We start from the raw sequence: 128060 nt of genomic DNA, 5'->3' as shown, positions 1-128060 counted from the left end.
GAACTCCGTCTGGGTCTCCCATGTGGGTGGCAGGGGCCCAACTACTCGAGCCATCACCTGTTGCCTCCCAGGGTGCACATTAGCACATTAGTGGGATTGGAAGTAGAGCTAGGACTCAGAGCAGGCACCCCAATATGGGTGCAGTGGGTGCAGGCGTCCCAAGGAGTATCTTAAATGCTATGCCAAACATCTGGCCCCAAAATGAGACACTTTATCTTTTTTTTTTTTTTTTTTGGGTTTGAACTGACTTTATTATTCTGTAAATGTGAATTTTACAAAGCGTTTTTATCATGAACGAAACATCCTGGGCTCCTGCCTCGGCCCGGGAGCCCCCGCACCCTGGCCGGGAACACGCCTGTGGCTGTGGCCCCGGGGTCGCGGCCCCGATGCCAGGGCAGCCGCACTTTATCTTTTTGACATATAGCCAGGTGCTTTTTAGGATTCCTGATTTTAAATGCAAATCAGTATTTCAGATGCACTGTTAACGTCCTACAACCTCTTGTTCCCCAAGATGCCATTTGAAGTTCTCACTTTTCGCTCCTCTGTAACCCCAAACGCGAAACAAGAGTAGACATTTGAGAAAAATTTAAAAAGAGCCAGGGTCAAAAACGAGCCTGCATCTTCAGGGATCAAGTGGCGAATGTGGCTGCAGCCACAGCCTGTTGGGTCCCGCGTACAGATCAGAGGCAGCTGGGAGCTTGAACCCAAGTAGAGGCACCAGGCTGCTTTCGTAAGCAATGCCCCTTGCTGCTGAGCGCTGGGAGACTGCTATTACCTGCAAATATTCTTATTTTGTCTCAAGCAGCCTTTTCAAAAAAAAATCTTGTTGGACCGCCTCGCATAAAGGATGCTATAAACCATTTTCATAATTTTTTAAAAATTATTTGGGGCCGGTGCCGCAGCTCACTAGGCTAATCCACTGCCTTGCAGTGCCGGCACACCGGGTTCTAGTCCCGGTCAGGGTGCTGGATTCTGTCCTGGTTGCCCCTCTTCCAGGCCAGCTCTCTGCTGTGCCCAGGGAGTGCAGTGGAGGATGGCCCAAGTGCTTGGGCCCTGCACCCCATGGGAGACCAGGAGAAGCACCTGGCTCCTGGCTCCTGCCACCGGATCAGCGCGGTACGCCGGCCACAACGTGCCCGCCGCAGCAGCCATTGGAGGGTGAACCAACGGCAAAGGAAGACCTTTCTCTCTGTCTCTCTCTGTCTCTCACTGTCCACTCTGCCTGTCAAAAAAATTATTTGGAAGGCAGAGTTACAGAGAGAGAGATTTTCCTTCCACTGGTTCACTCCCCTTTGGGCCTAGCCAAAGCCAGGAGCCAGGGGATTCCTCAGTCTCCCACGCAGGTGCAGGGGTCCAAGCACTGGGGCCATCCTCTGCTGCTTTTCCCAGGCTGGATAGCAGGCAGCAGCCCTACCTGCTATACCCCAATGCCGGCATCCAGTTTTTATTTCTCCCTGGGTACAAAAAGTACCATTTTGGTCCCTTAGGAAAAGGGGGAAGAGGAAGATGGCAAAGGTCCTATGATCTTCTGCAATGACCCTGTTCCAATGGCACCTGCGGCAGGGTGCAGGATGGAGAGGAAGGCAAAAGTGTGCTGGTGTTCGGTGGTGCTTGGCAAGTGGCCCAAATCCTGCCCTGATGCCTTTCCTAGGACTGGCAGAGTGCGGCCCCGGGTCAGTCTTATCGCCCATCTTCCAGTCACCTTGCACCTGCAAGCTGCCTTGTCTCTTTTTGAAGTGCAAATCAATACCGCAAGCAACTGAGAATTACAGAAACACTTGCCTGAGCCCGAGCACCCAGCACTGTGCCAAAGCTGGGGTTTGGGGGGTGATTTTATTTCTTAAGAAGTTCAGGTCTGCCGGAGGAGTCCTGTGATGACAGCTTGTCAGGGAACAGGGTCCCCATGGCCTCCAAGGAAGGGTCCACAGCTGTGCCATCATTTCTATTTCTTCTCTGTGGGTCCTGGCCAGACCAGGACAGGGGCTCAGGGCAGAGGAGAGCGGGTCCCTTAGAGCCAGTCCTAGAGGGGTGATGGGCTGGATGGGTGGCTGATCCTGCCCTCCGGGGGGGTTCTCCTTGAGTTCCTGGCCCTAGGAAGGTGTGGGTGGTGACCAGCTGCAAACTCCCCTCCCACCAGCACCTACAGTCCCCGCCTACTGCTGGAAGCCAGAGCTGACAGAGCCACGAGGGACAAGACCAGGAATCTAGGCTGGCAAGGAAGGCTGCAGGGGCTCTAGCTCCCTTCACACCCAGGTCTTGAACTTGGAAGCCAGTGAAACGCGGAGCTGAGCTCCTGAGTGGGTAAATGAACTCACCCTCCATCCATTCTGTGTGCTGGGGCAAACGTGAGGCCAAGGCAGCCGCAGGTTGATGGGACAGCAACTGGGGAGGAGGGTGCAAGTGAACAGGTGGCTGTGAGCAGAGAGGTGGTGCCAGCGTAGGGACAGCATAGGGAGAGGCAGCGAGGGCGAGGTGGCTTGGGAAAGGCCTGGGCACGAGTGGGACTGGAGAGAGAGTGATGCCCAGCCCAGAGCCCCATCTATCTGCAAAGCTTCCTGAGGACCTGGTGACCGCGTATGCCGGGGCTCGGCTCACTGGATCTGCACCGCGATGGAATCAGCTGGGCATCCTGATGCCCACTTTACAGATGGGGAAACTGAGTCCAGGACCAACAAGTGGCAGAAAGTCCCCTAAGAAGTAGAGGAGACGGGGCTCAAGCTGACATCGGACTAGCAACCCTACCCTCGAAGCACCACAACCAGGTTGCTGCTGTGGCCAGAGCGCTTGGGCACAGGCTGGGAGAAGATCGAGGGTGGATGTGTGGCCAGGAGCACCTCTGTCCTCATCACACCAGCTGTGTGCTGGGCTGCTCAGTGCCCAGGGACCCTAAGGCTCAGGAGCCGAGGTTCGAGCCACGTGTTTTTTTTTTTTTTTTTAAAGATGTATTTTATTTATTTGAAAGAGTTACAGAGAGAGGTAGAGAGAGAGAGAGAGAGAGAGAGGTAGAGAGAGAGAGAGAGGTCTTCCATCTGCTGGTTCACTTCCCAGATGGCCACAACGGCCGGAGCTGCGCCGATCCGAAGCCAGGAGCCAGGAGCTTCTTCCGGGTCTCCCACGTGGGTGCAGGGGCCCAAGGACTTGGTCCATCTTCTACTGCTTTCCCAGGCCACAGCAGAGAGCTGGATCAGAAGAGGAGCAGCCAGGACTAGAACTGGCGTCCATATGGGATGCCAGCGCTTCAGGCCAGGGCTTTAACCCGCTGCACCACAGCGCCGGCTCCGAGCCAGGTGTTTTGAAACTTGGCTCCCCACTGGGAGAGATGACTGGTGGTTCAGGGATGGTGGCCATTGGGATGGGGACCCATGGTGGAGAGGGGGCTGGGCAGGGAGGAGAGCGAGGGGCAGCTTGCGTCCAACTGAGGCGGGTGGGCGAGGCGCCATCCATCCTTGTCACTGCTACCAGGAAGTGCCCAGGTCGGTGTCTGCGGCCCGAAGAGCATGGGCCAATTGTCTGGGCACAGAGCCACAGAGGGACTCCTGGTTATGCCGCTCTGGCTGCTGTGCTGGCCGGGGAGACCCCAGGCCTAGGTGTTTATGGCTTGGTGATATTTTCCCCTTGGGGGGTAAAAAAAGGTGAGCTCTGAACAGTATGTGTGAACTTGAGAGCAGAAAATTGGGGGAGAAGTTTTTTGGGGGTTTATTTTTATTCATTTATTTTTTGCTTTGAGAGGGAGGGAGAGAAAGTGAGCCGTCTCTTCCCCAATCCATTAGTGCATTCCCCCAGAAGCCCACAATGGCCAGGATTGGGCCAGGCTGAAGCTGGGAGCCAGGAGCCAGGTCTCCCCGATGAGTGACAGGGACCCACATTCTTGGGCCATCACCTGCTGCCTCCTGTGGAGTACCTTAATAGCAAGCTGGAATTGGAAGTAGGGAGCCTGGCCATGATACAGGATACAGGCATCTTAACTTCTGGGCCCCATGCCAGCCCCAGGCTGGGAAGTTTTCATTGTGAAAGAAGCTTCTGGAAGTCCCTATAGAAACCCAGCGACAGGCAGGGCAGGCAAGGGGTCTGGGTTGCTGTGATGTGGTTAACAGGACTGATGGCGCCTGGGGCAGCAGAGCTGTGTTGGCCACACAGGCCACTGGTGGTGGAGTGCCAGGGCTGTGGTCTTGGCCACTGCTTCTGCGCCCTCCTCCCTTCTTTGGGACGTGGACAGTACAGTAGTCTGGGACTGGGGCTGGAGCTGAGACAGGCAGAAGAGCTGGGCCAGGGCCATGCCCCCACTGCCAAGCCCAAGGCCAAGTAGAAGAGCAAGGGCAGCCCTGTGGCAGGGGTACGCCAGGGAGAGGCTGGAGATGAGTGGATGCCCATTGCCCCCCACACCCTGCAATGAGACCGACCATAATCAAATCTCCTTTCCCAGCCAACAGCTAATCCTCCCCCGGTAAGGACTGACTGGGACAGTGCAGAGGGAGGGTACTGGCAACAAGGTGTATGGGGGCAACGGGGGGGTGGGGGGTTTGCTAACGCATGGGCAGGAGGGAGCTTCAGCTGTGGCCCCTGCTGTTGGAAACGGACGGTCTGGGGGTGCAAAGGGGGTGGCCTGCACCCCAGGTGAAGAAGGCAGGACCCCGCGGGGTTTCTATTTCAAACTCTTCATTTATTTTGACATTCTCTTGGTTGCAACTCCAAGTTATCAAAGATGCAGGAGAAACCTGTAGCGGGAGCAGTGGACGCAGGTGAGAAAGATCGGGGAGAGGGCTGAGTGCTCCCGGCTCCTCCTCCTGTTTCGGGTGCGGTTTGAAAAGTGTACAAATAGTGTCCCATGGTATAGACGCCACAGCTGGAAAGGCAGTGCCTTACGGTGGATGAGCCTCCTCCCAGCCAGAGCAGACCCTCGCAACCTCAGCAGGTGGCTGGGCCCGGGTCGGAGCCTGTGCCCTGAGCACCGGGGGCTGTGTGGGGACAGCTGTGGCCGGCCACCATCTCTCCAGTGCTGGAGGCTGGGACAGGGTGTTGTGCACGAAGGGCCCCCGGTAGGTCCCGCTGGGGTGAGGGTTGAGTGGGCTGTCCTGATTTTCCTGAGGGCAGGTGCCATGACACGGTGGTTTTGGTGAGGAGGGCCGTGGCTGTTGTGGCCAACTGGCTGTGGGGCTGCCGGGGAGCAAGGCACTGGGGTTGGTGGTCGGGCAGTGGGGAGGGCTGCTGGGCCCAGCAGAACGCCCAGGGCAGGGCTGGCACGGATGGGGTATGTGAAAGCCGTCCCCTCTGTGCTGGGCCACACATCTCATCACTGCCACCCCCACCTGCCCCCAGCTGCTTCCTGGTGCAAGAGAAAGGCTGGCCTTGGAGGGCACTCAGTGGGAGGGTCAGACATGCTTTCGCTGACCCTGACCGTGGTTTTGTCTCTGATTTGTGTTTTATTGCGGCCTTTCATCCCTCACCAAGCATCCCTGCAGGGGCAGTGGCCTGGCTGTAAGATCTTTCTGGTGGAACACTCTGGAGGTCCATCTGGGCAAGCCCCATTGCCCTGGAGAAAACAGTCTAGGTGAAATTGACTAATCCTAGTGCTAATGAGCCACTAAAATGCGACCAGAGCCCAGGTGGCCAAGTGCTGGCTTCGAGCCCCCTGCCTCCCCTCGGCTGCACCCAAGGAATCAAGACTTTGACAGAGGGGCCAGTCCCCACCCTGGGGCACCCTCTGTAGTGTCCAGGGACACAGGAGCAGGCTGGGCTCCTGCGCCAGCAACCCGAAAAGTCATCATATGCGCTTCTCCAAAAAGCAAAAGGCCACTGTTACGAGAGGAAGTGGGGGCGGGACATCACCAGGGCACTGGGGTATGGGACGACCTGCCACTCACTAGCCACACCCTTCTTGTCCTCGGGAGCCTGCGTGGCCCCGCGCTGTGGCCTCACAGGCAGAACCCAGGAAAGGCTGCGGCTCTGCCTCTCCCAGCCAGCTGCACGCCGGGCCATTGTGTCCACCTTTCCTTCATGCTGTCTGCGGGTCAGGGTTCCAGCGCCTGGCGGGTTAAACGCCCGGGGCGTCTGCTGGTGGTAAGGGGTGGGGTGGTGTTGCTATTTGGTGCAGGTCCCCACAGATGACCTCACGTGGCCTTAAAGTCAACTGCGCTGTGTTCCCCGAAGGAGGCGGCAGAAACAGGCGGTGTGTTCAGGCATCAACCGCCCTACCGGAGCAGTCATGGCGCCGGCAGTAACCAAGATGCAAAACTGGCCTGTGCATTATAGCCAGCAAGTCTTTAAGAGGTCCCTTTAACATGCCTTGCCTTCTCCCGCATCCTGGAATGGCCTGGTCCCCACTTCTGTCCTTGACAGAGTCCTTGTTTCACCTTCCTACAGCTCCTGTCCCCAGTCCAGCAAAATCAGGGGCTGTAGGGGAAGGGGGGCAGTGACAGGGGCGGTGTGGGGGCAGGACGGCCAGAGGACTGTCCCACCCTCAAGCTACCAGGCCCATCTCTGGTTCCCAATGCCCGCGATGGCTTGGATGCCGGTGAACCTTCCACTGTGGAGCAAGAAAACCCAAAGATAGGGAGTCCTGTGGGGCTTCGGGAGGGCCAGCCCTGTTGCCATGGCCCCAGCTGGGCAGCCGCGTTAGTGAGTGTGCGGGGCGGGGGTGAAAGGGGTCACACGTCTGTACTAATAGCCCTTGGATTGGTGAAGACCTCGCGCCCTGGGCAGGTCACCGGGTAACTCTGGGGCGCTGCGAGTTTGAGCGCTGGGGGTCCCCCCTCTTTGTAGTATGTGGGGGCAAAGGAGAGCCTCTCGCCTCCACCCCCATTGGGCACCAGGTCAGCTGTCCGTATGTAGAAGGGGGAGCTGTACGGGGAGCAGGTGGCGCAGTGGCTCGCCGCCACCCCGCACGGCTGGCTGCACGGCTCGCCGAGGAGGGGCGCCAGGCCGCCTCTGCCGTCCAGGGCTTGGGAGCTGCAGGCGTTGCAGGCGGGGCCTCGGGGATGCGCGGGCAGGTCGTGCTCCTCCTCTTCGTCCGCATCCTCGGCTGCGCTCTGCTTGCAGCAGTAATACTGGGGGCAGGGAGAGGAGTGGGGGGCCGCTCAGCGCGCCTCGGCGCAGGTGCAGGTGCGCGTCCCCACCCCCCAACTCCCGCTCCGCTGGAGGCCTGGGCATTCATCTGAGCCCCGGAGACCCCACCCTGGTCCACGAGCGCAAGTGACAGTCCCAGCTCTGGGAGGCCCGCCCTTCGTTCCCCTCCTTCTCAGCGTGTTAACCCTGGGCCGGGGTTGCGGGGCAGAGAGGCAGGGGCCCCACGCACGCCGCCGTGAGGTCAGGGCCGCGTCTCCCCAGCTGGGCGCTCCTCCCACCACTCGAGAACTCTCCGAGGTGCTGAAGGCGCCACACGCCCGCAGCCCGGCACGCACGCTCCGGATGGGCCCAAGGGTGCACAGCTGCCCGCAGACCACCGTCCAACTCCCAGCCTCGACGGCTGCCTCCCACGTCCCGCGGCCCCGGGCACTGACCTGGAGCCTACAGTAGCACAGGACAGCGATGATACACAGGAGGATCACCGTGGCTAGGACTCCGCCAGTGATCACAACCGTTCCCGCGGTCATCCGCCCGGCGCCCCATCAAACTGCAAAGATGCGCGCGGAGGGTGAGGGGCGGCTGCAGCAGCCACGCTGGGCAGGGGACGGCGGGGGGACCCTGCTGGGCAGCTACAGGCAGGGGCCTGAGGGCGCGGGGGCTTCCTACGGACTGGCTGGGGCCTGGGACCCCTGTTCAGCCAGGGGGCTGGGGCTGGGGTGGGGTCTGAGGCTGACCCCGGGCAGAGAGGAGGCCGCCAGCCAGTTCTGTTTCCAGTTGCTGCGCATTCTAAATGGAGGTGGCTGGCTTTCTTCTCTCCCTTTCTCCTCTCCTTACACCTTCTTAAAGTCCCAAGACACAGGGAACAGGAGTCCCTGGGGGCTACAGGGCCGGCCTAGAGAAGGCTGTGTGCAAGCAGGACAGAGTTAATTACCTCCAGTCTGTACACAGGAGAACAGGGGCTTAGGTCAGTGGCTGGGATGCCACCCAGCATGGCTCTGTCCTAAGGCCAGGGTCCTTACCACTGCCCTCCCAGGCATAGACACCAGCGGTCCCTGAGCCCTTGGCCCTGGCTGGAGCAGAGACGGCCCAAACCTCCAGAGTCCCACCGGGTTCTGCCCTGGCTCCAACCCCCACTCCTTTTGGGGGTGTCTCTGTTCTCCTTCAAACCCCCATGCAAAACAAGGGCCAGGTGAGCCCAGAGGGGCGGGTGGGCAGCGTCCTGGCTTCTGGAAGGTTGAGGCCACACTGGCCAGGAAGGGGCTGGGTGATTGGGACCGAGGCAGGTTCTGGGTGAGGGGCTTTCCTGGCCTCGCCCCGACTCCCTGAGCTCAGCGAGGATTTGCTGAACCTCTCAGGCATGCCGGGGACCAAGGAGACGGGAGGGCGGGGGCTTGGACTCTTGAGGGTGGAAGAAAGACCGTGGGCACTTACGTTCAGTAAGGGAATGCTGACCTGCAAGACAACGGAAGGGACAGAGATGTTGGGAGAAGACAGTTAGCCACTGCCAGAGGTGGATGGTTCCCCCGCTCCACCCCGGCCTCATCTGGCTCCCTTCCCTGAGTGGTGCAGCATCAGTGAGCCCCCCGGGTCTCCGGTGGCCCCCAGCTGCGAGAGATCACCACTGCCCTTGACTGTCCCCCCAGCATTGCCAAAGTCACTACTCTGCACCCCAGGTGGGTCCCTGCCTCTGACCTCTGTGTCTCTGTTACTCCCCGCCTCGCGGTTCAGGGTGCTCACTGCTCACTGCTCGCAGGCTAAGCCAGCACACCAAGCCTCTGCACTGTGCCCACTGAACCGTGCGCCCTGGTGCGTTCATCCAGAGGAATTTCTTCACCCAAATATCCCAGCTGTCCAGGCCTGTGCTCCTGGCGGGTGACAGCCATCCAGGGGTGCCTGGCTGCTCACAGAGTGGTCTGGGGACCTGCAGCGAGTGCATCAGAAATGGGGCCTCTCAGGTCCACCATGGGCCAAAGGCATCCGAGCAAGGTCCCAGGGATGGATTTTACTTTAGACTGGGACAAGGACGTGGGCTAGTCACCCTGACGTTGAAACCCTATTTTGTGACGTGTCCAGGTTTTCTCCTCTCTAGATGATGCCTTGCATCGCGAGCCTGCACTTGGCCAATTTGGGCTCCAAACCGATCTTCCTCCTTGGCCTCTGAGACCCTCTCTGCCACCAGCAGCTTAGCCTTGCACCCACGCCACCTGAGGGGTACATTCAGCTCAGGGCAAACTTCTATTCGGTTTATATTTGAAAGGCAGGCAGACAGACAGACAGACAGAGAGGGCGCTCCCAGCCACTGCCTCCCTCCCCAGATGCCCATGCTGAAGCCGAGGCTGAATGCAATCCAGGTCTCCCACGGGCGAGGCAGGAACCCATTCACTTGTGTGTTTCCTGCTGCCTCTCGGGGGTATGCATCAGCAGGAAGCTGGGGTGAAGAGCTGGATTGAACCCAACCATCCTGGTATGGGCATCTTTTTAAAAAAATATTAGTTGAGAGAGAGAGAGAGAGAGAGAGCTTTCATCTACTGGCTCATGCCCCCAAATGCCCACAATAGCCAGTGCTACTGTCAGTGTCAAGAGCCTGGAGCTCCATCTGAGTTTTCCGTGTGAGTGTCGAGGATCCAAGCACTTGGGCCATCTTCCGCTGCCTCCCAGGTGCACATAAGCAGGAAGCTGGATCAGAAGTGGAGGATTCAGGATTTGAACCACGCACCCCAAATATGACATGTGGGTGCTCTAAGAGCTAAGTTAGTTCCTGCATCAAACGCCTGCCCCTGGATGTGGGTGTCTGGATTGTTAGGGTGAATGGCTGCCCCGGGTGCAGACTTCAGATAGAGCTATGGAGGCTGTGCCCTTCGCAGGTGCCTGCGTGTCCAGATGTCTTTCCTTCCCCCCCTCCTGTCGTATCCTCTGCCATACAGGGCAGTCCTGGCTGTTAGGCGTAATGCCTGGCCATGGCAACACATGGCACCCTTCCGCTTCCGTGTAAGACAGCCGACCACAGCTCCCAGAGGAAGGGCTGTGGGGAGCCAGTGGAGGGTCAGCTGACCAGAGGGGCGCTATCCCGCGGAGGAGGCTGTGTGTGAGCTGAGGGTGTCCGGGAGACAAAGCGAATGACCTGGGCAGTGCAGGGTGCAGTTCTGTACTGCAGGGGCTCAGGAAAGGCTGTGCAGACCAGGGGCAGGCCGGGGGCTGGAGCGGGGGCAGGCCGGGGGCTGGAGTGGGGACAGGCCGGGGGCAGGCCAGGGGCTGGAGCAGGGGCAGGCCAGGGGCTGGAGCAGGGGCAGCCCAGGGGCTGGAGTGGGGGCAGGCCGGGGGCTGGAGCAGGGGCAGGCCGGGGGCAGGCCGGGCCTGGAGTCAGATCTGACTCTTGTGGAAATGACGGGAGACCCTGGGGAGCTTTCAGGAGGGGGTCTCTGAGCTCTTTCTCTGTTTTTATTTTTTGAAAATTTCTCTACTTATTTGAAAAGCAGAGTTACAGAAGGAGAGTGGAAGAGAGACACAGAAAGGTCTTCCATCTATGGTTCACTCACTAGATGGCTGCAATGGCTGGGCCTGGTCAAATCCAGGAGCCTGGAGCTCCATCCTGGTCTCCCACATGGGTGCAGGGGCCCAGGTACTTGGGCCATCTTCTGCTGCTTTCCCAAGCACACTAGCAGGGAGCTGGATCGGAAGTGGAACAACCGGGACTTGAACTGGTGCCATATGGGATGCCGACATCGCAGGCGGCAGCTTAACTGCTACACTACAACATTGATCTCTTTGTCTAAATTCATCCCATCCTGAGGCTGGTGTTGTGGTGCAGTAGGTTAATCCTCCGCTTGTGGTGCTGGCATCCCATGTGGGCACCGGTTCGAGTCTCGGCTGCTCCACCTCCGATCCAGCTCCCTGCTGTGGCCTGGGAAAGCAGTGGAAGATGGCCCAAGTCCTTGGGCCCCTGCACCCACATGGGAGATCCAGAGGAGGCTCTTGGCTCCTGGCTTCGAATCGGCTCAGCTCCAACCTCTGTGGCCATTTGGGGAGTGAACCAGCGGATGGAAGACCTCTTTATCTGTCTCTCCCTCTCACTGTCTGTAACTCTACCTCTCACTGTAGCCCTACCTCTCAAATGGATAAGTAATTAAAACATCCTTGCCACCCTTCTAGGCCCCAATAAGTCTTCCCCTGTCTCATCTCCAATGCTCTCCCTCATCTCCCGACGCCGACTGCAATACTTTCCTGCCTTTCACTCTTCCAGTCCTGTCTTAGTGGGATGCTAGGCAAACTGATTCCACTAAGTTATAAATCTTTCGGGATCATGGTTGAGTTACACTGTTTGCAGTCCCCCTGCAGCCTGTCCCACAGCAGGTGCTTTATAAAACTGGGTGAGGTCACGGACCAAGCAGTCATGACTCAAACTGACCACCAGGGGGCAGCAAGTGGTAGCTGTCAGAGCAGATTTACTGGTGCAAGGCCACTTTGACTTTGATCAGATGCATGGCGGGTTGTGCGCAGAAGTTCACCGGGGTGTCTTGTTTGCGGGGGGCAGCAGATGAAGCTCAGCATAGAGAAGATTTATGTGCTTTCGCTATAACGTCATTCCATTCTGCCCCGCTCCCCTGCCCACGCACCACCGAGGGTTGCTTAGGAGACAGAGCGACTTACGGAGTCCCCCAGCTGTGCCTGATTTAGGAGATGGAATCTCGGGGAAGCCCTCCTTCGTCGCCGCTCTCCACGCCTGGAGCCCCCTTCCTCAGTACCCCAGAGGCTGCACAGCAGCAGCGAAAGTGCTCGGAATGGGGGCGCTCCCAGAGCAGGCTGAGCCAGGGCTCTCCGAGGTCCAGACCCAGTCGTGCCCCTGGGCAGCCACTTCTTAACAAAAACATCTAGCTCACGAGGCACTAGAAGACCCCAGAGCCGGGAAAGGGAAGGCGCCGACACTTAATGGCTGCTGTGGCGGAGCCGTAGATCATGAGCCGGGAAGGCACGCACACAGGGCGTGAAGTGCACCAGTCAGGTCTCAGCCCGCTTCCCGGGGGCCCGGCGCTCGTGTCCGATTCGGCGCTGACATGCCCACATTCAGTGGCTCATTCTTATTCCAGGTGGGCACACTTCGTCTTTGCAGTTGCCTGCAAATGATGACAACTCCCTGCACCTGGACAGCGCCTTCCAGCCTATCAAGGGCTTCCGTCTCCTCCTCCTGCTGGGGTGGGCGGGCTTTCAGATGGCCCCGGCCGATCCCAGACCCCTGTTTCCTGGCTGTCGTGGGCTTCTGTTCTCCATGCCCTTGGGTGCGGGTGCGACCTGTGACTTGATTCTAACTGTGAGTACAGCAAAGGTGGGACGTGGTCTTGTGAGACTCTCACTTCCTGCTCGCTTGCCAGCTGGGGAACCGAGGGTGGCCGTGGGCCCGTAGCTAGCTGGGGAGTGAAGCCCTCAACCCAATGGCCCCCACGGAACGAAGGAATCAGAGGTGAGAGTGTACACTTTCTAATGACACAGCCACCTTGGCTGATACTTTTCGGTGCACAGGCCCTGGGAGGGGGGACCCCATTGGCCATCCTGGATTCCCGGCTGGCAGAAATGCTCATATGATTTGCGCTGTTAGAAGCTGCTGAGTCTGGGCCAGGTGGTTATGCGGCTCAGGACGGCCAGTCCACCTCCTTGAGCCTTGCACCCTCCCTCCCCCCCCACCCAGTGCAGGAGGGGAAGCCAGGCGAGTCCGTGATTGGTCTAAAGCCACAGGACACCATGTTTGCATCAGGCCCCGGGGCTGGCCTGTGGCGTGTCCACCATGCTCCTGCCTTGCGGTAGCTCCCTGAGGACAGCAGAAAGAGGCCTTGTGTTCCCACCCAGGTCCCAGCAGATCCCAGACGCGCCAAGTCTATTGTGGCCATCTTGGGCACAGACAGGGCCCCCTAGGGCCTGTCCTTTGGAAGCCCCTCCCACCCCACCCAGGGCCCAGACACCTCCTCCTGGCAGGGGGCGGGCTTTGCCTGTGTCTGGCACTTACGTGAACCAGCTGGAGGGCAGCGGCACAGTCACACGGGGTGCACCTGATGGGACAGCAGCCGGGAGTGCGTCATGGCCAAGGGCATCAGTCCCTGCCAGGGAAGACAGGGAGAGGTCAGAGGAGCGGGGCGGGGAAGGCTGAGAGGACAGACAGGCCGCTGCTGGCCCCTGGCGGGGACTCCCAGGTCTCTGAGGGGCTGTACCAGGTTGCCCCGGCCTCCGAGGCCCAAGCTCCATGTTCCCAGTGCTGCTGTCCAGAACCCTAAGTCCCGCTCAGCCGTAGGGTGCTGGGTGGGGGCCTCAGTGGGGAGAGGGGAGACCAGTTCGCCTCCCTCATGCTCCAGGACAGACTTCAGATCCCCTCGCCGGCGCAAGGGTCCTGGCTGCCTGACCGGCCGTCCTGGGTGCAGGCGTTTGTGCTGGGGAGGGAGCCACCCTCCCAGGGGTCAGGGTGATGCCCCTTGGTTCTCTGGCTGGAGGTCCAGGATAGTGGGTCCAGCGGGAGCCCTGGGAGGGGTGGCAAGGGGCCGCGGGCCATCCCCGCAGCAGCAGCCCTGACCGCCTGCTCTGTCCCTCCCAGCTCCAGCCACCGTCTGCCTCCCACAAGTGTCTCTGCTGCTGACTGCTCTCTGCTGCTGGCCCTCTTCTCCGGAAACGGTGAGTCGTTGGTGGGTTTCTTCCTACCCAACAGACAGACTATGGAGAGCGGGGTCAGGTGCGCCCCTCTCGCCCTCACACAGTCCAGCACAGACAGGTCAGTGGCCGCGTGGCTGCTGAGCGTGCAGGCTCCGCCCCCCCCCCCGAGGGCGTGGCGCTGGCAGGGGGCCAACACAGAAAGCCCCAGGTGTTGCGAGCGAGCTGACTCTGGACCAGGGATGGGGCACTTGCCTGGGTTAAGGGGGCCTCAGGAGACCCCACAAACACATCCACTACACCAAGAGCCAGTTGTGAGCTTCTCCCGGCTCTCTGGCACAGACCAGTGAGGCATGATAATGTGCTGTGATCCGAGGAGTATAACAATGGGTCTTCTGCATCTGAGGTCCAACTTGATCAGAAAGGAAGGAGGAGGTTCTCACTTCCTCCAGGGAGCCTTCTAGGATTGACTTAATGCTACAGTTTTTTGTTTGATCTTCTAAGGCCTGTTTGTCCTCAGCTGTCTGCATTTATGGATGCACCCGCATCCTGTGGGTAGAGTGCTGCTTTTTTTTTTTTTTTTGACAGGCAGAGTGGACAGTGAGAGAGAGAGACAGAGAGAAAGGTCTTCCTTTTGCCGTTGGTTCACCCTCCAATGGCCTCTGCGGCTGGTGCGCCACGGCCGGCGCACCCCGCTGATCCAAAGCCAGGAGTCAGGTGCTTCTCCTGGTCTCCCATGGGGTGCAGGGCCCAAGCACTTGGACCATCCTCCACTGCACTCCCGGGCCACAGCAGAGAGCTGGCCTGGAAGAGGGGCAACCGGGACAGAATCTGGCGCCCCGACTGGGACTAGAACCTGGTGTGCCAGCGCCGCAGGTGCCGGCTGATAGAGTGCTTCTTTAAAAAAACAAAACAAAACAAAAAAAACCTCTAATTTATTTGAAAGGCATAGTGACAAAGAGAGGGAGAGTAGAGAGAAAGAGAGCCAGCCACCTGCTGGCTCACTCCCCAAATGGCCACAACAGCTAGGTCTGGGCCATGTCAAAGCCAGGAGCTCCATCTGGGTCTCCCACGTGAGTGGCAGGGGCTCAAGCACTTCCCAGGGTGCATATTAGCAGGGAGCTGGATCAGAAGCTGGGCAGCTGGGATCTGAACCGGCGGACTGATATAGGATGCTGGCAATTGGGATCTGAACCAGGGTGCTGATACAGGATGCTGGCAATTGGGGTCTGAACCGGCGGGCTGATACAGGATGCTGGCAATTGGGATCTGAACCAGGGTGCTGATACAGGATGCTGGCAATTGGGGTCTGAACCGGCGGGCTGATATAGGGTGCTGGCATTTGGAATCTGAACCAGTGGGCTGATATAGGATGCTGGCATTTGGGATCGGAACCGGGGTGCTGATATAGGATGCTGGCATTGTAGGCAGTGGCTTAACCCACTGCACCACAATGCCGCTGCCTGCTTCCTTTCCTAGTGGGAGTCTCGCGTTTTTAGGCTCCGCCCCAGCTGTCTGGTGTGGGGCAGTGACAGGTCTGATGTGGCGCTGGCCCGCCCGCCCCGAGCTGTCCCACGCACCGCTTGCATTCTGGCCTTGATCCACTGTGTCTAGCGGAAGGAACATCAGGCCAGGAGTCTCCAGATTTGGGTACAAATTCTATTTTCTTTTTTTCAAATCAGTGTTCTGGCTTCTCCTTCTTGGAATATACATATTTTAATTTTTATTTCTCAGAAAGGCACAGAGACAGATTTTTTTTTTTCATCCACATGTTGAGTCCCTAAATGCTTACAATAGCCAGGGCTGGGCCAGGCTGAAGCCAGGAGCCCAGAGCTCAACCCAAGCGCCCCACAGGTCGGGGCGCCGGATTCTGTCCCGGTTGCTCCTCTTCCAGGCCAGCTCTCTGCTGTGGCCCGGGAGGGCAGTGGAGGATGGCCCAAGTCCTTGGGCCCTGCACCCGCATGGGAGACCAAGAGGAAGCACCTGGCTCCTGGCTTCGGATCAGTGCGTTGCGCCGGCCGCAGCGCACTGGCCGCAGCGGCCATTGGAGGGTGAACCAACGGTAAAGGAAGACCTTTCTCTCTGTCTCTCTCTCTCACTGTCCACTCTGCCTGTCAAAAAAAAAAAAATGCTGCCTTCTAAGGGCTGGGGGGTGGATGCAGTCCCCGAGCCCCAGGGCCTCCATGGTGCTCCACGCAGCTCATAGAAGAGATGGCCCTTCCTGCTCACTTGTCCCCCGATGAGGCTGGCTCTGCTCGGGTGTGGGTGGAGGCCTGGGAAGACCCGGACCACCCACCACAAGAGAGAAGGAAGGGTGCCGGGGCGTGGCGTGAGGAGGGAGGGGGAGGAGCTAGGCTGGTGTCCTGTCCAGGTTACCATCCCAGCAGGAGGCTGGAGCCATGGGTGCCTGGGAAAACGGGAGCCCTGTGCATAGATTTTGAGCTTCAGGTGAGCCCTGATTGAGGTCTGGGCAAGACCTGCCCTCGATCCTGCCCGGGGCATTCATTGAAGGGAAAAGCGTTAGTCATTTCTCTTCCACGCTCTCCCTGATGGCTGCTCAGGTCACAGCACCTGCGGCAGCTCCCAATCTGGCCTTGTCCAGTGTCCGACGGGGTCCTCAGGGTCTCAGTGTGCTCATGGAAGCTGTGTGGTGGCCCGCGTCTATTCTTCTCCTACTAAGTTACTGGGTACTAAGTGCAGCACTTGGCTTTGAGCTCAGGGACACAAAGATGAGGGCAGAACTCCCTCCTGGAGCTCACAGGGAGCGAGGATCGGAAACAATGGTGGACATGCCTGTCCCCAGCTTCCAGACCCAGCTGGCCTGGCCACCAGCAAAAGGTCGGGAGACAGGATGATTACAGACCCTCCCAGACCCTCACCCGCAGCCCCTGTAGCCCACAGCCACACCAGGCTCACTCAGTGCTGGGGGTGACCATTTAGATCTGCAGCAGACAAGTGACAAAACCAAGTGGGACCCTGCTCCTCTCCACCAGGGGGCACTGTCTACATCCTTGATGCCTGTCTGCAGTGGGGCTGGGGTGACACAAAAGTGGCAGTGCCCCCCCCTCCCCGTGCACCACGCTGATCATGGGAGAAGGGTGGGCACAGGTGAGTGTGTGCCCCTGTGCACCTCCCCGGGCAGCTGGGGAGAGCTGTGGCTCTGGCCCAAAGCCACAGAACACACTGCTTTGCAGCCGCACCCGCTACCCCCTCACCCCACCCCCACCCGCCGTGAGTCTGCAGCCCGGGAACTCAACAAATGCTCAGAGAAGGCCATTTCTGCACGAGCTCTCTGTGCTAATGAACAGGTGCACATCAGGTCTGGGGGACGTGCTCCTGGCTGCCACCCCCCGTCCCGCTGCCCACCTGGGCCTGCTACAGAGCGCAGCCTGGGTGCCACCTGCCCCACCTCCTAAGGTCTCTCCCAGCTCTCTCCTGAGAAGATGGGCTTTACCGCTGGCCCTGTGACACCCACTGGGACCTAGTGGTCTCTCTCTCTCTGTGGCTCTGTCTTTCAAATAAATGAATCTTTAAAAAAAAAAAAAAAAACAATGTGAGTAGCAGGGAGTGGAAGACTTGCTCAGGTTTCCCCAGAGGGACAGGATTGGGGCGGGCGTTGAGGTGCAGCTGGTTTAGCCTCCACTGTGTTGGAGTCCTGATTCAAGTCTTGGCTGCTCTGCTACTGCTGCCTTTTTTAAAGATTTATTTTATTTATTTGAAAGTTACAGATTGAGGTAGAGACAGAGAGAGAGAGAGGTCTTCCATTTGCCTGATTCATTCCCCAGATGGCTGCAACGGCCAGAGCTGTGCCGATCTGAAGCCAGGAGCCAGGAGCTTCTTCCGGGTCTCCCACATGGGTGCAGGGGCCTAAGGACTTAGGCCATCTTGTACTGCTTTCCCAGGCCATAGCAGAGAGCTGGATCAGAATAGGAGCAGCTGGGACTAGAACCGGCGCCCATATGGGATGCCGGCGCTTCAGGCCAGGGCGTTAACCCGCTGCACCACAGCGCCGGCCCATGCTCTGCTTCTGATCCAGCTCCCTGCTAATGCAGAAGGCAGCAGAAGATGCCCCAAGTGGTTGAATTCCCGCCACCCATAAGGGAGACCTGGGTGGAGCTCCTGGCTCCTGGCTTCTGCCTGGCCCAGAGCTGGCTGTTGCAGGCATTTGGAGAGTGAACCAGCAGAGGGAAGATCTCCTCTCTCTCCCTCTCTCCCTCCCTCTCTGACACTCTGCCTTTCAAACAAATAAATCTCGGAGAGAGAGGATTTGAAGGAAAGGGATCAAACCAGGCCAAGGAAAATGTAGGCCAAATCCAAGACCGCGCTCTCAGAGGGCAGAACAGGCCCAGCAGGGCGGCTTGGAGACTGCAGTCCACATCGCAGGGGGAGGCTCCGGGGCTTCGAGCTGCTCCCCCGCCCTGCAGTGCCCAGCCCCGTTATCCTGCTGGTGGGATCTGACCCGGCCAGGCTGAGGGCTTGTCCGGGCTGGGACAAGTCAGCTTCTGGGTTTGGAGGCTTTAAGAAGTGCAGATGCAGATCACTTAACGACAACAGGTGCCCCGAGCAGGACGGTCACAAACCCGGCCCCAGGTGACCAGTCAGGGAGGCAGTGGGCCTTCTGCCGAGGTGCCCACCGGGGCCATCCTCTGCAGGAACCATGGCGAGGGTGCCCAGGCGTGGGGGCCTCTGAGAGGGGGCTCCTGTAGCAAAACCCACCTGCTGGGTGGCAGCCCTGGGAGGGGTCCACCAGATAGGGACTGGGGCTGCCACCGCTCAGCCAGCTGCAAGGGGGCGCCCATCAGGGATTCGGAATGCGGGAGTCCCTGCCCCATCGCTGCCAGACCCCAGCAGAGGCCTGACACCGTGGGTCCCGTAGACGCCCTACAGATGCAGCACGTCTGTCCCACACAGGCATCTTGGGACAAAGTGGAACTAATAGATTAGGCACAGCAAGAGAATGAAATGGAAGACTGCACGCAGCATGCTGTCACAGAAGCCCTGTGATGTGGGCTCTAGGAATACTGTGCTGCCCTCAGCCTCCTTGTGGGGTGAGATGGTGCTGTACCTACGTGATGAGCGGGGTGGCGTGAACGGGGAGATGCCGTTGGGCTACCTAGGGGCTGTCGGAAGCGCTGTGATGCTTCGAGTTGGTCTGATAACGGAGGCAGCTACTGAATGATGAATGGGGAGGTAGCGTTTGCAGCGTGGAAACGCTGGACCACGGGTTGAGTCATGCCCTGGGCTTGGTAATTCTTAACTCATATGTTGGAAGTCCTTGTGAAACTCCACAATAAACTCTTCTAACAGTGGACCTGTTTGTTCAGTGCTGCTGATATTCTGAAACTTAACGCAAAACTAAGGAAACAGTCTCTCTATCATGATAGATCTTTTTTAGATTTTAATTGGAAAAATCAAATTCTATTGTACACTGATATACTGTATATATTGCAGAATGGCTAGGCTGGGCTAATTAACAGGTGTATTACCTCACATGCTTATTTTTTTTTTTTCTGATGAAAATACTTAAGCTATATTCGAGTATGCAATATAAGGATACTTCAAAAAGTTTATGGAAAATGGAATTAGAGGATGAGTTCATTTGGATGCAAAAATAAGTTGAAATCCATGTCTACCAGGAAAAGTTCATGGAAAATGCGTATTATGAAAGACCTATGCCAGGGGTTTCAAAATTCCTGTATTGTGAAGAAACAGTCCCCATGCGGTACAGTAGGTCTCTTGAACTTAGTCCTCTGTCTCTGGCTCCTGTTCCTGCCTGAGTTAAAGTCTGATTTCTCTGACCGGAAACAGACCTGGGTGAGCCCCAGTGGGGACTCATTATCACTGGGCGTCCTGCAGCCGCGGTGGGGGCAGCGTGTGCTAGTTCTAAACCTACAGCTGCAAACTCTGCCTGTAGAGGGAGGCAGGGGGTGGAAGCCCATTTCATCCCATGGCACTGGGGGTGGAAACCGACGTGGTGGCTCCCCTAGGGGGCGCCTCTGGATCAGAGGATGCAGGTGTGCCTGCACACTTCTTTATGCAACAGGAAAGCAAGCGGGGTGAAGGGGCAGGGTGTGGAGTCTTCCACCTCCTCTGCTTTCTGCGAAGCTATAGCTGCCAGCTTAGACGGGGCAGACTTCAGATAAGAGGGGAGCTGGGAGGCACCACGCTGTTCGGATTCATACAAGTTAGAAAGGAACTGACCTGAATGCGCTTAGACGGCGAGAGGAGCGGAAGAGAGGGCAGAGAGAGGTATCTGGGGCACAGCCGGGGGACTACAGGGAGGGGAGACTTCAGACGGCTGCCATCTGTGCTGGGTACTGGGGGAGACGGGGATGGGGAAGACGGATTTTTAAAAAGCCGATTTCCTCTCCTTTGGGATTTTTCTAGAATCCTCAGTGAAGATTTTTCTGAGTATGTCTTGCGTATTAGATCCGAGTTTCTTTGAATGTGACACCTTACCAAGGCTGAGCCACCAGGGCAATGTTTGTTTATTTATTTTGGTAATGGTGGTGGCTTTTAATTATACAGGAAGGTGGCTTCTCCAAGACAAGTAGTCGGAAGGCATTACCAGTCATTTCAGAGACAGCTATATGAAACTGAAAAGAAACAGATGGACTGACATTGAATTTCCTACATTGTGTGTGTGTGTGTGTGTGTGTACACTACTGGGTGTTTTCTGGAGGGGACCATAGCTCTCATGGGGTATTTGTGGGAAGGTCTAGGACCATCAAATAAGATGATGAACAGAAAGTGAAAAATGGCTAAAAAGATTACAAGTAATAAAGGAGGCTCCTGTCATCAGACCTACAGGAAGAGGAAGGAAGAAAAAAAATTTCAGTGATTAGTGGGCAATGCAGGAAACAATTTCCACAAGTAGCATCAAGCCGAATCTGGGGCTGTGTGTGTGTGTGTGTGTGTGCACGTGAGTGTGTGTCTGTATGGATGAAAAGGCCCTTGAAGCCAGGCTCGGCCTGTGCACAAGGCCTCACGGAGCTCCTGTGCTGCTGGGGGCCCTGCAAACTGTATCCAAACTGGAAAAGGACATTCACTCTGCCCAGGCAACTCTACTTCCGAGGGACCCAGCCCACAGGGACGAGCACAGACACACGGATGCTACCACTCCTGTAGCGGTACTGCTAGCCAGGCCTGATTAACTAACGATGGCCACTCCTTCAGAGAAATGGGGTGCTGGGTGATCTCACTGGGCTGTGACCCTCCCCAAGTGTATTTAAATCTAGGTGGTATCTAGGTCAGTCATTCAGCAGGGCCTCTTTCTGAAGTTGACACACATGGCGTGGCTAAGCCCCTGCGTGGGATGCCTGCATCCCGTCTCTGATTCCAGGGTCAGGTCCCAGCTGCTTTGCTTATGATCTCGCTTCTGGCTGGTGCACCTTGAAGGTAGCAGAAGGCAGCTCAAGTACTTGGCTTCTGCCTCCCCCATGGGAGACCCAGGTAGAGTTCTCTTTTAAGATTGATTGATTAATTTAAAAGCAGAGTTAGAGAGAGATCCTCCATTTGCTGGTTCACTCCCCAGATGTCTACAACAGCCAGGGATGAGCCAGGCCAAAGCCAGGAGCCAGGAGCTTCTTCCAGGTCTCCCATGTGGGTGCTGGGGCCCAAGGACTTGGGCCATCCTCCACTGCTTTCCCAGGCCACAGCAGAGAGCTGGATCAGAAATGGAGCAGCCAGGACTTGATCTTGTGTCCAAGTGGGATGCCGGCATTGCAGGTGGCGGCCTACCCACTATGCCACAGTGCCAGCCTCAGGCAGAGTTCTTGACTCCTGGCTTTGACCTCGTCCAGCCCAACGATTGCAGGCATTTGGGGAACGAACCAGCAGATGGAAGATCTCCCTTTTTCTTTGTCATTTTGCCTTTCAAATAAATGAAAAATTTTAAAAAGATTTATTTATTTATTATCTGAGAGGCAGAGAGAGAGAGAGAGAGAGAGAGATATCTTCCATCTACTGGTTCACTCCCCAACTGGGTGCAACAGCCGAGGCTGGGCCAGGCCAAAGCCAGGATTTTCATCCAGGTCTCTTACGTGGGTGCAGGGACCCAAACACTTGGGCCACCCTCCACTGCTTTTCCGGGTACATTAGCAGGGAGCTGGATCAGAAGTGGAGCAGCTGAGAATCTAAGTGGAATCCATATGGGATGCTGGCATTGCAGATGGTGGATTAACCCATTTCACTACAAATAAATAAATCTTTAAAAAGAGAAGTGTGATAAGCAGATGTCTGAAGCTATGCTGGCATAACAGGGCTCACCATTTCGTGGTGTGTGTGTGTGTGTGTGTGTGTATATATATATATATATATATATATATATATATATAGGCTAAGTAGGAGAGGTCCACTCAGACGATGAAAAGTATAGAACAGTGAATACACAAACAGTATCATAGCCACGCATTAATGCTATCAGGTTTTATGCATTGTATGGAGTTGTATTGCTTTAGTTTTATGCAACTGGTGAGGCTGGTGTTTGCAGCAATACAGCCACAAACACGCAAGCAAGGGCCTGGGCTGGGGTGTCACTAGGCCAGGGGGATTCTTACATTGTAATCTCATCGGATCCCTGCCCTCATCGGCCGAAACCTAATTACATGGTGCCTGCCTATAACTGCAAAACTGTGACAAATGTTCATCAGCAGAGGAATGGTTACATTAATTAACATTCTTCCATGGAATACTACAGTTAGGAAGCGGAGGAACGGGGTCCATGTATATTGAAATTTGTGTGCATGAGATGAACACCTAACCTAGAAGAGGCTTATATTCTCTCAGAAATTCCCATTTCCTTTTTTTTTTTTTTTTTTTTTTTTTTTGACAGAGTGGATAGAGAGAGAGACAGAGAGAAAGAGAAAGGTCTTCCTTTTGGCGTTGGTTCACCCTCCAATGGCCACCGCGGCCGGCGCACCGTGCTGATCCGATGGCAGGAGCCAGGTGCTTCTCCTGGTCTCCCATGGGGTGCAGGGCCCAGGGACTTGGGCCATCCTCCACTGCACTCCCTGGCCACAGCAGAGAGCTGGCCTGGAAGAGGGGCAACCGGGACAGAATCCGGCGCCCCAACCGGGACTAGAACCCGGTGTGCCGGCGTCGCAAGGTGGAGGATTAGCCTAGTGAGCCGCAGCGCCGGCAGAAATTCCCATTTCCTGAAATAACATCCAGAAGGAAATGATCCAGAATCAGAAAGAGGCTAGTCAGAAATAAATACTTACTTGCACCGTATCCACCGCAGTATTAGCAGAGGAAAAAGTTGGAAACAAACTAAATATCTAATGATACGGAAATTATTCATTTACTCATACCAGCCACTCAAGTGAGTAGTTATTAAGTTACACTTGTAAAGACTTTATTATGACACAATGTTGGAGTGCACGAATCTGGACACAAGGTCATGTGATAAATCCCACCTTGTTCTCTGGATCCACTCCAGATCGCTCCTTCCTCGTCTGCTCGGTTTGAGAATCCCTCCACCCCTCCTCTCGCCAGCTCAGTGAGCGTTTGTGGGCTTCTCTCTGGGGTGGGGGCCGGCTGCTGTCCTGGGTGTCGCACTCCCAGGGTGAGTAGTGAGGGCAGGAGCCCTGGTTTGCAGGTGGGAGGCCCCATTAGGGACTTCAGCGTGGCCCTGCTCCCCAGAGTCCACGCCGGCGTCAGCTCCCTCTGAATCCCTTACCAGGTGTGAGCCCCTCCGAGGCGGCGAGGCGCCTTCTTTATCCCTCTGTCCCCCCTGGCAGCCACAGAGGACTCTGAACACAGGCGGCACGCATGTGTGACGTCACAGTCACCTACATAGAAGCTCCCTATAGGCCCTCACAAAGAGGAGTACTGGGTTTTTTAAACAGTAGTCTCTCTCTGTCTCTCTCTCTCTCTCACACAAACACACACATGCACTTTTCTTTTTTTTAAGATTTGAAATTCAGTTAGAGAGAGAGATCTTCCATCCTCTGGTTCACTCCCCAAATGGCTGCAACAGCCAGAGCTAGGCCAATCCAAAGCCAGGAGCTTCATCCCAATCTCCCATGTAGGTGCAGGGGCCCAAGCACTTGGGCCATCCTCCGCTGCTTTCCCAGGCACATTAGCAGGGAGTTGGATCAGACACGAAACAGCCAAGACTCTAACCGGTACCTGTATGGGATGCAGGCGCTGCAGACGGTGGCTTTACCTGCCACACCACAGCGCCGGATCTGAGTATTGGTTTTTAAAGTTAGTACGCAGAGGGGGATTTGGGGACTGCCCGGTTTCACCTCACCTACAGGGTTTCTGAGTGAGCCCACCCACCACCTGCCATAGAGGGGGCTGCTTTCAGATTCTGGGGAACCCTTGGATCTCTGTGGGCGGCCTGGTCATCTGTATTAAGGAGGGTATTGTTTCAGTGTGTTGCCAAAACTAGGACACTTTTGAGTCAAAAGAGGCCTATTGTAATTATGCTGGGGAGCTGGCGCTGTGGCGTAGCGGGTAAAGCCGTCACCTGTAATACTGGCATCCCATAGGAGTGCCAGTTCAAGTCCCCGCTGCTCCACTTCCGATCCAGCTCCCTGCTAATGCACCTTGGAAAGCAGCAGCAGAAGATGGTCCAAGTTACCTGCGTGAGAGACCTGGAAGAGGCTCCTGGCTCCTGGGTTCAGATCGGCACAGCTCTGGCCATTGTGGCCATCTGGGGAGAGAACCAGTGGATGGAAGACCTCTCTTTCTCTCTCTGCCTCTGGATTAGCACTTCCTGTGATATAACCAGGATAGTACCTTTTTAAGAATTAATTTATTAATTAGAGAGGCAGAGAGAGAGAGAGGTCTTCCATCCGCTGGTTCACTCCCCAGATGGCAACAGTGGCTGGAGCTGCACTGATTCAAAGCCAGGATCCAGGAGCTTCTTCCGGGTCTCCCACATGGGTACAGGGGCCCAAGGACATGGGCCATCTTTTACTGCTTTCCCAGACCACAGCAGAGAGCTGGATTGGAAGCAGAGCAGTCGGGACTTGAACTGGCGCCCATATGGAATGGCGGCGCTGTAAGACCCAGGCTTTAACCTGCTACACTACAGCGCCGGCCCCAGCACCTTCATTTTAAGTGTTTCTTTGGATGATGCCCAATACCTAAGACTGATTCTTTAATGGTGGGAACTTGGTGTCTTCTCTCCTTAAACTCCCTAAACTTTGCAACAAAGACAGGCCCGGAACTAAGGCTAAGCAGGACGCGGCAGAGAGTGTGGGAGCCGAGGTGGCTGGTTCCCCAGGCAGGTCCTGGCCCGTGGTGGGCTCCGGCCTCTCGGGAGGCCCCGGCTGTGCTCACCGTGGATGAAGCCGTGAAGGACGGGGGCTGGTGTCCTCCTCCAGCTCTTTGTGCTCAGAGAGGTGCTGGCGGAGGACTGGGTTCACACACAGAAATCCCCGTCCTTGGCAGTGAGAAAGAACTTCCATGTTAAGTCAGAGCGCAGCCGACGATGGCGCCCTAGCGCATGCGGCTCTGCCCAGGTGCCCAGCGTGTCCTTGAAGGAAGCAGCAGGGCCCCGGTTCCCAGCACAGGGCTTATTTCTTTCCAGGGGAACTTCTGCTTGTGTTGTTTTTCATTTCTATTCCCCATCGTGGATAAGCAAGCTGCTCCATCAAAGCCGGTTCCAAGACCTCCGAACCGAGGTGGGCTCTGCAGGGACATCTGAAATGCTGGGCCCAGACCTGGCTCACCAGAAACCCTGAGATTTAAGAAGACATGCCCTAGAGCTGGGCTTCCATTGGTCTCTCCAGGCCCTGAGCCAGCGGCTCACAGACCAAGCCTGTGTGCTCTCTCTCTCATTCCTGCCTCCTATGATGTTAGTGCAGGTGCACACACACACACACACACACACACTCACTCACACTCCTTTCCTGTGTCCTTATGTCACTATCTGGATGCGTGAGCCCCTTCTGAGTTGCATAGCGCATAGGCTCATGGGACTTTGGGAAGTGTAGTCTGTCTTAATATACGATGTTGATTATGCTGTGGCTAAAGAACTGGTTGTGGCAACGTAGGTACCCGTGCAGACCTACTGTGTGCTCTCTGCCATTGGCATGTATTTGAAGGACCTTAAAAAATTCACTGAAAATATGTATTATGAAAAAACTATGCAAGGGGTCCCCCCCCACTTCTCTCTCCTTGAGGGGGGGCACAGAAACAATTTTTTTCTACTAACTTTTTTGAAAATGAACTTATTTATTTATTTGAAAGGCAGAGTTAGAGAGAGGCAGAGGCAGAGAAAAACAGAGAAAGATCTTCTATCCACTGGTTCATCCCCCAAATGACCACAACAGCTGGAGCTGGGCCAATCTGAAGCCAGGAGCCAGGAGCTTCCTCCAGGTCTCCCATGTGGGTGCAGGGGCCCAAGGACTTGGGTCATCTTCTACTGCTTTCCCAGGCCATAGCAGGGAGCAGGATAGGAAGAGGAGCAGCTGGGATTTGAACTGGTGCCCATATGAGATGCCAGCACTGCAGGTGCCACAGTGCTGGTCCCTCTACCAACTTTTTGAAGTACTCTCACACAGACTGGACTGAATCCAGAGTGGGCCTGGGAAAACTCCGGCCAGTCAGGTGGGCAGTGGCTGCAGACACCGGGGATGCTGAGCCTGACCCAGGGATGAAGGAGGAAGGACTGGGGAGACGGGCTCTGGTAACTCGCCAAGTATCTAAAGACCTGGAAGCTTAGTTTTATTCTCTTTTTCTGTTCCATAAAACTACAGGACAGGGACTGACCTCGTGGCACAGTGAGTGAGGCCGCTGCTTGCGTTACCAGCATGGCATCTTGGAGCATCCATTCAAGTCCTGCCTGCTCCGCTTCCAATCCAGCTTCTGCTAATGCGCATCCTGGCAGGCTCAAGTACTTGGGTCCCTGCCACCCACAGAGAAGACCCGGAGGGAGCTCCTGGCTCAGCCCTGGCTGTTGTGGCCAATTAGATAGTGAATCAGAGGATCGATCTCTCTTCTAACGCTCTCTGTTGCTCTGCCTTTCAAGTCAATAAATCCTTCAGAACGTACATGATGTCAGCCTTTGTAAACTCATAATCCCGTGCCCACAGTCTCATCCATCCCTAAGGCCACCTTCCTGGGGCAGAGCCACTCAATGCTTCTGTCAAGATGCCAGCGCCCAGCACGCTCTATTTTGTATTTGTCTCTGTCTCACCCCACTAGAGCCTGCGTCCTTTGAGGGCAGGAACTGGGGTGCATTTTTGTATTTTGGGGGCTCATCCGGAGTAGCCCTTTCTTGCACATTTGCAGAAGGAACGAATGACCTTTTGGTAAGGGTTTAAAACACAGGAGCTCCAGTCCGTCTCACTGATGAGGTAACCGGGGCACAGGGGGAGCAGGTGACTCGCCTAAGGTCACACAAAGAACCACTAGTCCTGGTGCAGACGGTGGGTCTCGGGTCTCCCTGGGTCGGAGGCTGACCTCTGTCTGCCGTGCTTAGGCCACAAGCAGATCCAAGCCCCACTCATGATCACTTGCTACAAGGATACTTTCTGAAAAGTTTTGGGGGAAATGCAATGAAAAAAAAGAAAGATGATTTTGGTAAAAAGAAACATTTTAAATTCATACGGTTTTTGCACAGTATGCATTTCCCGTGAACTTCTTTCTTTCTTTTCTTTTTTTCTTTTGACAGGCAGAGTGGACAGTGAGAGAGAGAGAGACAGAGAGAAAGGTCTTCCTTTTGCCGTTGGTTCACCCTCAAATGGCCGCCGCAGCCGGCATGCTGCGGCTGGCGCACTGCGCTGATCCGAAGGCAGGAGCCAGGTGCTTCTCCTGGTCTCCCATGGGGTGCAGGGCCCAAGCACCTGGGCCATCCTCCACTGCACTCCCTGGCCACAGCAGAGAGCTGGCCTGGAAGAGGGGCAACCGGGACAGAATCCGGCGCCCCGACCGGGACTAGAACCCGGTGTGCCGGCGCTGCAAAGTGGAAGATTAGCCTAGTGAGCCGCAGCGCCGGTGTCCCATGAACCTCTTGAATCTCACACATGTCCCTTGTCACTGAGACTCTAAGATATCAAGAATGCAAAGTGTCCACCAAGACAGCTGTGACTCATCATTGTCTTTTCTGTCATCCAGATGAGGAAACAAGTTCAGAGACATTAAGAACCCAGCCCAAGGCCACATACCTACTAAGCGGCAGAGCCTGGTCTGCATGGGGTCCAAGCTCATTAACATAAAAACATTTCCAAAACCAACAGGGTCCCTGCCACCCACGTGGGAGACCCAGACTGATATCCAGGATTCCGGCTTCAGACTGCACCAACCCTGGCTGCTTCTGGCATTTAGGGAGTGAACCAATGAATGGAAGAAAAAAAATCTAACATCTCCACTCTATTGCTCAGCAGAATAAGCCTTTTAGGAATTATTACTAAGTGATGTTTTTGGTAACAAAAGACAGAATTTTAGCTCAACATCAAGGAACACTTCTCAGCAGTGGAAAAAATTGTAGAGACAGAAGTGAGGCGGGCATCACATTTGAACTGGATGTGACCAGGCATATTCTGGGGGTGTGAGCTGGGCCAGGTGGTGCCCCAGCCGCTGCAGCCATTTGAGGAGTAAACCAGTAGATGGAAGCTCGCTCTCTACGTCTCTTCTCCTCCCTCTCTCTCTAACTCTGCCTTTCAGACAAAATTTAAATGTAAAATATTTTTTTAAAAAAATCAAGCTAGCAGCTATCAAATAAGAAATGTTCTATCCTGCTACCTTGACAGATGAATTCCTGGTGGCACTGGCTCAGTTTATTCCAGGACTCCCTGGAGCTCCGCTCAGAGGTGTGGCCACATGGGGTTCGCTGGCCCTGCCACCAGGATGTACCCTGGCCCCCCTCTCTTTCCACCCTGCACTTGGTCCTGCACCCCTGAGGGTCCTGGTGTACATGGAATCCACACTCCATCCACGGCCCCCAGAACTGCTTCTGAGCCAGCTTGCAGGCACAAGGCTATGGACACTCACACAAGCACAGACCAGGAGGATGAGGCAGGCTGTTAACTTGCAGGTTCAAGCCCGGGAAGCCCCTCTGGGAGGAGGTTAATGGGCTCTGCATGTGTAACACGTGCAGGCTGGGAGTAACAGTGTTGTTCTCTTTTTTATTAAGATTTATTTGTTGGAAAGGCAGAGTGATGGGGGCTAGCGGGGAGAAGACACAGATATATCTTCCATCCACTGCTTCACTCCCCAGATGGCTGAACCAGCCAGGAGGGCTGGACCAGGTCAAAGCCAGGAGCCTGGAACTCCATCCGGGTCTCCCACGTGGGTGCAGGGGTCCAAGTACCTGGGCCATCTTCTACTGCCTCCCAGGCACATCAGCAGGGAGCTGGACTGGAAGCAGAGGAGCCAGGACTTGAACTGGCGCCCCGATATGGGATGGTAGTGTCGCAAGCCAGGGCTTAAGCTACTGCATTACAATGCTGTTCCCTCGAGTTTTATCTCAAAGCAGAGGACTGGCATTTGGATTTACCAAATCTACAAACAGCTGTGCGGATGGTGGGGCAGTTATTTACATTCGGAATGATTCCCCTTGGCTGGAGAATTTTTTTTTTTTTTTTTTTGCTTTGATGATCCAGAGGCTGGAGACCAGGGGAGCAGACACTACACCTGCTGCTGATCACGCATTGCTTGAAAAACAATCAGGTGTGGTTGCCAGAATTACTTTTAAAGAGAAACCCTGAGAGGCGCAGCGCTCCTGTGTGCTTGGCATTTTCCAGAGGATCGAGCCCACGTCTGAACTTGCCTCCTGGAACCCCTGAGCTCGGGTCCCCTGCACCAGCAGGGCCCAGGCCTGGCTGGCATCAGTGCCACCGGGGAGCTTTGTAACTGCCCAGGTCCTGAGGTGGGGAGAAAGCTCTGTGTTAAGTGCTTGCTTAGAGGGTGGGGTGGGGGTGGGTAAAAGAGCAGGAGTTGGGCGTGGCCACGGCCATTCACACGGGATCAGGCCCCTCCTCTGTTCCCTGCCCCCCCCCCCATGTGCAGCCTGGCTGTGTGTGTGTGTGTGTGTGTGTGTGTGCGTGCGTGCGTGTGTGCGCTGGGGGTGGTGGTACAGAGCGGCGCCATCTCTAGGGCTCTTTGTGTGAGCGCCTGCTGCAGTTTCCTGACTTCCTCGCCGACTGTGCAGCAGGTGCTCTGTATCCTCTCTTAGCGCTGCCCTCTGGGGCCTGGGCTTATTTGATTATAGACTCATTTAACTGCACAGGCTGTGGGGGAGGGAGCCCTTGGGGGCAGGGGCTGTGTCTTGTTCCTGTCTCTGTCCCGGGTGCCTGGTGCAGGGACCAACGACACCTCATGGCAGGGCTCTCCCTACACCCAGCTGAATAAACACACACATGCTGGCAACTTGGTCTCTCACATATGCCTGTTTTAGATCAGGCAAGTCTCAAATAGATGTGTTTAGGGTAAGCTCTTCTCGCTAAGGGCCTAATAGCCCAGTTAAATAGTTTATTTACTACAAATTAAGAGGAGCCTTGGGCTAAAGAGATTGCTCAGGACCGGGGAAGATTCTGCGTTGGGTTTGATACCACTTGTTCCATGACCACTTAATGTTTTTGAAATAATCTCATTTCAAACATTATTAATAACATGGCTTTGGATGTCAAAGGACGTCAAGGTTTGCCTGATGGACTTGATCGAATTCACCCACCCACATCCCTGGCGGTTAGGAAGGTCTTGCTCCCGGTTCCTGGCAGCAGGCCGGCTGTGGTCAGGGACAGGCGGGGCAGGCGGCAGGCGATAGGGGAGGGCCTGGCCCCCAGGGCTCTTCCATGCACACACAAAAAAGGATGAGGACAGAGGCCTTGGGCTGAGAAATGTCAGGGGCCAGACAGGGCACACCCGAATCCCTCGGGACTTTGGGCCTGAAGTCCGGGTCTCTTTGTGACCTTGGGAAAGCTAATTTGATCTCTGGGAACCTTGACATGTGTCTTTGGAAATGGGGACAGACACTTGGATCTTCTTCCTTGGCTTGACTTGAGGCGTGAGCGGCACAGTTATGCCAGCGGCCTCAGAGACGGCCAGGTGCCACACGTGTGGCTGGGAGCTCCTTCTTTGCTGCTAAGCAGGGAACTAGGGCAGGGAAACAGGAGAAAGGGCGTGGCTCCTGGGCCCGCCTCCGCCCTGCCTTTGTTTCCCACTCAGATCCGTGCACGACTCCCAGGTGGGTGGGGTGTTCTCCTTTCTGGGTTGGAAAAGCACAAAGGTTCCTTTTAGCCAACCTGCAAGCGTATCTGGAAGGCAGGCCAGCCTTCCAAAAGTGCATGGAAAATGGGTCCTATGCAAAAACTGGGCGTGGGTTGCAAAACCTGCACGGAAGTAAGTATCTCTCAGTTCTCCTCTCCATGAACTTTCCGAAGCCCTCACACCCACCGTGTGCCCGACTGTGGCCCACCCGTCTTCCAGGAAGCCTGCAGCCAGGTGGCTGTACCTGTGCAGAAGCAACTGTGGCTTTGTGATGCCCCCCCCCCCCCCACCGGAGGCAGACATCTCCCCTGCACAGCTCTCTGTGCCAAATGTGTCTCCCTCTTTGTGTGAAGATGGCCAGTGTTGGAGCAGATTCTCAAGCCAACCACGTGTTACTATGGAGAGGACCCTGCGAGCCACCAGCCTGTCCACCAACAAGCGTAATTGATGTCAGGTTTTAAATACGCACAGGTGTACAAAGCACCCCGGGAACAGAGTATGCTGCAGTCCCGCCGAGCGGTCAGACTTAAGGTCAGACTCTGGGTTTGCCTGATGGCTCTGTGTCTGGCCTGGGGCAGTGGAGGATGGCCCAAGTGCCGTCTGCCATCTGCAGAGTTACAGAGAGAGAGAGAGGTCTTCTATCTGCTGGTTCACTCCCCAAATGGCTGCAACGACTGGGGATTGGCCAGGCCAAAACCAGGAGCCTGGAGTTTCATCCGGGGCACCCATGCAGGTGGAGGGGCCCAAGCACTTGGGCCATCCTCCACTGCCCTCCCAGGCACATTAGCAGCGAGCAGGATTGGAAGTGGAGCATCTGGGACTCAAACTGGTGCCCATATGGGATGCTGGCACTGCAGGTGGTAGCTTAACCCACTATACCACAGCACCGGCCCCAAAAAATCTTTCTTAAAAAAAGAGTTAATTCTGGCTGGTGCCGCGGCTCACTAGGCTAATCCTCCGCCTTGCGGCGCCGGCACACCGGGTTCTAGTCCCGGTCGGGGCGCCGGATTCTGTCCCGGTTGCCCCTCTTCCAGGCCAGCTCTCTGCTGTGGCCCGGGAGTGCAGTGGAGGATGGCCCAAGTGCTTGGGCCCTGCACCCCATGGGAGACCAGGAGAAGCACCTGGCTCCTGCCTTTGGATCAGCGCGGTGCGCCGGCTGTAGCGCGCCGGCCGCGGCGGCCATTGGAGGGTGAACCAATGGCAAAGGAAGACCTTTCTCTCTGTCTCTCTCTCTCTCACTGTCCACTCTGCCTGTCAAAAAAAACAAAACAAAACAAAACAAAAAAAAAAAAAACAACTAATTCTTTGTTCTGTAGAAATGTGTAAATGTGTGATGTTTTACATCTATAATCCCCTGTCACAAACAAGCAGTGGAACTCCTTCCTCTCACAGCTGTATTCACGGGAATGGCTGACGGTGTGTGTGTGTGCTAACATCGCCTTCTCACCTGTTGATCTGCTTTGCCTTTCACTGCGGATAGAGCAAGGTTCCCGGGTGCTTCTCTGGGTTACACCAGGGGTCCCCGTGATGGACTGGGAGTTCCTCAAGGACTCTTTAGAGAAAACTGTATGATGTCTTCTTATTTATTTATTTATTATTTATTTTTTAAAGATTTATTTATTTGAAAGACAACATTACAGAGAGATGCAGAGACAGAGAGAGAGAGAGAGAGAGAGAGAGAGAGAGAGGTCTTCCATTCACTGGTTCATTCCCCAAATGGCTGCAATGGCCAGAGCCGAGTTAATCCGAAGCCAGGAGATTCTTCCGGGTCTCCCATGCAGGTGCAGGGGCCCAAGGACTTGGTCCTCCTCCTACTGCTTTCCCAGGCCACAGCAGAGAGCTGGATCAAAAGCGGAGAGCCAGGACTTGAACCGGTGCCCATATGGGATGGTGGTGCTACGGGCCAGGGCTTTAACCTGCTGTGCCACAGTGCCGGCCCCATGATATCCTTTTCAATCCAACAAATTGGCCAAGGTCACAAAATACAATAATCCTCAGCTTTGGGGAAGGGTGTGGACAACCGTCACAGGCCCCCAGTGGAAGAGTCGGCAGCTTGGCTCCTCTGGAAGGCAGCCTGGCCACCTGTGTCTTGAAGACCAACGGCTTCACAGCTCCTCTTCAGCTTTAGACCCGAAGGAAGTGATTATGGCTTTTTTTTTTTTTAAAGATTTATTTATTTATTTATTTGAAAGTCAGAGAAGGAGAAGCAGAGAGAGAGAGAGAGAGAGAGAGAGAGAGGTCTTCTATCTGCCGGTTCGCTCCCCAATTGGCCACAACGGCCGGAGCTGCGCCAAGTCTACCACGCGGGTGCAGGGGCCCAAGGACTTGGGCCATCCTCCACTGTCTTCCCAGGCCATAACAGAGAGCTAGATTGGAAGTGGAGCAGCCGGGACTCGAACCGGCGCCCATATGGGATGCCGGCACTACAGGCGGCGGCTTTCCCCGCTACACCACAGCGCGGGCCCCATTGATTACAGCTTTACAGAGACATGCACGTCCACCGTGTTCAGTGCATCCTTGTGCGTGGGTGAGCATCTGGAAGCTGCCTACTGCTTAGCAACCAAGGGAACATTAAACACACGATGGTATGTCTCCAATACTATTAGCAAGTTCTGCTGAGCAAGCAGGCTACCAAATGACACTCTTGAAACATGTCTTTGTCAAGAAAAGCAAATGTGTACACATACAGCCCAGGAAAAAGAGCCCGACTGTAGGAAGGTGCTTCAAAAAGCTCATGGTTAAATCCCCAGCCTGCAGCGCCAGCTCCCACATGGGCACCGGTTCCAGTCCCGGCTGCTCCACTTCCGATCCAGCTCTCTGCTCTGGCCTGGGAAAGCAGTAGAAGATGGCCAAGTCCTTGGGCCCCTGCACCCGCATGGGAGACCTGGAGGAAGCTCCTGGCTCCTGGCTTCGGATGGGCTCAGCTCTGGTGTTGCAACCACTTGGGGAGGGAACAAGCAGATGGAAGACCTCTCTCTCTCTGTCTCTACCTCTCTCTGTAACTCTTTCAAATAAATAAAATGAATATTTAAATAAACATAAAAGCTCATGAGAAATGTGAATCGTATTTTAACTGCATTTTCAGGAACTTTCTGTAGCTTCCCTGCACCCTGAGTATTAATTTTTGTTTTCTTTTAAGTGGTGGGATGACAAAGGTACGACTTCCCCTTGTGTTTTCCGTTTCCCCAGCTTTCTGCCTTGAGCTCCCACGTGCCTTTTATCCATGGTAATGAAATAATAAAGAAAATCAACTGAACCCAAACCCAGCCTGGAGGCTGGGCGGCCTGATGGAGATTCAGGGGTTTGGGGGACACCCGAGGGCGCCGGCTGCTGATGGTAAACCCAGTAAATGCCTCTTCGATCCTGGTGAGATGAGCTCTCTCTCAAAGCAGGACCTGGAGGGGGGCGGCTGACGGGGGCGTGCGGGGAGAGCGCCGCGCCCCGGGGAGACTGCCGCTTGCGGCTCCCAGACGCCTGCATTTATAGCTTGTGCGGTGACCCTTCTGGTCCACTGCACCTGATGGTTTCTTAATTGTTTTTTTTTTTTTTTTTTTTTTGAAACAAGCAGTGGTCGCTTGTATCCCAGGCCACGGAGGAGCAAACCCCATCAGGGGTCCTGGGTGAGGGGTGGGGGTGGGGACCAGGGGAACTCTGGACAGAGCGTCCCCCACACACTGGACACTCTCAATGATGGTGGGTTTAACACATCTGTGACTCACAGCGAGGCAATGCTGGGGGAGCTGGGATCTGAGTGAACACCCTCCTGATGTCCTATGTTTACATGTGTCCCCTCGGTGCCATCCATGGCCAGTTTCTAAGGTTGGGCAGCTTCGCTTTGGCACTTGGGACCACCTGCCCGGTGGCCGGGCAGCAGAAGGGTCCCAGCTTCCCGACAGAACGGAGGGGACGGAGACAGGGAGGACTGGAGTCACTTGTGAAGTCGGAGAAGCAAGATAATCACAAGGCGAGGGCCTGGGAGGAGCTGCCTGCAGCTCGGGGCCACGTTCCGGCCGCTGCGACGCGGCACATCTGCCAGCCATCTCCACACAAGCACGGGGCTGCACAGGCTGTGTTCTCTGGGGTACGGCAGCAGATCGGCAAACATGGGTCCGTTTTTCCTTCTATTTTTGTGTCTCGTGGGTGCAGGGTTTGTGCCTTTTAAAGATGTCAGACCCTTCAAGGAAGATGCCGGGCCCCTCTCCTGGGTCTGGGTATGTAGTAGGCCAGGGCAGAGCAGGAAGAGAGCTGTCTTTGCTCCCAGCGGACGTGCGGTAGCCATGCGCCAGGCTTTGCATTAACCACGAATTTGGGTTCCTCCTCATAGCAAATCCGAGAAGGCAGAATTGTCTTCAGTTCCGGTGAGTCGAGTTTATGAGGATTGAAGCAACTTGCCTAAGACCACCGCACTGGCATGTGACAAGGCGGGGGGGTCTGAGCTTGGGCAGTTGGCTTTGGATCCCAGGCTCTTGCCTTCTCCACCACTGCCCTCCAAGAGGAGGCGGCTCCAACTCTAGGTGGGGACACAGGCAAGTTTAGCTCGGCAAGGTCAAGGCTGGGGAAGACAGGTGGTTCCAGAAAGTGCAAGGGGAGGGAGGGAGGGCAGGCTTCTCAAATACAGTCCAGCTTCAAATTGTGCCCAGCTTGGGGGGCCGGCGCTGTGGCTCACTTGGTTAATCCTCTGCCTGCGGCGCCAGCATCCCATATGGGCGCCGGGTTCTAGTCCCGGTTGCTCCTCTTCTGATCCAGCCCTCTGCTGTGGCCAGGGAGTGCAGTGGAGGATGGCCCAAGTCCTTGGGCCCTGCACCCCATGGGAGACCAGAAGAAGCACCTGGCTCCTGGATTCGGATTGGCATAGCTCTGGCCATGGTGGCCATTTGGGGGGTGAATCAACAGAAGGAATGTGGGGAGCAGCCTGGACTGGACTGAGTTACTGGAATTAAGACTTATTCTATGCATCTGCTCTCCCACAATATGGCGCTGGGAGAGAAGTAAACAGCTTCCGCACAGCTGCCTCCAGTTCAACCAATAAACTGTAGGACTTGCTCCTGATTGGAGGAGAGCAGCGTACTCGGCGTGTGGGCAGCCGAGTTGGGATTGGCGGAGGAGGACTATAAAGGAGGAGAGAGACGGCATGCACCGGGGAACATCTAAGGGAACCTGTGCAGCCCCCCAGAGAGCCGGCCGGCGGTGTGCCGCTCCCCTGCGGAAGTGGGGAATGTGGCCAGGGGGAACTGCCCTTCCACGGAGGTGGAAGGGATAGTAGCCAACCTGGGAAGAACCAGCAGCAAACCCGGGGAGGGCCGAGCAGACGAAAAGAACAGCGCAGGGTCCTGTGTTGCTCCTCCACGAAGAGGGGGAGCGACAGGAAGACCTTTCTCTCTGTCTCTCTGTCTATGACTCTACCTGTCAAATAAAACATTGTGCCCAGCTTGGATCTCACCTCATCTTCCAGGAACTTTCCTGCCAAATCACTGCAGACCAAAGCCAACCTCTGGCTCCTGTGCGGAGGGGCCAGGTGTGGAGGCAGGAATCTCACCCGCATGACCCGCATGGCCCTCCTTGGGGATGTCTGTCCCAGAGGCGCCCCACCCCCCCACTGCCTCAGGTGAGGACGGCCAGTGTTTGAGCAGATTCCCGAGCCAACGAGGAGTAGTCAGGAATGTTCCTTACAGCCACTAGTTTATCTCATCAGGAAGTAAACTCACTTTTGGCTTTTTTCTTTTTTTAAAAAGATTTATTTATTTACTTGAAAGTCAGAGTTACACAGAGAGAGAAGGAGAGGCAGAGAGAGAGAGAGAGAGAGGTCTTCTATCTGCTGGTTCACTCCACAGTTGTCCATAACGGCCAGAGCTGCACTGATTCAGAGCCAGGAGCTTCTTCCAGGTCTCCCACGTGGGTGCAGGGGCCCAAGGACTTGGGTCATCTTCTACTGCTTTCCCAGGCCTTAGCAGAGAGCTGGATCGGAAGTAGAGCAGCCGGGACTAGAACCGGCGCCCATATGGGATGCCGGCACTACAGGCAGCAGCTTTACCTGCTAAACCAGAGTGCTGGCCCCTTAGGTTTTTTCTATGCTAAATTGTAGAACATCTGGAAAGTATCACCAAGTGCAAGGTGTGTAGGAGTCCCACGTAGTGGTCATGGGGTCTTCCAGCCCTGGGACCAGATTCTGGATCTTAATTTCTATGTGACCCTGAGCAACTTCTTATTTTTAAAATATTTGTATTTATTTATTTGAAAGAGAGAGAGGGAGAGAGAATATGAGAGAATCTTGCATGTGCTGGTCTACTCCCCAAATGGCTGCAACAGCCAGGTCTGGAACTAGCAGCCAGGAACTCCATCCCGGTCTCCCGCATGGGCAGCAGGCACCCAAGCCCTTGGGCCATCATCTGCTGCCTTCCCAGGCACATTAGCGGGAAGTTGGTGTGAAGGCAGAGGAGGCACAGTTTGAACCAGCACTCTTTTATGAGATACCGGTGTTGCAAGCAGCAGCTTAACCCACCACGCCACAATGCTGGGCCCCCTGGGTGTCTTTTAAACCTTTCTGTATCCCACTGTCCTTGTATACTAATACGCTGACCTTTTCCTATATCTTCTATTATTTCAATGTGATGTTGAGAGATAGGAGAGAGATAGATATCTGATCACTGATTTTGACTTCGAATACTTTCTAATGTACATTTAAAAAATAAACATGGTCAAACTGTTATTGCAAAGGATTTTACAAAATGTCACTGCCACCCAGCAACAGAGGAGCTGGGGACAACGTACTCAACATAGCACCCTTGTTAGCATGGACCAGAAGACTCAGACTTATTGGCTGTCATTGACAATAACCACCTTGCCACCCAGAAGTGACACGTCACTTTCCCTGTATTTCATTCTTTAGAAGGTTGACACCATGCTGTCTGGATAGCCCACTGCCCTGCCTGCTGGTTTCTTGACCACCCAGCTGGTTTTGGACACAGATTGCTTGGAATGCCTGCACACACGGGTTCTGAGGACAGAGGTGCGATGAGACAGTGCCCTCTAGGGGTGGGAGGCCTGCACTGCAACCTCCCATTGCCTCTGAGGGGTTGGGTGGTCTCAGACCAGTTCTTAAACATCTCTGGGACATGGTTCCCTCTGCAGATGGAGATGTGGACTCAGGACCTTTAAGGGGTGTGATGGCAGGCTTGGCACTGTGAATTATGGAAACTGGAGAGCAAGAAAAAGGGGAATAAAAAAACTGTCCAGAACCCAGGCAAATGGACTTTGAGAATCCCAAAGCCGTGCGCAGCCCAGCAGGCCCACCTACCCAGGCCATGGGAGTCTCTGCCCCATGCTGCCTGCACAAGCTTCCTTGTTCAAGTGCAGCCCCCTAGCACGCGGCCGGCCTCTGCCTGGTCTCTGCCCCAGGCTCCCTCACATTTGTGCCCTGCCCATCCTCCCTACGTTGGCTAATTCAATGAGTCCCCGGTCTGTTAAATTAAGCCCACTGCTGCCCCTGCCAGAGTCCGCTAACAGCTCTAATTGGAAAAACAGCCTCAGCCTCTGCCCATCAGAGCTGATTATATCCACGCCAGAGGGGCCTGGTCCTCGTCCGGGTTGCTCCTTGCACCAGCCCGGCCTGTGAGCTCATCCCGCCTGCTCCCTGGGGCGGTCTGCCTGCCGTGCAGGACTCGTCGGGAGACGCCTTCCTCACGTCAGGAGCAGCAGCTGGCCCGCAGCGTCGCTGACGGCATAAACAAATTTGTGCTCCTCACGGGGAACTGGGAACGACTCGTGCGCAAGGCGAGCAGTCATTTGCCTCCAAGCTGCGTTCACTCCCCCCCCCCACCCCCACAGTCCCAGTGGACTCTCTCAAACCGGAAGTGAGAATTTACTCCAAGAAAAAGGATACTTGCTGGGACCAGAGTTGTGGCATAGCGGGTTAAGACGCTGCCTGCGATGCTGGCATCCCATATGGGCACTGGTTCGAGTCCTGGCTGCTCCACTCCCGATCCAGCTCCCTGCTAATACGCCTGGAAAAGCAGCACAGGATGGACCAAGTGCCTGGGCCCCTGCATCCACGTGGGAGACCCAAACAAAGCTCCTGGTTTCGGCCTGGCCCAGCCAGCCCCTGCTGTTGTGGCCATGTAGGGAGTGAACCGGCAGATGGAAGATCTCTGGCTCTCCCTTGTCTTTCCCTCTCTCTCTGTAACTCTGCTTTTCAAGTAAATAATCAATCTTTTTTTTTTTTTTTTGACAGGCAGAGTGGACAGTGAGAGAGAGAGAGAGAGAGAAAGGTCTTCCTTTTCCGTTGGTTCACTCCCCAATGGCCGCTGTGGCAGGCGTGCTGTGCCGATCCTAAGCCAGGAGCCAGGTGCTTCTCCTGGTCTCCCATGCGGGTGCAGGGCCCAAGGACCTGGGCCATCCTCCACTGCACTCCCTGGCCACAGCAGAGAGCTGGACTGGAAGAGGAGCAACCGGGACAGAATCTGGCGCCCCGACTGGGACTAGAACCCGGTATGCTGGCGCCGCAGGTGGAGGATTAGCCTATTGAGCCATGGCACTGGCCAATAATAAATCTTTTTTAAAAAGAAAGGGCAAAGGGACCCTTGCTGCCCGGAGGGGCCAGGTCTACCCATGGACCAATCCCTAGGGGCCTGCTCACTTGAACTTCACGGGGCAGAGCCGTCAATCAAACAACCCAGAGCTCTGAGTATCTGCTGTGTCCTGGGCTGTGGCTAGGCGTGGGAGAAGCAAGAAAGGAGAAGTAGAACATGCTTCCCTGCTAAACCACTGATTTCTCCCAGTTCTCATTTACTGTATTTCAGAGACAGAGACATATTGAGATCTCATTTACGGGTTCACTCCACAAATGCCTGCAACAGCTAAGGCCAGGGCAGGACCAATGCTAGAGCTGGGAACTCAAATTCAGCCACTCCAGCCATCCCCTGAGACCCCCCCAGGGTGTGCATTAGCAGGAAGCTGGAACCGGGAGCGGAGCTGGGACTCAAATCCGGGCGTCCCAGCCAGTGTTGCAAACACTGTGCCAAATACCTGCCCCCTAAACATTTTTTGAGATCAAATCCACATGACATAAAACTGAAATGTTAGCTGACTTGAATGCACAATTCAGTGGTTTTTATTCACAGCGTTGAGCAACTGTAACCAGTCTAAGTCTGCAACATGGCTGTCAGCCCTGGAGGAAAGAAATCTGGTACCAGCAAAGGAGTGACTCCTTCCCACCCAGGCCCTGGCTGCCACTAATCTGCTTTCTGTCTCTATTGAACTACTGGTTTTAAAAGCCATCTTGGGGGCTGGCACTGTGGTGTAGCGGGTAAAGCTGCCATCTGCAGTGCCGGTATCCCATATGGACGCCAGTTCAAGTCCCTGCTGCTCCATTTCTGACCCAGCTCCCTGTTATGGCCTGGGAAAGCAGTGGAAGATGGCTCAAGTCCTTGGGCCCCTGCACCTGCGTGGGAGACCCAGAAGAAGCTCCTGGCTTTGGATTGGCACAGCTCCGGCTGTTGAAGCCAACTGGGGAGTGAACCAGTGGTTGGAAGACTTCTCTCTCTCCCTTTCTCTCTCTCTGCCTCTGCTTCTCTGTAACTCTGCCTTTCAAATAAATAAATAAGTAAATCTTTAAAAGAAAGCCATTTACATTTTTTGGCACTGGCTCCCCAGAGGCCTTCATGCAGCGCCTGGATGCTGTTCTTCTGAGACCTCCAGGCATCTAAACACTGTAGCTTCCTAGGTTCTTGCTGCCTATGGGGGCTGACAAATCCCCTCTGTCCCGTCACCAAGATGCCAAGAACTTCTTTGGCACAAGTCTGGGAATACAACAGAAGTTAGCTTGTATAACTAGACACTGTTAAAAGTTTAACCAGCATCAAGAATCTCAACTATTATTTTGGCATGGAGAATGAAGTGTTTCAGGCCAAAACAAGAAACCGCGAAGGCGGTTCTTGCAAGTCCCTTTGGGGCAAGCACCTGTACAGTAATCTCGCCGCCTGCAGGTCTCTCTGCAGACTCCGGCAGGAGTGAGTAGGGCCGATAACATACCCTTCTAACAGGGGCCAGGTGGTGCTGACCTGGGCACCCCGCTTGGAGAGCCACGGACGTGGTGCTGCATCGTCACCACTCCAGTAGTAACTAATGGCCACGCAAGGAAGAGCACCCATGAGGCATCTGGCTTTATTATTTATCTAACTTCTTAGAGCTAACTGATTAAGCCATCTGGATGATGACCCTTGGCAAATAACACTGCTTCATGTCCACAGTAGTTTTTACATTCAGAATGTTCCACTTCGTACCTGGGAGCCAAGATCAGCAGTTCCTTAATGTGCCTGCAACAGGGCATAATCAAATCGTAAAGAATTTTTCCTTTCCAAACAGAAGTGAGACTGTGAGTGTACAGATGTCCTCTCCCACTGACTGTGGTAGTCTTTGAGACCGATAGCGCAGTCCTGTGGCTCATCGAGAAGTGCCTCCCGTGTACAGGTGCCATGCTTTGTCACAGTACTCACTGCCTGGCCCCAACCTCTGGGCCATGCTCCAGGGATGCAGCCAGTAGTCATACACTCTGGGTCATGGCCAGCACACTCTTCAGAGTCTGAAGTAAGTACTTCAGCAGGTGGTGAGGCAAGGCCTGACAAGGTCACGGCCACATATCCGTCATGTAGCCATTCACCGTAGCCAGGGTTAAAATGCCACTTGTCACAGAGGCCTTGAGGTCTGCACTTGAAAACAGCATGAATCTGTTTATCTACAGTCGGACAGCAGGAGCCAATGGGAGCGAAGAAGCAGGAAGTAGGAGTGCTTGTTAGGATTTGCATTTGAGTCTCAAACGTCCAGAAGGCAAGAACACGTTCTCTGGATGTGGGAAATCCATTCCAGAGATGGGCCTGGACTTTATTACCAGCCTTGCGAGATCGGGCGTCTGATGAGCAGGGATGCTTGGAGTAGCGACAGCAAGCAATTGATGTCCTAGCTCGCAGGTCCCGCCCCAGTTCCACACTGGCCGAGTACATGGGTGTATAGTCCTTCCAGAGGTCACCTGAGTTACATGGTTCCCCTCCTCCTTCCTTCTCCGTATTTTAGTTTCCACTGTGAGTTGGCTGCTCCATGACCTCCTGCTTGCCTAGCGAGTTTTGCTACATCTGCAAGTCAGCTGACAGTAATTTTCCATTCTGTGTTGAAAATGGACCCCCAGACATCTCCTTACACTGCAGCATTGAGCACTGTAATCTACTCGGAGCCGTCCCCTGGTCACTGCCTGGGCTCCTCCTCTGAGACTCACTAACCAGGTCCCACTGCGGTGTGTGTGTTTTTTTTTAAGACTTATTTATTTGAAAGGCAGAGAGAGAGAGAGAGAAAGAGAGAGAGAAAGAGAGAGAAAGAGAGAGAGAAAGAGAGAGAAAGAGAGAGAGAAAGAGAGAGAGAGAGAGAGAAAGAACAATCGATCGATCGATCTTCAACCCTCTGGTTCAATCCCCAGATGGCCACAAAGGCTGTGGTTGGGCCAGGCCGGAGCCAGGAGCTTCTTCCAGGTCTCCTACGTGGATGCAGGGGCCCAAGCACTTGGGCCATCGTCTGCTGCTTTCCCAGGCACATTAGCAGGGAGCTGGATCAGAAGTGGAGCAGCCGGGACTCTAACGGGCGCCCATATGGGATGCTGGTGCCTCAGGCTGTGGCTTTATGTGCTGCACCGCAGTGCCGGCCCGTCCCCTAGGGGTTTCCAAGGCCTCCGGGAGGAAGCGGCTCTCTGTGCCAGCTAAGAGCCATCCACAGTCCTCAACCTCCCCTGTCCCCACTGAATCACCAGGGAGAACTTGGATGGGCCAGGGCGGTGGGCGGGGTGGGCACTTGGGCTCTCCAGGGGGTGCTTTAGCCTCAAAGGCCCGACCCTGCTGCTCAGCCCATTCATTCCGACTCATTCTGTTCTCGCTCCCTCTCCCTGCCTGGGTTAACCCTTCTCCCAAATGCTCAAATTCACCCTTTCTGCTCCTGCTACCAAGACCCTGATTCAGTCTTACCCCTCACAAACTATTGCCAGTTTAAAATGTTTCAAATGTTTATTTCAGATTTGTTTACCTGAAAGGCAAATTTAGAGAGAGGGAGAGACAGAGCTCTTCCATTCACTGATTCACTCCCCAAATGGCCACAATGGCCAGGGCTGGGCCAGGCTGAAGCCAGGAGCGGGGAAGTCCATCTGGGTCTCCCAAGTGGGTGGCAGGGGCCCAAGTACTTGATCCAGCACCTGCTGCCTCCCAGGGGGCTCAATAGCCGGAAGCTGGATCAGAAGCAAAGGAGCTAGACCTTGAACCAGGCTCTCTGTACAGGATTCCGGCATACCACGCCATGAATTAACACTGCACCAAACTCCCACCCTGGAAAAAGCAGGGGGTGGGGGTGGTACAGTGACACACTGCCAATCGTAAGGTTGGTGCAACAATCGCTGGGCACGGGCTGCAAATTTAACTCTGAGAGTCTTAGCAACCAAAGCCAAAAGAGTAGTTAGCAGGTAGATCCCTCAGAAAGCTAGAAATAAATCTTCTATATGCTGCAGCCATCCCACTCCTGGGAAAATACCCAAAGGAAATGAAATCAGCACATGAAGGAGTTACCTGCACGCCTGTGTCCACACAGTAGCTCACAAATGGAACCAACCTAGATGTCCACCAACTGATGCCTGGATTACGAAGATGTGGAATATATACTTGATGAAATAGTACTCAACCGTAAAAAAGGATAAATCCTGACATTCTGCTTAGTGAAATAAGCCAGACCCCAAAAGACAAATACTGCATTGTGGTAGAGGCCTTCCCAGGGTCAGAAAGGAGAAAAAAAAAAAAAAAAAAAGAGAGAGAGAGAGAGAGAGAGAAACTTGTCCTGGGAACAGAATGCAGTCATTATCCATTTGCCTGTGACGTTACTATCTGCTTGGGTTCCTGCTTGTTAGCCCCAAGTGATGGTGTTAACCCTTGCCAGACCGCACACAGCTCAGTATGTGTGGGAAAGAAACATTACCAGTGACTATGTACCCATGCACAGTATTCTATGTACTCTATCATTTCCTGTGGCCGCCCTGTAGCATCAGAATATCAATCAAACGTATGCATGTAGCCATATAAGGGAGACAAAGCAGTTAAAAACATATGGAAGGAAATCCACATATACGATTCCACTGAGAGAAGTTTCCAGAATGGGAAAACCCATGACGATAGCATGAAGACTGGGAAGAACTGCTTAATAGGTTTGGGGTTTCATTTTGGAGTGACGAAAATGTGGGACGAGGGGCCTATGTTGTGGTGCAGTGGGTTAAGCCATCACCTGCAGGTTTGAGTCCTGGCTGCTCCACTTCTGATCCAACCCCCTGCTAACGTGCCTGGGAAAGCAGTGGAAGATGGCCCAAGTGGTGGGAGAACCAGAGGAAGCTCCCAGCTCCTGGCTTTGGATTGGCCCAACCCCAGCTGTTGGGGTCATTTGGGGAGTGAACCAGAGGATGGATGATCTCTCTGTCTTTCCCTCTTTCTGTAACTCTGTTTCTCAAATAAATAAAAAATAAAATCTTAAAAAAAAGGTGGGACCAGATAGAAGCAGTGTTGTACAATGATATGAATAAACGCCGCTGGACCGTACACCTCAGTCAGATGGTCACTTCCATGTTATGTGAGCCTCGCTTCCACGCACTGCAAACCCGTGGAGCGCACACCATCAGCGCTGACTCCTGGGGGCCGTTTCACAGTCACACGGCCACCGAGCAGGGCCATCAGCCTGGAAGAAATGAAGGAGCTCCGTGGGGCAGACACACCCCCTCCCGGAGCGAGCGGGTCAGGCCAGGGAAGGTGCAGGCGGCTTCCCCGTCGTGGGACCCCTGCCTGTGACTTACACCGCCCTTCCCGGCCCACCGTGGGTCCTTTGCACCTGCCAGCTGTCTGAGCAGACCCCAGATTCAGCGTGGGCCCCTGGCCTTCCGATGTTCGCCATCTCCCGCGTGCCCTCCTCCATCTGATCCGCTCACCTGCCTCATCCGCTTTGATTCACGGCGGGAACTTAATGAGAATAAATTCCTCCTGCCAAGGGCTCCGGGGGCGTCCTGTGGGTGCTGCCGGGCTTGGCCTTGGCCTAGTGGCCGCCTTCCCGAGCTCAGCCTGTCTTCCTCCTGCTCTTCCCTGCGAGACTAAAGACCACAACAGGGGAGCTGGTCTATGAGGTCCCTAAAGCTAAGGGAGTTGCTTTTAAGTATTCAAATAGTTACCATTGACCAAATATGTTTTCAGTTAAATTCCTCATAGATGTAACTACCTCGACACACACATAAGGACTAATAAGTGAATAAATTCCTTCTATTTCCGTAATTTAGGAAAGCTGAAATTCGGGGCCCGTGCTGTGATCTAGTGGGCTAAGCCTCTGCCTGCAGTGCCGGCGTCCCATATGGGCACCGGTTCCTGTCCCTGCTGTTCCACTTCCAATCCAGCTCCCTGCTAATGCGCCTGGGAAAGCAGCAGAGGATGGCCTGAGTGCCTAGGCCCATGTCCCCATGGGGGAGACCCAGAGGGAGCTCCTGGCTTCAGCCTGGTCCAGCCCCAGCTGTTGCAGCCATTTGGGGAATGTACCAGAGGATGGAAGACCTCTCTCTCTCTCTCTCTCTCTCTCTCTCTCTCTCTAACTCTGCCTCTCAAATAAATAAATAAAAATTAAAAAAAAAGATCACAATCAGTCATGTCCATGAGCACAGCGCCTGCCCTGGGTCTGGCCACACCTGGCGCTGCAGCTGTGGGCAGGCAGGCAGGACTCCCCAGCCGCAGTTGTGAGTGTGCCCAGGGGGACGCTGATCCATGGGACAAACCTGGAGGCCCTGGGGGAGGTCCCCCCACCCCCGAGCTTGAAAGGTCGTTAAGCTAAGAGAAAGGACTGGGTCAGGAGGAGTCGCCACAGAGGAGGGCTGCTCTGGGGCAAGGTCTCTGTCCCGGCAGCCTTGGCCGTGACTTCCACCTGGGCTGAGGGCAGGTCTGGACCTCCAGCCCCACAGGAACCGGGATTGGCGTGGCCTGCGCCAGCTCCACCCCCAGTCAAAGCTCAGTCCCCCCCCCCCCCCGAGCTTTCCCACTGTGGCCCGTTCCCTGCAGGGCTCAGCCGCTGACCTGCCTCCCCCACCTCCAGTCCCTGTCTCTGTCACCCACCGGCTGTTATCCGCAGCTCTGGGGGCTGACGCACGCCTTTGGAGAATCTGGGGTAAGCCGTGGATGCATTTCAGGAGAAAACCACACGGAACTCTGCCTTTAAGTTCAGGGACTCGGGGAGACCCAAGCCCCGCTGGGAGCCCACGGGCTCAGAGCCAGGAACACCAGGATCTGTTCCGCGGGCCCCTGTCGCAGTTGCTCTTTTTTTTTTTTTTTTTTTTTTTTACAGGCAGAGTGGATAGTGAGACAGAGAGAAAGGTCTTCCTTTGCCGTTGGTTCACCCTCCAATGGCCGCCGCGGCTGGCGCAGTGCACTGATCCGAAGGCAGGAGCCAGGTGCTTATCCTGGTCTCCCATGGGATGCAGGGCCCAAGCACTTGGGCCATCCTCCACTGCACTCCCGGGCCACAGCAGAGAGCTGGCCTGGAAGAGGGGCAACCGGGACAGAATCCGGCGCCCCGACCGGGACTAGAACCCGGTGTGCTGGTGCCACTAGGCGGAGGATTAACCTATTGAACTGCGGCGCCGGCCCCGTGGTTGTTCTTGAATCTTTGCACCCCCACCCCCTGGCTCCCCCTCTCCAGGCACCCCTTCTCCAGGGTGCAGCTCTGCTACTTTACAAAAGCAGGCGAGCTCAGCACAGATGCCCGGGCTGAGGAGGCAGTAGCTGGTGCCAGCTTGCGCTAGAGGGATGGAGCTGTGACAGGACAGGACGGGATTCTTGCATGGTCATTGTAAACTACGCGCAGTACCTCCTGTCCCCACTGTGCACACCGCAGCACTGGGGAAGCCTACAGCGTGCCCCTCTTTGCCCTGTTAGACACAGGCCATTTCCATCCCTGGGTAGGTGGGCAATGCCCCGAGAACAGGGCTGCTTCTTCAAGATACAGACTTCAGGACCACATAAACGCTTCACAAATCCTGGCCCCAGCTCCGGGGCCCACCCGTTAGTCCAGATGCCCGTGCATTAGTGCCAATCACACCTGGCAAGGGGTGGGCTGCTTGGCGGGGGCCCTTACTGCTAATCACAAAGGCTGGGGAACGCTACGACCCGGGGCGCTAGCAGTTCCGCGACACAGGCTGACAGCAGAGGCTTCTGGTTGCTCATGACATCTCCCTTCCTCATCAAAGAGCCTTGATTTTGTCTTTGTTACCTTGATTTTCGTTTTGAGATAGTTGCGGATTTACCTGCCGTTATAAACAACACAGAGAGACCCCACACACCCATCACCCGGTTTTTCCGAGTGGCAACAACTTGCGAAATGGTAGTGCAGGGGCAGGTGTTGTGGCAGAGCTACAGTTAAGCCACAGCTTGGGAACACCCGTGTTCCATGCTGGAGTGACAGCCAGAGTCCAGGCCACTCCGTTGATTTTGATCCAGCTGCTTGCTAATGTGTCCGGGAAGGACAGGGGCACGGCCATAGGACTTGGGTTCCCGCTACCCGTGTCGGAGATCCAGATGGAGTTCCCGGCTCCTGGCTTTAGCTTGGTCTCTTGAGAAGTCGGCTTCAAAGAGGCCCCCTTTGGACCCGTCCGCTTTTCCTTCTGGTCCGTGTTAGGATGTGATGGCGAGAGTTCTAGCAGCCACCTTGAGCCACGAGGTGATGTTAATGATGGAGAGCACCGTGTTCTAGGAGCTGAGACAGAAGCCAGGACACCGTGGAGCTGCTTTATCAGCCCTGCCGTGGAGCGCGGAGCCAAGGCCACAGCCATAGTTCTTTTTTTAAGTGAGGGAGAAACAGATTTCTATCTTGTTTAAGCCGTTTGTTTGAGTCGTTATATCCAGCTGAACCTTAGCCTAACATTAAAAAGGGTTTTCGGTTTCTAGGTTTGTTTGAGTTGTTATATGCAGCTGAACCTTAGCCTAACTTAAAGTGTTTCAGGTTTCTGGGGGCCGACGCTGTGGTGCAGTAGGTTAATCCTCTGCCTGCAGTGCCGGCATCCCATATGGGCGCTGGTTCAAGTCCCGGCTGCTCCACTTCTGATCCAGCTCTCCTCTATGGCCTGGGAAAGCAGTAGGAGTGGCCCAAGTCCTTGGGCCCCTGCACACACGTGGAAGACCCGGAAGAGGCTCCTGGCCTCGGCCTGGCCCAGCCTTGGCCATTGCGACCATTTGAAGGAGTGAACTGATGCTTGGAAGACCTCTCTCTGGAACTCTGCCTTTCGAATGATACAGAGAAAGACATATCACGACAGGTGTTTGGGCTGCAGACTGTGGCCTGATCTGTCCACTCTGAGGGATCATTTGGCACAGCTGGGAAGGTGGTGTGGGCGTCAGGACGCATGACTACATGGCAGGGGGTGGGAGGGCGGGGCTGGCCAGACTGCTGTGTGCTGACTGGTGGAGTTAGGAGTGTGCGAGGAGACAGCCGTGACGACTCAGGGGCGGTGGTGCTACTCTGCTGGGGAGAGGGGTGCTAACTTACCATGGGGGTCAGGAGCAATCCCCCAGGGGGTGGAGAAGCCAGCACGGTGCAGACAGAAGCAAAGGGCATGGGGACAGGGCGGCGGGGGGGGGGGGACGACAGATAGAAGATTCTAGAAGACGGGGCCGTGAGGGTACAGGGCCCTGAAGGTGGGGGAGCCTGGGGCGGGAGGAGAGGCCAGAGGGACCCTGCAGAGACGAAACCAGGGCGCAAGGGCAGCACAGCACAAGAGTGACAGCAGCACGCGTGCAGTGAGGCCCAGAGACCAGAGCTAAAGCTGACGGAGTGCATGCATCTGGAGGGCAGGCCGGCACCCAGCCCTGGGTGAGCCCTGGGTGCAGGGCTGACACGGCTGCCAGCAGAGGGGAGGGGACGCCATGTCTTGGAGCCTGCACTCTGGCTGGAGCTGAGGGACCGCCGGGAAGTTCCTTGGACCAAAGAGGGGGTGTCCAGAGCGCACTGTAGTAGTGATGAGTAGGGTGAGACGCGGCTACCCTGCGATGAGCAGGCCCTGCCAGCAGAGGGCAGCACCCGGAGAACTTCAGTGGTAATGGGGCCCCGGCTACATGCGGGATGACTTAGGATAGGAATAGCTAGGATACTGGGATCTGTTTATCGCAATCTGAATTTCTCTCTTTTTTCCGCTCTTGAAAATCAAATGTAGTCTGTGAGTTCAAGAGTGTGCAGTGAACTCTTACAATAAGTGGGGCTGCGTGCTGGGGCGCGGGCATTTCCGGGTGAGTGCGGACCGAACACCACCTGTGCCGGAGGATAGGACTTCTGCAGGCCAAGGGGTGGGGGAGGGAGAGAGTGCTTGTGCAGTGGCCTGGAAATGAGGACGGGAATGGTTTGAGGAACTGAGAGAATTTCAGGGTGGCTGGGGCCCAGGGCAAGAGAAGGGTAGGGGTTAGAAAGACGGAGGAGCAGGCAGAGCCAGACCAGCTCCCCAAGGACTCTGACACTGTTGGAGCTCGGACTTCCTCTTGCAGCCAGCGGGAAGGCCTCCGGGATTTCGTGATGAGTGACAGGCTTGGGAGGCTGGCAGGGAAGCAGAGAGAAGGGGAGCTGCTGAGACAGAACAGTGAGGAGGGACCGCAGTGACCTGGGTAAGAGGACAGCGGCTGGGACGAGGGCACTGGCCATGACCATGGATTTGAGTGAGCGGATCGGAGGTACTGCGGTGACAAACTCCATCATGGTCAGTGTTGGCTGGAGGTGGGGGGTTAAAGACAGGAATACGGGGTGAGCAAGGAATACCTAAGCAAACTTCATGTTGCCACCAGAGACGATTCCACGCCAGGTGGACTCCACGCCAGGTGGACTCCACGCCAGGTGGATTCCACATTAGTGGCTCCTGGCTGCTAACCAGGATCGTCCGGCAGGACATTTCCCTGGTGCAGAAGCCGAGCCCGCCACGTGTGACATGCAGGACAGCTCTGTGGCGCGGCTTCATGCCTGTTTGCTGGCCTCGTCCCACATCTCGCGGGACTTTTCCTGGGTACGGACTGTACAATGCTGGCCGTGGGACTTTATTCTCCAGAATCTTCTGTGGACGACAGCCCCAGACTACTGCCATCTCAGAAACAGTCTGCTGAGTTCCCAAAGAGTGGGAGGCAGTGTGAGAATAGTGTTTGCTGAAAATATTTTCTTTCTTTATTTGAAGGCAGAGTGAGAGAGAGAGAGGGAGCGCGCGCGAGAGAGGTCTTCCATCTGCTGGTTCACTTCCCAAATGGCCACAACTGTCAGGGCTGAGCCGGGCTGAAGCCAGGAGCCAGGAGCTTCTTCAAGGTCTCCCACGTGGGTGCAGGGGCGCAAGCACTTGGGCCATCTTCCACTGCTTTCCCAGGAGCATTAGCAGGGAGTTGGATCAGAAGCGGAGCAGCTGGGACTCGAACCAGCTCCCATATGGGATGCCAGCTTTGCAGGTAGTGTCTTGACCCACCATGCCACAATGCCAGCCCCCAGAATAATTTTAAGAATAGAAACTTTTGTTCTCTAAAATTACAAACACAATAGTAAAGAGAACAGTATAATGAGCCTTGTGTCATTTCTGCCTTTCACTAATGATTCTGAAACACACTTAGATGTCACGTGTTTAATTAGTACACACCTCTAAGTCTTTAAAAAAGAAACAAACAATCCACCGAAACAAGTTGACCGTGAAACCCTAATCTTCTAAAACATCCGGCATCCATACACAGAAGGCATGCGGCCACCCCAAAGCCAAAGCTAGATGTTCTGACACACACATAGTCATCAATAAGGACCAGGCTGGCTCCATCACTGGCCTCTGCGGCCCCTGGACATCCTGAGGTCAGGTCAGACCAGAGCTCCCAAAACGCCAACGCCAGGAGCCAGGAGGTGATTGTAAAATCCTGAACACATAGGTGTCCATTTACTGGCTGCGTGGTCTTGATGTGGGTGATCAGATGCAACAGGAGGGCTTAAGACTTCTGCGGTATCAACCCCACGTCCATCAACAGGTAAGCAGATGAATAAAATGCTAGTCAACTGCTATGGGTTGTCCCCAAGGGTTCAGATGTTGGAGACGTGGCCTCCACCACGGCGGTATTAATGATGTGGTATAACCAGGCAGTTAGAGTTTAGGCGAACTACAATTCATGTACCATGCAATGTGACGCTCTCTCTTTAACTATGGGTTTGATACGGCCACCTTCCCAGGATGCACCTGTTACATGCGGGACCAGGGTGCCTGCTAAGACTCTGCCCATCTGCGTGTCCAATTGGGGTACCGCCCCCTTCCTTATAAAGAGAGGTAGCAGTTGGGCGAGAGCACTCATGGCCGCCGTGCCCACCTACATGTGCCCACACATGGTGGGCACAGGTGCCACTTGTTTTCTGTCTCCACCGCGATGGATCATCCCAATTACAGGTACTCTCCTGGTGCTTTGCTCTTCCTCTCATTTGTGGGCAGCTCTACGTGGGCTATTTCTGTGGGACGGCCCACACACACGCGTATGCACGCTCATTCCCTCACTGGGAAATGAACTCTGTTCCTGTTTGCACACGACACCAGTCTAGCGTGTCTAGCTCGTCGGGAGGCAAGAATCTGGATCAAAAGTTGGCATAGGCCGGCGCCACAGCTCACTAGGCTAATCCTCCGCCTTGTGGCGCCGGCACACCGGGTTCTAGTCCTGGTTGGGGCGCCGGATTCTGTCCCAGTTGCCCCTCTTCCAGGCCAGCTCTCTGCTGTGGCCCGGGAGTGCAGTGGAGGATGGCCCAAGTGCTTGGACCCTGCGCCCCATGGGAGACCAGGATAAGTACCTGGCTCCTGCCATCGGATCAGCGCGGTGCGCCGGCTGCGGCGCGCCGGCCATGGCGGCCATTGGAGGGTGAACCAATGGCAAAAGGAAGACCTTTCTCTCTGTCTCTGTCTCTCACTGTCCACTCTGCCTGTCAAAAAAAAAAAAAAGTTGGCATATGCATTGCCCACGTCGTTAAGAGGTGGTCGGTTATGGGGGGCGCGGCCCTTGGATAGTGTTACTGCTGATCTCACAGGATGAGGGGGTTTTCCAGAGAGTGGGGTAGCAGGCGAGCGAGCCTGACACCTGCCTACCTCTGGCTTCCTGTCTCAGGGAGTGATCTCTCCCTGCCATACATGCTGGTACCACCACACTCTGGACAGAGGCCATCCAAGGGCTGCCTCAATTTGGACTTACAGTCTCCAAAACTGTGAGTTAATTTAACCTCTTCCCCTCCCCCAAAAGTCCCAGCTGCAGGTGTTTAGTTACAACAGAAAATGGAGTACTACGCATCCTTAGAAAAGAAGGAAGTCTCAGTCTGCTAAGGTGGATGAAGCTGGGACTTCATCAGTAAATGATCCATTCACAGAAGGATGAGCCAAGGGATGAAGGATCCGCAGCCATGAACAGGGCAGGACGGGCGGTGGCTCCGGAGACAGGTAGAGGAGCTGGGTTGCGCGTTAGCAGGTGTAGCGCGTGTGTTTTACAAGGTGAGTAAGCTGTGGGGCCCAGCAATGAATGTTCTCAACACTACTGAGCTGTAGACTCAAAAATGCTTATTAGCATTGGGCTTTCCACTGCAGTAAACAGGTCTGAGGCCCCCACACCTCGGGACGCTGTGATTGCTGGTTCTGTGGGGGGGGGGGGCACAGGGCCACGCCCTGGAGAAGGGACCCCGTGTTTGGCCCCTCCCAGGCTTCTGCAGAGGATCCTGGAAGCCCGCGGCTGTGCCCCGGTGGGCAGGGGTGGGGGCGCCAGGGCCCGGGGCAGGCTCTGGCGGGTCCAAGCTGGAGGGTCTCACGAGATCTGAGACAGGAGCTTGGGAAAAAAGGAAGCCTTTTTCTTAAGGGCTGGGCTGTCCTCGGGGAACATTCTGGGCAGAATGGAGTCCCCGGCGGGCGGGCAGCCAGGCGCGGGATGAGAGGCGACAGATAACAAATGTGCAGACCCTGGGGACGGCTGTGGCCGGCTGGGAGCCGTTTTCGGGAAGTACAGGGCTGAATGGGCGCAGCCCCTCTCCCCGCCGGCACGGGCCAGAGGGAGCGCAGGGCGGCAAGGGTGCCCCAGAGACCCTGGGTGCCCCTGCAGGGCCAGGGGAGAGGCCTCACAGCTGGGACTCCTGCCCGAAGCTTCGCGAAAGTACTTGCTGGGGCCCATTCCGAGGTGTCGGGGCCCCGCTCTGGCTGGGCGGACCCTGGGCCCAGCGTCAAGGGCTTCTGTCTCTGGGGTCAGCGATGCTGCACCATGTGTGGGCTCCCGGGCACGGTAGGTGGGCACGGTGCCCTGTGTCTCCCAGGCAAGAACATGGACCCCCTGACTGGAGGGTTTGCACCAGCGACCGCTGTGGTCACTGGAGGGAGGAAGGAAGGTGGGGAAGACGCTTGCTATAAGCTGAGGGCTGCGTTTAAACTCTGGGAACACCTGAGGTGAGATCTACGCATTCTGAAATCCTGTGATCCTTGCAATTCCTTAAGAGGCAGGTGCTGACAAAGCAACAGTCACGGCTCACACAGATCGGTTCCTTCTTAGGACACAGGCGCTATTTTAGATAAAAACGCCTATCATGCACTGATTCATATAATTTGCATAGTGGCATAAGGATGATCATGAACCGTATTTTACAGCCGGGGCAGCCGGGGCACAGGGAGCTGAAGGGACCTGCCTCAGCTTGCACAGATGTGTGTGGGGCCCAGATATGCACCCTTCCTGTGTGCCCAAAGCCCATCTCCAACTACATGGGAGCCCACCCACCAAGGAGGCGGTGGTTCTGGAGCAGTACCAGAACCCTCAGCCATCCTGGCGTGCCCAGGACCCTGGGGAGTCCCTGGATCTGAGTCTCGGTGCTACCATAGGGCTGGGTACCTGACTGGTACAAACAAGGCCCATTGCCCACTGGGGTTCAGTGCCTCCTTTCCTCAAAATGGCTCTACGCTTACTTTGCACCCCCCGTCGTCCCCACCCCCCTGTTCAGGTGTTAGGAGACCCAATGGGGTCCTGTCGCTGGTGCTTCCCTGGTCGGGGGTCAGCCCCACCCACACGGGGTCCCCCACCAGCTCTGGTTCCTACAGTGCCGCTGGCTCCTTCTGTGAATCTTGTTTATTTTTGAGCCACAGAAAGATGATTTGACTGGTTCAGGTTTCTGTTTCGACAGAGAACTATTGCGACTTACTAAATAAAATGCAGAGCTCTGTGGGGGGGGAGAGGAGGGAGGGGGAAGAGAGGAGGGAGGGGGAGAGAGAGGGGGAGGGGGAAAGAGAAGAGGGGGAGGGGGAAAGAGAAGAGGGGGAGGGAGGGAGGCAGGGGGGAGAGAGAAGAGGGTGAGGGGGAGAGAGGGGGAGAGAAGAGGGGGAGGGGGAGGGGGGAGGGGGGGAGAGAGAGAGGAAAGACTCTTTTAGAAATACTGTTAAAAGGCAGTTCCGCAATCCCAATGGGATGGGACTAGCCAGCAGACAGCAAGCAGCTGAGGGTCAAGTGGGAGTCTACGGACTCCTCCACCCCTGGCTGAGCCCCTCTGAAAAGACCTCTGCTTAGCCAAGAGAAGCCGTTTGCCTTGCAGCCACTGCTCGAGTTCAAGCATTTGTATTTTACTGCCATTGTGTGTGTGTGTGGGGGGGCGGTCTGGCCCTCAGTTTCCACATCTGTGAAATGGGACTTGCTACACAGGGCTGACACAGTTCTCCAAAGTAGCCCAGGCCCTTTCTCAGAAGTCAGCTCTCCTCAGGCATTTGCTGACAAACGCTTAGAGCGGGAGAGGAGCAAAAGGGTCCAACCCAACTGCCTTCATCTCTCAAAGGTCGGAATTAGCCAGTCCGGAGCTTCCGGCCCCACTGCTCGGTTCTCACAATTCTTTCAGTGGCACCGGTGGCCTTGAGTCCCAAAGTTGGTTTGTATTCTCGTCCCGTGGAAGCCGCTGTAGGAGACCAGGAGGTGCTGGCTCCAGATACACCTGCTTTGCATAATAACTTTTTTTTTTTTTTTTGACAGGCAGAGTGGACAGTGAGAGAGAGAGAGACAGAGAGAAAGGTCTTCCTTTGCTGTTGGTTCACCCTCCAATGGCTGCCGTGGCTGGTGCGCTGCGGCCGGCGCATCGCGCTGATCCGATGGCAGGAGCCAGGTGCTTCTCCTGGTCTCCCATGGGGTGCAGGGCCCAAGCACCTGGGCCATCCTCCACTGCACTCCCTGGCCACAGCAGAGAGCTGGCCTGGAAGAGGGGCAACCGGGACAGAATCTGGCGCCCCGACCGGGACTAGAACCCGGTGTGCCGGTGCCGCAAGGCGGAGGATTAGCCTAGTGAGCCGCGGCGCCGGCCCATAACGACTGTTTTGAACTGCTTGTTTGCAGAAGTAGCGGACACTCCTACAGGAGAGATTCCAAGGCAGAATAGGAGTCAGCCTTTTCTAAGGGAAAGGGACGTCTTGATAGGAATTCTCCGTGGGTAAGGACGTCTCCCTTGCAGCACCCAGGACAGGAGCCTAACTCACAAGGAAGTCCCAGCCAGGGAGAAGGCGCCGACGGAGCTCTGCACAGCAAGTCCTACTCTCGTCCTTTTCTGGTCATTCCCCTGTAGCTGCTCCCTGCCCCTCTTCACTGAGGTGGTATGCCAGCCTGAATCGTAAGCCACCTCTCGGAGACGTGCGCCCCTTCCTCAGGGAGCCCCATGTCCAGATGAGGCACACGGCGGGCCGTTTCTGTGAGTTCTGTATCAGTAGATTCAACCAAGTATGTAACAAAAACACTCAGAGAAGGCTGGCACCGCAGCTCAATAGGCTAATCCTCCGCCTGCGGCGCCGGCACCCCGGGTTCTAGTCCTGGTGGGGCACCAGATTCTGTCCCGGGTGCTCCTCTTCCAGGCCAGCTCTCTGCTGTGGCCCGGGAGTGCAGTGGAGGATGGCCCAAGTGCTTGGGCCCTGCACCCCATGGGAGACCAGGAGAAGCACCTGGCTCCTGCCTTCGGATCAGCGCGATGCGCTGGCCGCAGCGCGCCGGCCACGGCAGCCATTGGAGGGTGAACCAACGGCAAAGGAAGACCTTTCTCTCTGTCTCTCTCTCTCTCACTGTCCACTCTGCCTGTCAAAAAAAAAATTTAAAAAACAAAACAAAACAAAAACACTCCGAGAAGGCTGACGCCGCGGCTCACTAGGCTAATCCTCCACCTGCGGCGCCGGCACACCGGGTTCTAGTCCTGGTTGGGGCGCCAGATTCTGTCCCGGTTGCCCCTCTTCCAGGCCAGCTCTCTGCTGTGGCCTGGGAGTGCAGTGGAGGATGGCCCAAGTGCTTGGGCCCTGCACCTGCATAGGAGACCAGAAGGAAGCACCTGGCTCCTGGCTTTGGATCGGCGCAGCGCCGGCCATAGCAGTCATTTGGAGGGATGAACCAATGGAAGGAAGACCTTTCTCTCTGTCTCTCTCTCTCTCACTGCTAACTCTGCCTGTCAAAAATAAAAAAAAAATACTCAGAGAAAACTGGCATGTATCCTCAACGCTTGGAGACTTTTTTGGTCGTCATTCCCTAAACAACACAGTCTACCAACTGTTTACATAGCATTGGCATTGTCCTGGGGCTCGGGAGTAACCTAGAGATGACTGAAGTCTGCAGGAGGCTCTGTGCTAGCACCGTGCAGGTTCACAGAAGGGGCCTGGGCATTCACCGATGTGGGTACCACAGGAGGGAGGGCCCTGTGGATACGGAGGGGCGGTGGTACACAGCCGTGGGACTTCAGTTTTGCTCTGATCAGTCTCTTTTGTTACGGGGGTCCCAGCTAAGAGCTCTGAAGGCCTCTTAGAGGGAAAATGACTTCTTCCTCCCCGATGCCAGGGACTCCTGCAAGGGAGCATGGACCTGTGTGCTGGACACACTGCCGTTTGTTCTCATTGCCGGTGGACGAGGGCAGCGCTGGGGGGAGGGGGGTGAGATATTTTCCTGTGTACAGGGAGGAAGATGACTAGGGAGATCCGGGACGCGACCGAAGCTTTCCTCGGTTTCTACTTGCTGACCCAATAACCAATCTTGAGCATTCCTCAAGTTGACAGCACACACGGAGGAAAACAGCTCTTCACTTGAGCGAGGGAGAGCTGTCAGTTTGATACAATCATGAAGAAAAAAAAAGAAAAAAGCAGTTCTCCCATAAGTGGCCCAGAAAGCTGTGCTGGCCGGGCTGCCTCCTCCTCCTCCTCCTCTGTGTCCCTGGACCAATGAGTGACAGGGGTGATGGCCAGGACAAAGAAGGGCCTTCCCAGGTGACTGATTTCCAAAGGAGACTGGCAGCCGTGGAGCGCTGCGGGGGAGCTGGGGCAGGCTCATGCCCCTCCTCCCCCAGTCGTGACGGGCCTGCCCCATATACCAGCCTGACCCCAATTCTCTCCAGCTCCCCTCGTAGGCCTATGCATGCACATCTCTCAGAAGGAGATGGAAAGATCTATGGGATGCCTGCTACATTCATTAGTAGCAGCTATTTCATGAGCGGGGTTCCTGATGCGATTACCTCTCCCTGTCTTGCTCTGATTATAGGAACTTTGAGAATCATTCTTTCTTTTGTTCATTCATCCGTCCAGCCACTCAACAAGAGCGTATGACAGCTACTTCCCGCTGGGCGACTTCTAAGCCAAAATCAATAGGGCATTTTCCAAGCTTAAAAATGCCTGGCTCTCACAACATCCATTACTTAGAGAAGTGGAAGGGGCGGCAGCAGTCAGTGCCAAAGCAGCGAGGTGCAAACCCCAGCTCTGATATTTACTATTACTCACTCTCTCTCAGCCTCAGCCTCTTTAAAATGGCAATAATTGCCCAGAGCGAGACAGGACAGAAGCAGGGCTTATGCGATTAAGCCGCTCCCGCCCTGATGCATACACCTCTATCCACAGGAGAAAGAAGGGTCCAGACCCCAACCACAAAAGACCCCCTGCTTAGAGACTTCCCTGATCTCTGCACATGCCCGGCATAGCCAGCTATGACCCCTGTATGACCTTCCTGGGTGGCAGTAGTGAGCACCTGTGCAGAACCCTGAGTGAAGTGCTGTGTGCTGCAGGCTATGAGCCAGAGACCAGGAGGTCATGGCCGTGCCGCCCCAGCCTCAGCCAGCGGCTGGGACGTCCCCCTGTGTGCTCAAGCATAAGCCCTCAGTCAACCTCATCCCCATGGATGTCAGCCCCTTGTCAGTTCCACTGCAAGGGAGTCAAAGAACCTCACGCTGGTCCCAGCCGCATTCTGTGAAGTTGAATGGAAAAGCGGAGTGGGTGCTTTGGTGCAGCAGTCACACCTGCTGTGCTGCCTACATCCTATGTCGGAGTGCCTGGGTTCAAGTCCTGGCTGCCCCTCTGCTTCCAGTTTCCTGCTAACGAGCATGCTGGGAGGCGGCAGTGATGGCTCAAGTCATTGGATTGCTGCCATTCATGTGGGTGGCCCAGGATTAAGTTCCTGTTCCCTGGCTGCAGCCTTGCCCGTCCCCGGTTGTTGTGGGCATTTGTGCAGTGAACCAGAGGATGGGAGATCTCTGTCTTTCAAATTAAAAAAAATTTTTAAGTGGCACAGTGTATATAGAATTATACTCAATGCTGGCACATACAAGGCATTGTTGGCTTAAAGAAAATGACTCAACAATTCAGTTGACCCGTGAATACTCTCTGCTCCTAACAGCCCACACCCCAGGCAATCTCTCTTGAGTTCCCTCTGCTCCCTAGGCAGTGTTCCTGGAGCTGTAGCCCTCTGGTGAGCAGCCCTGTATTTATTCTGACAGCCGGGCTGGGCCATTTGGAGAATGTATCAGTATCAAAGTCACCCTAGAGGCTCCCGGAGCTTGTCCGGGGATGGATACATAAAGTCCAGTTAATAAATAAACACACAGACATCAAGGCTGCCGGCTGTCGTAGTAACAAGACTTTATGTTTTCCTGGCTCCTGTCATCTTTGGGACTGAAGGCACTTAATGAATTAGTCTCGCTTGCAGAGCTCCTAGAGAAAAATACTGCCGTGTCTGTAACACACAGTCACGGGGACCGGCCAGAGGCCAGGCGCTCTGGTGGACACAGCCACCAGATCCCCAGGGTAGCTCAGCTCTGTGTGTTTCTTATCACAAAAGCAACAGCTGTATGCTAGAAAAATTTCAACTTACAGGAGTCAAAAGACAGAAATTAAAATCCCCAGTAACTCCGCCCACTTGGAGATAAACACAGTTAACATTTTGTAACACCCTCATATATACTACTCACATGTATTAGGGTTATACGGGGTTCATGCTGGCTTATAATTGTTTATGAGACAGAGAGAGAAAGCTCTCATTTATTCTGTATGTGGTTCCTTCCCCATTTGCCTGCATTGGCCAGGGCTGGCTTGGGGCTGGAGCTTGGAGCCGGATACTCAGTTCTGGTCTCCTGTGTGAGTGGCAGCATTATAATTACTTGAGCCATAGTCACTTCCACCCAGTACCTGCATTAGGAGGAAGACTGAATCAGGAGCCAGAGCTACGGATCAAACCCAGGCACTCTGGTGCGGGACACGGGCATCTTTTTTTTGAGAGGAAGAGTTACACAGAGAGGGAGAGACAGAGAATCTTCCACCTGCTGGTTCACTCCCCAAATGGCTGCAATGGTTGGATCTGGGCTGATCTGAAGACAGGAGCCTCCAGCTGGCGCCGCAGCTCAATAGGCTAATCCTCTGCCTAGCGGCGCCGGCACACCGGGTTCTAGTCCCGGCCGGGGCACCAGATTCTGTCCCGGTTGCCCCTCTTCCAGGCCAGCTCTCTGCTGTTTTCAGGGAGTGCAGTGGAGGATGGCCCAAGTGCTTGGGTCCCTCCACCCCATTGGAGACCAGGATAAGCGCCTGGCTCCTGGCTTCGGATCAGCGCGGTGCGCCGGCTGCAGCGCGCCGGCCACGGCGGCCATTGGAGGGTAAACCAACGACAAAGGAAGACCTTTCTCTCTGTCTCTCTCTCTCACTGTCCACTCTGCCTGTCAAAAAAACAAACAAACAAACAAACAAAAAAAAACAAACCCAGGAGCTTCCTCCGGGTCTCCCACGTGCATGCAGGGGCCCAAGCACTTGGGCCATCCTCCACTGCTTTCCCAGGCCATAAACAGGGAGCTGTACTGGAAGTGGAGCAGCTGGGACTCAAACCAGTGCCCAAATGGGATCCTGGCACTGCAAGCAGAGGCAGAGGCTTAACGTACTACGCCACAGCACCTGCCCTGGGCATGGGCATCTTTTTTTTTTTTGGACAGGCAGAGTGGACAGTGAGAAAGAGAGAAAGGTCTTCCTTTGCTGTTGGTTCACCCTCCAATGGCACCGCGCCGATCTGATGGCAGGAGCCAGGTACTTATCCTGGTCTCCCATGGGGTGCAGGGCCTGGAAGAGGGGCAACCGGGACAGAATCCGGCGCCCCGACCGGGACTAGAACCAGGTGTGCTGGCGCTGCAAGGCGGAGGATTAGCCTAGTGAGCCACAGCACCTGCCCTGGGCATGGGCATCTTAGCTGCTAAGTAAATGCTCACTTCCCTGTCTTATAACTTAACAAAATAGCACAATTCACGTGTTTCGACATCATTTTGACGTGACTGCCACGAGCAGGCATTTAGCCTTGTGGTCAAGCCACCAGATACGATGCCCTCATCCCACATGGGAATGCCTGCTTTCAGATTCCAGCTCTGTTCCCGACGCCAGCCTCCTGCCAGTCGCACCCTGGGAAGCAGCAGGTGATGGTGCTAGTGGTTGATTCCCTGTCGCTCACGTGGGGACCTGGACAGAGTTCCCAGCTCCTGGCTTCTGCCACTGTGGGCACCTGGGGAGTGAACCAGTAGGTGGGAGATCTGTATACTACAGAGATGTCCTGTTGTTCTGAAACTCTGAGATCAGCCTTGTGTCTCCTGCTCTGACGGTTCCGGAGCGCGTGGAGGAGTGGCGGGTTTGTAGAGCACACGCTTCTGGGTTACCAGGGGGAAGGAACTCTGGAGTCAGGTCGTGGGGAACCTCACAGCACAGACAGAGGCACACTGAGAGCGCACACAGCCGGGGACTTTAGAGTCTCCTGAGAGCAAGCAGGAGACCAGACAGGGTGCTGGACACCGCACACTTGTCCACTCCGGCTTGCACCTTGCTGTCGGCTGCCCCCTCCCCCCCCGAGACACAAACGCCACACGCAGTCAGGACGTGGCTCCTGCAGACCCCTCCGGCCTCCTCTCTTGGCTGTCGCTGGCCTGGCTGTTGGCGTTTGCCCTGCCATGCTGCTGGGTCCTTTGGGGCACTGTGCATTGTGCTAGGCTTGGTGAGCCCACTCTCTCCTGTTTCACTTGGGTTGCTGATTGTTGGAAACCAGCCACGGTAGCATGGCCTCCAGTTTTCTCTGATTCTCCCCCTTCCCCCCAGGCTGGACTAGCTTCCCTTCTTCAGCCCTCAGCCCCTCAAGCTACAGAATCACGGCACCCCTGTACTTTGCTATCACTTTGTGTGTCTCTCCCCACTGGATTTGGAGCTGCCTAGGTTGGTGGTTTTGTTTTGTTTTAAAGGCAGAGTTAGAGAAGGAGAGACAGATCTTCCATCCACTGGTTCATTCCCCAAATGGCTGCAATGACTGGGGCTGGACCAGGCAGAAGCCAGGAGCTTCTTCCAGGTCTCCTATGTGGGTGCAGAGGCCCAAGCACTTGGGCCATCTTCTGCTGCTTTCCCAGGTGCATCAGCAGGGAGCTGATGAAGTAGAGCAGCCAGGACTCTAACAAGCATCCATATGGGATACCGACACTGCAGGCCGTGGCTTTACTGGCTGCACCACAGCAATGGCCCTGCTCCTGGTCAGTGTCTCACAAAAACAGCAGGCATATGATGGACACTCCATCAATGTTACGAATAACGTAAAAGGCGTCCCAAAATAGAGCAGCCAACCTGAGGATCTGACCAAAATGCGTGAGGCTCCAGGAACAAGCAAGGCAAACCCAAGTCAGCCCCCATTTGCCCATCTGCACTGCCAGACTCCATGCTGCACTGGTCTGTTTCCTGCACCACTGTCCTATGTGCCTCAGCTTTCACAGGTTGTGTCCCAGTAAGCCCGCAGTAAGTTGAAAGCATCATAAGTAAAAAAATGCATTTAATACACTTAACCTACTGCACATCATAGCTTGGCCCAGCCTACCTAACATGTGCCTAAATACTTACATTAGCCCAGAGTTGTGAGAAGTCATTTTACACAAAGTCTGTTGGGTTTTGATCTTTCTCCAGGCTAGCCATGTGTGGTGTGATACTCTGGAGTATCCATCTGTGGACACTCTTAGAATATCGTGGCCTGCAAGGCCCTGCATGCTTGGATGGGAACACACAAAAGGCAGTAGACCCAACACTGTGGCCACACAACACAACACAGAGGGTCGCAAGAGAGGATGCCACGTATGGCTGGCCTGGGCAGAGATCAAAATTCAAAACCCCAAGTCCAGTGGCCACTGAGTGCGTGTCACTTCCACCCCGCTGCAGAGTGGGAAAATCATAAGTGAAGCCATGAAAGGCAGGACTATCTATAATCCTTTCTCAATGGGCTGCCACTCAGTAGACAGATGTTCTTCTTAAAACTCGACTCGGCAGCCACCGCTTTCCTACTGAGAACACTGTGCAAACGTGTGCACTGCTGGTGGGATACCACGGTCCACCACACACTCCATAATCCAGCCCCGCCTGTCTCCCCGGTCAGGCCCGTCTCGTCCCACTTGCTCCTCTGGTCCCCAGGCCCAGCCAATGAGCCACCTTCCCCCAAACAGCTGCAGCCCTTGCTTGCCTGGGGCTCCTCCCGTGCGAGGCACGCTGAGTCCCATAGTGCTCCTGTGACCAGCCCCTTCTCATTCCATGGCCCTCTGCTAATGTACTGCTGCATCCCCCAGGCCTCACACTGTAACTGGTCCCCTCTAATCTCTGCCCATACCCTGCTTGTCTCTTCAATCATTCTTCCACATCATTGTGTTTTTACTGTTCATCTGCTTGATACGCTTTTCATCCTCCCAACCAGGGAGGAGTGACTTTGCCCCTTGGAGACAACTGGTGCTATCTGAACACATTTTCTGGTTGTCACAGCAGCTTCTACACATCTAAGCGTAGAAGCCAAAGAGGCCGTTGAACAGCCTACAGTGCACAGCACAGCCCCATTCCCCCAACAAACAATTACTGGGTCCATGCTTCAGTAGTGCCAAAAGTGAGAAACTCTGCTCAAGGCTACAAGTTTACCGTGGTTTGCCCAGCACATGGCCCAGTGTCCGGCACATAGTGGGAGTTTAGGTTGTAGATGAATGAAAAAATGGATATGGGGTGCAGGGGAGTTACTAAATCTGTTTAACAACCAGTAGGGCACCTGACGATTCATCAGAGCTGATGTCAGCCGCAGCCAGGAGGAGGCGGCTCTGCCTCGCCAGGCATTCCTTGTTTGGTGGCTGTACGGTGGGGGAGTCTGGGTGTCCCTAGGGAGGGCCCGAGGAGCCCTAGGGGTGAAGGAACTCCAGGAAGCAGTGCTCACCAGCTGCTGAGAGAGCACATGGAGATGCTAACAACCTGTGTGGCCCTACCAGTGCCTGCGTGCCACAGTCAGTCCTGAGTGGCTGGCTGGCTGGCCAGAAGCCAAGACCCCCTGGGACACAGCCAGTGAGTTGAAGGGTGGGAGGGACAAGGAGGGACCTCTTTGTCTATGTGTTCGGAGAAGCTCTGTGCCCTTCCCACCTAACTCAGATTTCCCTAGAAAGAGCAGGCACGAAGTTTGCCAGAAGCCTTATGGGGCAGAGAGAGAGCAGATGGGATCAGGGTGGAACGTGAGCTTTTTTCCTCCTTTCTGTTGTTTTTCTCTCAAACAATGAAAGTTTCTGAGAAACTGTAGCTTTTACCCTCAAATATTGTAGTAAAATATCATTTAGATTCCAAAAGATCGAGAAGATACGGTTAGCATTTGTCTGCCCGTGGGGACACATTTGGAAAGATGATCTCGATTGAGGAAATCCAAACCAAGACCTTCCCAGGGCAGATCTGTGCATTCTCTGAGCAAGGCTGTGCTAATAGACAAAAAGAAGAAAAAACACAAGCGTGCCTGTCCATTCTGCCTTTCCCTATATGACCTCTTTAAGAAACAGGGCATCAAGAATCCAAAAATATCATCAACATCTACAACATCTACAAGCCTGTGCTCCCACAGCACGTGAACCAACGTCTCATTGGTTTCGCCACTTCCTCTGTCTCGGGAGCTCACTACAAGATCCTGCCCAGCAGCCGGGCTGAACAGCTCTGTTAACAGAGACTGCAGGCTGCAGAGGATGCTGGCTCTTAGCAGCCGTGTCCCCCTGAGATGTTCTCCACCCCTGCAGGACTTGTTCACATGGATCTCGTGTCGCGGCCACGAACCTGACAGGCACAGAATGTCTGGACAGCAGCTCCTGTTTCTGTAGACATTATCACATTGTCACAGTTGCTTGTGCTCAAAGACTGGCGAGGTGCTCCGTTCACAGTGCTTCCACTCCCCTTAGGAATGGTTTCACATCTTTGCCCTTCTGCTCACGCCCTTCCCCCCTGGATCCCCATCCTCCAAGGCCAGCAAGGATAAACCCCTTGATTTTCCTGCCCCCATTCCTAGCACAACCTAAAAATCTTAGCCAGGATTAGCCCAGTTCTCATCCTTTTGATTCCATGTTTAAAGGCAGAAGAAGCCCTCCTCCTGGTCAGTCCAGCCTCTCCTTTGTGGTCTAGGTCCTCTCTCCTCCTCCTCCTTCCAGCTCTATGGGTATTCTCTTTGCCTGTATCTGCCCCCCTTGGCTCTCTCCTCAGCCCATGGACACAGATTTTCCACTCTTAAAAAACATAACCCATGCGTTCTCATTCCCTTCCTCCCCACCCCCATAGTCAACTGTTTTCCTTCCAAACAAAGCTACTAGGAATAAAATTACCATCTCCACCTCTTTTTTTTTTTTAAAAAAAAAACACATTATTTTAAAAGAGCTACAGAAAGAGAAGGAGAGACGGAGATCTTCCATCTGCTGGTAGACCCCCTAGATGCTGCAACAGCCAGTGCTGGGCCAGGCTGAAGCCAGGAGCCAGGAGCTTCACCCAGGTCTCCCCTGTGGGTGGCAGGGACTCAAGCACTTGGGCCATTTTCTGTTGCTTTTCCCAGGCCATGAGCAGGGAGCTGGATTGGGAGTGGAGCAGCCGGGACTTGAACCAGCACTGACACAGGATGCCAGCGGCACAGGCAGAACCTTTGTCTGCCATGCCACGGCGCTGGCCTCTGAGAGCCTCCACATCTTTATAACCATCATCTGGGTGGTACTGCACTTCTCTGCCCCGTGCACAGGAAAACATCCCTAACATCTGTGTATAACTGCTGTTTCTACTTTCTCCCAACTTTTTCAAGCCAAATTCACTGGAATCTGTCTTCCAACTCTTACAGAAGCTGCTTCTGTGACCCCTGTACGGCCCCTTTCCGAACAGCCCACTGTTGAGTTAACATCGGTTAACATTTCTCCTCTTCGCTCGCTCACGATGCTCGCTACCTCTCCTGGTTCAACTCACGTCCACTCTGCTCCCTTACGCCTGGTTCTGCCTCTCCCCTGGTAAACACGAGTCTTCCCCAGGTTTCTCTCCTTCCTCCACCAAGCTTGCCTTAGGCACTCCCCTGCTGATGGACGACTCCCAAACCTAGATCGCTAGGTCAAACCTTCCTTGAGTTTCAAACCTGTACTGCCGGTGGCTCCTAGACTGTGTTCTTGGATCTCCCACAGAAATCTCCAGTTCAAATGGTCCCAAACAAACCTTATCCTTTTACCTACTCCTTTCTCAAAAGTGATTTTTCTCCTGTATTTTTTCCTCTTTAATAAATGTCACCACCATCCACCTAGTTCCCTAGCCTTGTGACTTGTCAGTCATCCAGGTCTCCTCTATCTCTCGCCTCACATCCGTCAGTCACCAACTCCTACCGATTTTCTCTCTTAAATGTTTGTAGAGCATGTCCCTTCTGTATTACCATGGCCTTCACTTGGCTTCTCATTAACTCTTTTTAAAAAATATTTATTTATTTATTTATTTGAAAGAGTTACACAGAGAGAGAAGCAGAGGCAGAGAGAAAACAAGAAGTCTTTGATCTGCTGGTTCACTCCCCAATTGGCTACAATGGCTAGAGATGTGCCGATCCGAAGCCAGGAGCCAGGAGCTTCCTCCAGGTATTCCCATGCGGGTGCAGGGGCCCAAGGTCTTGGGCCATCTTCTACTGCTTTCCCAGGCCATAGCAGAGAGCTGGATCAGAAGTGGAGTAGCCAGCGACTTTAGCCACTATGACACAGTGCCAGCCTCTTTATTAATTTGTTAGTTGCAATACATTTACTTCTTTTCCTGACTATCTACCCAACCCTACCCACTAACCTATACCAGGCACTCACCACCCCTCACTCTTCCAGATGTCTCATCAGCCTGGCTTTTGAGTTAGACCGAGGCCTTTAGGGCATGGGTCACGTCTAGTATTTTGCTGAATCCTGCAACGTGCCCAGCACAGCACCAGGTCTAGAGTAGATGCCCCAATGACAAACGAGGCCGCAGTGACACCTGCTGCTATGGGCAGGCTGGAACCATCAGCACCCTCGGATGAGGAGTTCTGTTTGCCTGATTCCTTTGACACAGTGAAAGAGTGTGCCCAGTGTCGGCACGACCTCAACAAAGAGGTTGGGAAATGGGTCACTGAGGTACCTGGGAAGGGACTCCAACAAGACATCACTGAGGGCGGAGCCCAGGTCAGAGACGCTGACTCCACAGGCCCCCGCTGGCACCTGCGCCTGCTGCTCGGGCAGTGCCTGGGGGCCTGGCACCCTGGAAACACAGCCTGCCTGCCTGGTGTCAGTTTTCCACCTTGGAAAGGAGAGGCAGTGGTTCAGCTCTCTCATGAACCTGCTCTGTTGTCCAGTATTAGAGTCTAGCGTGTTTTATTTCTGTTGTCTCACAAAAATCCTCATTTCTCGGAGGACCATGCTTTTGAGCACTCCTCACTGGACTCCCACCCTGTCGCTCCCCCTCTTCGTGGAGGAGCAACACAGGACCCTGCGCTGTTCTTTCTGTCTGCTCGGCCCTCCCCGGGTTTGCTGCTGGTTCTTCCCGGGTTGGCTACTATCCCTTCCACCTCCGTGGAAGGGCAGTTCCCCCTGGCCACATTCCCCACTTCCGCAGGGGAGCGGCACACCGCCGGCCGGTTCTCTCGGGGGCTGCACGGGTTCCCTTAGATGTTCCCCATAGATGTTCCTGGTGCATGCCGTCTCTCTCCTCCTTTATAGTCCTCCTCCGCCAATCCCAACTCGGCTGCCCACACGCCGAGTACGCTGCTCTCCAATCAGGAGCAAGTCCTACAGTTAATTGGTTGAACTGGAGGCAGCTGTGCGGAAGCTATTTACTTCTCTCCCAGCGCCATACTGTGGGAGAGCAGATGCATAGAACAAGTCTTAATTCGAGTAACTTAGTCTAGTCCGGATTGCTCCCCACAGATCCCCCTTTCTTTTTATTTTTTAGCGTTGATACGCGCCTGTCTTCGGTGTCCCGCGGCACACACTCTGCTCTACTTGCTAGAGTTGCCACAGGCTCTTACAAGTCCTATCAGGCAAACCGAATCCGGGTCCTCTCTTCGCCATGTTGTGAGGAGGTTTTTAGGCGCTGATGCGTGCCTGTGTTCGGTGCCCTGCAGCGCATGCTCTGCTCTGCCTGCAGGGGCTTACAAAACCTATCAGGCAAACCGAATCCAAGCCTTCTCATTGCCTTATTGTGGGGGAGACTTATTAGTGTTGGTTCGTGCCTATCTTCGGTGACCTGCAGCTCATACTCTGGTCGAGCTTTGCTGGCGCTTACCGCCTTAAATCAGGCAGACCGAATCCAAGCCTCCTAATTGTTGCATTGTGGGGAAGCTTTACTGATGTTAATTCGTGCCTGTCTTCGGTGACCTGCGGCTAGCCGCCCAGGTGCTCATCGCCTCACTAATCGGGCAGACCGAATCCAAGCCTTCTAATTGGCATGTTGAGGGGAGGCCTTATTTTTCTCTATTTCTCTATCTCCGGGCATTCCTACCTCTCCCATTTCACTTCTATCTTCCAGCATTCCCATTTCTCTTTTACTTCACTTCCAAACTTCTGTTTCTCTTATCCCCGCAGCTTCCCGGCACCTCGCCGCTTCAGCCCGCGCGCCTCTCTCATCTGCGCAGCTTCCCGGCTTTGCGCGGCTCGGCTTCGCGCGCTCCGCGGTCTCCACGCTTAACCCTTTCGCGTCTGAACCACGGCCTACGCCAGCGTTCCCTATCTATTCACGCCCCGTGCTCTCTCTGCACGCGGCGGCTTCCGCAAGTAACACAGCGTAGCTTGCGTCTCCACCACTAGCATTCAATCCAAGTTCCCCGGGCTAGCCTGGCGAATTCAACCCAGCGTACGTCTCCGCCCCACGGTTTGGCTTCCCGTCCTTTGCTCCCCGGGCTAATCAGACGGATCCCAACCTGGCTTGCGTCTCAGCTTCTAGTTTCAACTTTTCGCCCCCTATTCCCGGGCTAACTTGAGAATCCCAAAGTGGCTTTCGTATCCGCCTCGGCCTGCCCCCCGCGGCTTCAATTTCCCTAACATTTTTCTCTACCCGGTATGTTTCCCCAAGCTCTCCTCCAACGACATTCCTCCCTCATTTCTCCTGGCCTCTCCCCACAGTCCACGTCCGAGTCTGTTTGTTCTAGCTTTCACTTTCGCTTTCGACCTTAGAGATTTCTCCCAGCTTCCCCCCGTAGTCCGTATCTGAGTCTATGCCTAGGCTTTCAACAGCTTCCTCCGGCACCTCTTTCGTCCGGCTTTTCCCTAGGCTGTTTGCTAGTCTCTCTCTCTCCGGTATAGTCCGCATCCGAGTCTGTTTGTTCTAGCTTTCACTTTCGCTTTCGACCTTAGAGATTTCTCCCAGCTTCCCCCCGTAGTCCGTATCCGAGTCTATGCCTAGGCTTTCAATAGCTTCTTCCGGCTCCTTTTTCGTCCGGCTTTTCCCTAGGCTGTTTGCTAGTCTCTCTCTCTGATATTTTCCCAGCTCTTCCCGTTTCTTCCCGTTTCTTCCCTCCTAAGTTTTCTATCCGTCCCAGGTTTCCCATCCGAACTAGGTTTCCTATCCGAGTCACGTTTCTTCCCTCCTAAGTTTTCTATCCGTCCTAGGTTTCCTATCCCGAGCTAGGTTTCCTAATCCGAGCTAGGTTTCCTAATCCGAGTCACGGCACCATTATGTCGCTCCCCCTCTTCGTGGAGGAGCAACACAGGACCCTGCGCTGTTCTTTCTGTCTGCTCGGCCCTCCCCGGGTTTGCTGCTGGTTCTTCCCGGGTTGGCTACTATCCCTTCCACCTCCGTGGAAGGGCAGTTCCCCCTGGCCACATTCCCCACTTCCGCAGGGGAGCGGCACACCGCCGGCCGGTTCTCTCGGGGGCTGCACGGGTTCCCTTAGATGTTCCCCATAGATGTTCCTGGTGCATGCCGTCTCTCTCCTCCTTTATAGTCCTCCTCCGCCAATCCCAACTCGGCTGCCCACACGCCGAGTACGCTGCTCTCCAATCAGGAGCAAGTCCTACAGTTAATTGGTTGAACTGGAGGCAGCTGTGCGGAAGCTATTTACTTCTCTCCCAGCGCCATACTGTGGGAGAGCAGATGCATAGAACAAGTCTTAATTCGAGTAACTTAGTCTAGTCCGGATTGCTCCCCACACCACCCCACCCCCGGTCTTCCTCGCTTATTGGAAACTTTGGTGGGTTCCCCCTCTTGGTCTGAAACTCGGCCGTGCACGTCTGAACGTGCACAAAGATGACCTCTGCAAACTCCCGCCATCTCCTTGAAGCCAGTGGCTTTTGCTTTTACATTGTCCACCCACAACCACGGCCATACCTCGCACCCATTTCCACTGGAACTCTCTCTTTGGTCAGCCCTCCCCTGGACTGGTGTCGCAGTCTCCTGTCCGACCACTCTGCCTCCGTTCACGGTCAATCTTGACAATAAGACTCACCCCACCCCACCCCACTCTATCCTCCTCACTCCCCAACCCAAGCTATCCCCACACCGGCCACCACAGCAGTCTTTCCAACATGTGACCCAGAGGCGTCGGGCCTTCGTTCAAAGGTCTACGGTAGCCGCACATCTCCTTCAGGGTCAAGGCCTCCAGGCCAGCAGGCAGCACACACGGCTGCTGTCCTGCTTCTCGTGTCTGTATTCCGACTCAACTGAGTCACACGCCAGTTCTCCCTGCCCCCTCCGGGGCCCCTGGAGCCGCCTCCCGCCTGGAAAGGCCATTAGCTCTCATGGCCCAGCTCGGTCACCTGCTCACGTGGGCACAGCCAGGGGCTCTGGCTTCTGTACCCGCCAGCGATAGGAGCATTACAGCATTTCTCTTAATGGATGAGAGGGTGAGGGCAGGAACCTGCCTTGTCTTCCTGTGTCTGCTACAGGTGCAGGCCTGGCACCAACTCGGCTTTAACAGACATTACGCCAGGAATGCAAGAATAAGCTTCAAAGACACCCTGTCTTCTGTAGCTAAGTGAGGGCAGAGGATTGGACTCTGAAATTAATCGGACCTCCTCCTCCTTCACTCTGGCCCGGCGCCCTGCCTGTTTGATTAAATCCCCTGAGAGACTCCATCCTGGCTAAGCACCACACACAGATCCCTTGGCACTAATAGCACGAAGGTTTCTGAGTGCTTAGAGAAGAAAGAGATGCGTGCTTCAGAGACAGGAAGTGAGACAGGTGGTGGCAGAGAGATGGCCGTCTACTCCTGAGGTCCTGGGGGCATTGGTGAATATCGCCTATTCAAATCAATGACATGACAGGATGAAAATCAAAATAAAGGGGCTGGTGTGTGGTGTAGCAGGTTAAGTCACTGCCTGTGATGCCAGAATTCCTTTTGGGTACCAGTTCATGTCCCAGCTGCTCCCCTTCTGATCCAGCTCCCCAGTACAGCCTGGGGACAGCAGAGGATGGTCAAAGGGCTTGGGTCCTGCCACCCATGTGGGAGACCTGGATGAACCTCCTGGCTTCTCGGTTTGACCTGGCCCAGCACTGGCTGTTGCAGCCATCTAGGGAGTGAAGCAATGGATGGAAGATATTTTTTTCTCTCTCTCTCCCTGCCCCTCCAACTGTGACTTCCATAATAATAATATTTTTGTAATTCAGAAAATGGAAGAAAACTATTTTATAAATCTTTTATTTAACAAATACAAATTTCATCGGTACAACTTTAAGGATATAGTGGTCCCCCACCCCCTGCTCTCGGCCCACCTCCTACTCCCTCTCCCATTCCATTCTTCATTAAGATTCATTTGTTTATTAACTTTATATACAGAAGACCAACTCTATACTAAGGAAAAATTTCAACAATTTGCATACATACACACAACATATAAAGTACTGTTTGAAAACAAGTTTTGCAGTTTATTCTCACAGTACAACTCATTATGTACAGAGGTCCTACATGGGGAACAAGTGCACAGTGACTCCTGTTGTTGATTTAACAATTGACACTCTTATTTATGACGTCAGTGATCACCTGAGGCTCTTGTCATGAGCTGCCAAGGCTCATGACAAGCCCTGTCACTATTTAGACAAGGCCATGAGCCAAGTGGAAGTTCTCTCCTCCCTTCAGAAAAAAGTACATCCTTCTTTGATGACCCATTCTTTTCACTGGGATCTCCCAGAGATCCTTCATGTAAGATGATTGATTGATTGATTGATGCTGTATCTTGGCTTTCCTTGTCTGAAATGCTCTCATGAGCTTATCAGCCAGTCCAGAGTGCCTTAAGGGCTGATTCTGAGGTCAGAGTGCCATTTAGGGCGTTTGTCATTCTATGAGTCTGCTTTGTGGACTGCTTCCCATGTTGAAACATTCTCTCCTTTTTAATTCTATCTAATGTTATTAGCAGATACTTGGTCTTATTTATGTGATCCTTTTGACATTTAATCTTACCTATATGATCAATTAAACACTTAATATGATCACTTTAACACATAAAATGGCATTAGTACCACCCAGCTTAATGGGATTTGGAGTCCCATGGCAAGTTTTTAGCTTTACCCTTAAGGGGTAAGTCCATGTACTTTTGTTTTAAAGAAAGTTAAACTAGCAGCCTATACTTGCTCATCACTATGTACCAGTCACAGCTCTGAGGTAGGTGTCACGGTGATAAACCCTGTTTTACTGGTAAGAAAATGGGCCCAAGACACACGGCTAATAAGGCACTCCAGGACAATCATCTTTCTCCAGTTTCTTCCCTGAGTCCTCTCTGTCCTCATCACACCCCTCTAAGGTGAACTTCTCCCTCCATCCTGCCTCCCTCGCTGTCCACCTTCCGGTTTCTTTCTGTCTGCCCAGCAGCGACACCGTCCCCTTCCCATCACCCCACAGAAGCCGTGACATTCTGTACACCAGCCTTTTCTCCAGTTACCCAGAGAAACCGGAACTTCTCCCTCCTGAGGCCAGCCCCTCCCCCTGCCCCTTGCTGCTGCCCACCCATCTTTTCAGGATTGCACGATGGTTATCTTTCTTGTCATTCATTTCATTTATTGCAAGAATATTTAACAAAAGGCCTACCCTCCTAAAATATTTTTAAGTGTGTGATACAGTGTCGCTAGATATATCTGTCTGTCTCTCTCTGTGGTGTTATCTAGCAGATCCCCAGAACTCACTCATGTCCTGTAATACAAGTTCATGCTCATTGATTACTGACTCCCAGCCCCAGGCAGCCACCGTCTACTCCCCACTTCGTGAATCACTGTTTCAGACACCTCATGCACATACGAGTAGAATCACGAAGGATTGGTCCCTCTGTGACAGGCCGATTTCTCTCAGCACAGTGTCCTCAAGCTTCATTCCGATGGCAAACTTCCTTCTTTTCTAAGGCCGAACAATATTCCACTGCATATATGCTTGTATATACCACATTGTAAAAATATTCATCTGTCAGTGGACATTTACCATGGTGTGACACAGTAGGCTGAGCCTCTGCCTGCAGCACCAGCGTCCCATATGGGCCTTCATGTCCAAGCTGCTCCTCTTCCAATCCAGCTCCCTGCTGTGGCCTGGGAAAGCAGTGGAGGATGGCCCAAGTCCTTAGGTCCCTGCACCCACATGGGAGACCGGGAAGAAGTTCCTGGCTCCCAGCTTTAAATCAGCTCAACTCCAGCCATTGCAGCCATTTGGGGGAGTGAACGAGTGGATGGAAGACCTTTCTGTTTCTCAAATAAATGAATAAAATCTCAAAAAATGGACAGTTAGGCTGTTCCCATAGCTTGGCTATTGCAGATAATGCAGTGAATATGGGCGAATACTAATTTTTCCTTTCTCTTGGATAAATGCCCAGAAATACAATAGCTGGATCCATAAGGTAGTTTTGTTTTTAAATTTTTGAGGAACCGCCCTACATACTTTTCACAGTGAACATACCACTTTACATTCCCTGCACCGGAACACAAGAGTCCTGATTACTTCTCATTTTTGTCAACGCTAGTCTTTTGTTTTGATAACTGCCATCTTTTTTTGTTTTTTTTAAAGATGTATTTATTTTATTAGAGAGGCAGAGAGAAAGAGACAGAGAGGTCTTCCATCCACTGGTTCACTCCCCAAATGGCCGCTGCGGCTGGAACTGAGCCAATCTGAAGCCAGGAGCCAGGAGCTTCTTCCAGGTGCAGGGGAGCAAGGACTTGGGCCATCTTCTGCTGCTTTCCCAGGCCACAGCAGAGAGCTGGATCGGAAGCAGAGCAGCCGGGACTCGAACCAACGCCCGTATGGGATGCCAGCACTGCAGGCAGAGGCTTTACCCGCTATGCCACAACGCCAGCCCCTGCCATCCTTCTAACAGGTGCAAGGCGACACCTCAGTGTGGTTTTGATTTGCATTTTCCTGATGATCACTGAGCATCTTCTCATATAATGTTGGCGGTTTGTATGTTCTCTTTGGAGATACATCTATGAAAGTCCTTAGCCCATTTTTAAGTTGGGTTATTTGTTTTTTGGCATTGAATTTTAGGATTTCCACATATATGTTTTTTAAACTAACTCCTGATCATATATATGGTTTGAAAATATTTTCTCTCATTTTATAGGTTTCTTTTCAAATTGTTGATTGTTTCTGTTTGTTTTGCTTTTGTGGCTTGTGCTTTCCATTTCCATAAAACCAGTAGGAAACCCAGCATCATGAGGTTTTTCATCTGTTTTTGTCCAAGAGTTTTACACTGTCAGGCCTTATGTTTATGTCTTTAATCCATTTTCAGTTGATTTTTGTGTGTGGCATAAGATAGGGGCCTGGTATCAGTCATTTGCATGTGGATAACTCATTCTCTTATACGCCATTTGTTTAAGGGATGATCCCTTCCCTGGTGTGTATTCTTGGCACACTTGTTGCACTTTAATTGACTATGTATGGACTTATTGCTGGGCTCTCTTCTGTCCCATTAGTCTACATGTCTGTCTTTATGTCAGTAACATACTGTTTTAATTAATGTAGCTTTGTATTGTGTGTGTGTTTTTAAAGATTTATTGAAAGGCAGTTAGGGAGAGGCAGAGGCGGAGAGAGAGAGAGGTCTTCCATCTGCTGGTTCACTCCCCAGATGGCTGCCAATGCCCAGGGCCGGGCCAGAGTGAAGCCAGGAGTTGGGAACCAGGGGCTTCATCTGGGTCTCCTGTGTGGGTGGGCGGGCCCAAGTATTTGGGCCAATCTCTGCTGTTTTCCCAGGAGCATTAGCAGGAACAGAATGAGAAGTGGAGCAGCCGGGACTCAAACTTGTTTCTGTATGGGATCCTGCACTACAGGCAGCAGTTAAACCCTCCGTGCCACAGCACCGGTCCCCAGTTTGTATTGTATTTTAAAGTTAGGAAGTGTTCTTTTTTAAGATGTTGGCTCTTTGAGGTCTTCTGTGGTTCGATATGATTATTAGTTTGTTTTTACTTCTGTGAAAAATGCCACTGAGATTTTAACAGACTACACTGAATCTGAAGATTGCATAGGGTGGTATGGATGTTTTACCCATGTCAAGTCTTCCAATCCATGAACATGGGATATATTTCTATTTGCTTATGTTAGTATTTTATTAATTTCAAAGTTTCCAGTGTAGAAGTCTTTCACTTCCTTAGTTAAGTTTATTGCTAACTATTTTTTGTGCTATTATAAATGGAATTATTTTTCTAATTTCCTTTCTGGATAGCTACTCTTAATGCATACAAGTGCAACTGGCTTTTGCATTGTTTCCTGCAACTTTACCAAATCTGCTTATTCATCCTAATAGTTTTTTTTTGTATACTCTTTAGGGTTTATATATATATATATATATATATATACACACACACACACACACACACATACATACATACATACATATACCATGTTATCTGCAAACAGCGATAATGTTGTTTCTTCCTTCCTGATCTGGATACCTTTCATTTCTTTTTCTGCTGGATTGCTCTGGCTTGACTTCTTGTACTGTGTTGAGTATTAGTGGCAAGAGCAGGCATACTGGCAGTATTCCTGATCCAAGGAAAAGCTTTCTTTCCCACCATAGACTATAATGTTAACTACAGGCTTTCCACTGGTGTTTAAATATGGTCAATTGTCTCCCATTAAAACACAACAGGAGTGGGTATTGTGGTGCAGGGGGTTAAGCCACTACTTAGGATTCCCATGTTCCACATCAGAGTGCTGGTTTGAGTCCCAGTTATTCTGCTTAAAAACATAAAATAGATTTATTTATATTTGAAAAGCAGAACCACAGATGGAGAGAGATCTTCCATGTGCTGGTTCACCCCCAAAATAGCCACAATGGCCAAGGCTGGACCAGGCTGAAGCCAGCAGCCAGGAACTCCATCTGGGTCTCCCACATGGGTGGTAAGGGTCCAAGTACTTGGGCCATTTTCTGCTGCGTTCCCAGGCACATTAGTAGGCAGCTGGATTGAAAGTGGAGCAGCCAGGACTCAAACTGGTTATCAAACAGGAGATGCCGGCGTTACAGGAAGCTGCTTAACCTGCTGTGCCACGACGCCTGTCCTGCTACTCCACTTCCTGCCAGTGCGTGCTGGGAGGCAACGGATGACACCTCAAGTGTCTGAGCTCCTGCCACCCACGTGGGATGGAGTTCCTGACTCCCGGCTTCAGCCCGCCCCAGGCCTGACAGTTCCAGGTATTTGGGGAATAAGCCTTTCTCTTCCTACTCCTTTCAGGTAGATGAAAATAAACAAACATTAAAAAAAAATCCTATCTCTCTGACTCTTAACAGTCAAACCTCTGGGAAGACCTATTGATCTGCACAGTCTCTGTCTCGTCACCTTCCACCGTCTCTTCCACTTGCTCCTGCTTGAACCACCTGTGCGCGCCACAGGTTCAGGCCATGGGCGTTCCTACGTCCTCAGCTTACTGACTTCTCAGAGGTACCCACGCTCTCTCCTTTCCAGGACCACCTTCCTTCTAGGACAGATTTAATCCTCGGATTCCTGTCCTAAGCGCATCTTCCGTCCCGAGGCGGTCTCACCCACGCCACGGCTCCAGCGGCCCCCGGGTCGGATGACCTGTGTACCTGCGTGCACCTGCGTGCACCTGCCCTTCTGATTCCTGCACTCAGTGGCTCTGCCTCCTCAAGTGCCCCATGGCTAAGCTTCCCCCATGCTACTCTCCCTAAATCCCAGTTCTCTACCATTGTTTCCTGTCTCAGGGAACAGTACCACCACCCCTGGTCTAAAGCTGGAAGCCTAGGACTCGTACTCAACACCTTGCCTTTCGACTCTCAGATCCAAATCATTATACTCCGTTTCACCCCGTAGAACCTCTCAGTCTTATTTTATCTGCACCCTCTACAAACGTCCCACGGTTCTCCTAGCAGGTTTGCCTGGATCTTGCCTACCTCAGATACACTACATATCTATACAGCTAGAGAGATTGTTTCACAGTAGAAAATTTGACTGTGTCTCTCTCCTGCTTAGGTACCTCCATGACTACCCATCACTTTTAGGATCAACATCAGAACGCTTTATGTGGCTGACCAAATCCTGCATGTTCTAACCCCTTTGCAACTTCTTCTGCTTATCATGTATAAGTCTCTCACCCTGAACCCTAGCTCTGCTGGCCGTTGGCACCCCAGAATGCCATGTTCTGTCTAGCTGCAGCCTTTACGGTTCCTGCGATATCCTCTCCCAGCTCCCAAACTCCACAGCCCTCCTTAGCTCCTACTCATCCTTTGTTGTTCCGTTCAGTCACCACCCCCTCCGCTGACCTCCCAGATCCTCTGAGATGGCCTCAGTCCCCTCTTAGACATTCGTCTACACCCGTGTACCTCTGCCTTCCAGCTTTCACTGCAGTGCACTGTACGTGTGTTTTGTAACTAATTTGTTTCTCTGCAATGACTTTAGGCTCCACGAGGCCTGGGGCTCAGCACTCCCCACCCCGCACTGTATTCCAGGTGTCATCCAAGAAACACTTGGTGATGTCTTGATGAAAATACAGTCCAGGCTGGCGCTGTGGCTCACTAGGCTGATCCTCCACCTGCTGCGCCGGCACCCCAGGTTCTAGTCCCGCTTGGGGCACCGGGTTCTGTCCCGGTTGCTCCTCTTCCAGTCCAGCTCTCTGCTGTGCCCTGGGAAGGCAGTGGAGGATGGCCCAAGTCCCCCAATTCATTGAAGAAAAAAAGGGCTGATAGGAAATTCTGAATGGAAATCTTTTTGCTTCATAAAGTTTTCTCAACACTGGAGACATGCAATTCCACGTCTATGACAGACCCTAGCCCAAGGTGCACTCTGATTTAGCTCAAAATTGTATTTACAGCTATCTTAATAGACGGCTATTTCACGATATTCTCTAAAGAGCACCATGATTTCCACGGGTTTCAGGATACTGACAAGTTTTTGAAACACACTGGCCAAATCCAAAGAAAGTTTTTTTTTTTTTTGTTCTCTGATTTGTTCTCTTGATGGTATCTGATACTGCTTAGCATGCTGCTTATTCATTTTAGCAACCAGAACTTATAAGCGCACTTTAGAAATGTAGCAGAAAAGTAGAATTAAAAATGCTTATTTTGGTGCAATAAAATGGAAATCTGTGCAGTACTTTCATGAAACACATTCTCCATGAACTTTTAGAAGACCCTTCTCATGCACAGGATTCAAAAATTTTTTAAAGAGTTATTTATTTATTTGAAAAGTGAAGTTACACACAGAGAGAGGGGTCTTCCATCTGCTGGTTCACGCCCTAAATGGCTGCAATGGCTGGAGCTGCGTCCGTCCAAAGCCAGGAGCCAGGAGCTTCTTCCGGGTCTCCCACATGGGTGCAGGGGCCCAAGGACTTGGTCCATCTTCTACTGCTCTCCCAGGCCACAGCAGAGAGCTGGATTGGAAGTGGAGCAGCTGGGACTTGAACCGGCGCCCATATGGGATGCCGGCACTGCAGGCAGCGGCTTTACCCCCATGCCACAGAGCCGGTCCCTGAAGTACTTTTATGTTGAACACATACCATACTTCCCCATAGCCTTTTGTGTTTGCTTCTGCAGTGGCACTTGGATCTTCCATGTCCTGGGTGACCCTGGAGGGTCCAGGGCCCCTGGCTCCTCTTTTGCTGTCTCTCCAGTCAGCCCAGCACTTGTGCTAGGCACACACTGGGACTGGGGCTGTTGATTACAGGAATGTGGGAGTAAGCGAATGACTGTAATGGTGACCCTCTTCAATGACTTGCAACAACAGAGCAGTGGATGCCACACATCTCAAGTACCATCTGTTGTTATCCTAACGAGTAAGATGAACCTAATATAAACTCAGAACTTTCTAAGTCTTGTGAATTTCACCTCTAAAATCTGACCCATCATCGAGTGCCGCCTGCAGTGCCGGCATCCCATATGAGTGCTGGTTCGAGTCCAAGCTGCTCCACTTCTGATCCAGCTCTCTGCTAGGGCCTGGGAAAGCAGCAGAGGATGGCCCCAGTCCTTGGGCCCCTGCACCCATGTGGGAGACCCGGAAGAAGCTCCTGGATTCTGGCTTTGCATCAGCCCAACTCTAGCCATTGTGGTACCTGCGGAGTGAACCAGCGGATGGAAGACCTCTCTGTCTCTCTCTCTCTGCCTCTGCCTCTCTGTAACTCTGCCTTCAAATAAGTAAATAAATCTTTTAAAAGAAGAGAAAACAATACATGGTGACTATTTTATGGGGATAAACAATTTCATTCTCTAAGTGCTTTAAAATGCCATATAGCATGTCCAGGGCAGAAACTGTATAAAGGCATTCCTTCAGTAGATGTTTTCTTTAAACATTTCATTTCTATTGTAACCCTATGCCTTTGCCCAAGCTGTTCTCTGAGTTCTGCCCTTTCTCCTGAGCTTGTCTATCAAAATTATACTTTATCTTCAAAGGCCATTTCACACATCACTTCTTCCGAGACCTCACTACTCTCTCCAAATTGCCTGCGCCAGCCCGATTGCTTTAGTCCCTTTGCACCTGACAGCATGTCCACATGTTCCCCTCCCACGCCGCCTTGTGAGCAGCCTGAGCTCACGGAGCCTGGGGACCATGCCTTGCTCATCTCTGTCTGCCCAGTGCCTTGACCAATAGGCATTTTCTGAATTCAGATGTGCTAAGCTGATCATCTACTACCAGTACGCTATGTAAACATACATATTTTTTTTGGTCATAGGTAACTTTGTAGCAGTATTATTTCCCTAGAGCAGTTTTGCAGCTTCCCCTCCCCTGGCTGGGTCCTGGCCGCCTTCGCTGAGAGCCCGGGGCTGCCTTCTGGTTTCCAGGCCTGTGAGCAAAAAGCAGCACAGAGAAAAGGCAGCTGCCTCGTGCGCTCTAGAATTTATCTAGGGACAAATTCAAGCTGTTTCTTTCTGAAATGGAATGGGGGTCAGAGGTGAGCCTTGGCTACCGAGCCGCGTGGGAGGAGGAGGAGGTTCACAGCCAGCCCGGCTCCCGGCTCCCAGACTGCGTTTTCCAAACAGCAGAGCGGCTCCCAGCGCTGAGGGCAGGCTCAGCGGCCGCCCCTGCCGATCCTGCTTGCTGCGTGCAGACACACGGCCTCACAAGCCCCTCTGCACAGCCTCCCTCACTACCGGCGCCTGGCCCAAAGCGGTGGCATCTTCCCCGCCCCTCTTCCCTGGAGCACACAGCACTAACGCACACACAGAGACAAAAGTAAGAGACGCGAACCCAGCATATGGACTACTTCGGCCCTGAACCGTGCCTTGTACAGATCTACGCGTATCGCAGAGATTCCAACTCATCCATCAAAGCCCAGCCCCACGCCGTTATAACCCAAACCCGGTCGTAAGCAGCCGTGTGACGCCACTGGGCCCGTGCTGCAGGTCACTGTGGAGGAGATGGAAAGTCAGAGCGAGGACAGCCCGAGGAGACATGGCTCGACACCAAAGAGCCTGGGCTGTCCCTCCTGAGCTCAGGAGCCTGAAGGAGACAGTGTAGGTAACAGTGCTCAGCAGAGAGACTGGAACAGAGAAAGCTCTCAAAGGCTTCCCCCTAACGGGGCTGGAGGACCCACCATAGGTAGCTGGAAGCAAGGGTCTCCTCCACCGCCTCTGCTGTTCAGCAGCCCACCCTACTTGCAAAAGGGAAGGCAGTTTCTAATGCCTGCCCCCGTCTGCTGCCCGTGTCCACTGGCTTCCAGGCTCGGAAGGGAACTCCAGCGGGGGAGGGAACCGGGCTGCACGTCTGTGCTGATGGGAAACAGCAGGACGCAGCCAGCACCCCCGTGGCTGGTGCTCCTCCGGGGCTAGTGCAGCTCCGGACCCCACGTAATGTTCAAACCCTCTCTTTCAAGTGGATCTCCTTTCCTCCCCCTTTGGAGGTTCAAACGCAATACCAGAAATAGACCTCCTACATATCTTCTGCCCTTGCCATCCAAACACAAGGTTCCTCTTGCTCCTGTTCCTGATGCTGTCCAGTCACTGGTATGTCATCCCGCACCAGGGAACGGGGCAGCAAAGGGGGGAGGAGTGTTTCTGTTTCTTCATGTCATTCTCAAGCCAGATGATCAGATCTTGCTTACCGGGCTCAGAGAGCCTGCTGTCCAAGGACACCTCTCCCCACAGATTTCTAAGCAACTCTGCACGTTTCAAAGGGATTTTGGATGGCCCAGATACTGGGCCCCGTGTGGTCTCACAGCCCCTTGGCTTTTAATTTGAAGGGAACCTCTCCAGCAAGCTGGAGGGGATGGGGGCATCGCCCCACACTGTTCAGCTGCAGAAGGAACACATCTGTAGTTAGGCAAGGATTGTTCCATGGTTAGTACAGTCACATGGTCCAACACTGAAAAGCTACAAAAGGCTATGCAGGTCCACGCTTCCAGGGGCAACAGACAGGGTTTGTGTCTGTAGTTGGGCATATACAAGCCAGCGTCTTAGAAGTCTCCTTTCCTTTCCTGTATCAAGTAGCATATCACACACATCCTATACATTGTTGCATTTTCCACTTAGCCATAGAGCTTGGAAGTAACTCTGTATCAGTCATCCAGTAACATTCTTCACTCTGAAGAATTAAAGCACAGCATTAGACCCTCGTGATGTACCATCACATAGGAAACAAGACCCCCTTGGGTGAGCACCTGGGTTATTCTTTCATAGCTCAAACCGTGCTATTATGTACCTGTATCCTTGAGTTCATACATACATACACCAGTACAACAGCAAGTTAAATTCCTAGAAACAGAATCATTGGGTCAGATGGCGTGCACACTTCTAACCATGACAGGTGTTTCCAAAATGCCCTCCAAAGATGTTATACCGATCCATTCTCTCGTCAGCCACATTCATCCAAGCGCCTGTCTGTCCAGAACCTCACAGCTTATCCAGCTTTTTGGTGTTCGCTAACCGCAAGGTAGGTGAGTGTGCCCATCACTGCAGTCTGCACTTCGTATCTGAGACTGCAAGCCTCTGGGTACACACCCAAGCCCTGAGTCCTGGAGCGAATCAAGGGCATCCAGTATTACCAGGCCAGCCCCTCCCCTGCAGCTGAATGGAGCCACACACACACACCCTGGAGTCTACAGATACCAGTCTCTATGCGTGATGGCTCTGGGTCTGCAGCTACTGTGCGTTGTACCTGTTCTAATGGGAGGATGGTGGAAGCAGAGACATGGCTCCAAGCTCAGCGCTGCCAATGACTAGCTTGATCTCAGCAAATTATGTAGTCTCCCCCGAACTCACGGAAAATGAGGATAGCAATATTGTTTTTGCAAAGCGTGTGCCTGGCACACAGGAGGTGCCGTAATACACGAGTAATACAGAGTAATACCGAGTAATACGTAATACCGAGTGAGTGAGTGATGATGATAAACCCCAGGGCACTTCTCACACCTGACAGACCCTGCCGGGGCTCAGCCAAGGCCGAACGGCTCTTCCCTTAGCTGGCACCCAGAGGACGCCCAGCTCCTCTCCAGCCACCTCAGCCCTTCTACCCGAGGGCTGGGCTCTTCCGGGCCAGACTGCCCTGTTGCCAGATGACGCTTGCACGCAGGCTGAGGCACCCCTGGGACCAAGCAGCCCTCATTTCCAATTACAGTCGGGCAGCCAGAGACACAACAGAGACCCCTTGCTCTCAGCAGCACGAGAGTCCGCCTTGGCCTTGGCCTTTGCAGAATGCTGTTTCTGATGAGGTCACCCAATGCAGGCGGGAGTGCTAGTGGGGCCCACGCTAGGGTTTCTGCCTAGAAATGTGACCGCCCACTCGTTTCCCATTCAGGCCCCTGCCTGTCTCCCTGCAACCTCTGGTTGGTGAGTGTAAGTGGATGGTGGCTGGGCGACACCGGGCTGCAGTCGACTTGCCCGACGCTATGGCCGAACCAGCAGAGACGCCAAAACATGGACCCTTTCCCCACACCACCACCACCACCACCACCATGTACTGGTTTAGGATCCCCTCCGGCCCGGGAACCGGCACCGGGAAAGGTCTGGTAATGTTTTCAGAGGATCCACCTCGGCCTTCCCCCTCCCCGGAGACAGCAAACCCCTCCCCCGAGACACAGTGAACAGCAGCACGTCTCAAGTCTGTTTCCACACAATACAAAACGCAGGGCTCTTTCAGACGCTGGAGGACAAACAGGGCATAGCGATCTGGCTGCGCAGACGTCCGCTGCTGCCTATCCAGATTCGAGGCCCTGTAGCCTGCCCTGAGGACCCCACCCCAACTCGGGTGCTCCAGTGTGGCCAAGCACGGAGCGTGGGGCTGGAGGGTCAGACCCTAGAGGACAGGAGAAAGTCCCCCAACCAACTTGGGGCCTGGTGGCTGCACCACGCCCACGTTTAACCTGCCCGGAAAAGCCAACTTCCAGGACCCCGCGGATCCACCCGCAGAAGCAGAAACCCTCCGTAGCACACCAAGACGTGGGCGGTGCGTGTGGCCCTGGGGCGCGGCAGAGGGACCACATCTCCAGTCCCGCGCGGCCCCCGGTGCTCCTGACTCCAGGTGACCGCCCGAGCAGCACCGTGCGGGCCTGTTCCCGACGCTGCTTTCCGCGGTCCCCGCGCCAGCTCTTGTCCCGGCTGCACAGGGCCGCCGGAGACCCCGCACGCCCACTCTGGGGCCTCGGAGCGAGCGGACAGTGGCCCCGAGAGAGGGCCCGGCCTTAGGGAGGCGATCGCCCTCCAGCTGGCGCGGGGCTGGATCGCTGGCAGAGGCGCCTCTACCCGCAGGCCCCGCCGCTTGGCTGCTACCCTGCGCCGCGAGAGCACTCGTTATTTGGTGAAACTTCAGAAAAATCGTCTCCAAACGCGGCCCAGGTCCCAGGGCTGCCCAGAGTCGCCCGCACGAGCCAGGACGCAAAGACCGACGGCGGCGGAGCAGCCGGTAGCGCGCGCCAGCCCCGCGCCCACTCACGCACGGTCCCCAGCCCCGCGCCCCTGCGCTCCCGCGAGGGAGGCCGAGTGGTCCCCGGGTGATCCCGGGAGGCTGGGCGCAGCCTCGGCGCCCGCGTGAGGTCGGAGACGAGCCGAGGCGAGGGGCTACGGCGCGGCACGGGGACGGTGACCCGGCGACTCCGAGGCTGGAGACGCCCCCCGCGAGCCCGCGCCCCTCCGTGGATGGCGAGAGCCTAGAGCCGACCCAGACCCAGTCGCGCACGGCGACCTCAAGCTTGGGGCGGGCAGAGGAAGGTGGTTCCCGGGGCGCTCTTACCCGAGTGTCGCGGCGCCCTCGGAAGCACAGCCGGCCGAGCGCATGGGCGCGCGGGGAGCCGGCGCCGCGGCGGGGTCCTCGGCCCGCGGGCGCCCCGCCCCGCCCCCTGCTCTTTGTCCGCGCGCAGCAGCTGCGCCCGGGCGGCGGCTCCCGCGTCCCTCTCCCACGGGGTCTGCGCGCGCCCTTCCGGGCGCCGGCTGCTGGGGAGGCCCACGTGAGGCTGCTCGGCCCTCCCCGGCGCGGCGCGCGGAGAGCCCCATCGCCGCTCCAGGTGGCCGGGCTGGGGGCAGGTACCGCGCAACCTGATTGGCGCTGGCCGGAGTCCTGGGGGAGAGCCCCAGGAGAGAGGACGATTGCGCCGGGGCGCAGCTGGAGCCTGCAGAACCACTCCCCTCGGCCTTTTTCCCCAAGAAATATAAACTCGGGAGCCGGCGCCCCAGCGCAGGGAACTTTGCGCGCTGCAGAGGCGGCCCAACACGCACAATTTGCAGACAGCGAGGATCCCGGGGACCAGGGTGTGTCGTTGTCCATTGGTGACCGACTGCCCGTTCTCCTGTTTCCGGCCCGCGCCTGGATGTCCCCGCCGGCGAGGGTCCCAGGGCAGACACGAATCGGTGTGGCCAGGCTCTGCAGGGGGAAGCAGGGCCGCGGAACGCAGGCCACGGTCACGGTCGCGGCGCCCTAGATTCGCGCCTAGACTCTCCCTCTTGCTGCTGTGCGGTGCCCCGAACGGCGAATTCCGAAACCCGCAACCCAGAGAGGGCGCGGCGAACGCCAGGGCTTTGAGCGGCGACAGAGCTGCTGGCGTCGGGCCCTGTCCCCGCGCGAGGCTGATGGCTCCTCCTGGGTCTGCCTTCCTGGCTGCGGACCACGGAGGGCTCGGCCGGCGCCACCCGGGTCCAAGGCCCCACAGGGGTGTTCCCGCTGCAACAGATATCAAGGGGCTCCAAAAAGTTTGTGGGAAATGGGGTTGAAAATTTATCATAGAGCAAAATCTTTGAAATGCAATAGTTACGATACGTATTTTCCTCCAACTTTTTGAAGAACTTGCTCGGTTTCTCCGGTACCCGGGGTAGAGGATTCACTGGGAAGGTGATCAGGATCAAGGTAACGATTTGAAAAACAAAAGCAAAGCAAAACTCCCTCCAGCACATTGAAAAAAGTCATGGACCGTCAGCCTCTGTCTAACTTGTAAGGAGTAAGCGAGCTGCAGGAGCGACTTTTAATATTCCTAGTAATTATTCCTTATGCACAATTTTAAGAAACCAAAGCCATCCAAGGCATGCTACACACATTCATTGTAACAGATGTACTGCTGCTCTCTCCCTCTCCCCCTCTCTCCTCCTCTCCCTCTCTCCCTATTCCTCTCTCCCTCTCTCTTTCTCTCTCCCTCTCCCCCTCTCTCCCCGTCTCTCCCTCTGTCTCTTCCTCTCTCCCTCTCTCTCCCCCTTCTCTCTCCCTATCTCCCTCTGTCTCTCCATCTCCCTCTCTCCCTCTGTCTCTCCATCTCCCTCTCTCCCTCTCCCCCTCTTTCCCTCTCTCCCTCCCTCTCTCCCTCTCTCTCCCCCCTCTCTCTCCCTGTCTCCCTCTCTCTCCATCTCTCCATCTCCCTCTCTCCTCCTCTCCCCCTCCGTCTCTCTTTTCTTTTGTAAATTTTAAATACTTGAGTTCACGTGCTGCTTGTTTTTAGCAGTCAAATCTCAAAAAACCTACATTCCTCTCTCAACTCATCGCTACTTATTGGAAAAACAGGGGCCAGCATTGTGGCTCAGAGGGTTAAACCTGGGGTTTGAGTCCCAGCTGCTCTGCTTCCCATCCAGCTTCCTGCTTAATGGGCCTGAAGGAAGCCCAGGATGGCTCAAGTGTTCGGAACTCTGCCACCCGAGAGGGAGAGGGAAACCTGTGTTATGTTCTAGCCCCTGACATCAGCCTGACGCAGACCTGGCTCTTGCCACCATTTGGGGAGTGAACCAGCGAATGGAAGATCTGCGTCTCCCGCTCTCTTGCTATGCCTTATAGCTCTTCCTTCGCGGGGCTGGGGAACCTTTATTCTGCCAAGGGCCATTTGGACATGTGTAGCATCATTCACGGACCATACACAATTACCCAGCTAAACATCAGCCTGCTGCAGGTGTGTGGAATTCTGAGACCCGCCTGCAGGTGCCTTGGCCAGTCCACACCAGGTGATTCTGTGGGCCAGATGTTTCCTCCCCTGTGGGGAGCAGGGCCCGTCTCCCGCAACATGGCGAGGTGCCCAGGAGACAAATAAGTACTGAGACTATGGACAAATAAGTACTGAAACTACCGAGACTGGACTAGACCACTGAGATTATTAAGAGTAACTCTATGCATCTGATCTCCCGCCATATGGCGCTGAGAGAGAGTAAACAACTTCCACACAGCTGCCTCACCAGTTCTACTAACAAGCTGCAGGAGCTGATCCTGCCCCTGATTGGAGGAGAGCAGCGTGCTCAGCGCATGGGGAGAGAACGCCAGCAGAGTTGGGATTGGTGGAAGAGGACTATAAAGGAGGAGAGAGACAACATGCAGGAGGAACATCTGAGGAACCCCTGAGAGAGCCGGCCGGCGGTGTGCCGCTCCTCCACGGAAGTGGGGGGTGGGGCGGGGTGGGGCGGGGCGGGGCGGGGCGGGGGGGCAGCAAACCCGGGAAGGGCCGGGCAAAGAGAACAGTGCAGGGTCCGGTGTCGTTCCTCCGCGAGTGGGGAGCGACATTCCCCCTTTGAAAAGCAACAGACATCCTGACTTTATGGTAGTTAGTTCTTGATATGTCTTTATAATTTTATCCATTCCTAAGGCATCTCAAAACCCCAGAGTTTGGTTTCCCTTGTTTTTTAGCTTCTGTAAATGACACAGTGTGACACACACATGTTTCTAGGTGTCTGACTTCTTTCATTTGGCTGTGCTTGTGGGAGCCATCCACTTTGGTTGCATGTAGTGGCAGTTCATTCATTTCATTGCCATCTAATATTCCTTCACATGAACATATCTTACTTTTTTGTCCATTGTGGTACTATATACATGTGGAGTGTTTCCAGTTTAGAGTCATTACAAACAGTATTGTTAACAACATTTTTGTGTATATCACCTGGTATACAAATGCAGACTTTTTTTTAAAAAAAAGATTTATTTATTGATTTGAAAGGCAGAGTTACAGAAAGGCAGAGGCAGAGAGAGAGGTCTTCCATCCTTTGATTCACTCCCCAAATGGCCACAATGGACAAAGATGGGCGGTTCTGAGTGCAGGAGCCAGGAGCTTCTTCTGAGTCTCCCACGTGGGTGCAGGGGCCAGCACTTGGGCCATCTTCTAATGCTTTTCCAGGCCATAGCAGAGAGCTGGGTCGGAAGTGGAGCAGCCGGGACTTGAACTGGTGCCATATGGGATGCTGGCACTGCAGGTGGTGGCTTTACTCACTATGGGCCAGAAGATCTTTTTTTTTTTTTTTTTTTAATGGCATAAACCTTGGAGTGGAATTGTCACATATACTTGTGTTTAGCTTTATTGCATAATGCCACATTCTTTTTCCAAAGTGGTCATAGAATTAACATTCCTATCAGAGATATATGGTAGTTCCAATTGCTCCATATCCTAGCCAAAAACCATATTATTAGCTTTCTTATTTCTGGTCAGTCTTGTGCATGTTTGATGGTGGCTCACTGTGATCTCATTTTGTATCCCTGATTACTAATGAAGTTGGCCATTTGAATTCTCTGTTTTGTGAAGTGCTTGTTCAAATATTTGCTCATTTTTCTATTGAGCTGCCTGACTTGTTCTTATTGATTCATAAAAGCTCTTTATATGTTCTGGTTAAACACCTTTGTCAGTTATAGATTGCAAGTGTCTTCTACTCATGTAATGTTATCTTTTGATCAAAAGTAATTTTAAGAGCTGGTGTTATGGTGCAATAAGTTAAGTCACTGCCTGCAGTGTCAGCATCCCATATGGGTGCTAGTTCGTATCCTGGTTGTCCCACTTCTTTTTTTTTTTTTTTTTTTTTTTTATAAGGGACCCTATGCTTAGCTAGCTGAGACACTTGTGCCTGGCTGTGCTAAGACCTAACCCAGTTTGTATACCTCCTAATACTCAAATAACGGTGTGGAAAGTGGGACGCCGCTCTCCCACAAGGGGAACAAAGGGAGCGAGAAGTCGTCCTCCTCAGGGTGAACAAGATGGCGCTGACAGGGAAAGGAACTGCTGAAGAAGTAAACAACAAAATGGCGATGAGGTGCATGCCTCCCATGTGATCCCGCAGCTGATTGGATAGAAGACGCATGCCCTTCACATGATCAGCTCACGGATTGGAGTGCTGTGTGCATGGACTCTATAGTGCTTTTGATTGGTCGCTGCGGGTATATAAACTGTGTGGCTCTGTGCTGGGCGCGCTCTCTGGACTCCTGAGTTCAGGAGGCCCATCTGTGCAGATGCCGAATAAATCCTCTTGCTTTTGCATCAGCTGGTCTGGAGTCTGAGTCTCTGGGGTGTGCCTCTCGACGTGTTAGCATCCTCACTCTGAGGGTCTAACATAATATGGAATGTAGTCATCTCTCAATTGGCAGCTTAACCACTACACCAAGTGCCTGTCCCATCTCTGATGTATTTGCCATGGTGTAATCTATTTCTTTTTTTTTTTTTTAACTTTTATTTAATGAATATAAATTTCCAAAGTACATCTTATGGATTGCAATGGCTTCCCCCCCCTCCATAATTTCCCTCCCACCTGCAACCCTCCCCTTTCCCACTCCCTCTCCCCTTCCATTCACATCAAGATTCATTTTCGATTCTCTTCATATACAGAAGATCAGTTTAGCATACATTAAGTAAAGATTTCAACAGTTTGCTGCCACACAGAAACATAAAGTGAAAAATACTGTTTGAGTACTAGTTATAGCATTAAATCACAATGTACAGCACACTAAGGACAGAGATCCTACATGAGGAGTAAGTGCACAGTGACTCCTGTTGTTGACTTAACAAATTGACACTCTTGTTTATGGCATCAGTAATCACCCTAGGCTCTTGTCATGAGCTGCCAAGGCTATGGAAGCCCCCTGAGTTCACCGACTCTGATCATATTTAGACAAGGCCATGGTTAAAGTGGACATTCTCTCTTCCCTTCAGAGAAAGGTACCTCCTTTTTTGATGACCCGTTCTTTCCACTGGGATCTCACTCGCAGAGATCTTTCATTTATGTTTTTTTTTTTTTTTTCCCCAGAGTGTCTTGGCTTTCCATGCCTGAAATACTCTCGGGCTTTTCAGCCGGATCCACATGCCTTAAGGGCTGATTCTGAGGCCAGAGTGCTGTTTGGTTGTCCCACGTCTTATCCAGCTCTCTGCTAATATTCCTGGGAAAGCAGCAAAAGATGGTCCAATGCTTGGGCTCCTGCACCCACGTGGGAGACCTAGAGAAAGCTGCTGGCTCCTGGCTTCAGGCTGGCCCAGCCCGGGCTATTATGGCCGTTTGGGGAGTGACCCAGCGGATGGAAGATCAATCTCTTTCTCTGTGTCTCCCTCTCTCTATATATAACTCTAGCTTTCTTTCTTTTTTAAAAATTGGAACTTTCGGCCAGCGCCGTGGCTCACTAGGCTAATCCTCCGCCTGCAGCGCCAGCACCCCAGGTTCTAGTCCCGGTCGGGGCGCCGGATTCTGTCCCGGTTGCTCCTCTTCCAGGCCAGCTCTCTGCTGTGGCCCGGGAGTACAGTGGAGGATGGCCCAAGCGCTTGGGCCCTGCACCTGCATGGGAGACCAGGAGAAGCACCTGGCTCCTGCCTTCGGATCAGCGCAGTGCACCAGCTGCAGCACACCAGCCGCAGTGGCCATTGGGGGGTGAACCAACAGCAAAGGAAGACCTTTCTCTCTGTCTCTCTCTCTCACTGTCCACTCTGCCTGTCAAAAAAAAAAAATCGGAACTTTCTTTTTCGGATAGTTGTACATTCACGTGAGTTGTGAGAACTATTACAGAGAGATTCCAGGTACCCTCACGCAGTTTCTCCCGTGCTTCCATTGGTAATATCTTGTAGAACTGTAGTGTGGTATCACAACTGGGCTGCGGTCAGTGACACTCAAATACAGGACCTTCTACCACCTCTAGGATCCACACTGCACCTGCCCAGTGTCTTCCCTTCTCGGGCTCCCTAACCCATGGGAACCACTCTCTGCATCTGTTTTCCTTTTCTGAAAGTTTGCAATGTCAAGAATGGTACCTAAGTGGGATCACAGAATTTGTAACATTTTGGATTTTTTTTTCTCAGCACAATTCTCTGTAGATTCATCCAGCTGTTGCAAGCATCAGTATTTTGTCCCTCTTTGTTTTGGAGTAGTGTTCCATGGGGTGGTAATAATGTGTTTGGCCATGTACCCTCTGAAGGGCAGCTGGGTTCTTGCCAGTTTGGGGCTATTAAACACAAAGTTGTCACAGACACTCATGTCAAGGTTTTTGTGTGAACCTAAGTTTTCATGTGTCTGGAATAAATCCCCAAGAGCGCGTTGCCACCTCTTGGGAGGTCTGGGCATATAAACAAACACTGGAAAGCCATGGCGACAATCATGGGGCACACATACCCATCACCTCTGAGAGTGTCCGTGTCCCCTTTGTGTGTGTGTGTGTGTGCGGGTTTGTTGTTGTAAGAGCACTTAACGTGAGATCTGCACTCTTAACAAATTGTTCAGTGCAGAGAGTCTTGTTGTCTCCGAGCTCTGTGTTGCACAGGTCTGCAGAACTTCTCCACCCTGGGTAACTGAAACTTTATACCCATGAGACAGCAACTTCCCATCCACGCCCACCCCGCTGCCAGTGGCTGGTAAGTGTCCTGTGCTTTTGGTGCCGTATCCAAGAGAGCCCTGCCAAGCCCAGGGTCAGCATGCTCCCCTGTGTGTTTTTTTTTTTTTTTTCCCACAAGTTTCACAGTTTCAGATCTTAGGTTTAAGTCTTTGAGGTAATTCCTGGGTACGATGTGAGAGAAGTGTCCAATTTCATTATTTCATGTTTTACCAGCATTGTGTGTTAAATAGACTCCCCCTTTCCCTTTATGAATTCTTGATTCTCTCGTTGAAGATCAGTTGAGTGTATATGTGAGGATTTATTTCTGGGTCCTCTATTCCACTCTGATGTCCATATGTCTGTCTCCATGCTAGTTCCATACTGTTTTAGATTCTGTAGCTTTGTAATATATTTTGAAATCAAGGAAATGAGATTTCTCTAGCTTTGATCTTTTCCTCAAAATTGCTTTGGCTATTCTTTGTGTCTTTTGTGTTTTCTTATGAATTTTGTGATGATTTCCCCCCATATCTGTAAAAAATACTTTCGGGATTTTCATGGGAATCACATTGAATCTATGGATTGCTTTAGGTAGCGTGGACATTTTAACAGTATTAAGTCTTCCAATCCATGGATATGGGATATCTTTCTATTTGTATTTTCTCTCCCAGTGTTTTGTAGTGTTTAGTATACAAGTCTTTCCTGTGTGTGCAAGTTAACTTTATTCCTAAGTATTTTATTATTTTTGGTGCTATTATAAATTGACTATTTTTTAATTTACTTTTCACAGTTTTGTTAGTGATGTACAGAAATGCAAATGATTTTTGAGTGTTTACTTTTTATCCTGCAATTGTACTTTGGTTATTATTTCTAAGAGTTTTTTGGTGGAGTAGAATTTTGCTAAATTCTATTTGTTAATACTTTGTTAGACATTTTTGCATCTGTTTCAGGACAGACATTGGTCTGTAGTTGTCTTTTTTTGTTGTTTCTTTGGTTTTAGTGTCAGGATAACACTTCCTTCATAAAATGAATTGAGAATTGTTCTCTTAACTAACAACTGTTTTCTGGATGAGATTATGTAGATTTGATGTTTGGTAGCCTTCTCTTGTAGAACTGTCTGGGCCTGGAGATTTCTTTATTGAAAATCGTTAAATTACAAATTCAATTTCCTATGTAATTTGTACTTTCCTAAAGTAATTTGTACTTTTTGAAGAATTGATTCATTTAATATAACTGGTGATATTCTGTGTGTAGAGTTGATCCTTTTATTCCATTGTATTTTTTTGTCTGTAGAATGTGTAGCGATAGCCCCCGTTTCATTCCTGAAACATTGGCAATTTTTGTTATCTTCTTTTTGTCAGTCTTTCTACAGGGCTGTTCATGTTATTAATCTTTCTTGATTTTCTATTTTTTCCCAATTTGTTGATTTCTGTTCTTGTCTCTGTCATTCCTTCTTTCTTTTGTAGGTTTTCATTCTGCTTTTGTAGTTGCTGTGTAGAAGCTTAGATGACTAATCTGAGGTTAAGTTCTTGCCTAGTATGTGCATTTAGTGTTACAGATCTCCCTATCAGCAGCTTTCGTGATGTTCTACCAGTCTTGACAAGTCGCACTTAATTTTTTCCTCACTGCAGCACATTTTAGAATTTCCCCTGAGACTTTCCTCCGAAGCCTCCGATTATCTGGAAGCATTTTGTTTCGTTTGGTTTGGTTTCCGGCTGTTGGGAGATTTCCTAGTATCGTCTGGTTACTGATGTCTAGTTCGAATGCTGTGCCCAGCCTTCTTGTCCTGTCCTGGCTAGAATCTCCAGTAAGATTTTGAGCAGTTTGGAAAGAGGGGACATCTGTCTCTGGCTCTTAATCTTAGGGGGAAAGTATTGAGTCTTCCACCAATAAGGATAATATTAGCTGTAAAGTTTTCATAGGTGTCCCTTATGTGGTTGAGAAAACTCCTTTCATGCCTATTTTTTAGTGTTTTTATAATAAAATAATATTGGTTTGTCTAATGCTTATGCATCTATTGAGATAATCAAATATTTTGGGCCTCATTCTGTTGATATGGTGTGTCTTACATGAATTAATTTTCAAATGTTATAAACAATTTCTCCATTCCCAGAATAAATCTCATTCAATCATTGTATATCAACTCTTTCGTATGTTGCTGGATTTGGACTGCTCATATTTTGTTGTGGAGTCTTGTGTCTATATGTATTTTAGGATTTATTTTATTTATTTGAAAGGCAGAGTTAGAGACAGAGAGAAAGATCATCCGTCCTCTGGCTCACTACCAAATGGCCGTAACAGCCAGGGCAGGGCCAGGTCAAAGCTAAGAGCCAGGAACTTCCTCTGTGTCTCTCACATGGGTGCAGGGCCCCGAGAACTTAGGTCATCTTCCAGTACTCTTCCCAGGCCATAGCAGGGAGCTGGATCAGGAGTGGAGCAGCTGCAACACGACCCAGCACCCACGAGGGATGCTATGCCACAGTGCAGGCCCCTTGTGTCTATGTCTAGTTTTCTTTTCTGGGATGCCTTTGTCTGATTTTGGTATCAGGGCAATTTTGGCCTGAATTGGGAAGTATTTCGCCTTGTCTGCTGATTTGGAAGAGCCTTTGAAGGATCGGTGTTGATTCATTCATTAAATTATCAGTGAATTTATCAGTGAAGCTTTCGGGTGTGGGTTATTTTGTAGGTAGCTTCTTAACCATCAATTCAACCTCTTGGTATAGGTCTGTATTTTCCCATTTCTTTTCCAGTCTGTTTCAATGGTTCGTGTCTTTCTAGAGATGTGTGTGTTTGTCTAGGTTAACTAATATGTTGACATAAAGTTGTTCATAGTAGTCCTTTATAACCTTTTCTATTTGTGTTACATCAGTAGTGAGTACCCATCTTTTATTCCTGGTTTTAGTATCTTGAATCTTCTTTTTTTTCCCTCAATTAGTCTGGCTAAAAGTTTGTCACTTTTTTTAAAATAAAAGGTTTATTTATTTATTTGAAAGGCAGAGTTACAGAGAGGCAGAGGCAGAGGCAGAGAGAGACAGACAGACAGACCGAGAGAGAGAAAACTTCCATCCGCTGATTCACTGCCCTGATGGCTACAATGGCTGGAGCTGAGCTGGTCTGAAGCCAGGAGCCAGGAGCTTCTTCCAAGTCTCCCACACGGGTGCAGGGGCCCAAGGACTTGGCCATCTTCCGCTGCTTTCCCAGACCAAGGCAGAGAGCTGGATTGGAAGTGGAGTGGCCGGGACTGGAACCGGTGCTCACATGGGATACTGGCAGCAGCTTTACCAGCTATGCCACACACAAGCCCCTGCTTTTTAGAAGATTTACTTATTTATTTGAAAGGCAGAGTTACAGAGAGGGAGAGATCTTCCATTCACTGGTTTACTTCCCTAATGGCCACAATGGCTGGGGTTTGGCCAGGCTGAAGCCAGGAGTCAAGAGCTTCTTCCAGTCTCCCATATGGATGCCAGGGGCCCAAGCATTTGGGCCATCATCTGCTGCTTTCCCAGACCATTAGTAGGAAACTGGATCAGAAGTGGAGCAGCTGGGACACAAACCGATGCCTATATGGGACGCCGGCATCACAGGCCATGGCTTTATCTACTATGCAATGATGCTGGCCCCAAAGTTGGTCACTTTTGTTGATGTTTTCAAAGAAACAGTTTTGGTTTTGTTGATTATTTGTTTTCTATTGCACACACCCATTTTTATTTTTTATTCTTTTTTTTTATTTTATTTGAAAGAATTACAGAGAGAAGGGGAGAGAGAGAGAGAGAGGTCTTCCATCCGCTGGTTCACTCCCCAGATGGCTGCAATGGCTGGAGCTGCGCCAATCCAAAGCCAGGAGCAAGGAGCCTCCTCGGGGTCTCTATCGTGGGTGCAGGGGCCCAAGGTCCTGGGCCATCCTCTACTGCTTTCTCAGACCATTAGTAGGAAGCTGGATCAGAAGTGGAGCAGCTGGGACTTGAACCGACGTCCATATGGGATGCCGGCACAGCAGGCGGCGGCTTTACCTGCTACGCCACAGCGCCAGCCCCAGACCAGTGCTCTGATCCGGGATGCCAGCACTACAAGCAGCAGCATAGCTCCTGCGCACAACACTGAGCCCTGGTGCGTGTCTACACTCTCACCTGTAGTATTTCCTTCTTCCATCTTGCTCTGGAATCAGTTCGCCCTTTTTTCTAGTCCCTAAGGCGGAAGTTTAGGAACTGATCTGAAGTCTTTCTCTTTTGACCCATAGCTGTTGACAGGTATAAAGTTTCTTCTCCAAGCCCTGTTTCCACTGCACTCTGTAGGTTTCAGTGTACTGGGTTTTTAGTTCCATTCACCCCAAAGTATTTTCTCTTTCCCTGTGACTCCTGGTTATTCAGGGGTGTGTTGCTCAGTTGCCTCATGTTTGTGAATTTCTGACATTTGCTTCATTATCTAATTTCATTGTATTGTGCTCAGAGACCGGACTTTCTGTGACGTCAAATAGAACTTACGGGAACTTATGTTGTGCCCTAACCACACGGTGTGCCCTGGAGACTGTCCCATGCACCCTAGAATGTTCCATGTGCATTACGCTGCGCAGTGGTCCGTAGGTGTACGTAGGTAGGGTCTAGTCGCTCCTGGGGCTATTCTAGTCCTCTCTATCCATGCTGATCTTCTGTCTAACTCTTCTATTATTAGAAGTGGGGTATGAACATCTCCAACTTTAGGGCAGGCGTTTGGCCCAGTGGTTAAGGCACCAGTGAATTAAGGTGCCTGTGTCTCGTATCCAAGTGCCTGGGTTTCGATTCCTGGCTCTGGCTTCTAATACCAGCTTCTTGTCAACGCAGACCCAGGGAGGCAGTGATAATGGCTCAAGTGGTCGGGTCCCTGCCACTCGCACTGGAGACGGTCACTGTGTTCCAAACTCCGCTCTGGCCCCAGCCCAGCCTGGGACACATGGACATTTGTTTGGGGAGTGCACCAGCAAATGGGAATTCTCTCTCTCTCTCTTTCTCAAATAAAAAGTTCCAACTGTTGATTTTTCTATTTTTCTCTTTAATTCTTTCACTTTTTGCTTCATGTGTTTTGGAGCTATAATGCGATTTTTCCACATATGAATAGGCAGATAAGCTTAAATCTTCACCATTGAATATGATGTTTGCAGAAGGTTTTTGCAGAAACTCTAAGCACAGAAGGGGACCTCTTAGCCTGACAGATAGACTGTTCGATGGTTGTGCGTTTATCCCGTTTCGGTATCCAGGCCATTTTGCACTATGTTGTTTTCCCATGAAGAAGTGGAGTTTCTTTCTTCATCTCCTTGGACCTCTCTGCCCCCAGGACTGACCAAGAGAATATGGTGGAACAGGGTAGAAGTGATACCGTGTGAGTTCCAAAGCCTAAGCCTCAAAACCCTTTGCCGCCCCTCACCTCCCCTCCGCCACACCCCACTTTGGTTCTCGGAGACCTCAGACTACTACAGTATAAAGAAACCCAGTGCAAGGCTGGCGCCGTGGCTCACTAGGCTAATCCTCCGCCTGCGGCGCCGGCACACCGGGTTCTAGTCCCGGTCGGGGTGCCGGATTCTGTCCCGGTTGCCCCTCTTCTAGGACAGCTCTCTGCTGTGGCCAGGGAGTGCAGTGGAGGATGGCCCAGGTGTTTGGGCCCTGCACCTGCATGGGAGACCAGGAAAAGCACCTGGCTCTTGGATTTGGATCAGCGCGGTGCGCCAGCCGCAGCACGCCAGCCGTGGCGGCCATTGGAGGGTGAACCAATGGCAAAAGGAAGACCTTTCTCTCTGTCTCTCTCTCTCACTGTCCACTCTGCCTGTCAAAAAAAAAAAAAAAAAAAAAAAAAAAAAAAAAAAGAAACCCAGTGCAAAAGACCAGGCTAGGCACGAACATCAATTTTGCCTTGGATGATTGGTTAGGAGCGAATCTCTAAACCCATCATCCCAGGGCAAGTGCTGCTCCACCTCCCACTCCCACTCCCCAAGTCCAGCTCCTGAGGGCCCCTGGCCTAAGGCAGGGGGCGATGTAGCAGCATCCACATCGCTGATGAGCCATAGACCTGACTTTTGACCTCTAAGCAGGATGACCAAATATCCCAGCAGCCCCGAACGCAAAGCCTGTCTCTTCTGATGTCTGTCCTCTGTCTTGGGACTTAGCGCTAGTAATCCCTTAGCAACTCATCAACCCTTTAATATTGTTAAGAAGACTTGAGAGGCCGGCGCCACGGCTCACTTGGTTAATCCTCTGCCTGCGGCACTGGCATCCCATATGAGCACTGGGCTCTAGTCCCGGTTGCTCCTCTTCCAGGCCAGCTCTCTGCTGTGGCCCGGGAGGGCAGTGGAGGATGGCCCAAGTGCTTAGGTCCCTGCACCTGCTTGGGAGACCAGGAGGAAGCACCTGGCTCCTGGCTTTGGATCAGCACAGCACCGTGCAGCACCGGCCATGGTGGCCATTTGGGGGGTGAACCAACGGAAGGAAGACTTTTCTGTCTCTCCTCTCACTGTCTATAACTCTACCTGTCAAATAAAAAAAAAAAAAAAAGAATAAGACTTGAAATGTATCTCATCCAACATTTCATGATCTCCAGCTTACCTTTCAGTAGGATGGCCGGAGTCACGTTAACCTGCCCCTGTGGGAAGCGAGAACTCTCCAGTTACACGTGTGCGTGTGCTGTTCTTTAACCTATTCTGGGGGAAAGCTGCCTTTTTTCTAAAGACCTGAAAGATTGCATCAGGGAAAAAGTAGTGCATTACCCAATTCCTTGCTTGCTTAGGTGTATTCCAGCAAGGTAAGTTCGAAGCGAAGGGGCATGCAGACAGCAGCTGCATAGCACAGGAGGAACAGGGTGAGACTTTCAAAGCTCAGCCTGGCCTCCCCGGCCAGTGGAAACAGCTGGTCCTCCCTCAGGTGCCGTCAGTACAGTGAGGGGTGCTGGTGATGTTTTCACTTAAAGACAGGTTTCTCTGGTGGAGCTTTGTTGAGATACCCTAATGGCTGACTATTCATATTCCCCCACCCCACCCCAAATGCGTAGATTGGAATCCTAACCTCCAAGGTAATGGCATTAAGAGGTGGAGGCTGGGCTGACGCTGTGGTTTAGTGGGTAAAGCTGCCAACTGCAGCACTGGCATCCCATTTGGGCGCTGGTTTGAGTCCTGGCTGTTCCTCTTCCGATCCAGCTCTCTGCTGTGGCCTGGGAAAGCAGCAGAAGATGGCCCAAGTGTTTGGGCCCCTACACTCATGTGGGAGATCCGGAAGAAGCTCCAGGTTCCTGGCTTTGGATTGGCCCAGTTCTGGCTGTTGTGGCCACTTGGGGAGTGAACCAGTGGATAAAAGATATCTCTCTCTGCCTCTGCCTCTGTAACTTTGCCTTTCACATAAATAAATCTTAAAAAAAAAAAAAAGGCAGTAAATCCCTCCAGGAGAGATTTGGGGTGGGGAAAATCACCTGCTCTCCCCAGGATGCAAGAGCCCTTCGTAACAAAAAGCCTCAAAGTCACGACTGCCAACTTTTCCCCAAGTTCCATGGAAAGATTAAAAAAAAAAAAAAAAAAGACGGAGGAGGCTTGTGGGTGATTAGGTCACGAGGGCGGAGCCCACACGTGGGATAAGGGCCCTTAGAGTCGAGATCCCAGGGAGTTCCGTGCTGCCTTTCACCATGGCACACACAGCAGAGGCCAGCATCTGTGAAGCAGGGAGTAGCCCACTGCCTCCCTGGACTGCCCAGCCTGCAGAACTCTAAGAGACAACTTTTTCTTATTTATAAGCCACCCAGTCTACGATACTGTTACAGCAGCCTGGAAAGACAGACAGACAGACAGACAGCTGTGGGGACTGCTAGTTTAATGTCTTCGATTCGGCTGACTCTGCCATCTGACCTTCGAGCCTCGTAGGAAATGAGAGTTTGGATTCAAGTTTTTCTTTTTAAACATTTCATTCGTGATTAAGACCCCAGCTTTCTCTAGAGAGGAGCCAGGTTACAAAGTCCTTCTCATAACTTGAATTGCAAAAGAATCCCCAAAAGTCCATATTTTAGAAAGATTTCATGTGAGTGCAAAACCTGAGCTGAGGTGACCTGCTAAGTCTTTATTTATCTCACTAGATGTCGATAATCATTTTGTTCCAGAACTATCAGTAGTTGATGGCTGCCTCTGACCCTCTGGGGGTGTGTACCCCAGCAGGGGGAAAATGCACAGAACTGCTTTTGTAAAACCAGGGCGAAAGCGTTTTCAAAACACTGTTCTTTATTGGACAAGAGAGAGAGAGTTGCTCCTGGGGTTTGAGGACAAAGAGGAAGAGGGGCCGCAGACACGGGTGGGCGTGGGAGAGGGCGCTGAGCTCTGGGCCGCCCCTTCCCACGGCCGTCGCCCTCAACTCCAGCAAATGTCTGAGCCGGCAGCATGCCTCTGTGTGTGAGGCTCTGTGGGAGCAGGTGTGGACGGTCGCTCCGTGCCTGTTGGGTCCTCGGTCGGAGAAGAGCCTGCACCTGCGGCACAGCACAGGGCAGAGGAGTTCCAGGGCTTCTGAGAAGTTCCGTACATTACCGGGGTGGGGGTGGGGTCGCCTCTCACAGGGCTTGGGGCTGTGACTCTGGCTGGATGCTGTCAGTTGACGGAGGGCTGCTCCCTCCGTGAACGTCTGCGTGGACATTTAATCGACTTTACGTCTCTGTCATTTCTGCCCTTTCTTGGCCTCCCTAATACAAGTGAAGCATTCTCTCCTCTCTGAGACAAAACCTTGTATTTTTATGGTTGCTTCTTGGGAACCAGAAATTATTTAATTGCATTTCAAATAATAATGCAAAACAGAATACCTGGGGGCTGGGTGAAGAGGCCAGTGTCCCTTGTCACAGCGCCTGGCTCCCTGCTAATGCAGACCCTGGGAGGCAGCAGGTGACGGCTCAAGTGGGGTCCCTGCCACCTGTGTGGGAGCCCAGGCTGGAGGCTGCTGCGGGCATTTGAACCAGCGAGCGGGAGTTCTTTCTCTCTGCCTCTCAGGTGAATACATAATTTTTCACATTTTTGAGAACAGCTCACAGCAAATGGACCGTGTCTTGTACTCCCCCTCTGCCATGGACTTTCCCCAGCTTTCTCGTGTAGTTGACAGTTGAGTGAGTAACAGCCTGGACCTTGCACTCACACAAACTGGGTTTGAAGCCTTTCTGAGCAGAGTTGCCTTGGGAAAATTACTTTATCTTCCTCAACTGCAAAATGGAAAAGAAATAGACCCTACCTCTTCAGGGGGTACACATATAGAGGGCACTGAACCCACTCTTTTTTTCCCTAGATTTATTTATTAATAGTTGAAAGTCAGAGTTACACAGAGAGAGAGGAGAGGCAGAGAGAGAGAGAGAGGTCTTCCATCTGCTGGTTCGCTCCCCAATTGGCTGCAACAGCCAGAGCTGCGCCGATCCAAAGCCAGGAGCCAGGAGCTTCTTCCGGGTCTCCCATGCGGGTACAGGGGCCCAAGGACTTGGGCCATCTTCTACTGCTTTCCTAGGCCATAGCAGGGAGCTGGATGGGAAGTGGAACAGCCAGGTCTTGAACCGGCGCCCATATGGGATGCGGGCACTTCATGCCAGGGTGTTAACCCACTGTGCCACAGTGCCGGCCCCATAAACCCACTCTTAATATGCAATCAGTGACAGCTTTAAAATAATGTCGAGAGCTGCCCGGGTCCCCTACTCCTCTGTGTATGCCTCGTGTGTGCGTCTTTAGCCTAACGTGCCTCCGTACTTTGACTCTGTGGGTGGCCTTCCTAGACACATCTTCTCTTATGGTGCTTGCCTGCCCTCCCTTGCTGATGCACGAGCCTACACGATCATTTAAAGCCAGCTCAGCTGCTCCAGATCCATGTGGTCAGCCCTTCGTCCAGCAAAGCTCACAGGTCACTCGTTCAAGAACAATGCCCTCAAACGTGTGAGAATCCTCCTGCTGTGCTTTGTCACAATGCTGTTAAGGTAACTGCTATGGCACATTAAGGGTTAAAAATGCAGCTACGTGGGGACCTCCTGCCAGAGCCCGTGCTGGAGGAGACTCCGCCCAGAACCCCAGAGCTATAGGACATGCATGTCTCTCTTAATATCCAGTCCTGATTTGGCCTGGGGCACCAGAAGACTTAAGGATGAGTCAGTTCTTCAACAAGTTATGAGACAGCGGTGGCATGATTGAGTAAACAAGTAAGCAGCAATCTCTTTTTTTTTTTTTTTTTTTAAAGATTTATTTATTTGAAAGGGAGAGAGAGAGAGAGAGCTTCCATCTGCTGGTTCACTCCCCAAATGGCCACAAGGGCCAGGGCTGGGCAAGGCTAAAGCCAGGAGCCTTGAACTCCATCCGGGTCTCCTACGTGGATACAGGGGCACGAGCACTTGGGCCATCTTCCACTGCTTTCCCAGGTGCATCAGCAGGGAGCTGGATGGGAAGTGCAGCAGCTGGGACTCGAACTGGCACCCACGTGGGATGCTGGAACCACAAGTGGCATCTTACTCTGCTGTGCTACAATGCCGGTCCCAGGAGACATTTCTCCCTCACCTGTGACCTCTGCGTGTGGTTCCTGCAATGACTTAGAGAAGTAGGGTGGTTGACTTTGGTCAGTTGGTAGCCATCTGAAACAGGTGATCCGTTATGTGGATCTTCCTGGACACCACAAACTCACCTCGTTAGGACCTTCCCTGGGTCCCTGAGAACCAGGAGGAGGCCATCGAACACACGGGACAGTGCCTAGCGGGTCGACTCAAGGTGATGCAGGACGCTCTGAGTAGAACTTCCTCGTGAGAAAGTGGTCTCTCCCCACTAGCGAAGATGGTACGCTTGCCTTCTGCATCTGCCCTGAGGGTGCAGTATTTGCCCTTTGCGAAAGCAACTTTATAAAGCATTTCTGTCAATAGGCCAATCGTGTAAAGGCAGAGGGAAGCCTGCTGGGGTCTGGTGACGCGGCGTCTCGGGGGAGTGGCCCAAGTCCAGCGCGTTGTCCAGTCAACCCAGGGTGGGCACTCGGCTCGCTATTTTCTTCCTGTATCAGAAAGTGTAGTTAAGGATCCACTTTGCGTCAGCCAGGTGAACGAAGCACAATCCATCAACGTAAACAACGAGCGCGTCAGATTCGTAGGCACCCAGGTAAATCTTCCTCCTTGGCAAGCTCATTTGAATTCCAAATTAGATGAAAATGGCTACATACAAAATAAAGAAAACTTCCAAAGTGCCTGGTTCAGCAGAGAAACCTCTAGGTAAACTTGGAGTCCTCCTACCTCTCAACAGTAGCCATAGAAACGAGATAGACAGGATTAGCACGGGGACCCTTTCTATTTCTTTTCTCTGCCAACAGTGATTTGGGGCTTTATATCCCATTTATTGATTGTTCATATAATGCAAGCCATTGCTCTGTCTACACAATAAAACAGCCTTAAGGAAAGAGCTCTTTCACAACAAGAAAGAGAAATTTCTTGATTAAAAAAAAAAAGTTTTAAAAAGAGCCTTAAGAACTCACAAAAAATAGATTCTGGTTTTCGACTTCATAGCCAAGCACGTAACAGTTTCTGCTGATGACCACAGACACGCCTCCGGATTGTCCTGTGGCCCTGGCTTTTATATCAAATGGAGAGAAAGGAGACGTCACTCAGGGCGCCTTTTTCTCCCAAGAAACCCTACTGCCCACCCAGGTGTTGCCGCTGACTGAGCCACGCCACACCAGCGGCCAGATGGGAGGCTGTGTGGCCGTGGCGTTTGTCAGCCATGCGTCTGGGATTGGTCTCCGTGACTGCCCTTTTTTGGGTTCCCGACCAGCCCTGTCTGTGTTCCCGGAGAAATAGAAACCCACTCTGCAGCCGCCGTCTGCTGTTTTTAATTTGCTCTGTGGGTGCCGGCACGTGGCGTTCTGCCGGCTGCTTCTTGTGGCCGCCAGTGCTAGCAGGCTGGAGGGGAGATGCTCCCTCGTGAGGTGTAAGGTGGCTGGGCCATCAGGATGGCGAGTTAGGGGGCAGCCGTCTGTGACACCCAACCACCTGCCCTTCATTTGATTTCCAGTCTCCAGCAGTGTCCTCGGTCCAGCCGGGCTGCCGGGAGGCCGGGCCCCAGAGGTGGGAGGCTGATGCTGCCATCTGCTAATGGAAGCTGAGAGCGGCAGGGTTAAAAGCCGCAGCGCGAGAAAGCCTGAGCATCTCGCCGTGCCGGTTTCCCCGCTCCCGGGGCTTCCTCTTAGAGAGCTGAACCAGAAAGAGACGTGGAAAAGAGCGAGGTGAGGAAAGCACTTTGGGGACTGGGAAAGAGGGCGAAAGCGAGTGTGGCTGTGATGTTTCTGGGCGTCGGGAGCTGGGCTTCTCTGTAGAAGAGACTGAGGTGTCCGGATGCGAAGGACAACATGACAGGTGCAGTGCTGTGCTAGTGAGAGTCCTATGTGATGGTGCTGACCAGTCGTGTCTAAGGCCAGGCCAGCTCTGGAGGCAGCCATCAGCTGTTCTCCCAGCACGGTGGCCCCTGGGATAGGCAAGGAGGAGCTGCCTCAGGCGGCCCCAGCAGGGACTTGCTCTCCGCTGACATCCTCAGTGTGGGGTCTCCTGGGTCTGCAGTTCCTTGTCTGGCACTGAGCACTGATGGTCGCCTCGCCCTGTTCAAAACGGTCTCACCAGGGTACCTCCTGCCTCTGCAGAAAAACTCTAAGATCCCTGAGGGTAGAGCAATGCGTTAAAAATCAAAATCAGCCAGCGCCATGGCTCACTAGGCTAATCCTCCGCCTGCGGCGCCGGCACCCCGGGTTCTAAGTCAATAGACAAATTCTGTCCCGGTTGCCCCTCTTCCAGTCCAACTCTCTGCTGTGGCCCGGGAAGACAGTGGAGGATGGCCCAAGTGCTTGGGCCCTGCACCTGCTTGGGAGATGAGGAGGAAGCAGCTGGCTCCTGGCTTCGGATCGGCACAGCGCGCCAGCCATAGCAGCCATTTGGTGGGTGAACCAACGGAAGGAAGACCTTTCTCTCGGTCTCTCTCTAACTCTGCTTGTCCAAAAACAAACAAACAAACAAACAAACAAAAAAAAACAAAAAAACCCACCTCAATCAGAATCATGTCCAGGGCGTCTGTGCTGTCTACACAGCTGAAGGGAATTGAAAGAAGCTCAAGAGGGTCACAACCAGGGTTAGCAAAACAAGACACACACACAGATTCAACACAGCCCCCATCAAGATAGTCAGTGACACTCTCACAGAACTAGAACAAAACAACCCTAAAATCCATATGGAAGCACAAAAGCCCGCAAATAGCCAAAGCAACCCTGAACAAAAAGCTATTGTATCCAAAATAGTGCGGTGCTGGCAGAAACACAGACACAGGGACCAGGGAAGCAGAACAGAGAGCCCAGAGATGAACCTGCGCATCTGTGGCCACCTGACTTTGGCAAAGGCAGTGCAAGCATACACTGGAGGGAGAGGACGGCCTCGGGACGAACGGTGCTGGGGAAGCTGAACACCCACACAGCAGACCGAAATGACCTCTCACCCTCCACAGAAATCCGCTCAAAATGGCCGAAACTGGGAAACTACTAGAAGAAGATACTTCGAGAAATCGGGAGAGGCAATGAGGTTTTGGATGAGACCCCAAAAGCACAGGCAACAACAGCGGAACTAGACATCTGGGGTACAACAGAATCGGAAGCTTCTGTACAGCAAAGGAAAAAAATGAACAGGATGAAGAGACAACCTAAGGAATGGAATAAAGTCTTTACAAATTATTCATCCGACAAACGATTAATATCCTGAATATATAAGGAGCTCAAAAAATTTGACAACAATAAAAACCCCAACGATCCATTAAGAAATGGGCAAATGGGGCCCGGGCTGTGGCATAGCTGGTCAGGCCATCACCTGTGATGCCAGCATCCCATATGGGCACTGGTTCTTGTCACTATTGTTCTGCTTCCATCACGGCTTCCTACTCATGGCCAGGAAAGAAGCAGATGATGGCCCAAGTGTTTGGGTCCCTGCCTCCCACGTGGGAGACCCGGATGAAGCTCCAGGCTTCAGCATAGCCCAACCCCAGCCATTACAGCCATCTGAAGAGTGAACCAGAGGATAGGAGATCTCTCTCCCTCTCTCTGACTCTCCCTCTCTCTCTCGCTCTGTAACTCTGATTTTTTTTTTTATTTTGACAGGCAGAGTGGACAGTGAGAGAGAGAGACAGAGAGAAAGGTCTTCCTTTGCCGTTGGTTCACCCTCCAATGGCCGCCGCGGCCGGCGCGCTGCGGCCGGCGCAGCGCGCTGATCCGATGGCAGGAGCCAGGAGCCAGGTGCTTTTCCTGGTCTCCCATGGGGTGCAGGGCCCAAGCACCTGGGCCATCCTCCACTGCACTCCCTGGCCACAGCAGAGGGCTGGCCTGGAAGAGGGGCAACCAGGACAGAATCCGGCGCCCCGACCGGGACTAGAACCCGGTGTGCCAGCGCCGCTAGGCGGAGGATTAGCCTAGTGAGCCGCGGCGCCAGCCTGTAACTCTGATTTTCAAATAAATCTAAAAAGACAGAAATGGCCAAATGCTCTGAATAAGCATTTCTCAAAAGGAAAAACACAAATGGTCAGTGAATATGTGAGAAGATACTCAGTATCACTAGTCATCAGAAAAGTGGAAGCCCACGCCACCATGAGGTCTCACCTTATTCCAGTTAGAATGGCTATGATCAAAAAGACAGAAACACACACTGGTGAGGATGTGGGGGAAAACGGGAACTTCTATGCATTGTTGGTGTGTGTACAGCCATTATGGGGAATATTTGGAGTTTCCTCAAAAGACTAAAAGTAGGGCTGGGGCCGGCGCTGTGGCACAGTGGGTTAACGCCCTGGCCTGAAGCGTTTACATCCCATATGGGCGCTGGTTCTTGGCCTGGCTGTTCCACTTCTGGTCCAGCTCTCTGCTGTGGCCTGGGAAAGCAGTGGAGGATGGCCCAAGTCCTTGGGCCCCTGCACCCACATGGGAGACCCAGAAGAGGCTCCTGGCTCCTGGCTTTGGATCAGCGCAGCTCCAGCCATTGCGGCCAATTGGGGAGTGAACCAGCCGATGGAGGGCTTCTCTCTCTCTCTCTCTTTCTCTCTACTTCTCCTCTCTCTGTGTAACTCTGACTTTGAAATAAACAAATAAATCTTAAAAAAAAAAAAAAAAGACAACTAAAAGTAGGCCTGCCCTATGACTCAGCTATCCCGCTTCTAGGTCTGCATCCAAAGGTGGCAAAATCGACATACGAATTACCGGCACTCCTGGGTTTGCTGTGGCACTATTCACAATAGCCAAGATGGGAATAAACCAGGTGCCCACTGGTGGACGACTGGAGAAAGAACCTATGCTATACACGATGGAATATTAGTCAGCAATTAAAAGAGTGACACCCTGGCATTCGCAGCAACAGGGATGGAACTGGAGATCATTATGTCAAGGGAAATAAACCCGACAGAGCAGTCACTGCGTGTTCTCTTTCATTATGTGGAAATTGAAAACTTAGCTGATCGGAACTTAGAATGGTAACTGCTACAGCCCGGAAGGGTGGGGGCAGGAGAGAGAGGCAGGTTGTGCGATGGGTATCAGAGCAATCAGATGGAAGCAGCAAGTTCTAACGTTACACACTAGGACAGGGGGCTGACTGTAGCCAACAATAATTTATATATACCGTATAAAAGCTGGTAGGCTCCAAACAGGAGGAAAACTAAGGAAAGAGAAATGGCTGTTGCCTGGTTTAATCAATTTTCGCTGGGTCTGCTGTTGACATATTGCACCGTGCCCCGCAAAGACGTGCAAATATCACACACAAACCAAAAACAGTGAAACCAAAACGCAAAAACGACACAGAGGAAACAGCAATCATAGGCAAGGCAGCGATTGGCTGGAGTCACAAGTACGCGGAGCGAGCTAATGAATATGCAAATGTGCACCGACTGACTGGAAGGGGAGCACGTGCTGGAGGGGACAAGGTGGCCCGGAGAAGTGATGCCTCCGAGACGGCTTCAGGATGCTGCTCCCTGGAGGGAAGGGAAGCCAAAGGGTCCGTTCTGATCCTGTCGCAAGAGCTAACAACCAGGGACAAACAGGGGCCCTTACAGAGAAGCTGGGCTGAGCAGATTCTCCACCAGGACTTCCCTATGCACGTGTTCAGGTCTAAAAACCAAGGCTTAAGGACAAAAGCTTTTCCTTCCGCTTGGGTAGTTTGCCTTGTCTGTGTTATTTGAGTCCTTTTATCCCAGTGGCTAATCTCTGGCTGTGTTCATAAAAAGTGACGAGTGGGGGAAACATTGAGCAAATTAAAAGACCAAAAGCCAACCAACCACACACCCACAAACACCACCCCTTCCGCACTGTCACATGGCAATCTACACACGCAGAAACGCTGTCTAGAGACACAGAGCTCCCTGGGTGCTGTCCTGTCAGAGCTATGCTCACCCTGAAGGCGGCAGGGACACAGCAGAGGGGAGGAGAAAGGTCACGTCCCGCCTACTCCCGGGTTCTCGGCAGCACCTTCCAGAGTGTTCTTCCAGGCTGACATGCACTGGCACCAACCTCACCCTGCCGGCCCCAGATGGCCTGCACCAGGCCCCTGAATGCACCCCCCCCCCCCCATGCATTTACAATTCCCGGGAAAGTAGCTCGTGTCTGCAGAGGCCACAAATGCAATCGTTCATAGCTTGGATGACTCAGGCTCACCCTGCACATTCCCTGGGCTCAAATAAGACCATCAGAGTTTGAAAATGTTTTCAGGAAAAAAATACACTGTTGGTAGGCGTAAGGACGACCTAGGCCAGGAGCTGTAACAGTGGCAGCTGTGTGCTCACACATCCCAGGCACCTTTCTGTTAAGACTGGACATAAATTTTCCGGCTGCTGTCCTGTTTTGCTGCTCATGGCAAAATCCTAGAGGACATTGTCTAACACCATTTCATTTCCTATTCATTCTTCTATTTAAAAAATTTTAAAGATTATTTATTTGAAAGGTAGATTTGCAGAGAGAGGCAGGGAGGGAAGGAGAGACAGAGAAATCTTCCATCCGCTGATTGACTCCCTAAATGGCTGCAACGGCCGGAGCTCTGCCAATCCAAAGCCAGGAGCCAGGAGCTCCTTCCAGGTCTCCCATATGGGTGTTGGGCCATCTTTCACTGCTTTCCAAGGTGCATTAGCAGGAAGCTGGACCGGAAGTGGAGCAGCTGGGAATTGAACCGGCAAACAGAAACACCACAAGTGGTGGCTTTACCGATACACCACATCGCCAGCCCTCTTTTTTCCATTATTATAATCAGGCTCCTCCACCCTCACAGTACCCAGCCTTCTTGTTGCAAATCCGGTAGGCACATCACTACACCCTGCTTCATCCTTAGCATTCGGGCAGCTTCTGCCAGAGCGGACCATGTTTTCCTTGAGAGAGTCTCCTCTTCATGATTCCAAAATACTACAGAATTGCTCAGTGCAAGCTTATGCCCATGACCTCATGGTGCTTTGAGAATACAAGGATCCTTTAACATTTTATCATGGAAAATGGAATGATAAGATACATTGAGGGGCCGGCTCTGTGGTGTAGCGGGTAAAGCCGCTGCCTGCAGTGCTGGCATCCCATGTTGGCGCCAGTTCGAGTCCTGGCTGCTCCACTTTCCATCCAGCTCTCTGCCATGGCCTGGGGAAGCAGAAGATGGCCCAAGTCCTTGGGCCCCTGCACCCACGTGGGAGACCTGGAAGAAGCTCCTGGCTCCTGGCTTTGAGATTGGCTCAGCTCCAGCCATTGCGGCCTCTCCTTCTTTCTCTGTGTAACTCCAACTTTCAAATAAATAAATCAATCTTTTTTTTAAAAAGATACATTGAATTTGGCACACAATAATTGAAGTCCACCATATGCAAATAGCCTAACACTAATCTAGAGAGCTGGTATAAGCAAGCAGCCGCCAGCACCCCACTTTCTCGTCTCCGGCCACCACCTCTGGCGCTCACTTCCCGGAAGCCACACAGAGCTCCTTCCTCTTCCTCGGTGGTCCCATCGCAGGGCCTGTGCACCTGCCGTTCGCTGTGCCTGGAGAGTCGTCTTCCACTTCACCATAGCGGGAGGAGGTCTTCCTGGCATTCAGGCCTCACTTGAAATCGTCCGCTGAGATAATCAGTGTGTGGTTGGAAACCAAAAGTTGGAGTTTCTCCAGCTGATCAAACGGGAGGATTTAAGCCAGAAATAACCAGTCAGTGGCTTCAGTTGGCTGGTCCACAGTCTGAGTTTGGTTACAGGTTTCTGGACTTTTCTGGCAGGTAGGGTACGTATACTGAATCAGGTTTATGGGGGGTTGTCAATCACACTGCAAAGCAAAGCATCCATCACTGACAAAGAACCCTGGTGAGTGTTAGCAGACGTGACTGCTGCAGAGCGAGGCACCCTGCCTTCCCACACTGGATGTGGTCTAGATGCAGGGAGAGGCCAGCAGCCATGGGCTTGTCAGTTGCTCTTCCCACAGTGGCCCTAACATGTCAGGTGCTGGGGATGTGTCCGTGGTCAAGGTTAGGGTTTGTTGAAAAGCCACATTCCCTGGGAGCCAGCTGCAGGGCGTCTTCATAGCGATGCCAGCTGACTCAGGCATCCACACTCACCTTTCCTGACCACGCTATTGAGTGTCCTCTTAGCACCTGTGCCATTTGACTGTGTCCCCAGAAGCTCAAGTGTGGGACCGTGAATTCCCGATGCAGTGGTATTGAGAGGTATTTAAGAGAGGATTAGGTCATGGGGGTAACGAATAGATAAGTGCCGTTCTCACAGGACTGGGTTGGTATAAAGCAAGGCCGCTCCTTGTGTGTCTGTCTCCTCTGTACATGCCCTGTGGCTGTCCTCTTTCCCAGCGAGAGCCTTCTCCCCTCCCCGCCCCCAGCTCGGGTCACTGTCCCTGGACTTCAGCCTAAAAAAGGCCACTCCTCGTGCATCTGTTTCCTCCATATGTGCCCTGTGGCTGTCCTCGTCCTCTTTCCCAGCGAGAGGCCCCCCCCCCCCAGCTCAGGTCACTGTCCCTGGACTTCCAGCGTCCAGAGTCACGTGATAAATAGACTTCTTTGCTTGCTGAGTTACCAGCCTTGGGGGCTCTGTTACTGCAAACCAGCTAAGGTATCACCCTTGACAGGAATGCTCTCGACTAGCCTGCCTCCTGAGCACTCATTGACTATTTACTTATTTGTTTTCCTGTCAATAAGAATTTTTTTAAAGACTTATTTATTTATTTGAAAGAGTTACAGAGAGGCAGAGGCAGAGGCAGAGAGAGAGAGAGGTCTTCCATCTGCTGGTTCACTTCCCCAGATGACTGCAATGGCCAGAGCTGTGCCAATGCGAAGCCAGGAGCCAGGAGCCTCTTCCGGGTCTCCCATGAGGGTGCAGGAGCCCAAGCACTTGGGCCATCTTCTACTGCTTTCCCAGGCCACAGCAGAGAGCTGGATGGGAAGTAGAGCAGCCAGGACTCAAACTGGCAACCATATGGGATGCCGGCACTGCAGGCAGTGGCTTTACCTGCTACTCCACAATGCCAGCCCCCAAATTTACTTGTTTTTAAAAAGTCCAAATGCTGGCATTGTCCAGAAAAATGTGACAGGTTTATTTATAATTGTCATAAAGTTCTGAACTGCTAAAACTTGCTCACTGAAACATTTTGACTTATAATCCTTTACAGACCCACGTTTATGTGAAAAATTCACACACAAATGAAAATGGGAAAGCTGCCAATACCTGATTTCTTTCCCTATTTTCCATTTGCAATCAAATATTTAGGTACCGTTTGACCCCATTTGTGTGTGGGGGCGGGATCTAACGTTCGGAACTACCAATAACAGAAGAGAAAAAGATTTTTGAGAATGAAATGTTTCATAACATGGTAGATTCTTAAGTTCTCTGTATGCAATGTGCTAGTTGTTACATGTTCATCATTGAATGGTGTCTCCAAAGAGGCCAGATAGGCCTCACTTGCCTCCTCAAACCACCAATAGCTGCATTCTGGAAACACAGATCTTTCTAAAAGTCCTGAGCAATTTCTCACACCAGACGCTGGAAGGAGAATTCCAGCATCAGAAACTCAGTGGAATTATGATAAAGTCTAATTTCATGGAGTGCCACAGTATCAGACCTGTAATGATGAGGTTCTTCGCCACACCAGTAGAGGGCGCACTTGCAGGCGGCTTTTGTGTCCAGTTGCTTCCTGGGCGCTTGATCACGGTTGATGTGCCGGCAGTCTGTTTTGTACAAGCCCTGGTAGAGACTTCCTTACCCCGTTGATCTTCGGCTGGAGCTCAGCGAGCTAGAGGTGGAGCTGGCGTTGGCAATGGTGGTGTGTCTGAGGCTGTGAACACGATCCCTCACCAACTTTAAACATTCGACCCATTTGTTCTGTCTCTACTAGAATGGAAGAGGCAGAGCTATGGGTTTTGTCTCTGTTTATTGAATGCCCCTGGTGTCTAATACTAAATAAGCACATAGAAGGACCCTAATAATGATGAGTTACACAAACATGAAGGAACTTCAGAAAGCCTGTGAAAATGGAATTAAAAAAGTTTACTTTGCTGCAAAAATACTGGGAACCCATGCAACTGACATGTGACATGCCACCCTAATGCCATCTCGTGATGAGAAACTTGAGGTTCAGCTGTAAGTTTTGAGCACAGATTCTGCTAGGGACAAACTGAAGTGGATTTTAAGGTCTTCTTGGTCCAGTTATCCATCCGATACCCTTTTATGATTCGTCATAAATCTCTTTCACTCAGTCAGCAGACACGACCCCTGTAGACGCCATGACAGTAAATACTGTCTCTGCACCCCAAACTCTGGTGTTCTTGGCACATGATAAGCCTTCTAACATTGAAAAAACCATTTTCTGACATCTGTCCGCTAGGCATAGGAAAGTATAAAATAGTGCCCTGACATCAAGGAGCGCATAGCTGCTGTTTTTAAAGTGTAGTCCCAGAAGCGTCAGTATCAGAATCATTTGGGGTGCTTGCTACAGTCCGATTCCTACTTTCAACCTAAGGCCTGATAAGTCAGCTTTCCAGAAGATTCTTCTGCGCCTTGAGCTTTGGGAATAATTTCCCTGCAGGGAGGCAGTAATTTACTTACTTACTTACTTATTTTACCTTTTATTTAATGAATACAAACTTCATGCATTTCTTAAGTACAACTTTAGGAATATAGTGATTCCTCCCACCATGCCCACCTTCCCACCCCTCTTCCTCCCTCTCCTATTTCCAGTCTTATTTTATACTAAGATCTATTTTCAATTAACTTTACGCACAGAAGATTATGTCTCTAGTAAGTAAAGAGTTCATCAATTTGTATGATAAAAGCAAAAAAATGTAAAAGAAGAAAAAATGAATGAAACTTTTTCAATGGTCGAGACAAGGGCTGCTCAAAGTCATTGCATCTTAAAGTTAATGTCATTCTTTTTTGAGAGACTTAATTAACTTTAGAGAGGCACCCAAGAGAGATTCATCTTTTGCAAGCACTTAGACATAACTGTAGCTTCTGAGACATGAGAGTAGCCTTCATTTAACACATCGAGAGAAAGTAAGTCTTTGGGAACAAGTTCTGTTGATAATTAAAGAAGAATCTAAGAAAACAAACAATGGAGTTGGACACTTTGGCTTACCTAAAATTTATAAGGCATAAGTATATCCTCCACTTAATGGACTAAAATAGAATGAATCCTTGAAAGCAAGTTTTATTGCTACCTCTCCTAATACAACTCTTTGAAGACACAGTTCCTGCATGAGAGGTTAGTGCACAGTGACTCCTGTTGTTAATTTAACAATCAACACTCTTATGTCTGACCTCAGTGATCACTCGGGGCTCTTGACATAAGCTGCCTAGGCTATGTAAGCCTTTTGACTCCACAATCTCCATCAGTATTTAGATGAGGCCATCAGCAAAGTGTAAGTTCTCTCTTCCTTTCAGATAAAAGTACCTCCTTCTTTGATGACCACTTCTTTCCACTGGAGTCTCACCCACAGAGGTCCTTCATGTAGGACAGTTTTGCCACAGTGTCTTGGGTTTTCCATGCCTGAAATGCTCTCATGGCCTTTTCAGCCGGACTAGGTGAGAGTGCTTCTTAAAGTGATTATCATTCTATGAGTCTACTGTGTGGGCCATGTCCCATGTTGGAGCCCTTGCTTCTTTTTGATTCTATTATTATTACTGAACACTTAATCCTATTTATGTGTTCATCTTAACACTTAATCCTATCTATGTGATCATTTGAATGCTTAATCCTATCTCTATCACTTTAACACTTAAAATGCTATTTTTACCCCCCCCCCCCCAGCTTACGGGGATTTGAGGTCCCATGGTATGTTTTTAAACTGTACCCTTAGAAGAAAGTCTGTAGGAATGTAGGCAGAATTATACAGCTTACCAGTTGCAGACTTCTTACTCTTCCTAATTACAACCCTAGGAACATGGGGATTCTTCTCACTGTGCTTGCCCTCCCACCCACCTCCCCACCCCTCTTCCTCCTCCCTCTCTTATCACGACTCTTATTTTTAACTAGGATCTATTTTATATTAATTCTATCATTCTATCATCTATAATTTCTATCAATTCTACTAAATGATCTGTTTTCAATTAACTTTATATACATATGATTAAGTAAAGAATTCAACAGAGTCTGATAAAAAACACAACTGTTCCTCAATAGACAAGACAAAGGCTGTTCAAAGTCATTGTTTCTCAAAGTGTCAATTTCACTTCTACAGAATGTCTTTCAGGTATTCTATTAGTTATCACAGGTCAGGGAGAACATGTAGTATTTGTCCCTTTGGGACTGGCTTGTTTCACTAAGTATGATGTTTTCCAGGTTCATCCATTTTGTTGCAAATGACTGCATTTCATTTTTTACTGCTGTGTAGTATTCCATGATGTACATATCCCATAATTTCTTTATCCAGTCTTTGGTTGATGGGCAATTGGGTTGATTCCCTGTCTTAGCTATTGTGAATTGAGCTGCAGTAAACAGGGGGGTACAGATAGCTCTTTCATATGCTGATTTCATTTCCCTTGGGTAAATTCCCAGGAGTGGGCTGGCTGGGTCATATGGTAGGTCTGTATTCAGGTTTCTGAGATGTCTCCATATTGTCTTCCACACTGGCTTTAGGGTACCTTTTCCTCATATCCTCACCAGCATTTGTTGTTTGTTGATTTCTGTAAGAAGGCTATTCTAACCAGGGTGAGATGAAACCTCATTGTGGTTTTGATTTGCGTTTTCCTGACTACTAGTGATCCTGAGCATTTTTTCATGTGTCTGTTGGCCATTTGGATTTGCTCTTTTGAAAAATGTCTGTTTAAGTCCGCCCATTTCTTAACTGGGTTGTTTGTTTTATTGCTGTTGAATTTCATGATCTCTTTATATATTCAGGTTATTAATCCTTTATCAGTTGTATAGTTTGCAAATATTTTCTCCCATTTTGTCGGTTGCCTCTTAACTTCGCTGAGTGTTTCTTTTGCATTATAGAAGCTTCTCAATTTGATGTAATCCCATTTGGCAATTTTGGATTTGATTGCCTGTGCTTTTGGGGTCTTTTCCAAGAACTCTTTGCCTATGCCAATGTCTTACAGGCTTTCCCCAGTGTTCTCTTGTAATTTGATGTTGTCAGATCATATATTCAGATCTTTAATCCGTGTTGAGTGGATTTTTGTGTAAGGTGTGAGGTAGGGGTCTTGCTTTGTACTTCAGCATGTGGAGATCCAGCTTTCCCAGCACAGTTTGTTGCAGAGATGTCCTTGCTCCAGGGATTGCTTTTAGCTCTTTTGTCAAAGATAAGTTGGTTGTAGATGTTTGGATTGATTTCTGGCATTTCTATTCTGTTCCATTGGTCTATCCATCTGTTTTTGGACCAGTACCAAGCTGTTTTGATTATAACTGCCTTGTAGTATGTCCTGAAATCTGGTATTGTGATTCCTCTGGCTTTCTTTTTTTGTTGTTGTTGTTGTACAAGATTTCTTTAGCTATTTGAGGTCTCCTGTATTTCCATATGAATGTCAGCATCATTTTTTCTAGATCTGAGAAGAATGTCCATGGTATTTTGATTGGTATCGCACTGAATCTGTAAATTGCTTTGGAAGAATGGACATTTTGATGATACTGATTCTTCCAACCCATGAACATGGAAGATTTTTCCATTTGTGTCTTCTTTTATTTCTTTCTTTAATGTTTTGTAATCGTCATTGTAGAGATTTTTGACATCCTTGGTTAAGTTTATTCCAAGGTATTTGATTTTTTTTGTAGCTATTTTGAATGGAATTGATCTTAGAAGTTCTTTCTCAGCTGTGGCATTCTCTGTGTATACAAAGGCTGTTGATTTTTGTGTGTTGATGTTATATCGTGCTACTTTGCCAAACTGTTCTATGAGTTCCATTAGTCTCTAAGTGGAGTCTTTTGGATCATGCCATCTGCAAATAGGAGTAGTTTGACTTACTTCCCCATTTGTATCCCTTTGTTTTCTTTTTCTTGCCTTAAGGCTCTAGCTAAAACTTCTGGGGCTATATTGAATAGTAATGGTGACAGAGGGCATCCTTGTCTTGTTCTGGATCTTAGTGGGAATGCTTCCAACTTTCCCCCATTCAGTAGGATGCTGGCTATGGGTTTGTCATAAATTGCCTTGATTGTGTTGAATAATGTTCCTTCTATATCCAATTTGCTTAGAGTTTTCATCATGACAGAGTGTTGTATTTTATTGAATGCCTTCTCTGTATCCATTGAGATAATCATATAGTTTTGTTCTTCAATTTGTTGATGTGGTGTATCACATTGATTGATTTGCAAATGTTGAACTATCCCTGCATACCGGGGATAAATCCCACTTATTCAGGGTGGATGATCTTTCTGATGTGTTGTTGGATTCAATTGGCTAATATTTTGTTGAGGATTTTGCATCTGTGTTCATCAAGTTCTCTTTCTCTGTTGCATCTTTTCCAGGTTTGGGTATTAAGGTGATGCAGGCTTTGTAGAAGGAATTTGGGAGGATTCTTTCCTTCTCAGTTGTTTTGAATAACTTGAGAAGAATTGGGGTTCTTTAAATGTCTGGTAGAATTCAGCAGTGGGGGCTGGTGCTGTGGCATAGCAGGTAAAGCCACTGCCTACAGTGCTGGCATACTGAAGCCAGTAGCCAGGAGCTTCTTCCGGGTCTCCCATGCGGGTGCAGGGGCCCAAGGACTTGGGCCATCCTCCACTGCTTTCCCAGGCTGTAGCAGAGAGCTGAATCAGAAGTGGAGCAGCTGGGACTAGAACTGGCACCTATATGGGATGCCAGTGCCTCAGGCCAGGGCATTAACCCACTGAGCCACTGTGCCAGCCCCAAGTTATTGATTTCTAGTTTCTTTTTTTTTTTTTTTTTTTTTTTTGGATTAAACTAGCAGCTTTATTGCCCTCTATGACCCATGTTCACTTGAGGAGATTTCGCAGTGCTTGAGGGAGGAAAGCTTGTAAGACGTGATAGAGGTCAGGGAACAGGGAAACCCGGATAGGGGTCACAGTGAGAGTCTGGTCAGCTTGGGAGGCAGACATGATAGAGGTCAGGAGGGGTCAGTTTCTAGCCTGGGTTCACTTCCCAGTCCTCTCAGCTCCTGGGTTCCCCGAGCCTCAGTTGCCAGCCACCCAGCTTCTGTGCCAGCACCACCTCCACCTGCTTCCTTGGTTTGCTGCTGCAGGTGCCTCCGGGCACGCCGCCGCCCCTGCCACACTTGGTGCCACAAGGCACAGGGCCAGCTCACTGAGGAGAGGAGTGGTGCCCCCTTCCCCGTGTCGCCCTGAGACCCTTCTTGGGCTGCCTCAGGGCCCTTGGGCCTCTGCTCTGTTAGTACTGTGAGAGCTCGCTGCCCTTCTCCCCCAGCCAGGTGCTTTCCAGGCATCAGGGGCGGCTCCCCTGGCTGCCCAGGGCTCTGGAGATCCACTGTGGTCTGAGAAGTCGCATGGAATGTTTTTGATTTTTTTGAATTTGCTGAGACTTGCTTTGTGGCCTACCATATGGTCTACTCTAGAGAATGTCCCATGTACTGCTGAGAATAATGTGTATTCTGCCTCTCTGAGGTGGAAGGTTCTGTAGATATCTGTTAGGTCCACTTGGTCTACAGTGTTGATTAGCTCTGTTGTTTTTTGGTTGATTTCCTGGTTGATCTGTCTGTGGTAAGAGTGGGGTATTGAATCTCATGTTACTATTGTATTAGAATCTATATCTCCCTTTAGACCTATTAACTTTTTTTTTGCACATGGCCAGGCACCCTGTCACTGGGTGCGTATACGTTTATTATAGTCACATCTTCCTGTTGGATTGGTCCCTTAGTCATTACACAGTGCCCTTCATCTCTCTTAACAGTTGTTTTGTTAAAGTTTGTTTTGTCTGATATCAGGATGGCAACACCAGCCTTTTTTGGTTTCTGTTGGCATGGAATATCTTTTTCTATCCTTTCACTTTCAGTGTGCATGTATCTTTGTTGATGAGATGTGTTTTTTATAAGCAGCAAATTGATGCGTTTTATTTTCAATCCACTTAGCCAGTCTGTATGTTTTTAACTGTGGATTGGAGGCCATTTACATTCAAGGTGCCTATTGATAAGTAATGACCTGACCCTGCCATTTTTCCATAAATACTCCTGTTGTTTACTTTTGGATTTTTTTTGTATTTCTATTGGTGTTTTTTTTTTTCCCCTTCCCATTCTTTCATAATGATGGCTGTCTTTCTATGTTTCTGTGTGTAGCACATCTGTAAGGCTGGACAAGCGTTGACAAATTCTTTCAGTTTCTGTTTGTTACGGAAGATCTTTATTTTGCCTTCATTCATAAATGCAAGCTTTGCAGGGTACAGTATTCTGGGTTGAGAGTTTTTTTCTTTGAAGACTTGGACTATATCTCGCCGTTCCCTTCTGGACTGTAGGGTTTCTGTTGAGAAGTCAGCCGTGAGTCTAATTGGAGATCCTCTGAATGTGATTTGTCATTTCTCTTGTGCCCATTTTAGAATCTTTTCTTTATGATTTACTGTGGAAAGTTTGACTACAATGCGTCATGGTGAGGGCCTTTTCTGGTCATGTCTGTTAGGAGTTCTGTGTGCTTCCTCTATTTGAACATCCCTTTCTTTCTCCAAATTGGGGAAGTTTTCTGTAATTATCTCACTGAATAGGCTTTCTATTCCCTGCTGGTTTTCCATTCCTTCAGGGACTCCCAAGACCCACATGTTGGGTCGTTTGAAAGTATCCCATGATCTCCAGCACTGTTTTTAAGTTTTCTATGTTCTTCTTCCTTTTTTTTTCTGTCTGGTTGTAAGATTTCTAAGAATTTGTGTTCCAGTTCGGATAGTCTATCTTCTGCCTCATCAAGTCTGCTCTAAGACTTTCTACTGCGTGTTTTATTCTTTATTTCTGAAATTTCATTTTTTATTTCCCTTCGTAGTCTCAATTTCCTGGGAAAAATTTTCATTCATGTCATGTGTGATTTTTTCTAGATCATGGGTTTGCTTCTGATTTTTTTTTTTAGTAATCCCATGATTAATTTTCTGAATTCCATTTCTGGCGTTTCTTCAGTCTCTTCATCCTCACTTTTTTTTTTTTTGACAGGCAGAGTGGACAGTGAGAGAGAGAGACAGAGAGAAAGGTCTTCCTTTGCCGTTGGTTCACCCTCCAATGGCTGCCACAGCCGGTGTGGCCGGTGCATCGCGCTGATCTGATGGCAGGAGCCAGGAGCTTCTTCCAGGTCTCCCATGGGGTGCAGGGCCCAAGCACTTGGGCCATCCTACACTGCCTTCCCGGGCCACAGCAGAGAGCTGGCCTGGAAGAGGGGCAACTGGGACAGAATCCGGCCCCCAACCAGGACTAGAACCCGGTGTGCCGGCGCCGCAAGGTGGAGGATTAGCCTAGTGAGCTGCGGCGCCAGCCTCTTCATCCTCACATTATAAGACTGAGATAGTGTTGTGTTCCTCTATGGGTGTCATGATGGCTTCCTTCTTATTTCTCGAGTTTCGACTCTTGTTTTCGTCATTCGTGGAGTGGATTTTTGATTTTTTTTCTTCTGTTGGTTTTTGTCTCTGGGGTTAGGCTTCTGTGGTTTTGTGGAGTATCTGCCCTTTCGTCGAATAGCAGGAGGTGTGCGGTGGTTGTGGCCTGGGGGCTCTGGTTATGCGAGTTTCCAGGGTGACACCTGCGTGGTGGAACTCCAAACTTCTGCAGTTGTACAGTTGTTGTACAGTTCCCCAGGCTCTCAGCATGCAGAGCTCCCGCAGACGCCGACACAAGGGGGCGCTGCTCTGGGGCAGAGGGGCCTGTGGCTGTTCCCCTCGTTGGTAGCTCGGGATCACGCGTGCACACTGGAGTCCCTGGTCGCATGCCTGCTGCTGGCAGCAGGGTTACGTAGGCGCCTTGGAGTTGTAGCTTTGGTTTAAAGTGGCACCTGCCCCATCTCCCAGCCCGGTCCCGGGTCTTGTTTTGGAGAGATTGTTTGAATCAGTTGCCCCCCTTCACTTTATTAGGACCCTGGTGACCACTGGCAACCGTGGGCTGCAGTGTGTACCCACGCCAGGCTCTCTGGCTCTCTCCCCACGGACTGGGGACTGACCTCCCCCTCGCCATCTCAGCGATGCCGCCGGCTCAGGCTGCCCTGTGCTGCCAACACTCACCATGCGTTTTCAAGCCGTTTCCCCCCTCCCTGGGGGCTTCCCGGATGGTTTCTTCTTTTCTCCTGGGAGTGTGGACCTCCTACTTGGTCTACCTACTTTTTTCTCCCAGCCTTGCATAGTGCGCTGCTCCCTAATCCACCATTTTTCTTCCCTTACTTATTTTTTAAAAGATCTATCTGAAAGAGTTTGGTGATCTCCCTGTGTGTCTCTTTCTCTCTAATCAGCCGGTTCACTCCCCACATGGTCACAATGGTTAGGGCTAGGTAGGCCAAAGCCAGGATCTGCTTCTAGGTGTCCCAGGTCGCCCACGTGGGTGACAGGGCCTCAGTGACTTGGGCCATCTTTTGCTGCTTTTCCCAGGCGCATTAGCAGGGAGCTGAATGGGAAGTGGAGCAGCTGGCACTCGAACAGGTGCCCACAAAGGATGCTGGCTCGCAGGCATGGGTTAACCCGTTATGCCACAACATGGACCCCGGCAGTTATTTCAACAGCCTTGTACAGTACAGTGTGACCAAGTCAAGCTTTCAGAATGTTAACACAGAATCTATTGGGGGGGGGGAGGGGCGGCGGTACCATGGCTAGATTGGTTAATCCTCTGCCTGCGGCACCGGCATCCCATACGGGCGCTGGGTTCTAGTCCCAGTTGCCCCTCTTCCAGGCCAGCTCTCTGCTGTGGCCCGGGAGTACAGTGGAGGATGCCCAAGTCCTTGGGGCCTGCACCGCATGGGAGACCAGGAGGAAGCACCTGGCTCCTGGCATAGCGCCGGCCGTAGTGGCCATTTTGGGGGGTGAACCAACGGAAGTAAGACCTTTCTCTCTGTCTCTCTCTCACTGTCTATAACTCTACCTGTCAAAAGATAAATTAATAATAATAAAAAAGAATCTGTGAGAATGAAAAGAATGTACAATTGAGGCAAGCAGGGCGGGCTTGGTGGCAGATTCCTGCCCACGATGCCCTGAGATGGGAAAAGCTAGTTTAGGCAGCAAGAGCAGCATGTGCAAGGGCCCGGGGGCTATTGCTGGAGGGACAGGGCAGCGAAAGGGACTTGGCGGTAGACCGTGTCGGAGCTTGGATTTACCCCTGAAGGCAATGGGAAACCATTACAGTAGTTGTAGCAGGGCTCCGACATGTGTATCTCTGAGAAATTTGAAGTTGGTGGCAGTATGGAGAGTAAGGGGTTAGGACTGGAGGAGGGGGTGGGTGTTATGGCACAGTGGGTTAAACTGCCACTGGGGACATGCATGTGCCATATCGGAATGCCTGGTTCAAGGCCTGGCTACTCCAGGCTTCAGATCCAGCTTTCTGTTCACGTGTCTGGGAGGCCAGCAGAAAATGGCCAAGTCCTTGGGGCCCTGCCACCCATGTGGGAGACTCGAATGAAGATCCTGGATCCTGGCTTTGGTGCCCAGGTCCAGCTTTGCAGGCATTTGAAAAGTGTACCATTGGATTAAGGTCTCCCTCCCTCCCTCCCTCTCTCTCTTAGTCCTACTGACAATTAAAGGGCTGTTACAGTCACTTGGACAAGGAAAGACAACCCTAAACTTTGGTTAGCGGGGATAGAGACAGTACATTATGAGATGTTTATGGGGAATACACAGGACTTGGGGAGGGAGCTAGTGTCTCCTAGCGGTTAGGAGCATTGGTGGTTTTGGGGATTAGAACCTCAGTTTGAGTTGCTGATTTTACCACTTGACATGCAAGTTTGTCAGCCTCTCTCAGCTGAGTCTCAGCTGTCGAGAGGGAAGTATGCCATGGTTTGGATGTGATTCGTCCCCACAAAGTTCATGTGCTGGAGGCGTGGTCCCCGGCGTAATGATATGGAGAAGTGGGGCCCAGTAGAAGTCGTTAGGTTCCCGAGGGCACCGCGCCGGAGGGGAAGAACGCGTCTCTGAGGCGTGGGTGTGTCTTCGGAGATGGCCTGGGTACCACAGAGCAGGTTGTTTTCAGTCAAGTCCGGCCATCTCGGCTCCCTCTCTTGCCCTGTAAACTCTCTTTCCCGCACGCGTGCACATTCTTGCCATGTGCTGCTGGACACCAGGGGGCGCTGTCCAGAAGTGGGCGCTCCTGGGTCTCCAAAAACCGTGAGCCACAGAACATTCGCTTTCCTTGCTGCAGGACCCAGCCTCAAGTATTCTGTGTGCCAACAGAAAATGGGGCTGAGAGGGAATGCCAGCTCCGCCTGACGGCTGTGAGGAGTGAGGTGGTTCCTCTGGTTTGGTTGTTATTGTGAGAGTGGAGAGTTGCCAAGGAGAGAGAGGGAGAGGTTGGGAGGTCGGGAGGTCAAGGTCGAGGTCGAGGTAGAGGTCTTTCATTTTCTGGTTCACTCCGCAAATGGCTGCAATGGCTGGAGCTGGACCTGTTTGAAGCCAACAGTCTGGAGGTTCTTCTAGGTCTTCCACATAGGTGTAGGGGCCCAAGGACTTGGGCCATCTTCTACTGCTTTCCCAGGCCATAGCAGAGAGCTGGATCAGAAGTGGAGCAGCCGAGATTCCAGCCAGTTCCCATATGGGATGCCAGCACGGCAGGTGGTGACTCTACCGGCTATGTCACACCGCCAGCTGCTCTGACAGTGTATGTTATATCTTGCCTATCTGAATGGAGAAGGTAGATTTATATCCATTGAGGATTGGATTGTGACCCACAGGTACAGAAAAAGACAAAGAGCATGAGGAATTCAGGGCTGAGCAGGGTGGTTAGAACGACCAGAGAGAAGAGGGGAAAGGGAAGGAAAAAAAGCCGATGAGAGAAGCCAGGGAGGCAAAGTGCCAGGGAGTGGCTGGGTGAAGACAACATGCTGGGTGTCGCGGCACTACGGGAGCCGGGGAGCAGGACTGTTGGGGGTGGCCCTGTTAGTCTGTGTGCGTTACTGTAATGAAGTACTGGGGGCAGGCTGCTTTATAAAGGAAGGGGTCTGTTTGGGCAAGCAGTCCTGGAGGTCCATGCTTGAGGGGCCACACGTGGTGATGGTCTTGTCGCTGGCAGAGCCCCAAGAGGGCGGTAGGACACCCCCTAGTAAATGGAGTTGGGAAACTGGATGGCCATAAAACAATTAGATTAAATAAGATAATTAGGGTAGATTTCTAACATTTCTTAGTAAAAGTAATCCCAGATCCTTCAAAGATTTAAAAACCAACGTCTTTTTCTTGTGCTTTTAGAGTGCGGAGGCCTTTTGCTCACGACATGGGGTGGGCACTGAGTGTAGACGTTGAGATGCTGCTGAGGATATGAACATCCCATCCTGGAGCTGCGTCCCAGCTCTGCTTCCAACCGTAGCTTCCTGCCAAGGCACACCCTGGCAGTCAGCAGGCAATGGCTCCAGCACTAGGGTCCCTGCCACCGTGTGGGACACCCAGATCGAGTTCCTGGCTCCCGGTTTGGGCTTGCTCTAGCTTGGGCTCTCGTGGGCATTTGGGAAGTGAACCAGTGGATGCAAGATACTTCTCTGTCTCTCTCTGTATCTCTGCCTTTCAAATAAATAAAAACAAAATGACGTAGAATCCAAAAGCCATATAAGAAAAGATTAATAGACTACATGACTTATATAATTGGCTAAAAATATGTAAACCACAGATATGTTACAAAACTACATAAATACAGAATTTAGTAGATAAATAAGCTACATAAACATGCAACAAATTGGAGAAAGTGTGACATATTTAAGAGACAAAAATGTTTCTTTTTATTTTTAAAAAAGATTTATTTGGGCCGGAGCTGCGGCTCACTAGGCTAATCCTCCACCTGTGGCGCCGGCACACCGGGTTCTAGTCCTGGTCGGGGCACCAGATTCTGTCCTGGTTGCTCCTCTTCCAGTCAGTCCAGCTCTTTGCTGTGGCCCAGGAGGGCTGTGGAGGATGGCCCAGGTCCTTGGGCCCTGCACCCATATGGGAGACCAGGAGAAACACCTGGCTCCTGGCTTTGGATCTGTGCAGCGCCGGCTGTAGCTGCCATTTGGGGGGGTGAACCAACAGGAGGAAGACCTTTCTCTCTGTCTCTCTCTCACTGTCTAATTCTGCCTATTAAAAAAAAAAGTGGATTACTTGGGACGTGACCTAGGTATCCCAAAATGGGATGCAAGCATTCCAAGTGCTGACCTAACCACTGTGCCACCAACCTGCCCCATTGCCCATTAGAAAAGAGATTTATTTATTTGTTTGAAAAAGTTACAGAATGAGAGGCGGAGAGGCAGAGAGGCCTTCTATGAGCTGGTACTCTTCCCAGATGGCCACAAGGGGCAGCACTGGGCCAGGCTGAAGACGAGGGGCAGGAGCTTCATCTGGGTCTCCCACGTGGGTGGCAGGGGCCCAAACGTTTGGGCGTCTTCCACTGCTTTTCCGAGGCCATTAGTAGGGAGCTGCATTGGAAGTGGAGCAGCTGGGACGCCAACCAGCACCCTTATGGGTGGCAGTTTAGCCTGCTGCATCATAGCGCTAGCCCCCTTTACCCATTTTGTAAAGTTCATTTTTTGTTGGTTTTAAAAGTTTTTTCTTATTCTTTATACATTATGAGTATCAGTCCTTTGCCAGATGAATAGTTTGCTCGTGGGCCTGGTGCTGTTGGATAAGGCAACTGCCTGCCGTGCCAGGAACCCACTGGGACAGGAACCGGCGCCCATAGGGGATGCCGGCACTGCAGGCAGTGTCCTTTGCCATAGTGTATGTCTGTTTTTATGCCAGTACCATGACATAACCGCCATGGTTACTACAGCTCTGTAGTTTGTCTTGAAATCTGGTTTTGTGATGTCTCTAGGTTTATTCTTTTTGTTTGAGATTGTTTTGGCTATTTGGGGTCTTTTGTGTTTCCATATAACTATTAGGATATATATATATATATATTTCTGTCATCTTTGCATTTTTTTTCTGTCATCTTTAATTCTTTCATGATATTGTGTGGTTTCCATTGTGGAAGTCTTTCACTTCTGTGGCTGAATTTATTCTCAGAGTTTTTGCTGGTAGCTATTGTGAATGGGATTGGTTCAATTACTGTTGGTGAATAGAAAGGCTACTGAGCTCTATGAGCTGATTTTTACCCTGCGACTTGAGTGTTTGTGTCAGCTCTAATAGTCTTTTTGGGTGGTTTTTCTATACTTGTAGGCATGATTTCATTTCAATTTTTAATTTCATTTTCCATGAGCTTTTTGAAGTTTCCATATGTATAGAATATTTTTTTAAAGATTTATTTATTTATTTGAAAGTCAGAGTTACACAGAGAAGGAGAGGCAGAGAGAGAGAGAGAGAGAGAGAGAGAGTGGTTTTCCATCCACTGGTTCACTCTGCAATTGGCCACAACTGCTGGAGCTGTGCCAATCCAAAGCCAGGAGCCGGGAGCTTCTTCTGGGTCTCCATGTAGGTGCAGGGGCCCAAGGACTTGGGCCATCTTCTACTGCTTTCCCAGACCACAGCAGAGAGCTGGATCAGAAGTGGACCAGCCAGGACTAGAACTGGTGCCTATATGGGATGCCGGCACTGCAGGCGGCAGCTTTACCCTCTACGGCACAGCACCAGCCCCCATGTATAGAATCTTACCATCTGTGAGCAGGGATGATTTGACCTCTTCCTATCCTGTCTACATGCCTTTTATTACTCTGTCTTACCTAGTTGCTCTGGCTAAAACTTCCAGTACTAAATTGAAATAGGAGTGGTAAAACTGGACATCCTTGTGTAGTTCTAGATCTTAGAGAAAACACTTGGAAAAATGATTTTTTTAACAGGCAGAGAGGGAGAGACAGATCTTCCATCTGCTGGTTCATTCCCCAAATAGCTGCAATGGCCAGGACTGAGCCAGGGCGAAGCCAGGAGCTCTTTCTGGGTCTCCCACAAGGATGCAGGGCCCCACGCATGTGGGGGCATCTTCTGCTGCTTTCCCAGGTGCATTAGCAAGGAGCTGGATTGGAACTGGTGCCCACTGGGGATGCTGGCATCAGAACGGAAGCTTAACCTGCCGTGACAAGATGCTGGCCCCGAAAAAACACTGTTAACTTCTCCCCACTCTGTGTGACACTGGCTTGCAGTTTGTCATACACGGCCTTTATTATGTTGAGATAAATCTTTCTACACCTAATTTCTTCAGGTTTTTTTTTTTTCTCCATGAAGGGTTAGTGAACATGCTTTTTCTGCATGTTTTTCGATGACAATGTGAATTTTCTACTTCATTCTGTTGATTTGATGTATTGCATCCCTGGGATAAACCCCACTTGATTATGGTGAATGAGCTTCTTGATGAGCTGTTGGATTCAATTTATTAGTATTTTTGCATTATGTTAATCACAGAGATTGGTCTATAGTTTCCTTTTGTTGTTGTGTCTTTGTCTGGTTTTGGTATGAGAGTAATGCTGGCCTTGTAGAATGAGTTGAAAGAGTCCCTTTCTTTCACATTTTTTGAATAGTTTGAGAAGAATTGGTGCTATTTGTTTCTTGAAAGTTTGGTGGAATTCAGGAGTTAAGCTATGTGGCCCTGAGATGTCTCTGTTGGTAAACTTTTGGTTATTGATTCGATCTCGTTACCTGTTGGTTTGCTCAGATTCGCTTGGTCTTTATAATTCAGTTTTGTAGTTATAATGTGTCCAGAAATGGAACCATTTCACTCGTTTGTGTCTTCTTCTCCCACGTGGGTGCAGGGCCCAAGCACTTGGGTCATCATCCACCGCCTTCCCAGGCGCAGTAGCAGGAAGAAGGGTCAGACAGAGATGGAGCAGCTTCTCAAACTGGCGCTCTGGTACCGGAGGTGGGCGACGCGAGCAGCGGCAAACCAGCTGCACCACGGCGCTGGCCACTTGTCTTCCTCATCAGGTTTACCAGCCCCCCGAGCGGTTTGAGTCCTTCCACGCTAGAATGGAAGCTCGCGGAGGATGGAACTCTGTTTTGTTCGCTGCCCTATCCCCAGCCTGGCAGCACTGTGGACAAGGACCTAGAGGGTGAAGGCAAATGGATGGCAGGAGAAGATTTTCTGCAGAACTTTTTGGATCTCTGAAGTCCAAAGCCAAGACATTGTGGCAAAAAATGGCCTACATGAAAAATCTATGGGTGAGATCCCAGTGGAAAGAAGGGGCCATTGAAGAAGGACGTACCTTTCTCTGAAGGGAGGAGAGAACTTCCACTTTGACTATGACCTTGTCTAAATAATGTCAGAGTTTGTGAACTCAAGAGGCTTCCATAGCCTTGGCAGCTCATGACAAGAGCCTCAGGTGATTACTGACGCCATAAATAAGAGTGTCAATTGTTAAATCAAAAACGGGAGTCACTGTGGACCTGCTCCCCATGTAGGACCTCTGTCCTTAATGTGTTGTACTGTGCAAATTAACAGTAAAACTAGTCTTCAAACGGGACTTTATACTTTGTGTGTCTGTGTGGGTGTAAGCTGTTGAAATCTTTACTTAATATAGAGTTGATCTTCTGTATATAAAGATAATTAAAATGAATATTAATGAAGAATGGGATGGGAGAGGGAGTAGGAGGTGGGACAGGAGTGGGGGTGGGAGGGCAGGTATGGGGGAAGAACCACTATAACCCAAAAATTGTACTTATGAAATTTATATTTATTAAATAAAAGCTTTCTAAAAAATAATTGCATGGAAGTCCCCCCAAAACAAATTGGCATTTATTTTTTTTTTGAAGATTTTATTTTATTTATTTGACAGGCAGAATTAGAGGGAGAGACAGAGAGATCTTCCATCCACTGGTTCACTCCCCAAATGGTCACAATGGCTGGGGCTGGGCCAGGCCAAAGCCAGGAGCTTCATCAGGGTCTCTACCTGGGTGCAGGGGCTGAAGCACTGGGGCCATCTTCCCCTGCTTTCCCAGGTACATTAGCAGAGAGCTGGATCAGAAGTGAAGCAGCCGGATCTCAAACCAGCGCCCATATGGGATGCTGGCTTCCCAGGCGGCAGCTTTACCTGCTGTGCCACAGCGCCAGCCCCCCAAACATTGGCATTTATGACATGACAAGCTGAGGAATTTTGAGAGGCCTTCATCCCTCTCCACCACACCCCTCACAGGGCCTACAGACTGTTCTACATCTTGTTTTAGGGGGAGGAGTAGAGTTAGATAGTAAGTGATTTTTGTGGATCACCTGGATGGTTCACGTCCGTCGGCTTTCTTTGTATCTTGCCCAAACCCAAATGCACTAGCAGTTGTTTTTATTAGATAGTAGCCAATCACGAACCTGAGCTTTCATTGGGAAAACTGGCATTGTGCATCCACCTCCAGGCTAGGGAAAGTACGCTGATTGTCCTGGAACCTGGGAACTGGCCCTGGCTCCCATCACACATGCACACTTCTCAGCTCTAATTAAGCGGCTGGTCACGTGGCAGGGAAGAAAGGTATTCGTGAGCTCAGTGTGATCTGTGTACCCCAAATGGCCTCTGGCTGGCACATGCACCTCCCTGCTGAAGTGCCAGTCTCCACCTCTGGTGGACCTGGACCCACGGTGGGTGTGACTGCTGAGACACAGAGACCGGAAGTCTAGGAAACAGATCGGGGCACTCAGGGCTCTTGGCACGAGTCGTTCTATGTCCCCTGGTCCCCCGGTTCTTGGGACAACCCTGGAAGGCTTGTGTTCTCGTATTTGCCAAACAGAGCTGTGAGCCAGAGATTGAGGCAACACCGCCCAGTGAGGAAGGAGAGGTCTGATTTTTGCTCGAATCCCTCTTTCCCTTCAGATCAGCCGATTTCAATCCTTATGGATTGTTT

General features: G+C 52.2%; 1 protein-coding gene across 1 annotated transcript; it reads right to left on the bottom strand.

Annotated features, from left to right (window-relative positions):
- Positions 1-6426: 6426 nt before the first annotated feature.
- On the bottom strand, positions 6427-84155 carry LOC100349411 (protein FAM163A). Its single transcript, XM_002715008.5, has 5 exons — positions 84017-84155; positions 13058-13148; positions 8494-8514; positions 7497-7609; positions 6427-7043 (listed from the first exon to the last, which is right to left on the bottom strand). Exons 4-5 carry the CDS (start codon positions 7587-7589, stop codon positions 6645-6647), a joined length of 492 nt encoding a protein of 163 aa, XP_002715054.1. The 5' UTR covers positions 7590-7609; positions 8494-8514; positions 13058-13148; positions 84017-84155; the 3' UTR covers positions 6427-6644.
- Positions 84156-128060: the final 43905 nt, after the last annotated feature.

This window comes from Oryctolagus cuniculus, chromosome 7 (genome assembly GCF_964237555.1).
Source record: "Oryctolagus cuniculus chromosome 7, mOryCun1.1, whole genome shotgun sequence".
Classification (NCBI taxonomy): domain Eukaryota; kingdom Metazoa; phylum Chordata; class Mammalia; order Lagomorpha; family Leporidae; genus Oryctolagus; species Oryctolagus cuniculus.
The sequence above is the reverse complement of the archived record's forward strand: the minus strand, read 5'-3'. Positions and strand labels throughout refer to the sequence as shown.

Bases quoted from the DNA above. Each gene is read 5' to 3' on its own strand.
- LOC100349411 (XM_002715008.5), bottom strand. From the start codon at position 7,589: ATGACCGCGGGAACGGTTGTGATCACTGGCGGAGTCCTAGCCACGGTG. The intron at 7,044-7,496 runs GTCAGTGCCCGG...CCCTGCCCCCAG, and splicing joins TGTGCTACTGTAGGCTCCAG to TATTACTGCTGCAAGCAGAG.